General features: G+C 37.3%; 9 protein-coding genes, 2 long non-coding RNA genes and 2 other non-coding genes across 15 annotated transcripts; 8 read left to right on the plus strand and 5 right to left on the minus strand.

Moving 5' to 3' along the window:
- The first annotated feature begins 5,725 nt into the window (after window positions 1-5,725).
- On the plus strand, window positions 5,726-9,477 carry LOC114821538 (probable serine protease EDA2). Of its 3 annotated transcripts, XM_029094086.2 has the most exons (12): window positions 5,726-6,416; window positions 6,515-6,670; window positions 6,760-6,942; window positions 7,065-7,181; window positions 7,442-7,495; window positions 7,580-7,651; window positions 7,953-8,158; window positions 8,290-8,384; window positions 8,655-8,729; window positions 8,849-8,932; window positions 9,157-9,255; window positions 9,340-9,477. In XM_029094086.2, exons 1-12 carry the CDS (start codon window positions 6,087-6,089, stop codon window positions 9,345-9,347), a joined length of 1,479 nt encoding a protein of 492 aa, XP_028949919.2. In that variant the 5' UTR covers window positions 5,726-6,086; the 3' UTR covers window positions 9,348-9,477. The 3 variants fall into 3 exon arrangements, with proteins under 3 accessions (XP_028949919.2, XP_070670921.1, XP_028949918.2); XM_029094085.2 differs by having other exon boundaries at window positions 5,978-6,416; window positions 9,157-9,477; XM_070814820.1 differs by lacking the exon at window positions 7,065-7,181 and having other exon boundaries at window positions 5,977-6,416; window positions 9,157-9,477.
- A 1,368-nt stretch (window positions 9,478-10,845) lies between these two features.
- On the minus strand, window positions 10,846-13,202 carry LOC114821542 (protein CHAPERONE-LIKE PROTEIN OF POR1, chloroplastic-like). The gene is made up of 6 exons (XM_070814821.1): window positions 13,069-13,202; window positions 12,829-12,939; window positions 12,551-12,713; window positions 12,359-12,462; window positions 11,495-11,939; window positions 10,846-11,260 (listed from the first exon to the last, which is right to left on the minus strand). Exons 3-6 carry the CDS (start codon window positions 12,697-12,699, stop codon window positions 11,110-11,112), a joined length of 849 nt encoding a protein of 282 aa, XP_070670922.1. The 5' UTR covers window positions 12,700-12,713; window positions 12,829-12,939; window positions 13,069-13,202; the 3' UTR covers window positions 10,846-11,109.
- Window positions 13,203-13,347: 145 nt separating this feature from the next.
- On the plus strand, window positions 13,348-13,420 carry TRNAE-CUC (transfer RNA glutamic acid (anticodon CUC)). Its single transcript has one exon. It is a non-coding gene; the product is annotated as a tRNA-Glu (tRNA).
- A 616-nt stretch (window positions 13,421-14,036) lies between these two features.
- On the minus strand, window positions 14,037-18,183 carry LOC114821540 (PHAF1 protein At3g51130). Its single transcript, XM_029094089.2, has 15 exons — window positions 17,956-18,183; window positions 17,498-17,580; window positions 17,211-17,285; window positions 16,583-16,650; window positions 16,405-16,510; window positions 16,237-16,297; window positions 15,976-16,142; window positions 15,664-15,726; window positions 15,509-15,556; window positions 15,308-15,421; window positions 15,105-15,204; window positions 14,944-15,017; window positions 14,671-14,775; window positions 14,380-14,446; window positions 14,037-14,222 (listed from the first exon to the last, which is right to left on the minus strand). Exons 1-14 carry the CDS (start codon window positions 18,050-18,052, stop codon window positions 14,396-14,398), a joined length of 1,212 nt encoding a protein of 403 aa, XP_028949922.1. The 5' UTR covers window positions 18,053-18,183; the 3' UTR covers window positions 14,037-14,222; window positions 14,380-14,395.
- Window positions 18,184-23,958: 5,775 nt separating this feature from the next.
- LOC139192221 (uncharacterized) lies at window positions 23,959-24,776 on the plus strand. Its single transcript, XR_011576208.1, has 2 exons — window positions 23,959-24,328; window positions 24,448-24,776. It is a non-coding gene; the product is annotated as an uncharacterized lncRNA (long non-coding RNA).
- An 18,519-nt stretch (window positions 24,777-43,295) lies between these two features.
- Window positions 43,296-50,186, plus strand: LOC103420003 (zinc finger CCCH domain-containing protein 44-like). Its single transcript, XM_008358079.4, has 10 exons — window positions 43,296-44,133; window positions 44,375-44,454; window positions 44,565-44,749; window positions 45,069-45,978; window positions 46,070-46,197; window positions 46,664-46,723; window positions 46,809-46,859; window positions 47,073-47,143; window positions 47,373-47,524; window positions 47,635-50,186. Exons 1-10 carry the CDS (start codon window positions 43,775-43,777, stop codon window positions 49,971-49,973), a joined length of 4,335 nt encoding a protein of 1,444 aa, XP_008356301.3. The 5' UTR covers window positions 43,296-43,774; the 3' UTR covers window positions 49,974-50,186.
- A 556-nt stretch (window positions 50,187-50,742) lies between these two features.
- Window positions 50,743-55,322, plus strand: LOC103436114 (uncharacterized). The gene is made up of 15 exons (XM_008374532.4): window positions 50,743-51,251; window positions 51,424-51,505; window positions 51,603-52,244; window positions 52,485-52,650; window positions 52,759-52,911; window positions 53,112-53,209; window positions 53,352-53,443; window positions 53,559-53,629; window positions 53,724-53,859; window positions 54,096-54,155; window positions 54,236-54,318; window positions 54,400-54,476; window positions 54,565-54,635; window positions 54,798-54,855; window positions 55,003-55,322. The coding sequence occupies exons 1-15, from the start codon at window positions 50,893-50,895 to the stop codon at window positions 55,123-55,125; spliced, it is 2,271 nt and encodes a 756-aa protein (XP_008372754.2). The 5' UTR covers window positions 50,743-50,892; the 3' UTR covers window positions 55,126-55,322.
- Window positions 55,323-55,962: 640 nt separating this feature from the next.
- On the plus strand, window positions 55,963-58,706 carry LOC103436115 (uncharacterized). The gene is made up of 5 exons (XM_008374533.4): window positions 55,963-56,317; window positions 56,818-56,981; window positions 57,702-57,777; window positions 58,077-58,146; window positions 58,248-58,706. The coding sequence occupies exons 1-5, from the start codon at window positions 56,161-56,163 to the stop codon at window positions 58,366-58,368; spliced, it is 588 nt and encodes a 195-aa protein (XP_008372755.3). The 5' UTR covers window positions 55,963-56,160; the 3' UTR covers window positions 58,369-58,706.
- A 61-nt stretch (window positions 58,707-58,767) lies between these two features.
- LOC103436112 (protein FMP32, mitochondrial-like) lies at window positions 58,768-62,042 on the plus strand. Its single transcript, XM_070814822.1, has 7 exons — window positions 58,768-59,586; window positions 59,829-59,960; window positions 60,076-60,135; window positions 61,247-61,323; window positions 61,433-61,489; window positions 61,598-61,664; window positions 61,753-62,042. The coding sequence occupies exons 1-7, from the start codon at window positions 59,386-59,388 to the stop codon at window positions 61,870-61,872; spliced, it is 714 nt and encodes a 237-aa protein (XP_070670923.1). The 5' UTR covers window positions 58,768-59,385; the 3' UTR covers window positions 61,873-62,042.
- Window positions 62,043-66,708: 4,666 nt separating this feature from the next.
- LOC103436113 (cytochrome P450 84A1-like) lies at window positions 66,709-68,927 on the minus strand. Its single transcript, XM_008374531.4, has 2 exons — window positions 67,904-68,927; window positions 66,709-67,629 (listed from the first exon to the last, which is right to left on the minus strand). Exons 1-2 carry the CDS (start codon window positions 68,831-68,833, stop codon window positions 67,009-67,011), a joined length of 1,551 nt encoding a protein of 516 aa, XP_008372753.2. The 5' UTR covers window positions 68,834-68,927; the 3' UTR covers window positions 66,709-67,008.
- Window positions 68,928-113,878: 44,951 nt separating this feature from the next.
- Window positions 113,879-115,062, plus strand: LOC108170368 (uncharacterized). Its single transcript, XR_001786732.3, has 2 exons — window positions 113,879-114,538; window positions 114,716-115,062. It is a non-coding gene; the product is annotated as an uncharacterized lncRNA (long non-coding RNA).
- Window positions 115,063-124,476: 9,414 nt separating this feature from the next.
- Window positions 124,477-126,090, minus strand: LOC103420920 (GATA transcription factor 5-like). The gene is made up of 3 exons (NM_001328838.1): window positions 126,023-126,090; window positions 125,563-125,898; window positions 124,477-125,471 (listed from the first exon to the last, which is right to left on the minus strand). The coding sequence occupies exons 2-3, from the start codon at window positions 125,884-125,886 to the stop codon at window positions 124,800-124,802; spliced, it is 996 nt and encodes a 331-aa protein (NP_001315767.1). The 5' UTR covers window positions 125,887-125,898; window positions 126,023-126,090; the 3' UTR covers window positions 124,477-124,799.
- An 11,640-nt stretch (window positions 126,091-137,730) lies between these two features.
- Window positions 137,731-137,801, minus strand: TRNAG-GCC (transfer RNA glycine (anticodon GCC)). The gene has a single exon. It is a non-coding gene; the product is annotated as a tRNA-Gly (tRNA).
- Between the last annotated feature and the right edge of the window lie 2,817 nt (window positions 137,802-140,618).

Below are 140,618 nucleotides of genomic sequence, written 5' to 3' on the forward strand. Positions count from 1 at the left end.
ACTTAGAAGTTTATGATTACTCAGCGGCTTGGATCTTGCAAGTCCCCAACCAAGGAGCTTCCCTCACTTGGAAACTTAGGGGAGCACTGTTTATACCATACTTGACCAATCCCGAAACTATCGAGCACCGGTCAACATTATACCATCAAGGACCCAGAAGAGTTTTCCTCCAACCAGGAAGCCAATCACAGCGCGACACGTGTCGACATCAGAAGCCAATCATAGCGCGACACGTGTTAACATCAGAAGCCAATCACAACACGACACGTGTCAATGTCAAAACAAAGCTAGAAACTCTCTTCTATAAAAGGAGATCATTCTCCCACAATATTTCCTAATGTCATTTGTACTAAATCATTCACTAGTACTTACTAAATGAGAGCTTAAACCTATGTACTTGTGTAAACCCTTCACAATTAATAAGAACTCCTCTGGATGTAGCCAATCTGGGTGAACCACGTACATCTTGTGTTTGCTTCCCTGTCTCTATCCATTTACATACTTACCCACACTAGTGACCGAAGCAATCTAGCGAAGATCACAAACTTGACACTTTCTGTTGTACCAAAGTCCTCACCGATTTTGTGCATCAACAAGAATTTTGAAACAAATAAATTTTATGAGAAACCCAAGTCCAGCAATTGGAAGAGGAAACCCTCAGGAAAATTCCACTCCAAAAACCAAGAACAAAAGGGAAATTGCTACAAGTGTGGCAAATTCAGTCATTATGCAAACAAATGTAAAGTCAAGAAAACAATCAATCAGTTGAAAATCTCTGAGGAAGAGAAGACCCAACTAATCCAAGTCTTAGAATTAAGAGATACAGACCATAGTCAATCCAAAGATGATTTAGGTTCTAATTCATCTTCTACCAGTAATTCCTCAAGTAGTCTTTCATCCCCCGACATTAAAATAGGACGCACAAATACTTGTTGTAAAATGATTTCAATCCTCAATAAACAAGAAGAACAAGATCTTCTTATCAAGTTAATTAGCAAAATAGATGACCCCAAATTAAAGTCATTTTATTTAAAGAAACTTAATAAGTTAGGCTCTCCTGAATAAGCCAATACTAGTCAACCCCAGGTGGCTCCAAAAATCTATCATAGCATAACCCTGGAAAGGTTTTATAAGGTTAAGAAAGAAATTACGATCAAAGACCTACAAAGGGAAGTCAACAAAATTAAGGAAGAAATTAAGTTCTTAAAATCAGAAAACATAGAAACCCGCTCACATCTCAATAGTATCCAAACATAAGCATTCCTTAGCAATAATGATGAAGAACAAGATAGTTCTTCCTCCGACCAAGAATCAGAATCCAAGTCCATAGAAAACCCAACAGAAAACCTAGTTTTAGAATTACTGCAAAAAATTAGGATCCATAAATGGTATTCTAAAATAAAAATAATAATTGAAGACTTCCAGTTGGAAACAATTACCTTAATTGACTCAGGTGCAGACTTGAATTGTATTCAAGAAGGTTTAATTCCCACTAAGTATTTTCATAAATCAACAGAAATTCTTAGTGCATCAAATCCGTCACCAATGCAGTTAAAATATAAAATCTCAAAAGCCCATGTTTGTCAAAACAATGTTTGTTTTAAAACCCCATTTGTTTTGATAAAAAAAACATTTCAGACCCAGTCATTCTAGGACTCCCCTTCATAACTCTCATATATCCTTTTAAGGTATACCATAACCTTATAACTACCAGAATGTTAGGACAAAAAAATCACATTTCAATTCTGCACGGAAACAAATCTCAAACAATTAAGACAATTAGAAAAAGATAGTATCTCAAAAACCATCAATCTAGTCACCAAAAAATCACAACAAATTAATTTCTTAAAAGAAGAAATTAATCACAAAAGAATTGAAGAACAATTAACAAACAAATCTTTGTTACAAAGCATAAACAACTTTCAAAAGACACTTGTTAATAAAATTTGTTTGGATATTCCCAATGCCTTTTGGCACAGGAAACAACACATTGTTAAGCTTCCTTACAATAAGGAATTTAATGAAAAGAAAATACCAACAAAAGCCAAACCAATCCAAATGAGTCAAAAAGTAATGGAATTCAGCAAAACAGAAATCCAAAAACTTCTCAATAAAGGAATCATTAGGAAAAGTAAATCACTCTGGTCTTGTCCTACTTTCTATTTCCAGAAAAACGCTGAATTAGAAAGAGGAACTCCTAAGTTAGTCATTAATTACAAACCTCTTAATAAAGTCTTGGAATGGATACGGTATCCAATTCCTAACAAAAAAGATTTAATTAAGAGACTTAGTCAAGTTGTAGTCTTCTCAAAATTCAACATGAAGTTTGGATTTTAGCAGATTCAAATTCATGAGGATGACAAATACAAAATTGCGGCCATTATGAATGGAATGTAATGCCATTTGGTCTTAAGAATGCACCCAGTAAGTTTCAGAATATCATGAATGAAATATTTAATCAATACAGTCATTTCTCAATTGTTTATATTGACGTTGTTCTCATTTATTGCAAATCAATAGATAAGCATTGGAAACACTTAAATATGTTTGCTAGGATAATTAAGTCAAATGGATTAGTTGTCTCAGCAACCAAAATTAAGCTATTCCAAACCAAAATTAGATTTTTAGGATACAATATCCACCAGTCAACCAATTAACCAATACATAGAATAATTCAATTTGCAGATAAGTTCCTATACGAAATCACTGACAAAACCCAATTACAGAGATTTCTGGGATCTTTAAATTATGTTGTAAAATTTTATCCACATCTTAGGCAACAATGCAAACTTTTGTTTGATCGTCTAAAAGAAAATCCTTCACCCTGGTCCAATACTCATACTTCCATTGTCAAACAAATTAAATCACATGTTAAGACTTTACCCTTTCTTGGCATTCCAACTCTCAGTTCATTCAAAATTGTTGAAACTGATGTCTCTTAAATTGGTTACGGAGGTATTCTCAAACAGTCAATTTCTTCTGGATCTCCTGAACAAATTGTTTTTTTCCATTCAAGAGTATGGAATCCAGCACAAAGTAATTATAGTACTATTAAGAAAGAAATATTATCTATAGTATTATGTATTAGTAAATTTCAAGATGATTAATTAAATCAGAAGCTTTTAGTCAAAGTCGATTGCAAATCTGCAAAACATGTTTTACGAAAAGATGGTCAAAACATTGCGTCAAAACAGATATTTGCATGATGGCAAGCTATATTAAATATTTTTTATTTTGAAATCAAATACATCAAAGGTATTCAAAATTGCATCCCTGATTTCCTAACCACAGAATTTCTGCAGGGGAAGAATGACAACAAGAAGACCTGATTAGAGGAGGCTTCTAGCCACTCTACCACCACCACCACCAGTAAAACAAGAATCAACCCCACATTCTTCATCGGCCTTAGCCATTACCAACCGTTTCACTCCCTTAGGTTCCATAATAGGAAACCTTAGACCAAATTATCAGTCACCACGTCCCAATTATCAAACGGCATTAATCAATCAATATGATCCTTAATCAACCCCAACATACCAATCGTCATCATCCCAACCAGTCAGTTATACCAAAACATCACCATACGTCAAGAAAAACCCAGTGAATATCTTTTCAGTATCCCTTTCAATCTCAATCAAGAACAAGCACTAGAAAAATTAGCCAAAACAATTTTTCCACCCAATTTCCATTATCATCCTACAACACCACATAAAACACTAAAATACTATCAAGTCATCCTCAGTGAAACCGAATCCATTTCAATCAAACATCTCTATAGCAAAACCCATGAAAACAAAATCCTCTACCATTCTCTTTACATTGGAAGATTTTTAACCGAATCAGATTGAGGACTCCCCTTTTACAAAAACAAACCCCTTCACACCCAATATGTTCAAACTCCCAATAACCATTACAATTACTTTGATTACATTGATGCATGGACTAACATCTTTCTCCATCAAACAAAAGATTTTAGTCATTCGTGGTTCATTAATTTTGATAAGAGTTTCAGATTAAATTTTCCTGCATGGTTCCCTAAATGGTGGACAAATCACGGCCCAACAGCCAGTCTCCTACCAAAAGAGCTTATGTAGGTCATCTCTGCTAGTTTCTAACAAAATTTTGACAGAAACCGATTCAACTACAGAATTACACTTCTCCTAATTTTTATAGTCAAATACAAAGTCTCATGGATCATGAAGTGGAATTATGAAGTCGAAACCAGTGAAGTCAACAGAATCAAATCAGTCAAGTGGTGGGATAAATTGTCAGGTCCTCACAGAATTTCCCATTACTCAATCTCCAGTAATTCTAGCACAACCAGCACAACCATCTCTACCAGCCATCCCGGAACGGTTATTATCGGACATTTGTCCATCATCATCACTCAAAGGAACAGCCAAGTCATCGAAGTCAACTAGCTCAAAAAACAAAGAAAAACCACCAAACTCAAAGACCTAGCTCAACAATTACTTACAGAAGTATTGATGCTTCATATTGAAGAAGAAGAAGAAGTCTCAGACTCCGAATCTTCAGATGCATCCTCACAGTAACCAACCAACTCAGCAAACCAAAAAACACAGTCAGCCAAGTGGGTCGACTACCAGGATTCCCAAGACCCTTTTGCATAAAGCCATGTGAACACAGTTAATCACCATGTAAAAATTCAATCATCATGTCAAGTTACCATGTAAACACTATGACAATTAAAATGTGGAAATTCAGTCATCTTTCCAAAGTCATCATGTGAAGTTTTCAGACAAAATTTCATTCATAATTCCGACAAAGTAAGGAATCATTCAGTCACCTGCACATTCCACAATAAAAGTAGCAATCATTCCAACAAGACTACTATTCATCAACAGTAAAAGCAAGTCACAATCCATCCCGTGCTTCCATAGTAAAGCAATCAATCATCCAATTCTCTTTTTGCAAGTCTATATGAAGAGGACTCAGTGGGAGAAGACTTCAAGTTAATTTCTACATCTTTTTCCAATCAAAATTTTTCTGAGTTCACATTGTATTCAAAGAAAACCAAATTATAAACAATTTAAATTCTCAAATGTCAAGGATGCATGCATGCACCAATATCTTTGTCACCAGTCAATTTCTTATTTGTTGACTCAATCGTCAGTAAATTAATTGTAAGTCACAGTGTAAGTTTTGCAATAAAACTTATTTTCAAATTATAATTGCATCATTATTTTGAATTCATTATTTTCATTATGAATATTTTCATAACTACTAATTTTGAATGGCATAAAATTCTTACTCACAGTCAATTTATCGAATATCTCAAATTCAAGGTAACACAGATGAATCAATCATTCGGTTTTTCTTATTCATTTATAATAGTTGGTTTCATGGTTTATTCAATCCTGACTATCCACCACATCAAATATTTAGGTCATCCAATTCACATGATTTGCATCATTATTGCCCTCATCATTACCATTAGTTCCGTGTGAATTTAGAAAATAAGACTACTATTATGTCTGGCAATCAAATCTTATATGGGTTTGATTCGCGTAATCCACGGATCAGGATCCTCTCCTGAGCAGATAGAGAGGATCCTCCTGACCAGGCCCATCGGGCCGTTCATTTTTTATCCAACGGTTATAATTATTATAACTTTTAGAGGGGCCCCCTGTTTGTAACCGTTGGATAAAAAATAAATTGCCCGATGGGCCTGATCAGGAAGATCCTCTCCATCTGCTCAGGAGAGGATCCTGGTCCGTAATCCACTACCGTCCTTTAAAAAAAAAATCTTCCAAACAAATGATACACGACAAAAAGTGATTCTTTTACAAGCACTTCCAAAAAAGTGATTGATTCCAATTTTTGTTCGTAGTCTCCACACGAGACAACAGATCGGAGTCAGCGGGCCCACAAGACGGCCCACCAAATTTTGGTCTGGTCCCCAATCCCTCTGTAACTGTACAAAGCGGCCCCGGTCTAAATAAAACCAAAACAAAATCTAATTAAAATCCAGGACAGCAACGGATTGCTTGCAATTGCTGCACTTGTTTTTTCTGTTGAGACTTTGACAGACCGACCACCGGCGGCGTATCAACCACCCGATTCCGATGACGCGACTTCCGATGAAGACGTCGTTTTCGTTCTCATTCTCCTTCTTCTTCACGATGATGCTCTGGGCGCCGCTCTCTTATGGCTTTGTGAATCCCCGAACACTTCTTCAGCTGGAGAGCTCGTCGGGAAGCGGCGGCGGCAAGCACTTGACGAAGGAGGAGCTTTGGTTCGATCAGACACTCGACCACTTCTCGCCGTACGACCGCCGCAAATTCCCGCAGCGATACTACGAATTTCTCGACTACTTTAGACCTTCCGACGGACCCATTTTCCTCAAAATTTGCGGAGAATCCGCGTGTGGCGGCATCTCCAACGATTATCTGAGTGTAAGTCCTTGTTTTTCTTGAAATTTTTGTTGTAAAAGTTGTAAATTTGGAAGAAAAATCGAAAATTTTGGAGATTCTATTGAATTGTCTATGTGCAGGTGTTGGCTAAGAAGTTTGGGGCAGCTATCGTTTCTCCCGAGCATCGATACTATGGAAAGAGCTCTCCTTTCAAATCTTATACGACACAGAATTTGAAATACTTGTCATCCAAGCAAGCGCTTTTCGATTTGGCGGCTTTTCGTGAGTTTTATCAGGCAAGAAATTGTTGAATTTGCTGCCTTGAATTAAAAAGTTTACCCAATTGAGCTTGGAATTTACTGGCTTTGTTGTTGTGATTGTTTAGAATTGGTTAAATGTGAAGCTGAATAGAACCAAGGGTGACAATCCATGGTTCGTGTTTGGTGTTTCTTACTCGGGAGCTCTTAGTGCGTGGTTTCGTGTTAAGTTTCCGCATTTGACATGTGGAAGTCTTGCAAGTTCTGCAGTTGTGGAAGCGATTTATGATTTCACTGAATTTGACCGGCAGGTGTGTGATCACTCTGTTAATTTGGCCTTTTTCGCTTTTCCCTTCCGACGAGAATGAAATTGTAGTTTCTGTCTCTACTTTCAATCTTTTTTCGCTTTACTACAATCCCCTCCAAAATGCAGATTGGTGAGTCTGCAGGTCCACAATGTAAAGCTGCACTTCAAGAAACTACTCGAATCATTGAACAAAGTCTTACAACTAATGGAAAAGCAATAAGGGCGTTGTTTGGTGCAAGCCAGGTTGGAATTTCACACCTTGCACCCACCATTTGTAAATCATGAGTAGTTCCCACCGGTGGGATTTTTTTTTTTTACCTGATGCGATGGCAAGTGCCTTCGCCCATGAGCGGTAGGTCTCGGGTTCGAGACTTGGGAGCAGCCTCTCCATAAATGGGGGTAAGGCTAGCCGACATTCACCTCTCCCAAACCCTGCGTAAAGCTGGAGCCTTGTGCACTGGGTACGACCGACTTGATGCATATTGACCCAAGTCTGTGTGCAGCTTGATATTGATGGTGACTTCATGTATCTTCTGGCTGATGCTGCTGTTATAGCGGTAAAAGTTTACTTCTTTCTTAGTTTTGTCACTCCGTTTTCAGTTTATCAAATTATTGATGTTTATTTGTTTGACACTTTGCAGTTTCAGTATGGAAATCCCGATAAATTATGTTCACCTCTTGTTCAAGCAAAGATGAATGGAGAGGATTTGGTGGTATGTTTCTCTTCTTTTCATTCCATTTGCTTCGTTAATTGAAGCAATCTTGGTCCACAGTTCTGTTCTATAATTATCCTCAGTACTAGATTTTTTTTTTTTGGTCAACATGTTTACAGTAATTGTAGTCTACCTTCCAGGTCTAAATGAATCACCCGTTATGCACATATATCTCTGTGTTTTAACTTGTAAGAAGTGCCACTAATTCTGGTCCATGGGCTTTTAAGCTTCATGAAGTTGCCTTTGTTAATTTTCTGTAGTTGTCTAATGTTTCTAATCGAAGATAGTAATCTTCTTGCAGGAAGCGTATGCCAAATACGTTAAAGATTTTTACCTTGGTACTCTTGGCGTTGACGTTGATACATATAACCAGAAACACTTGAAGAACACTGCTGTTAGTGAGGGCAGTTCTGATCGGTTGTGGTGGTTCCAAGTTTGTACTGAAGTTGCATATTTTCAGGTGGCGCCTGCAAATGATAGCATCAGGTCTTCAAAAGTCGACACAAGGTATTTTTCTGGAAATGTCTGTTTTATGATACTATTTTGTTTATTGTTTCTACTTACCCTTTTCCTACAGACCTTTAGTTCAACTTTAGCTCTTGTATGCATCTCTGATTCGTAGTTTTTCATTGTCGCAGATACCATGAAGACCTTTGCAAAAATGTTTTTGGAGACGGCATCTATCCTGATGTTTTTGCAACAAACTTATACTATGGAGGCACAAAAATTGCAGGTAAAAACATTGATCGCTCTTTCCCTAATTATATGTTTTATCTTCCCCGGTTATTATATATTAATTTAAGTAGCATAATTTCTATTTACCATTTCATATTGGCTACTAACCTTACCCCACCTATCCCCGGAGACTGGTACTTACTAAGAGCATCTGTTTTACTAGTGCAGATATGGCATCGTTTGTTCATTTTTCATGTTTTTTCTACATTAAACCACATCAGTGTATCAAACGTTGGTTTACATGACCTTACGAAAAATGAATCTGCAGGTTCAAAAATAGTTTTTACAAATGGCTCACAGGATCCCTGGCGTCGTGCATCCAAACAAACTTCATCTCCAGATAGTGAGTATCGCATTGCTTCGATGAGAAGTTTGATAAATGATATCCTATGCATTGATGTGAAAAATATTCAAACTATGTTGTTAGATCTTTCTAAATTCTCGTTTTTGTATAACTATCAGTGCCTTCGTACGTCATCTCTTGCCGTAACTGTGGCCATGGAACTGATTTGAGAGGATGCCCTCAGTCTCCTTTAACCCTTGAAGGTATGTATCTGCAACCTTAGTGACGCATATTAGCTTCTGAGGAAAAGCTTCCTAATTTCAGTGGCCATCAGAAGTTTTCCATGTTTGTAAAGGGCTTTAAGTGTGTCCCTCAAATTAGTTGGATAGTTAGAATCCGAACAAGATTTTCATGGATGGCTGTGCTTGTTGATAAGTTTTTTGTGCTTGCTATCGTATTTAATTAGAATTTATGACTTGTGTTTCAGGCAATTCCCAGAACTGCAGCAACCCTGATGCAGTCAACAAAGTAAGGCAACAAATTGTTGAACACATTGACTTGTGGCTGTCGGAATGCCAAGAAACTGGTAGGAATTACATGTAATATATTTATCTGACGTAGGAACTATGTGTATAACTAATCTTAATCTCACTTTGTACCTTCTCAACAGATGTTTGATTATTAATCTATGACGGACATCCCCGTATGTACACAGATCATATTCTAGGTATACAGTTGTTCTCTTCGTCCTCGTGTACATAACAAGACAATCCATTGAAACATTCCAAGCGCGTACGCTTTTTTTTCATATCGATGCTTTTGTTCATAATCCACATTTGGGTTCATTCAAAACTGCTTTGGTAATCCGTTGTATTGATCTTATGATGCTTATTTCATGTTGAATGGAGTTTCTTTTCCGAAAAAAAAAAAATAGAAAAGGAAAATATGCGACATTTTATTTTTACATATTCGATGATTCGTAGTTTTACATTTTTGCCCATTTTGGCCTCTTTTTCCTTCTCCTCTTGGTCCAACGAATCTAACAGTGTCGCTTTCATTGTTTTGGTCCATCCTCCTCCGTTCTATCGATCTCGACCGTCATACGTTTGAGGAAATTGACGAGGCCATGAAGAGCAACGTCAACGTATGAGCTCCTTAGCAACCCTGGTGAGGGCTGACCTCTGTTCTCTATCAACCCTTCAATTTCTCCAGAGGTAGTTGTCGTTACTGTCACGAACACCAAGGTTGTTAGCGGCTAAGATGTTGAACCCAGTCGGAGTGCAATGCGACATGTGAATGTGCACGTTCATTCGACCGGACGCAACAATGCCGGGTCAAGATGGTCCTTGGTGGTTCGTGGTGGAGTTCGGTAGCCCTGAGTGTCAACTGCAATTGACTCATAAAAGATGCAAAAGAGTACTGAACTTTGTCGTTAGTCTGTTGATACGTCATTTGCTCCTCGAATTGCCGCTTCTGCATTTCCAGACTGCAATCGATATCCTCCATCACCAAAGTCGCCGTAAATACTAGTGAGCTCCAAGTCACACACATCGAACTTGACATCATTTGTCATGGCCGCGATCAAGCTCGATTTTCCAGTGCCTGGAGGACCATCCAATAAGGGATGATCTTGGTCCGGTGGTAGAGCTCAGCGGCATCATAGACTTGGTTTCGGGACTTGCCAGAGTGCTCGTCGATGACAAGAGTGAGGTGGGAGGAGAGTAAGAGTGGACCAGGTGAGGGACGAGCTCGTTGGCCATGGAGTGGATGAGCATCACGGAGGCTGCGAAGGAGGCGTCAGCAAAGAAGAGGTTGGATGCTGCGGTGGTGGGTGCCTCTTTGAGAGTAAACACTGTGGTCAACTCTATGACTTTTTAGTCTCTGTGTTGATTCTAAAAACTACTAAACATACATGTCGCACAAGCAAAATAGCTAATGAGTTAAATACGTCATTCGGTTGAATGCGAAGCATGCCAACTCGTTGATCGAACTCGGTTGATGAGTAAATCAATGTGGTGCTGGTGTCGAATGCGCTGATGACTTCTTTTATCTGAGCGATCATAACCTAGAAAAGTTTGGATGCGTCACTAGGCTGAAGGGAGAGGTTTTAGGTCTCTTAAAAATTCCAATTCTCTGCCTTGACCAGTTGACCCTTGATATAATACTTTGTGCTCCATTTATATCGAAACGGAAATAATTGACTGATTAATAATAATTAACAAAAACAAAGAAACAAAAGGTCAATTGCTTAAACCGATCGGCTCCTTCATCTACTTTTACACCCTTTCTCCGAGTGACATAAAATACCTCTCTTGTCCTACAATTTGCCAGATTTATCAGCACCGTCTCGATAAAGGAAACGTTTGTGCATGAGCTAAATCTCCGAGAAAATCGGTGGTTTCCACTCCAATAAAATTGAGGTGTGTTGCAAGAAGAGAAATTACTTCAGATATGTCGACGAGACCCAGAGTAGCACATAGCTTATCAATGACGTTGTCACCTCGAAACTCCTTGGGCCTTTCAGTAGTGGTGGAACCACAGACACCATCAAGAAGGTTCCCAAGAGCCATGACAAAGCAAATGATCCAGCACTGCACCAAAGCAAACACTTCAATCAAACCTTTTGCTCTATTGCCACATTTTCAGGTTTGGACGCAGGGACTCGAAACACGGACTTAAAATTTGGAGGGAAAACTTTGGTAGGGTTATTCAAGAGCGCTGATGGCCATAAAGTGTAATAAAGAATAGTTTCAGTTGCCCTATATGGGGAAAATCAATACAGAGCTATACAAAATACGGTGATTAAACAGAAATTATCTACGTACCTGTAGAGAAAAGCTCGCAACTTGCTCTTAAGCCTGTCATATACAAAGTAAATGGTAGCCAACAAGGAAAGGGCTACTTGAAGGGTCGGACCTTCTTCGGTTGGAAATAGAACAGTGAGAGCTGCAAGCACTACAAATGCAATTGACGTTTTTATAATGAATTTTGTGGACGGAGTTCGGAACCTATTTCTCACAGCCTGCACAACACGGGACTGATTGACTTCCCTGTACTTTTTCTTCAAGTCAATTTTTGGGTTCTTCCTGTCGTAGAACTGCTGCATGATTATTTTGTCATGGGCTGATTCAATTGCATCCACACTTGGTTTGTGACCTGCATACTGTCGGATAAGGAAGTTCCTTGCACCCTGAATCTCATCTTCTGAAGCCTCCCTGCTTATTCCAAGTCGTTTGTATGGGTCCCTCACATTAATCCTAGGAAAGATAGCTTTACTTGCAAAGGCAGTGAAGAAGAAAACAGTTCAGACAAATAAAGATGCTGATTCTTTACAATATCTAAAAGTGAATCAGGTCAATGGTAATTTATCAAATTAAGAGGGTTGAACAAAATACGTCTAACCTAACCAAGCTACTGGTGTTAAGACTCCTACAAATACACCTAACTGTTTTGGTTCAACTTGGTTACGAAGTTTAGACACGTCAAAGGCTGTAATCAAATGCACCAGCTGAACGGTTGTTGAGAATCCTTCGTGTTAAGTTCTACATTCCAATTTTCTTAGTTTTATGCAATAAGGACCAGTCTGTTCAAGCTTGAAGGAAGTTATACACAAGCACTCATACATATTCAACAACATCCAAAAGTAAATGACAATACAACGGCCCCCAGAAAAATAAGATGAAAATTACCAGTTGGTTCATTGGACATATCGCCGTAGGATGCATCCATGGCAAACTTGATCAGATGTGTTTTCCGCGCGCACAACCTTTGTGCAAAACCAGTCCAATAACTTCTGCTTGATTTTAGAAATAAAACAAATAAACAAACCAAGCTGGCAACCACACTACTTTATCTAATAACTCATACCGCCATAGCTGTACCTTTCCGCACAAAGTAGCTCGTTCTTTCCTGCAGGCTTCCAACTGTGAGGAAAATTCGAAACCTGCCCACATAGTGAACCAGAACTGCGTGCTGGAATTTGGAAGCAGCATCTGGAGGGAGTACCAGTCAGTCCTGAAACGGAAGTCATATTCGGAGTACTCTCTGTCGAAACAAAGAAACAGAATCAAATATACCGCATCAAGAAAAATGGTTCATTTCTGGATAACCACTGAATCATTATAACTGACAATTTATGGAGATATTCCAGAGCACAAACCGAGCAAGGCAATGCCTGCCCAAATCCCAATTTTCTTGACTTGTGATGGTTTTACCTGGAACTGAAATTTGCAGTAAATTCGAGAGAAGTTGACTTGTGGGTTTTTAACAACTGCAAAGTTAATCCATTTCTTTTGTTTTTATGAAGAAATTGGACTCACAGACTACGATAGTTCTGAGCCGGCAAAGAAACTTGAAGCAGAAAAAAGGGTGAAAAAATTTGAGAAAAAATTTAGCATACCTGATGGCGGATGGTGAAAGATGAAGGGGCTGGAGATGGCGGTGTTGATTGGATTTTGGCGGTGGACTGTGGCGGCAGCAACAGCGTCGTCGCCGTCTGCGGCGGATAGGAGAGAGACGCGGAGAGAGGAAAAGAGAAGGCTAAACAGGCTAAAACCCTCCTAATCCTTCCTCGCTGCCGAAAACCAAGGAAGGTGCTAGACTGCTAGTCGCTGCTGCTTTCTGTCGTTTGGCTTGTTGTACGCGTACAAAAACAATTATTAAACGAGAGAAAATCAAATCCGTTGTAGTCTAGTTGGTCAGGATATTCGGCTCTCACCCGAAAGACCCGGGTTCAAGTCCCGGCAACGGAATGTAGCTTTTTAACCCTCTTTTTCTTTTTGTTTTCTTTTTTTTAAGGGAGTTTATAAATGTAAAAGTAACAACTTCAGTCTCTTCCCCTCCTTTCCGACTTGCTCCTATGGAGCCCAGGTCCAAAAGATAAAGAAATCAGTTGTTCGTTGATGACATAGAATTCCTCAAAAAATTTAGATTTAGTCCCCTTTTCGACATTTAAGATAAACGAGGAAGAAACTCAAAATGGAAGAAGAGTTTTTATTCCTTTAAACCCCACACAATATGAAAGTCTCGAACATGGTTTTGAATGAGGAAGACACTCAAAACTAGTTCAAAAATAGCAGCTTCGGCTTCAGCATCGGCCGCTCAAACTTTCGTATATTCTGTGTCATCGGAAAGTCTGGTTGATTCAAACAATGGCAATTTTAATAGAATGGTTTTCCGGGAGCATTAAGCGTCCCGCAAATAGCTGTAAACCATCAAAAGAGTTCATTTACAAAGGCGTCGGGGCACCTGTAAATGAAATATTTGATATTATATTTTCATCAAGTACAAACTGATGCTGTCATTCCCAAATTATTAGCAAGCGGATTCTGTTACGAGAAATCTGTAGCTGTCGATGCATCTCGGACGTGCAGAACAAACTTCCATTTAAACAGTAACAGACAGAAGATACAGAATACTTACATGTTTTTACAGTACCAGATTATTCTGTACAAACTTTAACATATACAACTGTACAATTGTTGATCCCGGCCAAGCTGACATCTACAAACAGTATTTGCCGCTTTCACCAGCTGTTGAAGTGCCATCATCCAACTGCGGAAAGAGAACCAAAGCAGTGAACCAAGAAATACATTTCAACCGGCAGATGAAAGCAATTGACAAGCATTGTTGATGATCATCTCAAAGATGGGATATAACAATGCTTTTGTTTGCCCATGTGTACAAAAACATGATATTGCTAAAAGAGTACCTTATTTGCAATATAATCACGACGACTGGAAAAGAGTCACAGTGGCAATGTAACCATTCTTCATCACCTGTTGATTATCAACATAATATTTATTAGCAATCCCGTGCACAACCATAACACACAGGTGGAATAAACCCAACTTGGGCGATAAAATATCAACTTTAATTACAACATTGCACAACAAAGGAAGCTGGCATAAAATATCAACTTCAATTACAACATGCTTTTCCCTATTATTGCAAAGGGGGTAGAAAAAATAAGCAACGATGATTCAAGCATTCATCAACTCACCTCAAATGCAGCATTTTGATAACCATATACAAAAGTAGATCCAAACGGATTGCTTGTAGAACCTTGAGTCTGGATAGCAGCTCGGCCACAGTCCCCGAGGAATTCCTACAAAAAGTAATCTTTTGTTACTACCATTACCCCAATCAGGATCAACATACACCGAAAGGAATACACTTATGAAAGATGCTATCAATGAGAAAGTCGCCACTGTCGGAAAACAATGGAAAAAAGAACATATGTAACAGTTTGAGAAACGGCCAAGAGAAAGCTTACCTTCACTTGCTCCCACTTTGTGCTTGGTGTAATCCTATGTTTGCAGTTATTTACATCCTGATAAGAACCCCCTACTGCAAGGATGAATTAATGTTATATCAGTTTGTGAATTGTGTGAGTCACAGATCCAACTGGAAACTTTGAATCAGAAATAGACTTACAATCAGAAGCAAAGATGACAAAATTGCACTTTATGTACGAGTTGAAATCTGCATGGCCAGGATAGTTTGTATGCAAAACAAACTTCTTGATTTTATGAGTCTGGAGACAAACAAAAAGAAAAGTGGTCTGTGAACTTTCAAATACAAACATTACCATGGAAAGCATCATGATTGTACATTAACAACCAGAAATAAGTCAATACCTGCCCATCAAATAAAATGTCCAAACCACGGGTAAAGTAATTGTAGAAATAATCGCCACAAAGAGTTGTCCGTGGGCGCGTGTCCAAGCCAGAATGAATAACCATTTGGTCTACCTACAAAGCAAACAGAATCAACAATCATCAACGCGACAAAATGCAATGAGAAAAGCATACACTGCTTAGAAATGACATCAGCACTACCTGCTTTTGATGTATCCCACAAGGACGACCCAATTCAGTCCAAACATCCTGTAAAATAGGAAGGTATTAAACAGGAAAGACAACAGAGCAATGGTAGAAATGCCCAGCCATAAACAAAGACTAACTAGAACTTATTGCAGGAGAACAAAACTTGCCTGAGGTGATGCACCAAAAGGAATATTCTGACCACCAACAGTAAAGTATAACTCTTCCCCTAGCTGGATAAAATAAAAACTGAACTGAATTACATCCAAGAACTACAGTCGCCAATGTCAAACAACTTCACTGACAGAATTTACTTCAGTAACATAAGGGGCCAATAGTACACCACTAAGGAAGCAACAAAGCAAAAGCCTTTGATCCTTCTTCAAATCCTGATTTAAATTCTCCATGAAGCCCCTCATTCTAATAGAAAATAAACAAACCATACTGAAATGCTGCCGTGAAGATGGAGAAAGAAGTCCAACCTTAACATGCACCTCTTCCATATAGAGGCTGCCAACAGGTAATGGAGGAGCGGAAGCCTTATCCATTAAGGACCCCACACCAACTTTTTTATCTGTAGAACTATCGTATATGGAGACGCGGCACGTCACTGGTGTGGTTCCATCTGGAAACTCTAATGGTAATTCCGCTTTAATAATCAAAAGCAAATAAAGATAAAGTAATTAGTGCTTGCAAACTCTTTGAAGCAAGAAACCATTAAGTAAACACTGTCAGTAAAATACCTTCTCTATCATGGCAGCAATCTGTATACTGGCTTGGAATTGGAAAAGCAAAGGAAAGCCCCTACCATAGTCATGATTGGTAAATACATTAAACAGATTCCAACTTGTAAGATGAGTCATAAGTAGATAAAAATAAAGAAATATGAAGATCAAGTTAAATTTACTTACTGGGTAAAACAGAGTGTAGACACCTCTATCCTTGTCATAAATTCCAGGGAAAGTTGGCCCAAATAGTGCATATACAGCTACAAAAGTTGCTAGAGTGGATGGTCCCCTGAAAGTAGAGACAAAATCCAATAGTATACCCCATTGTATATAATAGAAAGTCTCAATTAAAGTAACTCACCCAATCAAAGAAGTGGCATAGCGCATTTGAAGCCGTTTTATATCAAATATTTCAACAAGGCGTAGCCTCTGCACCAAAATTTCAAATCAGCCAGCCATATCATAACAGGAGTTAGTTATAGATATTACAACTTAACAGTAATAGCAATCCATGTACAAATTCACCTGCCATTTTAAATAGGACAGCCCAGATACGACAATCAAAAGCATAGCCGTGTAACACACTAAAGAGAACAATAGCTGAAGACAATGGCTATCTGCCAGTGTTTCATAGACTACCCATGGCATTCCGCTCTTACATCCCACAGACATTTTCTTCTTTTGTACCAAATACCAATTAAGGTAACTTTCAACACAGAATATTAGCTACTACAACCATTACTCTAACAGAATCCGGTCAAGTATTTGTGGATTTTCTTTAAATAGTAACAATTTTAATTGATGAGTAAATACCACAAGCCACAGTTACATGACCAATACGTAATAGCTGCATCATCCTCGGGGTCATACATTTATGCGGAGTCGGAGCAAACAAAACATCGCAACGTATGTAAAAACAAATTTTTGATACGCAATGAAACAAGGCGCGTGCACCAAAGAGAACATATTAGGCGTATGCAAAAACAAACCTGTGACCAAGGATCAAAGCGAAGATGAAAACCATGATCTGGAAAGCTGATAACGATATCCAACTTAAGGGGCTCCTGCATGGGAGAAGAACGGTGATAGGCCCTTGTTACAACTTAAGGATATTTCAGTACATGTACTTTACGAATCATTTAGCCATTTCTTTCATTCCGTGAAACATGTACATATGTCCAAGATTAAAAAACAAAAATAGGAAATCCTACCAAATATGCGTCTACGTTATACTACACAAGCCATAATGATATACAACTTAGTAAACTGATCCAACCTCATCATAATACTTCACATGGACAACGTCGTAAATGTTAGGCTCCTGTTCTATCTGAGCAAATGCTTCGCATATCGGCATTCCTGTAACAAACATTTCAATCAATGTTTCAACTCCAAAAATTCGCCAAGCTGCTGTTCTAACACCAACGAATTTATTTCAAAAACGAACACATGCAAAATCAAATCATCATATCCAATCTCTACACCATCAACTTGACTCTAAAAATCCCAAAAAAAAAAAACTCCTCAAATTTAACCAAGATTTAACCTACACAGTTATCAAACAGCTGATCAATATGGTAAAGTGTAAATTTTTACAGAGATGAATCGCTCGCAAATAACTCAATTCAAACTTCAATTTCACAAATAATTCTTACTCTTAGGTCGAAGAAATGAACAATTTCGAATCAGTTCTACAATTATCAAGGAAAAATTGAGAAATTAACTGGCGATTACCGATGGTGAAGGGTCCGATTCCGAGGCCGGGTCGTAGATCGAGGACGATGGCGCCCATGGCGGTGCCTTCGCAGCGGCGTCGAGGTCTCTGCAACATAACTACTGGTTCGAGAAGATGACGGGATTAGGCGACGATGATGGACTCCGTTACTTTCGCGAAAGGAACCGCACAGGTGTTGAATGCTTAAATACGCAAAAAACGCTTCGATGTGAATGCTTTGCCTCGCTGCGTACGAAACGTCCCCGCTCAGCATTATTGGGCCCACTATCTCTGTGTGTTCGGTTCGTTTATTTCTTTTTTCTTTTTTCCTCGTTAATATTTTGTGGTTTTTTTCACCACCTATTTTGTGTTTTTGTTAGAATAATATAGTTTTTCTTTTACATTTGTCAAAATTCGTGGGAACTAACCAGTGTTAAAATATTTACAAAATTATCGTATTGTTGTCAAAATATTTGAAAGTTAAGTATTAATATGAAAAGGTGGGATGAAATGCAAACTTCAACCTAAATTAGCGAGATATAGAAAATTCAATAAATATCGATATTTACCGATTCCCCACATAAAATTTTTCAAAACTCATTGCAGATAGCAAACGTTTGAATTTTTTATGAGAAATTTTTCTCTAATTTCAACTAAATTTGAATGAGTTGATATACCTACTACATTGCAAATTTCCTTGAAGGCAACCAATATCGATATATCTATTTATATTTTCATAAATTTGCATATTGATATGTAAACACTAGAGTTATCTATATATACTACTTATTAATGAAATAATCTTTCAATCTCTTTATCAACCAAAAACTAAGAAGTAAATATTTATTATACCATTTCATGTATAACTAAATGTAAAATATCAAAAATAAAACATAAAAATTAAAGTAATTTCCCACAACAAAAATTTTACATTTTTTTCTTCCGTCACTATTATGTTATCAAAGCATGTCTTTAATTGACCAAAAAAATATCAAAGCATGTCTTTAATTTATTTAAATAAAAATAAAAACCCTTCTCTCCACTCCGACCTTTTCCTCCCTCTCCCTCCTTCAGGGTGTGATATCCACACCTCATTTTACTTCTCACACACCCTTCTAATTTTCAGCCGTCGGATCGGATGAATTGAAGAAGATCAACGGACAAAAATTAACAAGGGTGTGTGAGAAGTAATTTGGGGTGTGTGAATAGCACACCCCCTCCTTCACATTTCTCCCCAATTCTCTATCTTCCATACATTTTGTTTTTCTTTTGAAATCTTTTATATTCACACACACAGTGTGTGGGCTTCATCTAAGTTAATATTATGATTGGAAGATAGCTATTGATTTTTTATTTGGTGACAATTGAAATTTGGAGATGTAGATCAAACTTAGGATCTCAAGTGCAAATTAAATGATCTTAACTACTTGAGATACAAGCTGTCGATTTTGTTTAAAAGTTTTTATCTCTTTATTATGGAGATAACAAAAATTTTAACTTGGAACATTTCTAACATTAGAAGAGAAAGAAGAGTTAGAAAATCGACATTTTAAGTTAAAATGTGATTTGATTCTAAAATAAAAATGTGAGTGCGACGCAAGACCAGACAAACGACTTTGCCTAGCAAGATCCCATTTCATCATGTTCAACCTAGGGTAAAATATCACATGGCTTTAAGTGGTTAATTTAGGCCATCTCCAATCGAATGAGGACCAAAGGGCCATGTTTAGCTCTATAGTCCTGCAAGAAATTATATTTTAATGAACAATGTCATACCATATTTTATACCATCTCCAACCGAGGGGGCCAAATGTGACACACCCCTACCGGAGTCGAGGCGTGCTGGCAGTCACGTGAAAGTGACGTAGCCAATAATGCAAAAGAAGTAATTAAAAAAATATGAACAAATTAAAACCAAAACTAAAACTTATTTAAACTAAAAATAAATGAGTACGCCTAAGTGATCAAACCCAAGTTACAAACGTTCAGAGCATAGGTAATTTAAAGGTGCAATCAAACTGACTAAGTACTAAATACACAACCAGAGAGAAGATCCCTACATTATTTAGTGGAATGTTGAAAACGCGGGGTAATCCTCGTGTGCCACAAAGAAGAACAACTATCTAGTAGCTGGAGGGGCGAAAACAGAAAGGTGAGTGGGCAAAAACAAAGTTTTAGAAAACACATTTATCTTTTCTGAAAGTACTAACCCTTCACTGTAAAACCCGTATAGTTTCCAGAAAAATAGTACCACGTAAGTATGAAAATCAATAGACAAAGGCAGTGAAAACATGAGCATGCCGCATCACAACATCTCAGCAATAATAAATGTGAATCAAATGTGAAATCAGTCTAAACTAACATGCCAGTTTTAAGTCACCTAATGTGACATGTACTACTGGACCTATTGCTCATCAATCTATGCTAGCACACGAGTCAAAGTCACCTAGTGTGACCTGTACAACAGGGTTGTGTGTAAATATGTACACTCTAGTGCTACAATCACGTGAAGGCTAGCGATAAATCATGGGTCACCTACAAGTCGGAGTCACCAAATGTGACCTGTACGATAAGGCTGGCACCAAACTTGGATCCAAGGCAAGCGTGCGGTGAGGGAGGTGAATATCGCGTAAAGGATTGGCCTTGGCCCGAGGCAGGAACACTAACATCGGGGTGCAGCAATGATGAGCTCTAAATGAATATATGCATGCCAATATAATGCACAACTCCAATTATACAATAACTCACCTGAATTTACATGCGCCTCTCGTAGGATTATATGGCATATTCACAATCTCATAACAATGCATATTTACATATAACTCAATTAAATCATGGCATGCTATGCATAAATCAATTTAAAAACATTTATAGAAACAATAAAGTTTATATTTATATATATATATACACACACACACACACGAAAACAAATGCCCACTCACTAATATGTCGAAGGATCGTAGCCCCCTAGCCTCGCTTGCCCGCGTTTGTCCTCGGGGTATGTCTCCCCTATATGCAAAACAACTACTTTTAATTAATTAAAATAGCACATAAACCAAAATCTAGGATAAACTTCTCATAGTTTGCTCAAATAGAAGGTTTGGATATACGAAAATGATCTACTCGAAGTCACAAATCCGTACATGAAAACCACTCGCTGGCCGGAGGCCGGACACTCCCTCACGCGCCATCCAACCCACAGCTATACTCGCGGCCACGCGCAAGCACGTGCACAACATGTGCCGACGGAACCCTAACGGACGTTAGGAATATTCTGTCAGAATAGACGAAATATTCTGTTAAATAATAACGGCGTTACCTGACAAAGAGAACAACACTGCACTTCTTGGGGATCCAAAAATGACCGAAAAATGGCCAGAAAATCCCTCGAAAGATTTGGCCAAAATCCCACTCATTGATATGTCGAAAGATTCGACCAAAATTCCAACTCCTCAAACTTGCTTGATCCGACGTCAACTTCTTCCCAAACTTAGTCTAGGGTCCCTATGGAGTTGAATAGAAGCTTCCCTACGTCATAAAACCTTGTAATCTCACCGGGATTTCATCGGAGCAAAGTGTACCAAGTTGAAGCTTATGCATTAGCGAGTCAAAACTCGTTCGTTCGACAGTTAGATGGTACAATTGGGTTCGTGGGGTCAAGATGAACACGATGATGGTCTTTGCAAGTTCGATCTGTGATGATTTGGTGTGTGTTCAAAGGTGAGGGTGTCTCGGGTATGAGAAGAAGGAAGAAGAAGGTCCAAGAAGGAGAGAGAAAGTACCTGATTGGACAGATAAGAGAGAGATATAATCTAATTAGGCTAGGGAAAATAGGAGCTAAAATAATTGGTGGATAAGGATAGGTACGGGTTAAACCTTCAAAAGAAAAGAAACGACAAAATTTCATAAAAACGTAATCTAACGTACACTATCCAGAACAGTGTTTTCGACACTAATTAATTAATGCACCAGTGAATTAATTCTACATGTTTGTGCACTTTAATTATTTGTAACTTTTTCGTTACGACACCAATTCGAGTCTAACTCGTGCTGACGCACACGTGACGTCGAGGCCAATTTAATTACGACAACGAGAAAATAATTTAAAACTGAGTAAATACATCCACGTTACTTGACCAATAAGGCACAATCGTCACTTTACACACTCATAGAGAAAATTATATAGAAAATAGGGACGGGTTGTCACAAAATGGTCATAGGCCAAACATAGCCCTTTGACAAAAAACCTCATCTCCAACTAAGGGGGCCAAAGGGCCATAGGCCATAACCCCCTTAATAATTTATTATTTTAATGGAATTAATATGGTTAATTAAATTAAACCATCATATTAAAATAAGATTTTCAGACATATTTTGAGTGTCACCTGCCACAATAACGAATAAAATGTGGTATTCTTGCACCTGCCACAAAGTCAATCTTGACATTCTAAAGCTAGAGGGTCGGCTGGCTGGCTAGCTGGAAATGGCCAACCCGCTGGCTTGATTTGGGGGTTTTCACTCGGCCACCGGCCCTTTGATTTAGCCCTTAGTTGGAAACAATTTTCGTGTCATTTCAAACTATTTTTAGCCGTATGATTCTTTGGTCAAATCGATTGGAAATAGCCTTAGTCTCAGGTCAGGCGTGCCTAATGATGGGGCCGGACAAGGAAAACTAAACTTGTTACCATATGTATGCGGCAGTCCAATAAACACAAGCAACATGGAATACTTGTCCGACTGCCTAAAGCAACTTAATGGCTGACTTAAAAAAACAAAACAAAAAATAATAAAAAAATAAAAAAACTCAATGGCTACTTTTTAAACCTCAATTGTTATACTAGTTTAAGTAGTAGTAAAAGATTTCGAAAAAAACTTAAGGTGCACATAAAGTGCTTAAATGTTTCTTGGAAGAAACACATAATTGGTGCTTTTGAAGCTCAAAAATATTTCATTTAAAAGCGCTTTCAGCTATATTAAAAGTATATCCAAACAAGTCATTAACCCCGATCCTAGCCCTGCCAATAATGGGACTGCACAAACAAACAAAAAAACAAAATTGGTCATCGTATGTATGTGGCTGTACAATAAACACAAGCCACATGGAAAACTAATCCGACTGTCTGAAGGCTGAAGCAACTCAACGGTTGATTTTTTTTTATTATTTTTTTTTATTTTTTTTAGAAAAAAACCTATTGACTACCTCTTATAACCAAGGAAGAAAATATCGGTAATATCGAAAATATCGGTAGTCCGAAAACACGGAAATATCGATGGAAATATCGGGATAATATCGATATCGATAAAAATTACATGGAAACCACGGAAATTGTAAGAAAAACTTGGAAATTTTTATTGAAACTTTGCAGGATGTTTATTTAGTCAATTTATATTAGTTTATCACAAAAAATTGGAAGGAAATGCATTGCATGATGGATTTAACATTATCAAGTTGATTATATAGCGAGCTGACAAACATTGTAAGTGTAGAAAATATGTAGTAATTAATGAAAGAAGTCTAAACACACCATAATCATTTATATATAATGAATTAGTACAATATTTTACACTTTATACATTGCATTTTTGGTTCTTCTCTAACAGAATTTGGTCTTCACGTGGAGAAGAAGATAAAGTAAGCAGATTTTTTGGTTCTTCTCTGACAGAATATTTGGTTCTTCTGAGCAAAGTCACTTCCAATTCTTTCATACAAAACCGTGTGCCACACACACACATCCTCAAAGTTTTTTTCTTTTTCTCTCGGATAACACACACACACACATAACCATACACACACACACACACACACACACACAAAACCATGGTTTTATACAAAACCATGTGCCAAAACTCTCTCGGATAACACACACACACACATAACCATACACACACACACACACATAACCATACACGTGAACACACACACACACACAAAACCATGGTTTTATACAAAACCATGTGTCAAACCGTGTGCCACAAACACACACACACACACACACCCTCAATGTATTTTTTTCTTTCTCTCGGATAACACACACACTTCTCCCTCATTCCACACACACACACACGCACACACCCTCCATCTACAGAGATCGGAGATCTCTCTTCTCCCAAACACACACACACACACAGAGATCGGAGATCTCTCTTCTCCATTCTCCGATCTCTCTTCTCCCTTCTCCGATCTCTCTTCTCCCAAACACCCACATACAAAGAGAGATCTCCGATCTCTCTTCTCCCAAACACACACACACACACAGAGATCTCTCGATCTCTCTTCTCCCTTCGCCGTTGATCGTGGCTCTGGCGAAGTCGGAGTTGGCTCAGTCGTCTCTGGCGGTGCGCCGCTGAGCAAGGATCACGTTCAGTCATCTGGTTCGTCTTCGTCTTCGTCAGGTGAGATTCCATTGAAACCCTAAACCCTAAACCGACTTCACATATGTTGAATCGTTTATGCATGCGTGAAATCTGAAGTTTATATGTGAAATTGATGTTAAAATTCGTGTTTTTGCAAGGTTTTTGGGACGAAATCGGCCCGAGAATAGGCACACCGTCTTCGGCGTTCTTCTCCGACGTCGCCTCGGAGTCCGATTGCACCAAACTCAAAAAAATTTCGTCGATATTTCCAAAATATCGCGATATTATCGATATTATCGATAATATCGCGATATTTGGCCGAAAACCATTCGGATACCACTTAGAATATCCATCACCCGAAAAACCGATAATATCGGCGATGGCATTTTCTTCCATGCTTATAACCTCTATGGTTATACTAGTTTCGGTAGTGGAAGTTATTGAAAAAACTTATAATTTCAATACAAATTTACTTTCTTTTATGAAATTGTTGGAGAATAATTTTTGTCACCACTACTTGAACGATCAAAATTTTAAGAGATAAAATTCATGAATAATGACATTTTGCGAGACTATAAAACTTTTGATCATTCAAAAAAACAAAAAAAAAAACTTTCACTAAAAGAGTGGACTGCCGTGACAAAGTCACTAACTGGTCCTCTTTTAAAAAGAAAAGAAAGCAAAAGGTTTAAACCTATTTACCTATATTCACATTTAAGTTCCATGGTGAGGGTCTTAAGGTTGTGTTTGGGTCTTTAATTCGGGCCTTGGTATCGAATTATGGCTCTAAGTTTGAGGTTCATATATTTGTTAGTTTTTTTGTCCAAAGTTTGAATTTGATACCAATATAGATTACAAGATCATGTGCAATTACTTGGACCAAACAACCAACTAATAAACAATTTACACAAGAGATGGGCATAAAATAATGGTAGTCAAAAGTTTCTACGGAGGATTGGCACTAAATTGAGAGACTCGTAATTTCTTATCACAAGTAGTCAATGTACATAAAATAAATGAAATCGAACTTGTACAAAAACACAATATTTAGTTATTAATATTATATTCTAGATAACTTACTAAGTTTGTTGTTTAAAGTATTGTTAATGCACAAAACCGGAGGAGTCTTGGAACAACGTAAATCTGACTGTGAATCTGCAAGAAAGTAAATAACACAAGATGTATCGTGGTTCACCCCAATGTTTGGGCTACGTCCACACTGATATTGTATTTCTCTGTTTGTGAGAGGATGAGAGGGTGAGAGAGCTCTTCCCATGGCCTGAGAATTGGCCTCCCTTAATGAGGAGAGTGACGGGTCCTTTTATAGAATAAGGGCTCCTCACTTATTACATATTTGCCCCTTCATTTATTACATAATTACATTTGAGTTCCCCGAATATTTATACGAGATCTAAATACGGAGACCCTAAGTATGGTACAAACAAGTATTGTAACACGTGTAATTGTATCGCATAATCATTTAATTATTACACTATAAGAAAAGTTGACAATAATAAGTTGTATAAAATGAGGTTGGTAAAAATCAGCAAGTGGTTAATGAGATTATTAATTTATCCTGAGTGTTACACCACGAAGTTAGTCCACTATAAAAAAAATCGCATAATATATTTGTTGCTTGACCATAAAAAGTTATATTTGTTTGACTTTTTATGAACTAAATGAATAGTTTATTCTAACAAGTGCTATCAAATGTCATTGTTTGTGAAAGAGCGAAAGGATGTTTCATCGCTAAGAACCAATGTCTAAAATATCGATGATATCGGAAATATCGGTAGTTCAAAAACACGGAAATTTCGATGGAAATATCAGGATATTATCGATATGAATAAAAACTGCGGAAATTGTAAGAAAAACTTGGAAATTTTTATTGAAACTTTACAGGATGTTTATTTAGTCAATTATCTATTAGTTTATCACAAAAAATTGGAAGGAAATGCATTGCATGATGGATTTAACTGATTTAAGTTAATTATATAGCGAGCTGGTAAACATTGTGAGTGAAAAAAATATGTAGTAATTAATGAAAGAAGTTTAAACACACCATAATCATTTATATATAATGAATTAGTACAATATTTTACACTTTATACATTGCATGATAAGATACATAAGTGACTTAGTACCATATAGAGTTCCTATGAGGTTCAAAATTTTCACTATCTTTATCATCTCTATGTGTAGAGTAAGTGTAAAATGGGAGGGGTTCGAATCCCCTTGGTGTCGATTAAGTGTAAAATGTTAGGTTGAAATACGAAAGTACCCCTAACCTAAACAGATGAGGATACTTTTACCCTGCATCTCTCTCGATTCCCAATTAGTTCCTGCGTTTTCACTTGGGTGCCGACAACAGCTCCTCAAAGAAACCCTAACCCTAACCCCTAAATCTCTCTATCTACGACGCTTGCACCCCTCCTCTAATGGCGAAAAAACGAAAGCTTAGCTCCTCTGAACCATCCGCCATATCCATCCAAATGCCTTCCTCCTCACCTCCTCCCTCTTTCTTTTTTTCCTCTCCCTCACCAAACTCTACCTAAACCTCTATTAGGAAAATCTCTCTCTCTCTTTCTCTCACTCCCCTCAGTATATACATCTCTCTCTATACATATCAAAAATGGCTTCAACACCGCCGCACTGTTCAATCACGGCGACTAAGCCTTACCAGAGCCACCAATACCCCCAAAACCAGCGCCTAAAATCTCATCGCAACGCCCGCCAACCTAATCAATGGACGACCTAACAAGTCTCCCTCCCAAAGCCTCTGCCTTTACCCTCCCAACCACCGCGCTCCGCCCCAAGGCCGCTGTTTCCCACCCTAGCTCCTCATTTTCATCCCTCTTTTCTCTCCCTCATCCAAAATCTGATCTTGTCACCGCCTTCTCGGGCCGCCGCTCCACCCGATTCGTCTCCAAAATGCACCTGGGCTACCCCAAGACCACCGTGGGCTCCCACCACTCGGCGCTGGTAGAGGAGGCCCTGCACCACGCCGTCTAATACGGTAAGAATGATTTGGCTCTGAATCATGTACAGTGGGAACGCCTATCATAGATCTTTGCGTGCTCCGTTGAAATCCTAGTATCCTACCATGGATGATTTCAGATCCAAATTGTGCGACCATGGAAGAACGGAGGTGGAGACCAACAATGGCGGCAACGGTGCTTCGTCGGGGGTCAATGGGATGCAGGATCTCAGGTGCTACAGCGCGTTCTACGCGTCCTCAGTGCACCTGCAGCAGCAGCAGCAAACCCAGGCGGGAAACAACGGCAAGAAGTTCAGGAAGGGGAAGTCGGCGAACGGGTCGGCGACGAATGGCTGGAGCTTGAGCGATCCGGAGCTGCAGAGGAAGAAGCGATATTATCGATAATATCGCGATATTTTGACGATAATTAAGTGGATAAGTGTGAAAATATCGCCCTCTCACAAAAATGATATTATCGGCGAAATATCGTCGATAATATTGATATTTTAGACATTGCTAAGAACAATGAAATATGAGAGGTGCTAAAAAAAATATATTGTCTTTAAGTGATTAATTTCATGACTTGGAAATAATTCGTGCAGAAAGTAAATAATTTTAAAACTCTTATATGGCCACCACTCAAAACCACAAAAATCAAAAGTCTTTAAGACAAATCCATCACAAATATGACAGATGTGACAGACCCATCACCTCACATAAAACCATCGCAAAGAAATGATGCCACGCAAATCATTGATGTGACAAAAACAAATTGTCAAGGCAACACATAAAATCTACTAAATACGTAAAAAAACAAACTAAACCGACCACGGATCCACAAAGAAGACCGGGTACAGATGTGTTGGTAGCAGGGCATGTGACTCGCGGTTTTATCAAGGACGATAAACAGAGGCTGCCACGGAGATCCCAAAGCCAAAGCACCGTCGTTGCCCGCTACAAACCCATAGAACCTACCAATTTGCATAAACCCGTTAGCACCAAAATTTGCTGAAAATTTCTGTCGGCCTGGAACAAAGGATAAGATTTGAGCACATTGGGGTAAGTGGCACAGCTAAGTTAGTACAGAGCCGACGCCAACGTATTTTAAGCTGTTGTTAATCGTCACACAGGTTATTTTGGACTTATAGGTTAGTTAACTACATATTAACGCGATTTACTCTTTTTATACAACAATATTGGGAGAATTTGCGCTAACCCGCTTAATGAATCAATTAGTCGTTATCCATAAAATTGAACGTTAGACTTATTAATTCGTACTTTTACTTTACAGTTTAGTACTTATGGTCAGTGACATATTCATCCCATATATGGTAACTTCTTCCTTTCTAATTTTTTTTTTAGTTAAAAAAAAAGGTTTAGGGGGAGATTGGAGATTGGTTACTCTCACCTCCAGCGTCAGGACATACCCACAACCTCAAACCGAAAAAACATACGCCTGACATCTAACTGTCAAGTGCCATAGGTATGGATTTACATAGAAATTTATAGATCGCACACCAACGAGGAGTGCTGGCAGCATGACTCAAACTTTGGTGGGTCAATACACAAGACAGGGACCTTGCCAACTGCCAACTGAGCCAACCCTCATTGACACTTCTCCCTTTCTAATTATCTACGTGTATGCCTTCCCTTTTTATGGGAGGTTGCTTTCGAAATTAAAATTTTCTGTTCGTGGAAAAAATAGCAAGTGGTCCTAAGTTCTAAGTATCTACATTATCATCATCCTCATCTACCAAAATGTGTTAAATTATTCAGTAACGTGCCGGAGTGAAGTTGACCAAAAAAACAAATCAAGCAAGTCTTTGACCTCTTTAAGTTCGATTAGAATTCTAACATTAAGATCTTTAAATCACATAGAAAATGTATTTGAATTGTCTTGATTTTTCTATATTTATTAAGGGGTGTGATATCCACACACCCCTTTTTACTTCTCCCACACCTTTTTAGTTTTCGGCCATCGAATTGGATGAATTGAAGAAGATCAACGGACATAAATTAACAAGGAGTGTGTGAGAAGTAAAAATAGGTGTGTGGATATCACACCCCTTTATTAAAACATGCTTACCTTCACTTAGTCATATGGTATTTTATTACTCTTCTTCACTTATAAATGATAGGTACTAGATTTTAATATCGTGAATGACGAGTTTAATACTAATTTATTCTCTCACTTTTTAATGTAAATAAATTGTTGTATAAAAAATATCTTCTCATGAGTTTATTAATATATGAAATTAAAACAAGGAAAGTGGTTTTTTAATTTACAATTTGTAAATAAATGTATGAAGAATTAGAAATTAGAACAACTGAGAAGGCTAGTTGATGAATTATCTATTCGTTCTTTCTCTTCTTCAATTTATGATTTCCATGCGCCCAATTTAACATGTCATACAAATTTAGTTAAAAGTTTATAAGGTTTTAACTATGGCTAATATTACAAAGATGTATCTAAATTAGTAATGAATATATCTTCATTGGTAATGTGTTAACACTGAACACCAATTGAGAGGTCTTAGGTTCGATTCTCGACAAAGAAGAATTTGAACCACATTATTATTAACCCATTGTGAGGTTAAGCCCATCCATTCCCCCTTAATGTAGATAATATCGTATGGTTATAAAAAATAATTAAAAAAAAACCATTTAACACCAATACTTAAGTAAAATTCAAATTGTCACATCCCGGCCCGGGCTAAATCGAGGCGTGCTGTGTCACAAACTTTCACCATTTATTTTTAAGTCACATTGGAAGATTTCGAACTCTAATCCTATATTGTGCCTATTTATCTCCCAACCAACCACCAAGCTAACTTTAATGACTTAAAATAATTTACTTGTATCATATTCACTTGTAAGTAAGAGGTTTTAGGTTTGATTATTGCCAAATATGAGTTCAAACCAGGGCCGGTCCAGAGATTTTTGAGGCCCGGGGCGATGTAAAAAAAAGTGCCCTAACTTCATGTAAGAAAATTATTTATTTTCACACATAAGACATTGATAAAATTATACTTAGAAAAACACTTCAAACTCAATAATTTAGAAACACAAAAAAGACTACTTTATTTTGTATTGAGAGAGGGAAACAAAAAAAACTTCAGGCCTACAAGTAGATAGATGATGAGTTTTGTTTTCCATATGAACTTTGAATGTGTTTTTGAATAAATTGTGAGGTGTTTTTTTTTCTTATTTACTAACCTTGTCAATATGGGACTAAAAAATAATGATGTTTTCGAGTCTTTAATTGATATGTATTATTAATGAATGGGTACTAAATTAAACATTTTGATAACACGTCATATAATTTGCAAATTTGGTCTACGTATTATTCTTTGTTGAAGATTAGACTTGAATTAAAACGAATATTTAAAAATAACCCACATAGCTACTAGATAGTAACTAAAAATAAATTAACAACCAAACAAAAATTTGTAAAAATTGAAAAGAATAAACATGCACATAACATTTCGAACTTAGGATCTCTTGTTAATTTTAAACATAAAAAATCATTGTTTATAATTAAACTTCTTGATCCTTTAACCAAATTTTATAAATTTATACTCTTATGAAAAGACATTTGTAAAAAATGGAAAGTAAATAAGCACACATGGTGTTTTGAACCCAAGACCTCCTCATTATTTTCAAATGACAAACCACCACTTCTAGTTAAATTTCTATGTCTTTGAACCAATTTTTATAAATTTATACTCTTATAAAAACATATATAAATATACCACCTTAATAATTTCGGTGCCCCTAATTTTTTTGGGCTCCGGACGGTTGCCCTGCTTGCACTGGGCCTGGGCCGGCCCTGGTTCAAACCACATTATTGCTAGTTCATTGTGAAGCTAAGTCCATCCCCTTTATCCCATAATGTAGATAATATCGTTTGTTAAAAAAAAAAATCTTGCATCATCCCTCATATAAAAGTAACAATCAACATAATAGAAGAAAAATTAGTATCATATGCATATTATATGTATAATTATCATCTAACTGTGAATTTTTTAATACAATAATATATTTATACTAAGGAGGTGAGCGAATAAATTAGAACTTATGACCTCCAATTACAAGTACTGACGAATGTCATTAAATCGTAGTACTAAGTAATCAATTAGTTATGAGTTTAAAAACAGATAATTATGTGGACCAATAATAGGGGCATCCTTCTAAAAGGAACAAGAAAATGAGGCAAAGAGTCAATTACTGTGTAACTTTTTTCGTTACAAAAGTTAAAGAGAAGGAATAGGGGGACCACACCCACAGTTAACAAAATTTAAAGAGCCCTTATAAGTAACTAAGTACGTAATTAGAAATTAATACAAAATCAGGCAACATATACCTAATTTATTAAAGATGTATTAGTTGTAATACAAAAAAATATTTGAAAATCGATAACAGAGTTCCACTGATAAAAGTAATGGGCACTATTGTCTCTTTAGGAAGCAATAGGTCTCTTTTGCAGTTAAAATATATCTGTGAGTTTTCTCGATTTTTGAAGGGTAGACTGTAGTGACTTTATTACTAGCTGGTCCCATTTTAAAATAAAAAGAAAAAAAAAATAATGCTAGGTAGACTAAATATTTAGACCAAATTTACAAACCAAATAATTTGTCACCAATATGAAATAAGTACGTTAATCAACATTTAATAATTTAATTATCGATAATTACGTCATATATTTTATAAAATCTGAGTTAAATAAATGTTATTCTTCGCGTTACAAAAAAAAAACACATGTTGCATTGAAATTAATGAAGACATCTCTAACAAATAATCCTCAAATATATAAATCAAGTAAAACATACTATAGTATTACCTAAGCATCCTCAAATGATTCATAATCAGTTATAAGAATTTTTAAAACACAAACAGATTCACAAGAAAAAGACAATGAACAACATAATTGATCGTCAACGTCGTAGAAGTAAACGTGTGTGACTGTCACAAGTAAATTGCATTTTTCAAATTTGATTTTCGTGTCTTTAAAATTGGCACTTTGAACACTTTTGAATGTAATAAATTTTTTTTACCAACCTTAACTTTTGTGGTAGTTATATGTACTTGATTGAAGGCGATTTCAAAATTTTCAAGTTTAATTTACATGAATGCAAAAGACGATATACCTTCATTATAATTTGTTACATAATTGACATAATTTTATGGGTAATGCTAGGAAGATCATATTTTTTAAACTAAATTTACAAACCAAATGATGTGGTTGTAAATTATTGGATTATTAATCAAGTGTCAATTAACGTGCCAATTTGGTTTAAAAATTTAGTCTCCTTAGCATTATCCTAATTTTATTGTGATTGTGCTACATAGACTTGAACGAATAAGTTATGGATGAAGAATTTTTTCAGGTTCTAGTTAATCGCATTTTTTTAAATGCTTATATTATCGGTATGCTAATTCCTCAATAATGCAAGGTTACATTTGTCAAAATAGAGCCGGTTGTATGGGAAATACTTCAGGAAGTTATGCAAGGGCATTCCATATTACTGAATAAGGCGCCTACTCTGCATAGATTATTAGATTAGGCATATAGTCGTTCCAACCCATTTTCGTAGAAAGACATGCTATTTGTTTACATCTATTAGTTTGTAAGGGATTCAATGTAGACTTTGATGGTGATTAAATGGTTGGTCAAATGGCTGTTCATGTACCTTTATCTTTGGAGGCTCAAGCGGAGGCTCGTTTACTTATGTTTCTCATATGAACCTCTTGTCTCCAGTTATTGGGGATCCTATTTCCGTACCAACTCAAGATATGCTTATTCGGCTCTATGTATTAACGAGTGGAAATCATCGAGGTATTTGTGCAAATAGGTATAATTCATGTAATCGCATAAATTATCAAAATAAAAGAATTGAATAATAACTATAAGTATATGAAAGAACCTTTTTTTTTTGTAATTCCTATGATGCAGATGGAGCTTATCGGCAGAAAATAATCAATTTAGATAGCCATTTGTGGCTCTGGTGGCAAATAGATCAATGTGTTATTACTTCGAGAGAAACTCCCATCAAAGTTCACTATGAATCTTTGGGTACCTATCATGAGATTTATGGGCACTATCTAATAGTAAGAAGTATAAAAAAGAAATTAAATGTATATATGTTCGAACGACAGTTTTCCTAGTATATATAACTGGGACGTAGAAGTATATATAGATAATATGAACAAGAGAACTTCTTGATAACTAAACTTTTTATGAGTTCTCTCTAAAAAAACGTGCTCTCTCTAGTTTTCCAACTTTGCAAACACTCTTGCCGCTGGCCTTAGCCTTTGGCTTGCGTGCCCATGGCTACCCTTGTCCAATCTTCTTGTTCTCTTATTTCCCTCATTCTCATGTTCCCTTTTATCTTTTTCATTTTTCCTTGAGTTTTATCTCAGTTTCCTTGAGCTTTGTGCTCAAATTTTGCTCAAATTTTCTCGTGAGTTTATCTCACTTTTGGGCTTCATGTACCTTTTCTCTTCCCCTCCCTTTCTTTTGGCCGTTCATTTCCAAAACCAAAATTCCATCTCCCCCGCTTTTTTCCCCTGTCTCCCTTCTCATAATCCATCCCTACCCCATCATTTAGGTACCATTTGGTATGCAGACGGGATGGAACGAGATATAATGAGACGGAACGGAACAAAGGTTCCATGCTACGTTTGGTGTACGCTTAGGCCGGAATGGAACGAAAGATTAAATGACAATTATACATCCACTCCGACGAGTTCGACCTTACCTGAGCCACAGCCAACGAGTTTAACATCATCCCTCACATCTTTCGCCTAATCCTCGTCGTCTCATCCCTCAAGCGACGGCGTCGGCCACGTCCTTTCACTGGCTTTCCCCGATACCCTTATATTCTTCCTGTTTGTTTCCCCAGAAAATTTCCTCTCTTTGGCTTTCTCAGGAACCCTTTATCCGATCTAGGTTTTCTTCGTTTTGCTGTTTTTCTTCTTTGAATATAGAAATCAAACGCAAATAAAATTGCTTTTTGTTGGGTTTTTGTCACTCAATTTCCCGGAAAATTTGAAGTTAGATAAAAAAAGCTTGATTTCCCGGAAAAACAAGATAACTCAATTTTTGAGTTGATCCGTTGAGGTAAATTTCAAAATTTAATGAATATTTTAAGCTAATTATGTAGAAATGGAAAGATCTATTAAATTTTGTTTAATTTTCGAAGTGAAATTAATGAAAAATATGAGGGGTATTGTTGTCCAAAAAATTATAATTTTGTGTTCCATGGGCTAGAATAAGTCGTTCCAGGGGGAGGGTGGTACGAAAAATTGGCTATTTTCAAGGGACAACGTGTCCCAGGCAAATTGGCGCACCAAACGTGGGACGAGTGCGTCCCGTCGGATTACGTTTTGTCCCATCCCATGTACCAAACAGTACCTTATTCCATCTCCCCCACTTTTTCCCCATCTCTCATTTCCTCATAATCCATCCACACCCTTTACTTTCCCTACCCCAACCAGCATGTCGGATTTTCCTTGAGGCCAAGTGTTATGTGACTTCAGCCAAAGTAAGGGTATTTTACATACCCCTTAGCCTCACCTTCTATCCATGTGTCTGTGTTTGTAATTATATTTGCAGAGATTGGTAAATGGGATTTGGATCTGGTGACTATCTCTTGGTTCTGCGTCTTTGGTGAAGAAATCTGGATGTGGTGTGCTTTTGGTTGCAAGTTTGGTACTTTTGTGCTGCGATGTCTTGATCGATTTCACCACTCGGTCAATATCTCTCGTGTTGCTTCTTTGGTAGCTCCTAGCAATACTTTCGTGGCGGTGAAAGTGACGGATGTTGCGGTCAGAGATTAGGGATGTGGGTTTTTGTTTTTGCTTATTTAATTGGGCTGGCCTTTTATGTATTTGTTTCTCCCCAATATATTTGGGTTATTTTCCCTTGTTATGTGTTGGTCTGTAACCTGCTTTCAAATTAATGAAATTTATTATTCATACAAAAAAAAGATAATATTGTTGTAGGCCTATTTATCTGAGATATCTAAGAGATTAGAGAGATAGGGGGCCGGCGGTAGCAAGAGGGAGAAGAGAGATATTTAATTGTGAGGTGTGTAATGTATCACTCTATTGTGCCTTTATTTATAGTAGTAAGATAGGCAAAAACCTTACCATTTAGGATTACAACTCTTAATAGGTAATCAACTCCTAATAGGAATATAAGAGATATCCCTATATCTACTAGGATTTGCACAATCACATTCCTATTCTAAATATGAATGCAACACTCCCCTTTGAGTGTGTAATACTCAACAAACCATTGCATCAAATCTTCAACAGATAAGGTAGAATAATTGATGAAGTCATTGACACAACGGGTGAATGCGAGTCTCAAATTTAAAGAAAGTATGCATTGGTAGTAAAACTCATAAAACCTCGCTATGGTAAAACCTAAGGCATGGGGAAAACCCATAGGCTAAGGAGAAAAGTGAGGAGTATGCATAATGTCTAAAACAAATGTCAAACAGGACGAAAGTAGTGAACTTAATTGAGTATGATCATCCCAGGATAGGAGCATCATCAAAACCTCGTTAGGTAGCAAAAACCCAATGGAAAAATGCTTCTAATTGTAGGAAAAAAAGTACATTAAGATCAAGTAAGTATGTTTCAGGATACTCCCTTTGAGTTAGACATAACTTCAAAATAATAGAACTACAAGCGATTCAACTCAGATAATTTACACATACCAATTCGTTGGACGAGTTTCTGAAAAGTATACTTGGGCAATGACTTGGTGAAGAGATCGGCCAAGTTGTCTTGGGAAGGATTTGCTTGACTTCAATGTTTTGATGCTATTGTTGCTGGTGTGAGTAAAAGAACTTTGGCACTATGTGCTTGGTGTTGTCTCCCTTGATGTATCTATTCTTTAACTGCTCGATACATGCTGTATTGTCTTCAAAGATCGTCGTAGGAAGGTTAAAGACTGAAGTAAAACCACTAGTGTTTCGAATATGTTCCATAACTGCTTTCAACCAAAAACACTCACGCGATGCTTTATGTAGGGCGAGAATATCAGCATGGTTTGAAGAAGTCACAACTAGCTTTTGCTTGGTAGACCTCCAAGATATAGTAGTGTCTCCAACGGTAAAGACATAACCCGTTTAAGAACGTGCCCTATATGGGTCAGACAGATATCCAACATCTTCGTAACCAACAAGACGAGAATCAATTCGAGAACCATCAGGGGCGGCAATACTAAAAAATTCACGGGTATAGAACAAGCCCAAATTCTTCGTACCCTTGAGGTAGCAGAAAATGTCTTTAACACTATTCCAATGCATGCGTGTGGGCGCATTGTTGTATCTAGCCAAAAGATTAACAACGAATGAAATGTTGGGTCTAGTGCATTGAGCCAAGTAGAATAAAGCCCTAATTGCACTTAGGTATGGAACTTCGAGTTCCAAAATCTCTTCCTCATCCTCATTTGGATGGAAGGGATCTTGTTTAGCATTTAGAGTCCGAACGACCATAGGTGTACTCGAAGGCTTCACTTTATCCTCATTAAAACGCCACAACACCTTTTAGGTGTAGTTCGATTAATGTACTAGGATTCCATCCAAACAATGCTCAATATCCAAGCCGAGACAATATCGAGTTTTCCCGAGATCTTTCATCTCAAATTCCGATTTCAAGTGTGCAACAATTTCCTCAAGCTATACGGGAGTTCTAATGAGGTTCATGTTGTTTATGCACAAAATCAGCGAAGACTTTGGTACAACAGAAAGTGTCAGGTTTTGTGACCTTCGCTTGGTTGCTTCGGTCACTAGTGAGGATAAGTACGTAAATGAATAGAGACAGAGAAGCAAACACAGGATGTACGTGGTTCACCCAGATTGGCTACGTCCACGGAGTAGATGAGTTCTTATTAGTAGTGAAGGGCTTACACAAGTACAAAGGATCAAGCTCTCAATTTAGTGAGTTCTTGTGAATGATTTAACACAAATGGCATTAGGCCATATTGTGGGGGAATGACCCCTATTTATAGAAAAACTTGTAGCTTTGTCACATTGACATGTGTCATGTTATGATTGGTTCTTGATGTCGACACGTGCTGCGCTCTGATTGGCTTCTAATCTTGACACGTGTCGAGTAGTGATTGGCCTCCTGGTCGGAGGGGAACTCTTCTGGGTCCTTGACAGTATAGCGTTGGCCGGTGCTCGGTAGTTTCGGGATTGGTCAAGTATGGTACAAACACATGTCATCAACATAAACTGCATCGATTGCAAATCTAGAATGTGGCTTCTTTATGAACACGCATGGGCATAATTAGTTATTCACATAACCCTGACTTGTCAAATATTCACTCAGACAGTTATACCATATCCGCCCGAATTGTTTCAATTCGTAGAGTGACCTCCTTAACCTAATTGAGAGAGTGTTCCGTGATCTAGAACTATTTGAACCAATCAATGGAAGTTCTTCTGGAACTTTCATATAGATTTTTGTATTTAGATCCCCATAGAGATACGCAGTTACCACGTCCACAAGCTGCATATTCAGTTTTTCAAAAACTATTAAACTGATTAGGTAGCGGAACGTTATAACGTCAATTACGAGGGAATACATCTCCTATTAATCAATCACAGGACACTGAGATAAGCATTGCGTTACGAGGCGTGTTTTGTATTGCACTATTTCATTCTTCCCATTATGTTTCCCCACGAAAACCCACTTGTAGCCCACGAGCTTTACACGTGGTGGGGTAGGAACAATAGGTCCAAACACTTTACGTTTCGTGAGTGAATCGAGTTCGACCTGGATTGCTTATTTCCAGTTTGACCAATCTGTTTTACGTTGGCATTCATCAACGAAATGTGGTTCAATGTCATCGTTAAGCATGATGTCAGTAACTAATATGTACGCAAATGCATTGTCGACGATCATCTCATTTTGATTCCAAACCTCATCAAATACTGCATAATGGACCGAAATCTCATGATTCTCGGAAGGTTGGTTTGTCTTGTCTAAGACATCATCATAATCTAGAATAACCTTATACGTTGGAATGGATGAGTGAGCGATGGTTAAATTCAAACTAGGGTCACTAGTTAGTGCCGATTTCCTCTTCCAGGGTTGTGAATCCTTTGAACCAAAGGGTATGCCACGCTTCAGGTCAGAGCAGATGATTGATTAGTCGTCAATGTACCGGGCTGTGTGAAAGGTACGGCCTCCTTACCTTCAGGGATAGTCTGGCCTTCCCAGGCAGGATGGTGACATACGCGGGGTACATATATCCTTGCAGGTGCGTTTGCAGCAGGTATATGCGATCTTGTCACCTTTGCTAGATCATTAAAATTATCTGGCATGCTCTGAGCAATGCTCTGAAGATCTATAATTTGTCGCACCTCAGTTTCAGACTAGGCAGTGTGAAGATCAAAATGAGACATAGTGGGAGCATGCCACGACAATTCGCAGTGTTATCCAAGAACGTTAACATGCTTATCTCCCCTTAACGACGGGAATACTATCTCATCAAAGTGACAATCTGCAAAATGTGCGGTAAAAAGATCTCCTGTCAAGGGTTCTAAATAGCGAACAATTGATGGCGAATCCTAATCGACATAGATTCCCATTTTTCTTTGAGGACCCATTTTGGTATGTAGTGGCGGCGCTATTGGCACATAAATTGCATACCCAAACACACGTAAATGCAAGACGTCATGCTTGTATCCAGTAGCCAACTGTAACAGTGAATGAGGTTGGGTAGCGGTGGGCCTCATGTGGACCAGCATAGCTGCGTGCAATATTTCATAGCCCCAGGTAGATACTTGAGTTTGGTTCTCATAACCAAAGTTTGAGCTATCAATTGAAGGCGCTTTATGAAAGCTTTTGCCAAATCGTTTTGGGTGTGAACATGGGGTATAAGATGTTCCACATTAATCTCTATTGACATGTAATAATTGTCAAAAGTAACTCTCCATTGTTATCCAGTCGAGTAGACTTAATCGAATAATTAGGGTGGTGAGCCCTTAGCTTAATGATTTGTGCTAGGAGTTTAGCAAATGCAGCGTTGCGTGTGGACTACAGGCAAACATGTGACGATAGTGTCGATTCATCAACCAACACCATAAAATATCTAAATGGTCCACATGTTAGTTGGATAGGTCTACACATATCCCCTTGAATCCTTTTAAGAAACTTAAGAGGGTTGTGAATGATCTTTGTAATCGAGAGTTGAGTATTCAACTTCCCTAAAAAAACACGTTTTGCAAGGCAGGAATCCAACATAGGGAGGTAACCGATGCCCATGTGATGATTTAAGGATACGACGCACCAAGTCACGTCCAGGATGTTCTAAACGGTCATGCCAAATCAACAAAGTGTGTTGGAACTCAGGTATAGGGTCGGTCACATGGTGGGCTTCTATGCCGCAAATGGTTGTGATATACAACCCACTCGGGAGACGTTCCAATTTCTTGTGATACGCTTCTGGTCAAATTCGTACGAAGTGATACAAAGAAATTTAGAACCATTATCTTCAGTGGTTTCAACATGATATTGATTATCTCGAATATCTCTAAAACTCAGCAACGTTCTTTCAGAACATGGAGAATAGAGTTCCTGAGAGAGTTGTTAAAGGTGCTTTCTTGGGTATTAAGTCAGTAAAATAATGTCATTGACACAAGATGGTGTGCATGGTAGCATTATCAGCTAGACAACTAAGTTCCCCACTAAACATACTTAGAAATAAATTGATAGAATTGGTCACATGCATAAATATAAAGGAAAACTAATGAAAAGGGTTTGAAAACTTTGAGTTTTAACGATAAGGACAAAATAAAGGGTAAAGTGAATAATACCATGATTGACTTTTTAGTGTAAAAATGTGATTTTTCGTTAAAGTGAACAGTACCGGGAGTTTTTTGTTAAAGTTCCCTAAATATAATTCAATTCATTCAATTAAGCAATTCAAGAAATAATATCCATCAAATAACAATCCATAATTCAAAACAAACCAAAACCAACACAATTTATTCTAAAGACTTAAAAAAATTGTTCAAAAATTAAACCATAAACCTAAAAAATAGGGTACAGGGGCCGGCCACTCCTAGTGGGTCTATAGGCGTTGACGCCTCTTGAAAATCCAATATCTCCATTGATGTAGTCTCATCTTTCAGATGTTCCACATGTGCAAAGTTAGACTCACGACAAGAATGATACTTGGCAATAACCTCGTGGTTAGCTTGGCATACGCGTGACCAATGATCATTTGATCTATAGAGATAACACATATCCATTTCAGTGGAAGCCGATTGAACGGGAGCTTTGCCCTTGTTCTTGAAGTTCGGGACCTTTATGGGCAAGGGGTGGACACTGCTGGGTCACATTTCCTCCCTTGGGGCCGGCGCTCTGTTGACATTGGGCCTGTGGTTGGGCTTGCCGCCCATTACCACGGCCATGATGACTTTTTCATCGTTTGTGGCTACTAGAATTGGTCACATGCACTTCAGGTGTGGCGTTTAAGCCAGTTGGTCGAGCTTGATGATTCTTCATCAAAAACTGGTTTTACTTTTCAACGAAAAGTAGTACAGAGATCAAACCCAAAATTTTGGTGAATTTATGTGCCCTATATTGTTGTTGGATGACATTATTGGTGGCATGGAATGTCGAATAGGTATTCTCTAGGAGATCTGATTCAATTAGTTCCACTTTACATAATTTTAGCCGTGATTAAATTCTACAAACTTCAGAGTTGTATTCATTCACAGACTTAAAGTCTTGGAAGCGAATATGCTGCTAGTCATGTCTTGCTTCAGGTAAATATATGTCTTTCTGGTGATCGAAACAATCGCCCAGAGCAAGCCAGATGGTAAGTGGGTCCTCCTCAGTGAGGTACTCGGTCTGTAGAGCATCATAGATGTGTCTTCGAATGAAGATCATTACAGTAGCTTTCTAAGTTTCGTCGACATGTTTGTTGTCGGTAGGTGCCTTAATGAAGGCTCTAATACCCTTTGCAGTAAGATGAAGGTTCACGTCTTGAACCCACTTCAGGTAGTTTCTTCTGGAGACTTCCAAAACGATGAAATCGAGCTTGTTCAAGTTCGACATGTCCCTAAATGGAGGGTAAAAAAAAACGTGATTAATCATATGATAATCTATAGACATATATCATAGAACATTCAGGTTCTATAGACATGTATTGGTTTAATTTATGCATGAAAACTATAGGTTTCATGTGGTAAGTTTTGAATGAAAACTTCGGGTTTCAAATACACTAAATATGAAACTACAAGTTCAATTTAGTTTTTATGAACGATTAGTTCATAGAGGAGAGGTTCTTGCAAGAAACATAGAATGCAATATGCTGATTTAAGTGTTGTGGATTTGAGTTTCTTTGGGAACTCAAGTGTGAGAGCTTTGTTACTATGAAAGTATGTCAACGGTTCAAAGTATAAAAATAAATTATTGAATCGTTAATGTCCAAAAGTGATATTCAAGTCAATAATTTTGGATTCATTATCAGATTAATGGACTGTAGGTCACTTTTAATTAATTCAATAGATCGGGACCAAATGGGGTCGATTGTGGAAGCAAAATAATGCCAAAATAATAGCATTGGGTCGAAAAATATAGCCCAAAAAGGGGGTTTGGGCTCAGGTATGGCTGCAATAGTAGCTTATAAGTGGCTACAGGCCACGACCCGAGATAGGTGAGCTCAGTAGTAGCAGCTGCTGGCTTTTGGGCCAAATAGAGGGGCACGGATCAGGCCCAGCGAAACGCTAGCCTTGGGTTCGCGTGGGAAGCCCAACCAAGGCTAAGTTCGGGTGGGGCAAGCTCAACCCAACGGACAGGGCTGCGAGAAGCGGGCTGGGGCGACATGGCATAGCCTAGTGGGCTAGGGACTCATGGGACATCGGGCCAAAAGGCTGCAAACTTTTGGTTTGGGCTAAAGGACTTCAAGCCCATTAGTTAGATCAGGCCCTAAGGCCTTGGGATGTCTGGGTCAGTGCAACAAGCCCAAAGGCTGCTGCTGTGTGGTCCACTCGACTGGGCTTCAGGCCAGTGGTGGTCCGATGATGCCGCGGTGGGGGTGCAATGGTGGTGACACACAATGCCCAACGCAAAAATTGTTTTTTTTTCTTTCCGACATGGTTAGGGTTTGAACAAACCCTAAAATTGCTTCTAATTTATTTATATGCTTTGACTCATAATTCCACATAGCAATTTAATTGCGTAATGCGTTAAACACACACACACACACACACATATCTATTGACAAATATACGAAACATATACAATATATATATATATATATATATATATATAGAGAGAGAGAGAGAGAGAGAGAGAGAGAGAGAGAGAGAGAGAAAGAGAGAGAGAGCAAAGAAAATATAAACATAGAGAGGTTCATGCATCACATGCATTATAGGGAATGTTTTCATGCTTCGTGGACATTTCAAACATCTTCCTTTATTTTAAGCATACCTGATTGGCAGAAAACAAAGAAGAGCCTTTGAATTTTGTAGAAGATAGCCTTCTCCTATGATCCGTCAATTCCTTATCTTCTGACAAGAGCGTGCTGATAACATGTTGTAGGCCTATTTAACTGAGCTATCTAAGGGATTAAAGAGAGAGCGGGCCGACAGTAGCAAGAGGGAGAAGAAAGAGATTTAATTGTGAGGTGTGTGTTGTATCATCCCATTGTGCCTTTTATAGTAGAGAATAGGCAAAAACCTTACCCTTTAGGATACAACTCTTAATAAGTAATCAAATCTTCATAGAAATATAAGTGATATCATATATCTACTAGGATTTACATAATTATATTCCTATTCTAAATATGACTGCAACAAATATAAACAAAATTAATGAAATTTACTATTCATACAAAAAAAAAGGATAATATGAACAAGAAAATCAAAGTTAAGTGAATGAATGCAAGAGGAGTGAGTATCCGGTATCGTCATGTTTAAAGCGTTGAACAAAAATTCAAGGGCGGCCCCCACATCCGATCACCTCTTCTGGGTGCCCACTCACCACGTGGTGCTCGAGGTTAGAGAACGAATATCAATAGACTCGCAAGAGCCGCGTTTTGACCCCCCCTCCTGTGGCAAAATGGTAATTTAACCCCCCCTTTTCCCTTCCACTCATCCAACCTTCCTTTGTGTGACAGCACCCTGCCTTCCCTGCCTACCCAAACAACGACCTCCCCTCTCTCTCTCTCTCCTCTCTCTTTCTCTCTCCTCCATTTTTTTCTCTCTTTTTCTTTCTTCGAGCCAATCTCCTCCCAGGTGTCCGCCTATCGGCAGCGCCGTGTGTCGCCGGTCCTTCTCACTTTCAAGCCCATTTACCCGGACCGGACCTAAAACCCGACCCGATAAATGTTTGTCCCATCGGCGCCCGATCTTCCATGTGCGCTGCTGCTGCCGCTTTAGTCACTTCTCATAATTGCAGTTCCAACTCCTAGGGTTTTCAATCTCTCTCTCTGTACAAATCTATCCAATTCTTTTACTTCAGTTATTGTTTGTATGGAGCTTGAGCAAGCTCAGCTCGCCTCCGCCTTCTACAGACCCAGTATACAAGAAGACGGAGGCGGAGGACGAGAACCGCCGCAACTGGAGAAGGTGTTTGACCGGTCGATGCCGGCGGGGGAGGAAACCTTGGCGGCCTTTCAATGCGAAACGATCGGTGGGGGGATGGTTGCCGGGGAGGCGGGGCAGATGGTGGTGGTCAAAGAGGAGGCGGGAAAGAGCATGGGGAAGCGGAGGCGGGGCCGGCCGCCGAGCGGGCATCCGAAAGCGACGGCGGTGAGGAAGCAGCAGGACGAAGAAGAAGACGTTTGCTTCATTTGCTTTGACGGCGGAAGCCTCGTGCTTTGTGATCGCAGGTGAGAATCCGGTTTTTCATGGTCGCAGCTTAGTCAATTCAGTCCAATTTTGATTAGTCCATGATAGAAAAGCAGAGATATTTTACTTAATTTAGCTGATTTGGGTTATTTCATCTCCTTATTGGCAATCCAGTGGACAGTTCGAGTCGATTTTGTGTTTCGTTTTGTGAAATTTAGTGGATGTGTTGTTGCACATTTGCATTGCTTAATTAAGTCTTGTTTGTGGATTGATACTTGTTAGGGGATGCCCTAAGGCTTACCATCCTTCGTGCATCAAGCGGGACGAGGCCTTCTTTAAATCGAAAGCCAAATGGAATTGCGGTATGTTGCACTATGTTAACCTGTTCATTTATTGTCTCTTTGGTAAGTTGAGTTATCATGGTTGTGTGGTTTGTTGACATTTCGGTGTTCCCGGATATTATGCATGTCAGGTTGGCATATATGTAGCAGTTGTCAGAAGGCTGCCCATTATTGGTGCTATACTTGTACATATTCTCTGTGCAAAGGATGTACTAAGGGCGCGGATTATCAATGTGTACGAGCAAATAAGGGATTTTGCGGAACATGTATGAGAACTATAATGCTAATTGAGAATATGCAAGAAAACAAGGAAGGGGTATGCTTGAACGCGTATATATTTATTTCCAGACATTTTTTTACCTATGGATTGAAGATTCTCAGCTTTGTTGAATTTTGGAGAGGGATTGGATTGATTTAAGAACAGAAGAGAACTCTTTCATATTGAGAATCGTATTAGGTTTTTATTTTATTTATTTCTTTAATTGTACTTTGTGCCTGCATTAGTGCATTATTTGCTGCTGTAATTAAAGTGGCATTCCATCACGTTCTACCCTTTTGGAGGTTTATTTATTTTGTTTCTTTCCGTCTGGCGGTGCAATTTTATTGTTTTCGTTTCTCATTGAAATTTTCTGCAGGCTCAAGTTGATTTTGATGACAAAAGCAGCTGGGAGTATCTCTTCAAGGTTTACTGGATTCTTCTGAAAGGGAAACTATCGTTAACTTTGGACGAGCTTATTAAAGCTAAAAATCCATCGAATGAAGCTGCTGTTATGGTTTGTAAGAGGGATTCTTCAGTTGAACTTTATGATGGTAATAAAACAAATTCAGGTGCTGTCAACTGTAGTGCAGATTTGGAACCTACACACTCCAAAAGAAGTAATAAAAAGCCTAGAACTTCTGACAAGGACTTGAGTGTTGAAAAATCACTTGGTGAAAAAGGGATGCCTCTCCCTGAAGACACAGTTTGGGCATCGAAGGAGCTCTTGGAGTTTGTTGCTCATATGAGAAATGGTGATATATCAGTGCTGTCTCAGTTTGAGGTCCAGGCGCTTTTGCTTGAGTACATAAAGAAAAACAATCTTCGTGATCCTCGCCAGAAATGCCAAATTATTTGTGATTTGAGGCTCATAAGGCTGTTTGGGAAAGAATGTGTGGGTCACTTTGAAATGTTAAAGCTTCTTGAATTTCACTTCCCCGTAAAGGAAAGTTCCAAGGCAGATAATATTAGTAGTGCTGGAATTGTTAATACTATTGCCAGCCAAATGGAGATTGATGGGAACTATGATCATCAAACCATGATGGGTAATGATAAGAAGCGTAAAACACGCAAAAGGGTAGATGAGAGAGGATCACCGACCAATCCAGATGCATTTGCAGCGATTGATGTTCACAACATTAATCTGATTTACTTGCGTCGTAACTCGATGGAGAATTTTTTTGAAGACGTTGATAAATTGCACGAGAAGGTGGTTGGTTCAATTGTGCGAATAAGAATTCCTAGTGGTGATCAAAAGCAAGATATTTATAGGCTTGTCCAAGTCGTAGGTATTAGTAACACAACCAATGCTCCAAGTTATTTATTATATTTTCACAATAAGTCATGCAATATTTGTATTGATGACATCATTGTCTGCAGGTACCAGCAAGGTTGCTGAACCTTATAAAGTTGGCACAAGAACAACTGATGTTAAACTTGAGATCTTGAACTTAAACAAGAAAGAGATTATATCAATTGATGAGATCTCTAATCATGAGTTCTCCCAGGTCAGTGAACTTATTTCCTGCTCTCCTCCCAGGGACAGGGTTCCTTAATATATCTTATCTACGCATGCTAGAATTTTCTTTTTTCAATAATTCTTTTGGAACTGAAGGTTAAAAATACGTGTGAATTAGTTTATATATCAATAATGAAAGTTCTTGGAGCCCAATTATTATTTGTGCCCACCTTTTTTCAGTTATGTGAACTATAGCATGAAAGGATGCTGGGGAAACGTTTACACGCACCATTAATGACTGACCTGAAACCTATATGCACACTATTTTCAATCCTTTCTTAACATGGAAAATAATGATATAACCAAAAAATACATTGATTAAGGCATGCTAGTGTTTACATATACAAGTTTTTTTTGGTCACAAGACAGTCTGTTGAGGTGTGTTGATCGTGTTCAGATACTTATTCCCTTTCATCCCCTCTTATTCAATTCGGACATTTTACTTATTTTCACAGGATGAATGCAAACGATTACGTCAAAGTATAAGGTGTGGACTCAGCAAACAGTTGACTGTGGTAGGTTTGCATGTTATGTTCTGTTGTATGTCATGTGCAAGATATTTGCAACTCTTTTTACAAAGGAAATTTGTGCTTGGTGTAGGGTGAGATTCAGGAGAAAGCAATGGCACTTCATGCAATTAGAGTAAATGATGTAAGTTTCGTTACTTTTAATGCTGAGGCAAGAAGAGAATACATATGTGTTTTTATGGAAGGATTTTAGATGATTTTTCTTTTCCCTTTTTAGTTAATAATTATACTGCCCCATTTAAGTATATTCATTGGCTTTTATTGTTTCTTCTAAATAAATCAAGTGCTACATCTGATATTGCTTTTTGGTTGCCAATGGTCTTGCTCTATGATCTAGTGTCTGGATGCAGAGGTATTACGGATTAGTCACCTTCGCGATCGAGCAAGTGAAAAAGGACGCAGAAAAGAATATCCTTTTTTGTTGATTGTTCAATGCTTTTAGTTTCTATGTAGACATTTCTTGCACTTTGTTGTGGTTGTTCCAGTTGCATTCTCTGTTTACTTGTTGATTACATGTAGCACATTACTTAGTATGAGAGGCCGTTTCATGGGTACCTGTGTACTCTAATCCTCGTACTGTCTTGTGGCTGAGGTATTTTGGTCTAAGAATATCAAGTTTTCCTTGACCATAGTGTACGCTTAGGCAATGCGTGGAGAAACTACAGCTTCTGAACTCGCCAGAGGAACGTCAGCGCAGACTGAGTGAAATTCCTGAAGTACGCCCTGATCCTACTATGGATCCAAGTTGCGAATCCGTAGACAGTGCTGGAGCATTCGATAAGAAACAAGGTCCCTTACATTGATTTAATAGACATGGAATAACATCTTATCCGTTTCTAGTTTTCAAGGCTTCTTTTGGAAATGTTAATTTGGTGTTACTTGCGCTGATGTGTATGCAGATGCTAAAGTAAGACCAAGAAGATCTGGTAGAAGGGGAAGGGAACCTTTCTCGCAACCAAGGGAAGGTGATACTTCAAGCAATTCAAGAAGCAAGGGACGGAAAAATTCGGGCAGAGAAACATTTGGAATTAATGGACGCAATACAAGAAGGAGCCAGGTCAATCTCACTGGTTTGGTGTCTTTTGATGGGAATAATCAATCAGCAGTTGAATCTAATACACTTTCTGAGGTTGCATCAGAAAATTCATCATTGCCCTTATCTATAGTGACGAATGCGAACATATGTGTTGATGATTTTGAGGCAGACATAATATGGCACTACCAGGACCCCACTGGAAAAGTTCAAGGACCATTTGCACTGATGCAGTTGCGTAAATGGAGTACAGCTGGGCACTTCCCTCTTGATCATAGAATATGGAAGATAAATGAGAATCCAGGTGACTCCGTTCTTTTGGCCAATGCATTGAATGGACAGTACAAAGAACCATTATTGCCGCATGACAGCCCGTTACTTTCTCAGGGATTTACAGTTGCCTCGGATGATAGAAACAATGGTCAGGATGATGGAAGGAACAAGAGTATGAACCCAGCTGGAGTGGATGATAAACAGGTTGAAGAGAGCTGGAACATGAAGCAGGATGGCCAAAGTTTGCATAATAGTGAACTTGCAAGGACCACTGCACTTGCAGATGTTGTCAATTCTAGTGATGAACAAAATAGAATCGTTTTGCAAGGCCAGGTTCCATTGAAGGATAATAATTCTTCACCTAACCAACCCCAAGAGAGTAGTTCACAACCTTCTCCACCTGTGATGCCATCTGAAACCCTGTTGCATCAAGAAGGGGAAAGTAGAGGAGCAGAAATTAACTCTGATCAGACGAATGGAAATTTGGATCCCCAACAAACTGCTCAAGGTCAAATTGCGAATGGACAGTGTAATGAGAGCCGATCTGATAGTGATGGCCATTCAGGCCAATCTTCAGGGCAAAACTGGAGACCTCCACCTGTAAGCAGTCCTTCAAACGGCTGTCATTCCAACTCGACTTTTGTTCCTTTCGCTAAATCATTTGAGAGTGCAGAACAAGATCAGAAGGAACATAATTTTTCAGATATGTCCAGTCCCACTCCAAAACCAAGCAATGGAGACTTAAGAAGTCAGGCTACTGAAAATAGACAGTTTGTGCCTTCAAATGCTCCTGTTCAGGACGCTGGCCATAGCTGGAGCACTTCTTCTAGTTTAGTGGGCGGTGGGGCACCACTTCCGGAAGTAGGTGGTGACTGGGGTCGATATTCCCCTACTCCAGCTAAACCATCTTCTATAGAGGAATGGGAATCCAGTCTTGTCTCTGCATCTTCTTTTAAACCAAGCGAGATGGATCAGTTTACAGAACCAACTGAATTTTGTACTTTACCTGATGAATCAGTTTCAGATCTTCTGGCTGAAGTTGAAGCAATGGAGACTCTCACCAGCTTGGCTAACTCAACTTCAATCATGAACTGTCGAGGGGAGTTTACAGAGGGTTCAAAAAACGGTAGTATCAGTTCTGTAGATGGATTTAGCCCAGCACCCGACCCTGGAAAAGGTGATGCTTTGAGCTCCACTGGTGATTTACGGGGTTCCATGGCGGCAGATGAACCACTTGGGGTACGTCAGGGAAATGCTCTTGATTTGAGCTCCACTGGCGATTTACAAGTTTCCATGGAAACGGAGAAACCAGTTGGGATATGTCAGGGAAATGCTCTTGATCTACAAAACAGATCTGGTGTACATTCGTCCACAAGCCCTGGAATGGAGGGAGACAGAAAGTACAGTGATGTTTCAGTTAACCAATTTGAGGCAGGGACAGAGATACGAACCACTGCACTGTCGGACATAGGCAGTACAGACAACCATTGGAATGGTAGGTCAGAAAGCACAGGAAGGAGTTGGGAAGCGGTTCAGCCGGTTCCGAGAAATGCAAACATGGGATGGGGAGGACCAGACCAAGGAAGTGTAAACCTGGGTTGGGGAGGTGGTCAGGGCATAACACATGGAAACACGAGCATACATCCAGGTCATCAGTTGCCCGCCAGGGGCATGTGGGAAAGCCAACCAAGATACGGTGAGGAAAGATTCTTCAGTCCAAGAGATCGTGGTTTCCAGAATAGGGATTTAGGTATCGGTAGGGGTAGGTTTGGATGGAACAGGCAGGCATTGTATGGGAATGGAAACGGAAACGGAAACGGAAACGGAAACGGAGGTTCGTTCAGGCCTCCCCCCAAAGGGCAGCGGGTTTGTAAATATTACGAAAGCGGGCACTGCAAGAAGGGAGCGTCGTGTGGTTATTTGCACCCCTGATTTTGGGTCTCAAACAACAAAATTAGACGCATTTAATTCTGTATTCATTGCTCATTATGAGGAGACTGCTTAAGTGAATAATTATTTTTTTGGGATTAGATTTAGCATATTAATTTAGAGTACCATAATATTGTGGTATTCATTCCATGTTTCATGTACTATCTGATGAACAAGCAATGACGTCCACAATGGACCTTTTACCCAACTCAACAATTAATTCCTTGTGTTTTCTTCTTGTGCATTTTGCTAAGTTGCTTCATCTTAAATGCCAACTCCATCCAATCATGCCTTAAAATAGGGTTATGTTTACCGTATCAAATTTAGGTGGTTTAGTAATTCGTCGTTAAAAATCACTCATGCGTGCTTTAGCGACGTTATTTCTAATTGTGGGTCATGTACACTTGTAATGATCTATAATCATAAATCGCTTACACCCGCATGAGTGACTATGCACACTATGACATGCAATATAACTTAGTGAGGAAAGAGATTTGTTGACACTTTAGATATGACTCACGGTAACATCTCAAACCTACCAGACTGTCACAGTCACATATAACAATCTATTATAAATGAAGATGGAAACATTAATTGTTTTGTTTTGTTTTTTGTTTTTTTTTTGTTTGAGAACATCGATATTTTATATTAAGAGGAGGGGGAGTTCGGCTAAGCCACATAGTAGGCAACCTAATTTGGTATCGAATTTTCTATTCACGAGATTCAAACCTAAGACCTTTCATTTTCAAGCGAAGAGGAATACCACTAGAATGTAGTACTGAGTGGCTGGAAACATTTTTTTTTTAAAGGGAAAGAAATAAAATACTTTGACTTTTTATTTATTTTATAAAAATGAAATTATTTGACTTAAGAAATTTCATGAAATAAATAAAACTATATAAAATAAACAACATGAATTGACATGTATATCAAATGTATCGAAAACAACTCTTCACGTTGCCGCGTGGACAAGCAATGTAGAAGTAGTCAGGACAAATTTCAGGATTTCAAAAAAATTTCAGTTCATTCGAGGCTTCAGGTGGCATCACTCATGGCCCCGCCGTCGTATCTGACGCCGACGCAGCGGTACGCCGCCGGAGCTCTGTTCGCGTTCGCTCTTCATCAGGCTCAGATCCACCAGACGCGCCCTCTGCGATTGTCATCACAAGAAGAAGAGTCGACGGAGGAGCGGACCAGCAGCGTCAGCAGCGCCGACTCCGTCTCCGACGACCCGGATCTCTGGGTCCACGAAAACTCGGGTCTCCTCCCACCCGTTTTCAGGTCCACTTTCTTCTTCAATTTTGAGTTTTTTATTTTATTTATGTATTTGAGGTGATCGTAGAAAATTTTGGTTGCCCTGTTTGGGTGCTGAGATTGTTGGGAATTTAGGACAGTAATTCATATTTAGGGATTTGAATTCTAGGGTTTTGATTACCTGAGGCATTGTGAATAGGTTTCTGGAGATTGATTCTGCAGCATGGTCTGGACTTCAGGAGAGTGCTGCTACTTCTCCTGCTAGCCATCATGTTGGAGCTGTAAGTTCGTTTGTTGCAATATCTCGATAAACAATTTATTCGGGGTTTTTCAGGTTTCGGGTTTCGTTTTTGTTATTGATTTTGATTTTTGTCATAGTTCTTGAGGTTGCTTGCTGAAGAAGGTGGTCGTGATGGTAAGGATGCTTCAGAAAATTCAGATCAAGAGCTTGCGTTGTCAAAAGGTATTGACGCTATGGCGTCTAGCATGGAAAAGGATCACGAGTCTTCCCAGTCGAAGATGGAAAAGCATCGTGAATATGAAAATGAATGTCGCGAGAAGTTCTCCACAACTGAGGTGAAAGAGAACATTGAGGCGGCGGATGGGAAGTTGGGAACTTCACAGGAGAAAGGGTCCACAGCTGTGGTGAAGCAAAAAAGGGAAGATGTGGATGAGCATTTGGAGAAGCTGATGGAGAAATGCTCCACAGCTAATGTGAAACAAAAAATTGAAGAAGTGGACTCGCAATTGGAAAATCTGCACGGGACTGGTGGTAATCTGGTTAGGGTTAAAGACGCAGTTGTGTCTACCAGTGACATTCGTGACAAAACTATTGGAGAGTTGACAATGCTCAGTTATGAGAGGAAAGTTACAGTTCTCTATGAACTTCTTACAGCTTGTCTGGCTGATAAACGTGAAGAGAAGAAGAAATGTACCCGTCGGAGAAAGGGTTACGATGCTCGGCATCGTGTAGCTCTGCGTTTGCTAGCAACTTGGCTTGACGTCAAATGGATGAAAATGGTATGTGTACTTGTCCCTCTGAGTACCCTATTCCAGATATGCTTAGGTAGATAATGTTCTTACTTATGTTAGGTGTCTAGAAGGATGATCAATATGAAAAGAAACCTCGGCATTTTTATCATTAATGATGACGATCAGATTAGTATCTTATTTTGACACAAATTGACCGTAACTGCATTCCCTGATTGTTTATGGTGATCTTTTATGATTCCCCCCCCCAAAAAAAAAATTGCTTTGTAGGAAGCCATTGAGACAATGGTTGCTTGCTCTGCAATGGCATTAGTAAAACAAGAAGAAGAAAAAGAAGGAACCCAATCACCAAAAGACAAATGGGCTAAATGGAAGCGTGGTGGTATCATTGGTGCTGCTGCAATAACTGGAGGAGCGTTGTTGACAATAACTGGTGGTAATAGATCCTAAAGATTTTTTCCTTGTTGCTGGTGAATTTAATTTCCTATCAGATTTATAGGTTTTGGTTCTGCATTGCAATTCATGTAGTTTTACTATTCTGCAGGACTAGCAGCCCCCGCAATTGCTGCAGGACTTGGTGCTCTAGCTCCAACATTGGGCACTATCATCCCAGTCATTGGAGCAAGTGGGTTTGCCGCAGCTGCAACTGCTGCAGGATCTGTTGCTGGTTCTGTTGTTGTTGCTGCATCATTTGGAGGTGATTAAGTGGTTAAGTTTTTGTTTTTGGGGGCTTCTTTTAGAATCTTTGGATTTAATATTTTGTTTATGTGGGAAATATCTTCATGATTTATATAGATTTTCTTACTTAGTTAAAATGTTTTCTACAAACAGTTTCATATTTCATATTGCTGTTTTGCAAACTAAATTATGGATTATTGCTCATTCTGTCCAATCAAGCTGCTGGAGCTGGACTCACAGGGAGCAAAATGGCTAGAAGAACTGGAGGTGTCGATCAATTTGAGTTCAAAGCTATTGGAGAAAATCATAACCAGGGCGTGAGTTTGGCTATCCTCTCTCTCTCTCTTTCTCACACACACATAGAGATATATTTCTCTATCTATCTATCTATCTATCTATCTATCTATCTATCTATCTATTATTGCTTCAAACTGTAATTTTACTCACTTTATGTTTCAGAGGCTAGCAGTCGAGATCTTGGTTTCAGGATTTGTGTTTGATGAGGAAGACTTTATGAAGCCTTGGGAGGGACATGATGACAATTTGGAAAGGTACAGTCATTTTACCACTCTCCAACATGTTTGAAAAACTTGAAATTACATGAGTGTTAATCCATAAATGGAATGAATAGACGATTTATCTATTTTGACCTTAATGAATCTATAGGTATGCAGTGCTCTGGGAGTCTAAGAATTTAATTGCAGTGAGCACTGCAATTCAGGATTGGCTTACCTCAAGTAATTATTTTGGACCCATGGCTACTATTTTTTTTAGTACTACTATGATGATAAAAGTTGCCCGGGGTAATGATTTTGCCACTGGTTGATGTAGCACTTGCAATGGGTTTGATGAAGCAAGGTGCAATGATGACTGTGTTAGGCACTCTTGTAACTGCATTTGCTTGGCCAGCAACATTACTTGCAGCTACTGCTTTTATAGACAGCAAATGGGCAATTGCCGTGGACAGGTCCTTTTTCTCTCTTACTGGGAAGAGTGGGGAAACCTCTCGTTTCAGTTACTTCCTATTTACATATGGTTTCCAAAAGCTGTTGTTATGATTGCAGGAATTATTCATTAGATGGTACGAAGCACTTTGTGATGAACCGTCCTAAGAAGATATTCAAGTTTTAGTAATTACATAAGTAGTATTTGTCATGAATTAATAGCTAGACAGCTAGTTCTACTTTTTTTTTTCAATTCCAGGTCAGACAAAGCAGGAAAGCTTCTTGCTGAGGTGTTACTAAAGGGAGTTCATGGGAACAGGTATATATCGTAACTTCAAAGCACTAACATTCCTGAAAAACCAATCATAACAAAACAAAAATCCATTTTGTGAATTTCAGGCCTGTAACACTTGTGGGTTTCTCACTTGGAGCACGAGTAATTTTCAAGTGTCTCCAGTGTTTGGCAGAAACTGAACATCATGGTAAGCGATAATAAATTGATAGTTTCTTATCAATCGTCTCTACCTGAATTAATAGTCGTTATTTATTCTCAATATTGGCAGCTGAACTTGTAGAACGAGTTGTTCTGCTTGGAGCACCCATCTCGATTGCAGATGAGAAATGGGAAGCTGCTAGAAAGGTTATTAAAATTCTTATTTATTTAATTTTTTTTCCACTACTGAACTTTGCAGAATTTACATTTTTTTTTCTCGTCCTGCTATTTGCAGATGGTGGCTGGAAGATTTGTGAATGCGTACTCCACAAATGATTGGATGCTTGGGGTTGCTTTCCGTGCTAGGTATATGCATAATGGTTGTTTTGGGGGAGCCTTTGGTCACATACACACATACACACATACACAAACACAAATGAGAGTTCATCTCGACCTTGAACTAGCTTACGAGCTGATGTTAATTTGCTGATTTCCCACGACTGTAACTAATGATCACGTAATGAACAGTCTACTTTCTCGAGGATTAGCTGGAATTCAACCAATCAATGTTCAAGGGATTGAGAATGTGAGCTCTCTCTCTCTCTCTCTCTACTATTCGATATCGGATTGAAGATATTTCTTTCAATTCCTTGCTTTATCCAATGCTTTACAACCATGTCGGCTTTTATGAATAATCGCCTTAACAATATCAGTATTTTTTCCGTTTTTGCAGGTGGATGTAACGGACATAATTGATTCGCACTCTTCCTATCTTTGGTCTACAAAGCAGATCCTGGAGCTGGTTGAACTGGAAGGCTATTATCCCGTTCACAGGAGCATGATTTGCATAAAATAAACTTTACCTTGTGCTACGTCACCTTCTTTTCTTAGTTTCATTCCCAGTTTATTAGTACGAGTTTCGTATTTGCAAGGACCAAGAAGAGAGAGAACGCAACTGGATCGAGCTTCTTGCTTCGTATATCTTCCATATATTTGTAAGAGAACAAAAAAAGGTTCCATTTTTTGTGAATAAAATGTGTACATATTGTGCCTCTTACACTCGCAGAAAAAGGTCCGACTGAACCCGCCTATATACCATACCGAATTCCACCGCCCCCAATCCCCTTCCTCGACGGTTGCTACCACCGACGCCCCTGCCCCCTCCCTTTACATTGCTGGCCACCGGAGTGAAACATATGGAGTAAATTGTCCCAAGGGTTAATACACATGAAAAACTTTTGCTATTTTGAAAACTTGAACGGAATTGATCACATCGACTAACAAAGTGAAAGAAAGATGATTATATGAGCTTAATGCAAAACCCATGAATTTGAACTTTCCATTCAGCTCATTTTGATAAACAAAAAGAAACTTAATGCTAAATTTACCTAAACTATGAAAAGAAAGATTAGAGATTTATGACTCGTTTGGATGTGCTTTTAAAATGACTGAAAACACTTTTAGAGAAAATGTTTTTTTGTTCCAAAAGCATTTTAAGTGTTTTTTTCAGAATTTACTTGTATTTTTACTAAAAATTGGTTCCAAAAATATTTTTATCAAAAGCGCTTTCAATCATTTTAAAAGCATATCCAAACTAGTTTTTATAGTAAGAAAGGTAAGATTTTAACGAATTTAACTAAACTCGGTTGCGTTGCATATTATTTTAAAGGAATGCTAAAGCTCAACTTTAATCATAAAAAAAAAAAAAATAGTCCGGTAAATTCGTAAGCGAGAGGAGAGAGCACTCCGTGCGAGTTAAAAACCATGTGTGGGGCCACCCGAGCAAAATGGGGGTATACAAACGAGACAGCGACCGCGACACGATGAGAAGAAGACAGTCACAGATGGCACAGTGACGACGACGACGACGACGACGACGACGAGGGCCGCCATGGATACGAACAACAATGGCAAAGACGAGCTCCCGGACCAATCAAAAGCCTCCAAAAAAGGCAGATCATGCAAAGGAACACTCTATTATTCCTCCGCCCTCAAATCCAAGGTTTACAATCCTCTCTGCGTCGGCATTCCTCGCGCCATCCCCGAAGGTCTCCTCTTTCCCTTTTTCTCTCCTCTTCGCTATTTTCTGTTTGGTTCCCGAGAAATTTTTTATAAGAAAACGTTAGTTCTTCACCAACGCACCAATTTTATTACCACAAATCTTACCAATTGCGGAACTTTTGGTACTCTTTCTTTTGAATTTTGAAAACTAGGGTTTCAACTTCTGGATTCTGGTTTTGTATTGGCTTGAGTTTATTGCAAAAGTTTCTCTTTTTTTCGTTTTAGCATTTCGCCTTAAATTTGAGATTAATGATGATAATTTTGCTTAGGAAATTAACCAAAGTCATCACCTTTGAGCTGCAATCTGCTTATATTTTCCTATAAAGGGTTTATCTTTCTTCGCCATTTTTGCAATTTAGATTTTTGAACCGCCTTTTTTTGTAGTTGAGATTGTTGGTTTGGTGTTTTTTCTTCTTTTTGTCAGTTGAAATTCGTTCTATCGTTGTTTTATTGGACTAGCTACTAATATGCAGATTTTGGTGACCAGTGCCTCAGTCAATAGTTGCAGAAACTGAAATGAAAGCTTCTAAAGATGATCGACATCTTACTGAATTTCGTTATGCTTGTGCTGGTTACTCTCTGTATTTGGATCGAATTACGAAAGACCATTCCAAGGAACAACCAGAATTGCCCGTTTGCTACGGTCTCGAGGTTAAATATGTCTCCTCTCTCCTAAGCCCTCACATAAAAACACAGAGAGTAAAACATTCTATTATGTGCTAATATGAGATGTGGGCAATTGACCTTAACTGATTTCTTCAATACATGGAGCTTTGCAAGTCGTTTTTCGTGTTTCTTTTATATTAATTGGATTAGCTTTTACTTTTATCCTTTTAGGGCTCATTTGATGCCTAGGACAGGACCGGAATGGATAACTCTTATAATTCACTTGACAATAGAGGTGAATGATTTTTCATTTTGAGGGGAGTAGTCATGGAGGAGGTTATCCTTGTAATCCTACAATTTTGGGGTGATTGCAAGGGATAAGTTTCCTTGATGGGTTATCCATCTTCTATCTTCAAAAAGTTGGACGCAATTTTTTCATTTATTCTGTAACATACCTTAAATATAGTGAATTATCAAACCTAATCCAAACAAGCCCTTGAATAGTGAGCTCTTATCAGATCATGCTATACAAGATCTAAATATATTGCATGATAACAAGCTATGAACCATTCATTAGAGGATGTGACTTGTGAGCTTCTGGTGCAATTTGGAGTTGGATCAATGCGTTTGGTGCTTAGAAAACTGGAAGTAATTAAGTCTATGCAGAAGCTGACTTTCTCGACACATGAAATTTCTACATAAAGTGCTTCTCCCTACATTAATCTTTGTTTAGCCAAGCATTCTGACTGACATGAGTTACTGCAGCTTTTGGTTGGCAAAAGAATGAATCAAAAGACACCTGCTGCCGCTCCTGTTTCTGCCCATGTCCCTCACAAACGGGGTAAGGAATTGAATTTTTGTTTACCCGCCTTTTTTCCCTTGCATCTCTCTTTCTAGGTTTTGCCTACAGTAGTTCGCCTCCAATGTAGTCAAGACTTTTCCTGCAAAACTGGCACGCAGATAATGAGGTCGCGTAAGTTACTTTGGTTGAACAGATTTTCACATTGGTTAGAAATGATGTATAAACTAGTGTTTGGTTTCTAGAATGATTTCGAAAAGTACTTGTGCACTTAAGTTAAGGTCAAATGTTACATTAAACATTTGTTGTCGCTTTATTTATCGTCTGTGATTACCTTTTAGATGATCATGAAGTCCCTCAGACTCAGAGGCAGCAACCGCCTCAGTCAGCCGGAAGTCTCTTCTTCAACAGGCAAGCATAAGATTCTTCGACTATTCAAGTGACAATTATGGAATCCTAGTTTTCTGAAACGTTATGCCTTATTCGTAATGGGTTTGTTAATGAATGTATAGGTTTACAAGAAACGCAGATCTTGTTGCTTCAGGGGTGACTAAGAACATACGTAGAGTTGGGAAGTACATAAAAGGAAGTATCTACGAGTTTCTATACTCGTACAGAGGGCGACCAAAGTAAGATTGCTTGTTGAAAAAACCAGACGAATAAACAAATAACTCGAGAAGCAGGATTCGGCTTGATTCCATATCTGCTATATTCGTCTTCGAGTCAGCTTGATTCCATATTTGCTACATGACAATCGTTTACAGTACTTTTGCGTTACGATTCTTGTATATAACCCTTGTAGATAACTTTCCCATCGTAGAACTGGTCGCGTGACTAACATATGAGCGTATTAGTGTAAGAGAAAAGTTATATTCATGGGTTGTATACAAGATTTTTCTAGTTCATGTAATGCGAGCAGATTAATAAGAGAAACCTATGGGCCTCGAGACAATTAGGGCCTATTTTGGGAAGCCCAAAATCACTTATGAAGAGAAGCGCTTCTAGTATTCTTCTGTATAAGTGATTTTATGCAAAACGATCAAAATTAAACATTGAAACAACTGATAACGCAAGTGCTCTGAAACTTGATTAGAATCTATGACCTCTCAGATGAAGCCAAAAGCATCTGTCACGAAATTAGCCGTAACCCGTCGAAATTGAATTCCTCGAAGGAGTAAGACAAAATTTGGAAACTCTTTCCATGTTGGATTTCTTCCAAAAAAAGAAAAGAAAAGGTTTGCGCTGTTTGGCACACAGGCTAATTTAACCAAAGGAGGCAGCAAACCGCGAAATCAACAGGATCTCCCGGTACCCTCCATCTTTTATGTTTCGCGAATCTCGAGACGGACAGGGGACAACAATCCTATCCAGTCCTCCAGGATCTCTCAGTGGGAAAATTACTATGTATTGCTCCTAGCTCTCCGGCTCGTAACTTTCCGGATAGGGATAGGTACTGGATCGGATTGGTCATCATTTTCTCGTAACTTTCCGTGTAATCCTATCGTTTTCTCGGCAGCCAAACGGTCAACATTTCTTCTCCGTGCGTGCAGATTCACGGCAGCCAACCGATTGAAGGTTTTGATTCGGAATCGATTGAGGGATTGAGATTGAGATTAGCATTGAGGAATCAGGTGCGGAAATCGAATTCCAATGGCCGCTGCTGCGGCTTGCAGACGGGTCGCCCAATTGGGCACCGGGTCGGGGATCGGATTATCCGGTTTCGGAGGGCCCGGTGGTGCTTCGAGAACGGTGTCTCCGTCGGTGGAGTACAGGCATTTGGATTGCAGGCTGACTTCTCAGCTAGTCAAATCAAATGGAAAGCGGTTGTTTCTCGTCGATACATTAGCTCTGGTGAGTAATCGAATCGCTTTCTCATGAGAAATGATAATTTGAATTTTTGAAAATTGCATGATTGTGAAAAGACATAATACAGTGCAATGACGTTCTAGGATTCATACGGCGGACCCTACTTAGTGGGAAAATGCTTTGTTGTTTTTGTTGTTGCATGATTGTGAAAAGTCAAATGATGAAAAATTTACAGTGAGATTAGAGAAGTTGCAGTTGTTGGTAATTATGTGCTGCATTGTGTTTAGGTTAGGAGATTAGAGGGACAAGGCGTCCCCTCAAAGCACGCGGAGGCGATAACTGCTGCCATTACTGAAGTTTTGAATGACAGCTTGGAAAATGTGTCTCATTCATTTGTTACCAAAGGAGAGATGCAGAAAGTAAGGAGTTTTCATGTTTACTCTAATTTCCCCGTTTACTGATTACGTCTGTGTATGTTGTTCATCAAATCATGATGCTTGTATCTAAACGTATGTTTTGCGTAATTGTTTATAGACGGAAATGATCCAAGAATCCAACTTGTCCAAATTCAAATCCGAAATTCAAAGTGCGCAGGTACTTACTAGCTCTTTCCGTTAGTCATTACCAATACTATGAGATCGTGGTTTGTATTTAGTTGTAGCTTTTTCTTCCTGGTTATGTTGATATTTGGATGATTCTGTTCTAGTTGCCGTTTCAAATCTTATTACTGTTATGCATGCAAACATTGACTGATTGGAATTTCTGGATTAAGCTTGGTCTTTATTTGTGTTTGTCTTGTGTATAAATGATTTCCAAATTATTGACGATATGCCAATGGGACTGCATTTTGGGTTTTCAATGATGATGTTGTCTCCAAGCTCCTGTTAACATCCGTAGACATGAATGCAAGGCTACTCGTAATTTTCAGTTGCACTATTAGTGATCTTCATGAATTATGCCCTGAGCCCCCACCCTTTTTGTATGCGTATGACGGCATTATGATAAATGATTGGACCCCATCCTGGCGTGGATCATATATATTGTGGACATCAACTACCTTCTTTCGGATGTTTAGTAGTGTTCATGTACCTAAAATATGATGTCTCCATTTTCTGAGTGGCTGTAGCATGGTGGGGTGTGCTTCTGACTGTGGATCTTACTGGCAGCCAAACATTTAGGATTTCAGCCATACGTTTAGTTACTGTGGTCGACATTTCATCTCATAACCTCCTACATGATCAAAGGGGTTATTCTCAATTCATAGGTTCCAGCATATATGGGCACTGGAATGGAATCAAACAACCCATTTGGAACCAATGTTTTATGACATTGACATTTTTTCAGTTTAGTAGAATGGATTTGAATTATCTGTATTTCTACATTTTTTTCAAGCTGAATTTATTTTAGTTCAGCAGCATAACTGGTCCGGAATATGAATTCCTTAGTTGTTACAGTGATTACATTTTTCAAGGTTGACAGCCATGTCTTTATCTCTCTCCCTTTCTTTATCACAAGAAGGATAGTTATGGTGTTTTTCGAAGTGACGTTGACGTCATTAAGGTCTTTGTTTAAAAGTTCCTGGAAGACTTTTCTAACGAGGCTGGACCTCGATGTTCCCTAAACAATCATTGCAAAGAAAAATAAATGTTTATTAGTTCCTGGGATAGTGCCATTGGTTCTCTGAAAAAAAAAAAATGTTATGCAGGGACACCATTTTTCTTTGTTGCAACACGAGACTGAAAAACTTCGGAATGATATAGAGAAGATGCGCAGTGAATTGAGGTCTGAGTAGTGGAGTTACTTTACCGTCATTTTCTGTCTGTTTCTATGTGAATTTGTGGTTGCTTTCTATAATCATCATTACAGTGCAAATGTTTTCATTGTGATGCAGGTATGAAATCGACAAAGTTACCGCAGGACAGCGGTTGGACTTGAACCTGGAAAGAGGGTAAGTGAATACGTTAAATAATGCATAGTATTCTCTGAGTTCGTCAAAACCTCTGTTTGAGTCATGATATTGGCTCTCTTTGTTCATTCATATGGTTGATAAATGCAGGAGGATACGAGAAGAGCTATCTAATCAGAATGCTGAAACAAATAACCTCACTAACAAACTTGATCGGGTAAGAATTGGGTGACTAGTTTTTCAATTAGAACTAGGAGCGCACCGCACGGTCCTTTCACTAACGCTTACTTACATATTACTATCAGGAAATTCATGCTTTAAGGGCTCAGGTGGAAGCAGCAAAATACGATGTCATAAAATACTGCATAGGTACTCTTGTTTCGATATCTGCTGTCGGTCTTGCTGTACTCCGTATCCTGATGTAAACTTGTTCTATGGATAACGACGACAAATCCCAATAGGGGAAAACTGGGAAATGTTCCATTCTTTTCAAGCTGTTGTAATTTTAAGAAATGTGATGAAGATGTGAAAGATAAGGCGTAGTCATTACATTGTAAGTGGGATCCAAGGAAGAATTCAATTACGTAAAACTCAACTTATTGTCCCTTTTTTTTTCCTTTCAGTATTTGTTGGTTAAGGATCTGATGTATTGAGTAGTTTCGTTTGTCAATTTTCCATTGAACTTGTACCCTACTGCCGATTTTCCCGCTAAACATTTAGTTTGGCAATTTTCTTCTTGAACTATTATAAATTGCCAATTTCCCCATAGTGTCGTGTTTTGTCACCTTCCATTCGGTTTTACATTTTAGAAGAGCCACGTGTCGATGTCGGGCATTAAATGTTGTTTGTATTTGTTCCTCTTCTTTTAAAATTTTATTTTTTAAATAAAATTTAAATGAAATGTGAACGACCATGGAGGGAAAAATTGGTTATATGCAATAGTGTAGGGGGTTACTAGTTAAAGGATAGTGTGATTCACATCTATTTTTACTTCTCACGTATCCTTGTTAAGTTTTTGTCATTGCTCTTCAATTGATTTGACCAGATGACCGAAAGATGTTCAAAAAAGTAAAAATGGTGTGTGGATAAGACTACCTCTAGTTAGAGCAACTCCACCTATAGAGCCCTCATCCTGGCAATCCACTATTGAATCCACCCTATTGAACAGTAACTGCCTTGAATGAATAGTAACTGACATTAATGAACAGTAATTGCCATTTGCATCTCCACCATTGGAGCCCTTCTCCTGGCAATAGGCAATAAAATATTAGTTTTTTTTGTTTGTTTAAATAATACAAAATAAAATTATTTGTAATTTCGGATAAGATTTTTTAAATCGTTATTGTTGTGCCACGTGTCATTTTATATAAAAAAAAATTATTTAGAGATGGATTTCGATAAGATTTTTATCCAATGTCATTGTGCCACGTGTCGTTGTCTTTTGAGAATTTTTGACGATAGATTTCGATCAGATTTTAACTCGTTCAAAATTGCGTCACGTGTCATTATCCGAAAAGATGAGAAAATAGTTGAGAAAATATGAAATTGTGGTGTAAGGTAGATGGAGAAGAAGTGGTATTTATAGAAAAGTAAAAACAAATTTTTACAAATTTTTTTCAGATTTTTTACAATTTTTTCGGATTTTTAAAATTTTTATTCAAATAATTAATCTCTGCCGTTGGATTTAAAAATTTTGAATTCCAACACTCCAGATTGTGCCACGTGTCACAACGGTAACTTTTCTTAATTTTAAAACTATTTTTTTTAATTTATAAAGCAGATTAATATCAACAGTTGATCTCAGATCGAACGGTTGATATAAAATCAGTTTTTTTTTTTTTTTTACCGTTGTAAATCGGACGGTTCTTATTAAAGAACCGTTGGGATCTAACGGACCGTGGGAAGCCACGTGGCTTCCCAACCGTAACTGGCGCGCGGGCCATCCCCCTGAAATCCTGTCGGGCTACGCGGCCCCACTCGCGAGTGAGGGGCACGCTCCTGACACAAAAAAAATAAAAATAAAAAGCCGGACCCAGCCCTTGCGTCAGCCTGACGTCACAAGGCTCGGGGGCCAGGCCTGTCAATTTTCCACGGGCCTCCCCCTCGGGCTCCCACCCTCACTCGGGCCCTTCCCCGCTGGAGTTGCTCCCACCGGCCCTCGGGCCCTTTCTCCTCGCCTGTCGCCCGAGCAACCAGCAACGCTAGCGTTGCTCTTAAAATTCAAGTTCAAAGGGAAAATTTGATAACGACGGACAGGACAAAATCGACACAATACTATTCTTAAATTTCAGTAAGTGATGGGTTGGGTTTGGCTGGGTCAACACCTTTTACTCACAGGATTTTGAGCTGGTAGCCTGGTATAGGCCTTAGTCAAAATTTGGCCCAATAATAAAGGGATCATACAAGAAAAATACTTTTGACTTTTTAAGTGGAAGCATTTCGCCACAAACAGTGCATCCTCTGAGCTGGGATCATACATGTCAACTGTCATCTGCTCTCTCTGCAAATCAACATGTACAGGTCAAAATTTGACCTCAATTAGGAATGAGGATTTTTTCGGATTTTTTTTATGAAGATATCAGGATTCTTTATCCGTTTAGGAATGAGGATCTTTTTCGGATTTTTTTTATGAAGATATCAGGATTCTTTATCCGTTTATCGTATATTATGCAGTCATAAATTATTATAATTTTTTTTATTTAAAATTAAATATAAACAATACCAGACAAAAACTGATCGTACGAGGTATGATAAATGAACACAATTAGAGAATCTTGAGATCCTCACAAAGAGGATCTGGAGAGGATCCTCATTCCTCAATTAGTACCCATCCAGATATTTTTCCCTCACTCCTCTTCCTCTAAAGAAATGAATAGAAGTTGTTAACATAATTTAATTGTGATCGTTAAAATTGAAGAAGACCAGAAGAAAAGAAAATTTGAAGAGAGAATTATATTCCATCAATATAATCTAAAGTGCTGTAAGTGCACGCAAGGCAACTGCAGACTTTTCTTTCCACTTATTTAATATGTTAAAAAAAAAAAACAAATGGAGATAATAGATTGGCAAATTGGCAAATGCAAAGATAAATAGGTTGGTGGCTCGGACTGCATTAATTTGGACAGGTATTCAATCCCAGTCCATCAGCCAACTCAAGTTAAATAACCAAACCACCCTACTTTATAAAATATGCATAATATTTGATACACATATCCCCTACTGTATCTGATTGGATTCCTTTTTCATGCTCCTTGTATACTCTGTCATCCATATTCAGGGTAGTTGAGGATGGAAAATATCGGATGGCGTCCCTTTCCAGCTCTCTCTTACTTACATAAACACAATCTGCTTTCACACACACATATGTAGAGAGTTACAATACACGAAGGCATATATTTTGACATCTATTTTTATAGTACGTAGAGTCTAATTTATATGTATTTCGACGATCAGAATTGTCTATATTTTATTATATCATTTATAAATCATTCTTATAAAAAATTATGCAAATCCAAGACTATTAAGACATTTATTTGTAGGGAAGAAAATAAACGAATATTGTTCTACAATGAAACACTAAATTCAATCAACAATCATATGGTTTCAAATTTAGGTGGTTTTTGGTAGACATTATCTTTAAGATAAGACATAAAAAAAAATTAAGACATAAAAGATAGACGGCTGGATCCCTAAAATACATTACAGAGTGAGTTCCATAAAAATGTGTGTCAAAATGTGTCACAAACGTGTCCCTAAATCACAACATATTTATATATTTTTTATACATATTATTTTGATTCATGATCATTGATACACATAGAGGGCATTTGTTGCACCGGACTGTTTCGGACTGAATTAGCTTCAAGGACTAGACTTAATTAGATTGACTTAGTGAAGCATTTGATGTAGTATTAGATTACAAATAAAAAAATACTATAATTTTTATTAAATTATTTTCTTTTCTATTAACATTAATCTCTTTTCTATCAAAATTAATTTCTTCTTGCAATCCTTCTCCTACCAAACTCTGCTCAACTTCCCCTTCTCGATTTCTCCGGCATGCTCCTCCACTTACCTCTTCATAGTACAAGGAAAAGGCCTCACGTCCTCCTCACTTCACTTTTCACTGCCCACCTAAACTCAATATATTCATTCTCTCTCTCTCTCTCTCTCTCTCTCTCTCTCTCTCTCTCTCTCTCTCTCTCTCACGCGCGCGCGCGCACACAAACAGATGCTGATGCAGCTCAACAAGGCATTTACGACACTTCCTCCACACATAAATCGGTTGGAATGCACCATCAAGTATGTTATATGATATACGGTACTTCTTCTGGTCTTATACCACATTTAAGGTAGATACATAATTATACACAATTGGTTACAAACTTTCTTAATTACTAGTATGTTACAGATAATTTTGTCTATATATTAATTAACTTTTTAACATGATGAGAGATAACAAACAGTTGTATACAACTAGTTCATAAACAAGATCTCTTCGGGTCACTAGCTAGGGCACTTGTCTTGCAAAAATATGGAGCCACCAAAATGCATCAACCTGACTTGGGCACCATATATAGAGCCACGGGTAGTGCTACTTACACACTAATTTTTACTTCTCACATACTATTTTCAATTTTCGGTCGCCGGATTGAATTAATTGAAGAAGATCAATAAACAAAATTAATAAGAGTGAGAGAAGTAAAAAAAGGTGTGTGAACAGCACTACCCTAGAGCCTTCTTAATTATATTTAGATTTATATGTCAAAGTCCTACCAACCTTAATTCATTTTCACAATCATTCACTTTTGAGTAATGCTAGGGAGATTAAATTTGTAGACTAAGTTTTGTAAATTAAATGATATGGATATTGATGATTGAATTATTACTTAAACGTTGATAAAAGTGCTAATTTCTTATTAGTGACACATAATTTAGTTTGCAATTTTAGTCTATAAATTTAACCTCCACAGCATTACTCTTCATATTTTTTATGTAACAATTTTAACCACAAATAAATATATAAGTGACATGCAACAGTCAACTTAAATGTCAATTTTCACAACTGCTGAGGACAGCGTGAGCTACTTCTATCGTAAGCATGATTTAACATTATTCTACCGTTGTTCAAGAGCTAATTTTATTTAATCTTTATTCATTCATTTTTAAACAAAATAATTCTACTATTGCGCCACCGACCCAGAAAACAAATTGAAATCGTAACATAAGCAGTCCATCAATTTTTCCACCATGACAAATAATTTTTGTAACTCAGCCATTATATTTTTATTTCAATACAATAATAACAAAACAAAAAGGAAAAAAACAGGAAATTAACGATAAATTTGCATACATATTAAACAAAACAAAAGAGAGTGTCTATATACACAAAGAGAGTGAATTAAAAATTCCCTCACAACTGTTCATGTTCTCTTTGTAATTATTTTGTTTTTCAAAAGAACAATAAGAAAACGCTTGCAATTTACCTGTGCAGTTTTCACAGTATCATTACACTCCAAACAAATTCCACCACTGTTTCTCTCTCTGTTTTTTCATCACCATCAGAGTGGACAAACCACCCTTTTACTCGGTACGGCGATGAGTCGACTCGCTCTCGGAGCGGTGAGTCCAAACACGTCGTTCATGTCGAGCTCACTAGGTTTCATACCATCAGGCAACTCCCACGTAAAACAATGAAGCAAGTGTGCCACCGCCATCTCCAGCGCGTACAACCCTAGTTGCATGCCCGGGCACGACCTCCGACCGGACCCGAACGGAATGAACTCGAAGTTACTCCCCTTAAAGTCAGGCACACCTTCTTTCAAAAACCTCGAGGGCTTGAAGGACTCGGCGTCCTCCCACGAGTCCTTGTCACGTCCAATGGCCCACGCGTTGATCATCACACGCGATCTTTTGGGAATGCGGTAGCCGGCTACTACAGCGTCCTCCGAGGTCTCGTGGAGGAGTAGTGGAATTGGTGGGTGGAGTCGTAGTGTCTCTTTTAGGGCACATTTTAGGTATGTCAACTTCTCGAAGTCGGTCTCTTCAGGTCGACGGTCTAGACCCACCACGTCAGCAAGTTCTTGTTGGACCCTCTTTAGGTCCTCCGGGCTCTTCATCAGCTCCGACATGGCCCACTCTATTGCCGACGCCACAGTCTCCGTCCCGCCAAACATTACGTCCTGAAAGTACGTAGCATATATAATTAGCTTATTAATTTGCATATACAGCATGTTATATACCTAGTCAGATCGTCAATTTAAACAATCAGTTTCAAAATAATATAATATGTTAGACTTTCTATCTTCATTGTCTCAATACGCAATTAATATATCTGATCAGATAAAAAGAAAAAATTAGCCAAAAGTTTAGTCCAAGAAAACAGGTTACATAGACATTCAACCTGTGGGGTTATAATATAAATATGTGATATGAAATTGTGTAATAGTTATTTACCATGATGATGGCCTTGATGTTATCCCTAGTAAGTTTGATGGCGTTTTGCAAATTATCTTCAGATTCATATACTTTAGCTTCTTCACTGTAAAAAGCCAACAACTCATCCACCATGTCCGTTTCACCGTCACTCACTCCCTTACCATTCCTTTTCTTCTCCATGTGATCATCTATGATGGTGTCAATGAACCGATCCAAGGACTCACGAGCCTTAGCGAGTCTATTGTTTAGCCCCTGAGGATCAACCCACCCCAGGCTAGGAATAAAATCAGCAATATTAAAAGCTCCAAACAATTTGGAAAATTCCTGCAGTATCCCAATAAACTCATCCTGCCCTTCCTGAGAGCTCGTCCCGAACGCCGCCCGATAAATAATATTTTTCGTGAGCGAAAAAACCAACTCTCCGATGTTTACAGCCGAACCAACATGAACTGTGACGGTCCTAACCGATGAGTCCACTTCATCCCTGACAGACTCCCAGGACTCGGCGCGTTTGCGACTAAAGAGCTTCATGACGCAGAGCTTACGCATCTGGCGCCAGAAGGGCCCGTAGTGCGCGAAGGCCATGTCAGCGCGGTCGTAGGTGAGGTAGCTGATGGCGATGGTGGCCGGGCGGTTGGAGAAGATGTTGTCTTGGACTTGAAGGACTTGTCGTGCCACGTCAGGGTTGGAAATCGCAACCATGTGTAAAAACCCCATGCGGAGGTGGAATATGCCGCCGTATTTCTTGGCCAGCTTGGCGAGGCCCCGGTGAGTTAGTTGGTCCATCAATAACATGTTGCCAATAAGGGGTAGGCCTTTGGGGCCGGGCGGGTATGGTGGTGGTCGCCGGAAACGGAAAATTAGAGGGAGGAGAAATAGGAGTGGGATTATGAGCAAGAGTGGTGTCATGGATTGTAAGGGTTGCAAGGACTGCAGAAGATAATCCATATTGTGTGTGTTTCTTTTGTTTTTTGTTTTTACCTTTTTTCGTGGGTATGATTAGCAGAAGTAGCAGGGCAACCTCCAAATGTTGCTAAGTTGGAAGAGATATTATGGTGCCTTTTATATACAAAGTTTGTGCAACTGTTGGATTATTTATTTATTTTTTTAGTGCTACAGTGGAATTTGGTCAGGCTATCGAGAAATAAACTATTTAAAAACAATTGAGATTGTTTAGTTTTGTTTATAGTATTTTTATGGTATGAAAGTTGGAAAAGAAAAGAAATAGTATGGGACAAGAAACCAAGTTTGGGGATTTTTGGATTGAATCCCTTTTTTTTCTCATTATCCAAATTCGAGCCGTTTCGACGTTTATACTATGTTTGAATGGAGAAATTTAAAGTTATTAAGAAATTTTAAAATGACGAGATTTTATTTTCTAAAATTTATGAATTTTCTTATTTGATTAACCTAAAAGAACAATAGAATTGAGAATGAACTTTGTTAATTTTAAACTCTCAATCATAGAAATTGAGAAATGATACCTATTTACATGGAATTTAAACTTGGGAATTGGAGGTCCTAAATTCCAAGTTTTTCTTTCACGCTGAAATTCTAAATTTCTATGTTTATAAATTCAAACAAGCGAATTGGTGTATATCAATTTATAAATTCTGATTTTTATCTAAATTCTAAGTTTATTTCTTTCATCCAATCATAGTAGAGACGTAGGAATTTGATTATAAATATATGAAGTGTGGACTGGGAGTATTAATTAGTTAATAGTAAGACGCTCCACCTAAAACAAACAAGAAATGAGAGAGTTCGTAGAGTCTCCTCATAGGAACGATAGAGTCTACTCATAGGAACAACGTCACAAAATTGCTTCAATTTGACTTTGTCTGAAGTAAAACAACTGATATTTTTACAAATAAGTCCCAAATTAATAAAGCAAATTTCTACGCCACCATTTGTATAACAACAATTATATTATAATTGTCATTTACTATTCAACGTTACATAAATAGTGATCGAGGTTATGGAATGATATTGTTACACTAATGTTTGATGGTTATGAATGTCTTGTTATAGTATAGCGTTTATAGACGCAAGTTATTAAAAATAGACGTCAAGAAATCTCACATTTATCAGTATTCACTTTTGACTCTTTACCTTCACATTTGGTGTTATAAAATAATGTTAACATTCAACGTCTGGACTACAAGAAATATAAGGTTAATTACACCATAATCGTTAAGATTTATAGTCTAAGGTTACACAATAATAGTAAGATTTTAGTTACATAACACATAATGACATCATTATTGTTATAACAATATTAACTTTTACGTTATAGACATCATATCATGTTGTCAAAATAAAATATTATTATGCATATACATGATTACAAGAAAACATGGTTTGGTTATAAGATATACCTTATGTGGCGCCTTGAAATAATTTATATGTCTTGGAAACCTAAGTACATCTTAAACTGATTAACACGAAAGAGATATACATGTAATTAAGTTAATTAACAGAGATTTCGTACAGCAAATGGAATTGATTATCTGAAATTCCTTCAATAAAAGGACTAATAAATAAAACTAAACTTACAAGAAATGAGTTCAGCTCTTGCAATTTAGACAAAATAACTTACAGACGAATCTTGGATAATATGTGTTGACATTTTTTTATTAATGTTTTCCTGAGAAAAATAAATTAATGGTTCTAAAGTTCAACCATGGCTGGAAGGCAACAAGAAGAGCTGCTGCCATTGTGGACTTTCGTCGAACTAGTCACATACATGTGAGGCATATTGGTCCTCTCCACCCAAATATAAATATATTCACCAAATTGATCGAATCTCATGCGATTGTTGATTTGTTTCCTAAAAAAATATCATGTAAATCAAGTTTTAGTTATCAGTTGGGCACTCTTTTTAGTCTCTTATATTTTTATTGAATCATATATATATGTGTGAGTTACATATTGGTTCCTTAAATTACTAGTCAAATTATGATGGTGCTTCTTTGGAAAACAAATCTTGATTTATTTTGTGGGTTTCTTTTTAATTTTTGGGTAAAACCCTAATTGGCTACACCTAACCCCCGATCTCTTCAATGTGAATCATACATGATTAATCTATTAGTAAGTATTGTATCTGAAAGGTGATAGATTTGATGCTCGACCTTATTAGCCATACCAAGTAGTTCTCACGGTTTAGACGTTCCAGCCATTGACGGTTTCATTTCACCATTTCAAACCCTTGTCACCTCACTGCAATATATGATAAATGGGGTTAATTTGTACTTCAAACCTAAGATAAGATTACGAGATTAGATTAGATTGCGTGTTTTAGCATCACCATAACATCATTCATTAGTTTAATAATTCTTCTGGCGCCTTCGGATTTGATTTGATATTTTCCCACTTCTTTTCTCCGAATATTCATTCCATTATATGATGGGTGTATGAACCACACTTTGAAAGGCTTACATCTTTAACAGAAAATTAACCCCAACGCGCTGTTGAAGTATGTCCCACGTCAAAGTTTTGACGAAGTTAAATTATTTTTATATTGAGATTTTTTTAATAAAAAATTTTATTGAGATTTTATTGACAAAATTTCACATATATTTAAAAAAAAATCACAAAAATTCACACATATTTACTTTTAAAATGAACATGTAATTAAATTGAAACAACGTTGATATTAATTATGATCCGCTAAACCTTTTTTAAATCTTTGATAAGCACCCGAAAAACTACATATTATTTTAGTTGAAATCATTTTATGGCCAATACTCACCTAATGAAAGAGATCATCTCCAGATGTCTTACACCAATGCTACCAGTTCAAGTGATTTGGACATTTTAAATTTTATCAAACGGTCAAAAATTATCACAATTTTTAAAGGTTCAAAATAAGTGGACCGTTTGATAAAATTTGGAAGATTCGGATCACTTAATTATGTAATCTTAGTGGAAGAGAAGCGGGAGGATCTCTTTCCCTCGCCTAAATCATTACGTGACTTAATTTCCGAAAATTAAAGAAAGTGAAGTCTTGAGATGTGGTAGCGGACCACCACTTGAGGCATGAACATCCTTCAAATTTTGACACGTTTTTTTATAATAAATGTGTTTGTGTTTACTTCCTGCCTGTGTTGGCATTTTATTACTAGTTAGCTTCCTAGTGTTTTTTCTTTTTTTTTTGGAAAACTATCAAGTAAGTGTTTTAAACTCGGAATTGGAAAGGGATAACGACCACCTCTCAACATCATCAACTCCCATGTGTGAAATTTCACATTCTTAACTTTGTTGTGTAGAAGTTTACATTTTAATTTGAATACTGCTATTCATATCATTTTTTACCTACTACACACTTTTATTAATTTTTGTTCATTGATCTTTTTCAGTTCATTTGATCCAATTGTCGGAAATTAAGAGGAGTATGTAAGAAGTGAAAATGATTATGTGGATAGCACCACCATTTAACCTTTTTGTGTAAACTTTATATATATATTGCTGCATTTTAAATTTTTTTAGGTTTGTATTTTAGATAGATTTTTAGATTAGTTTTTGTGGATGGAAATTTTGTACACGACTAATTTGACAAAATTTCACTAATAAGAGAACAAACACTATTAGCCTAATTGATCGACATCTAGCAAAAGGGGAAGGGTGCCGCCAAAGGATATCAGATGCCTACGTCAGAAATGTAACAATTCATGTGATTTCATCATTCATGAATTCATATATGTGAGTTCATCAAACTGCCGATTGCAGCTGAACTTGGTAAATGAGCTGTATATATGGTTAGACTTCTTAAGGTTTTATATTTGAATGAAGTAAAACATTATGGAGGGAAAAATGTGATTAAGCCATGTTTGAATTAATGAAGAATAGTTGGCTTAATAATAACTGAAGATAACTGCATTATTAATGGGATAAGGCAGTTATCAGAAATAGAATGGGATTGGTCCCTCTTCTTGGTATAAATATGGATGATTCACAGTTAAGTAAGGTTGCCCCATTTAAAACCTAATACATCCATTGTAGTCGTACAAGAGAAGGGAAGATACATCCTAAAACAGATCATGGCTTCAAGTTCAGTATTAAGTGTTGATACATTACGATTTGTTAGTTGGTTACACCAAAGTGTATGAACTAATCTTATGATTCAAGTATAAAAAATAAACACTTAATAAAGCAGTCTACAAGTCAAGCAAGTAAAGATATTTCTAAAGAAATTGTTTACTGGGATTTCTTATAAACTGATGTATAGTGAGTGATGATGAACATGATAGTTTTGTAAAATTTTCTTGCCTAAAGGTGTTGTTTTACAAGAGATCATGTGTTTTTATCCTTGGCTTGCAAAGACTTAAGAATTTGTATTATGTATAGATGGTATCTTGCCCAAAGGTGATACTAATTATGTGACTCTGGTGTGACAAGAAAATTATGTGTTATTTCTTGATCACAAACTTATGAATTCACAAATGAAAAATACTTTATGCAGGCTTCAATATGCTCAATCTTGTGACTATAGAGAAGTTGAATGGTAACAATTTCAACACATGGAAGCACCAAATTGAGATGAATCTAGGAATGCTGGAATTCAGTGTAGCTTTCAAAACTCCTCAGCCTGCTGCACTAACTGATTCAAGTACTGCACAAGAAAGAGAGACCTTTGCAAAATGGGAAAGAGCTAATCAAATGTCTCTCCTCATTATGCAAAATGCTATGGAGGAACATATTCGAGAGGGAATACCTAGTTGTGCCTTAGCCAAGGATTATATGGCTAGGATTGAAGAGAAATTCAAGAGGTCTGATAAAGCTGAAATAGGTGCATATCTCACTGCACTGATTAACACTAAGCATGATGGATTGATCAGTGTTCGTGAACACCTGCTGAAATTGGTGAACATCTCCAACAAACTCAATGCATTGGAGATAGGGATAACAGATCAATTTTTGGTGCACATGGCCCTATATTCCTTGTCTGGTGATTGTGATCAGATCAAAGTGAACTACAACACACAGAAAGAGACTTGGACCATCAATGAACTCATTTCCATTTGCTGTCAAGGGGAAGAAAGGATGAAGAAGTCTAAGGCTGAGGGAATAGAGTTAGCAAATCTTGTCAATTTTGGGAAAGGAAAAGGGAAAATGGGGGCTGCTGCATTAAAAAATGACAACTACAAAGGTAACAAGAAGCACTTAGGGTTCAAAAATCAAGCAGCTGCAAATTTTGGTCCAAAGAAATCTTTACAAAACAACCTCGGTTGTTGTCAAGAACAATGGTGCTTCATCTTCCACTGGTCTGCGAGCGAATCCAATCCATCTTAAAAAATGTTTTTACTGTCAATCCACAGAGCATTTGAGGAAACACTGTCCTAGTTTTAAGACTTGGTTGATCAAGAAAGGTAAAACTGTATTTAATGTTTTTGTCACTGTCGAAACTAATATGGTTTTCATTCCTCAAAACTCATGGTGGTTTGACACTGGTTGTTCAATCCACATCACAAATTCATTGCAGGGATTTCAAAACCAGAAGGGGACAAGTAAAGAGGTCTACAATGTGTTTGTTGGAAATGGAAATAAAGTGGTAGTTGAAGCTATTGGTAGAATTATGTTAAAGTTGTCATCTGGTTATGTTTTAACTCTAAATAATGTACTCTATGTTCCTTCCATAAGAAGGAACTTGTTTTCTGTTACTCAGTTTGTTAAGGATGGTTTTTCATATATTGGAGACATTGATCAAATTCAGTTTTTCATTAAGAACCAGTTTGACAATCCTATTGGATATGCATTCCCAAATGGAGATCTTTGGCAGATTGAATGCAATTATTATGAAACTTGTCTCAATCTTGAACATTCTGTCTCTAAATGTGTTTATCTTAATGACAGCTCTTCTATGTTGTGCCATAGAAGGCTGGGACATATATCAAAAGATAGAATGATGAGATTAGTGAAGAATGGCATACTGTCAAGCATCAACTTTAATGATTTTAAGGAATGTATAGACTGCTACAAAGGCAAAACTACCAATGTTAGGAACACAACTGAAGCCACACAAAGTAATGATCTGTTACAGATTATTCACACAGATGTATGTGGTTCATTTCCAACAAAAACCATATGTGGAAACTCCTACTTCGTCCTCTTTATTGATGATTACTCGAGATACACTCATTTGTTTTTAATCTTAGAAAAGTCACAAGTTTTAAATTGCTTTAAAATTTTCAAAATTGAAGTTGAAAAACAATTGGGAAAACAAATTAAGGTGGTAAGATCAGATCGTGGAGGTGAGTTCTATGGCAAGTATACTGAAAGTGGACAAAACAAGGGTCCATTTGCTCTTTATTTGCAACAAAATGGCATTCTACCTCAGTACACAACCCCAGGAACACCATCTCAGAATGGTGTTGCAGAAAGAAGAAATAGGACCTTAAAAAACATGGTGAGGAGTATGATATCTCGATCTCATTTGCCTGAGTTTTTATGGGGAGAAGCCATCAAAACTGCAAATTATATATTGAACAAGGTGCCTACAAAAGTCTTGACTGTCACTCTTTTTGAAGCTTGGACTGGAAGAAAACCAAGCATGGCACATTTTCACACCTAGGGATGCCAATGTGAAGCCAGACTTTACAATCCAAATGAAAGAAAACTGGACTCCAAAACAACCAGTTGCTATTTCATTGGATATGCAGAAAGGTCTAAGGGTTTTCGATTTTATTGTCCTCATCACCATACAAGAATTGCAAAAAGTCACAATGCGAAGTTTATTGAGAATTATGAAGAACCTTGTGTGTCAGGCGAAAGATCTTATGTTTTTGAAGAAAATAATGACGATGAATCAATAATTGGTGATGCTCCTGAGATCACTCAGTCCTTGTTATTGCCTTTGGCACTTGCTCCAATTGGTTCACATACAACTTCAACAACCGAAGGAATTCCAGTGCATGACAGTGGAAATGTAGGAGTCAGTTCTAATTTGCAGGAACCTACACACTCTATTCAAGCCCTACCAGCTACAATTCAAGCAGGTTCCTTGGCATCTCAACCTACCTCCATCATGAATGCTTCCCAACATGTTCAAAGAAGATCCACAAGAACAAGAAAATCAGTTATTCCAGATGACTACATGGTCTATTTGCAGGAAATGGATTATGATGTTGGTTATGAAAACGATCCTGTCACTTATCAAAAGGCTATGGAATCTGTGAACTCCAATTTATGGAGAGCTGCAATGGAAGATGAATTGGCTTCAATGCATAAAAATGGGGTATGGACTATAGTTGATAATGCAGAAAACTTGAAGTCCATAGGCTCCAAGTGGATTTTCAAAACAAAACGTGACTCTCAGGGACATGTGGAGAGGCATAAGGCTCACTTAGTGGCAAAATGATTCACTCAAAGAGAAGGAGTGGATTACAATGAAACATTTTCCCCCGTGTCTACCAAAGACTCTTTTTGAGTTATTATGGCACTCATTGCTCACTTCAATTTTGAATTACATCAAATGGATGTAAAAACTGTTTTTCTAAATGGTGAACTGGATGAAAACATTTATATGAAGCAGCCACAAGGATCCGTTGAAAGGGGGAAGGAAAATTGGGTCTACAAATTGAACAAATCAATCTATGGTTTGAAACAAGCTTCAAGACAGTGGTACAAGAAGTTTGATCAGGTTGTCACAGCTTTTGGTTTTACAGAAAATAAGATTGATAATTGCATCTATATGAGAATTGTGAAATCAAACTTTATTTTTTTGGTTCTCTATGTGGATGACATCTTACTTGCTAGTACTAATGTTGAGTTGTTGAATGAAACAAAGAAGCTTTTATCTAGCTATTTCGATATGAAGGATATGGGACAATCTCACTATGTTTTGGGAATTGAGATCGTGAGAAATAGACCACAAAGAACTTTGGGATTGTCACAGAAAACTAATGTCAAGAAGGTGTTAAGGAGGTTTGATATGGAGCATTGCAATGATGGAGAGTTACAAATTAGAAAAGGTGATAAGTTTATTTTGAAACAATGTCCCATAACAGATCATGATATTCAGTTGATGAAAGACAAGCCTTATGCATCATTAGTTGGCAGTGTAATGTATGCACATGTGTGTACAAGACCTGATCTAGCATTTGCATTGAGTGTTTTGGGTAGGTTTCAATCGAATCCTGGAGTGGCTCACTGGAATGCAGGAAAGAAGGTTCTTAGGTACTTGAAAAGAACACAAGATCATGTGTTGTGTTACAACTATGTGGATAATCTGGAATTAATTAGTTACACAGATGCTGACCTTGGAGGTTGTGTGGATGATATAATGTCAACTAATGGTTACATCTTCATGTTTGCAGGAGGGGCAGTTTCATGGAGAAGTAAGAAACAACAAACAAGGGCAGTGTCAACGATGGAATCCGAGTATATTGGCTACTTTGAGGTAATGAGGCAATCAAATTGGCTGAAAAACTTGTTACAAGATATGCAGATTGTGAAAACCATTGAGAGGCCACTGAAAATATATTGTGATAATACTTCTGCAGTGTTCTTTGCCAAGAACAACAAGAGATCAGAAGCTTCGAGACTGATGGACATAAAGTATTTAAAAGTGCAAGATCAAGTCAGAGATGAAATCATTGACATTGAACATATCAATACTCATGAAATGGTGGCGGATCCTTTGACTAAAGCTATCCATGTTACAACATTCAAAAAGCATGTTATGAAAATGGGATTGTATCCTTCATTGGATCATCTGTAATGTGGGAGTAAGGTGTTTTGTACTAAGTTGATTAATTTCACTTGTAATGTTAAGTACAAAATAATGAATAAGTAGTTGATGAATATTTGCAAAATCTGTGCAAATGAGATAATCATGATATCTTAGGACCAAAATGTGGGAGTGTTTCAATACACTATTTGGATCCCAATATAATGTTCCTCTATGATAGTATTACATCATGTTATATATTGTTATGTGATCTTAGAATTCTGATACATTATTTCGTATCATGTTTTTCTTAGGTTATGCAATTATCACATTGTGGTTAACTGTTAAAGTCTTTTAATGCTTATGGCTTAGTGATCACATTTACTAAGTGGTCGCAATCATGTTGAACAGTTTGTTCTCACTCATGTGGGAGAATGTAAGAATTCATGTGGTTTCATCATTCATGAATTCATATATGTGAGTTCATCAAACTGCCGATTGCAGCTGAACTTGGTAAATGAGCTGTATATATGGTTAGACTTCTTAAGGTTTTATATTCGAATGAAGTAAAACATACTGGAGGGAAAAATGTGATTAAGCCATGTTTGAATTAATGAAGAACAGTTGGCTTAATAATAACTGAAGATAACTGCATTATTAATGGGATAAGGCAGTTATCAGAAATAGAATGGGATTGGTCCCTCTTCTCGATATAAATATGGATGATTCACAGTTAAGTAAGGTTTCCCCATTTGAAACCTAATACATCCATTGTAGTCGTACAAGAGAATGGAAGATACATCCTAAAACAGATCATGGCTTCAAGTTCAGGTTTGCATGCTTATTCATGTATATCAGTCCATGCATAGATTTGGTATAACTGGGTTCTGCCGCTCAAGTTGTAGTATGATTGAGTTCTGCCGCTCAAGCGATAGTCTCTGCCGCTCAAGCAGTTATCTATTGCAGTAAATCTTAGTGTTTATCAAATATGCCATTTGTGTTGATTTACATGTAGTTTAGTAACTTGATTGATTGGATCCTAAATTATATTAATTCTAATATGAAAAGTAGTAGAAAGTAAAAAAAAGAGCTTGAGAAAGTTATGAGTAGCAAGTGACGATTACCGTTTCCTCTATTTGACTTCGCTATTTATAGGGAAAAACACTAACAAACAACTGGGAGGGGAGACTGCAGAGTATAATAGGCTGTCCTTGATGATACGGGTCAATCTCCATAGTCCTGTCAATTAGCACTTATGAAGGTTCGTATTGGTAAGAGCTAGATCACCAGACATCCAAGAGGAAACTCCAAAAAGTCATTAACTTACCACCATTGCATCGGGTAAACCTGATGGAATGACATATTATGTGGTCAACCCGAAAAGACCATAATATATGTCAGGGCAACTTAGAGAGCCGATGATCTGTTAGTGGCATAAATGGCCATTAAGGGTAGACTACATCTATTCCCTTAGATAATTTTGTAGTCTATCCATGACGTCAAAAGTAAAATCGTCATGTTGAGTATATTGTCTACATATCTTTTTTTATTAAATATAGTCAATTTATACCTTCACAGTTGTTAGCTCGACAAGAAAAAAAAAATTGTTAGATCATATAATTAATGGTTTGTCATAGCATTAATGAGATTTGCAACGATGGAAAAATGACATGTCACGTAATTAAAGATAAATTTTACGGTGGTAAATCAACTTATTGAATTATTAATGAGTATTTATTAAAACCTATTAAATTTAATTTTACTTTAGACCATCATCATTACCAATCGGGTAATGCTAGGGAGAATAAAACTTTAAACTAAATTTGCAAATTAAATAATATATCACCAATAAAAAATAAGTACATTAATCAACATTTAAGTAATAATTCAACGATTAATAACCACTTCATTTATTTTATAAAATTTAATTTAAAATTTTAGTTTCTCTATTATTACTATTATCAATCTCACCTTTTATTAATAAATTAAATGAATCTTAATTAGCCAACGAGTTGCCGCCTCTATATTTTTTTTGTCGTGGACACGCGTAAAGAAGGGGAAGGGGAGGGTTAGGTTTGCTGTAGCGTGTGCATGAAGAAAAAATAATCTTTTTTATGACGAAATGATGACATATCAGAATTTAATCAATTTATAAAGGACCAATTAAAAATTTGGCAATTAGCCCACAGAAGTGAAGATAATAAGGAAAACTAATGAAAAGGGTTTAAAAACTTTGAGTTTTAATGATAAGGACAAAATAAAGGGTAAAGTGAATAGTACTATGATTGACTTTTTAGTGTAAAAATGTGGTTTTTCGTTAAAGTGAACAGTACCGGGTGCTTTTCATTAAAGTTCCCAAGATAATATTACTAGCAGGGGGTCATTCAACGTCGAGAATTAGTGTGAAAAGTTCCTATCATATTCACACACAATTATAAGCAACTTTTCTGGTACCTCTAAAGGTAAGGATTTCTAAATTACAAAGTATTTAGACAAAATGAAGTAGAAATAATCGCAAAAAGTTACATAAGAGAAACTAAAATGATGATCATTACAAAGTTATATGATAAGAACTTAATAGTCATTTGTGAATCATTGTATCATGCATTTTGTAATGCTAATGTAATGCATTTTTTATCTCTCATTAGACTTTTTGCAATCTATTTCTTCATCACTATGCCTAAATTCTTTAAAATTTTGAATTTGTCACCTAAGCATACCCTAAAAGATTATTTGTAGTTGAAAGGACTTATGTTTAGGATTTGTCACGGACGTACTTGTATTGCGTGTATTTGTTGTATATTTGACAAATCTTAAGGTTCCAAATTGCATTGGCTATATATATGAATATGAACGTCACCGTTCTTGTCGACTGATATTGTGGTCACACACGCTAATGTGGCCTGGTCCGCAAAGGTTTAAAATCCATACAAGCTTTTGAATATTGTGAAGTAATGTGTAGATGGCTGAAAATTAATGGACTAATGTTAGACGTAGTGTTGGTGGTGCCCTCTAATTAAGGTGGGCTAGCTGCTGGAAAGGTAATGGCCGTAAAGTTTGACAGAAGAAGCTCTTGCTTCAAAGTATTTATGGATTGATCAAATGGAACAGTAACAATTTTTTGTCCTTATTTTCGTTTTTGACAAAGATATATGCATGCCTTGGTTTTAGCATAATAGTGCACATGATCCAGGAGAATTGTTTGGCACATGGTTTAAGTTGCTTCATCTCATATAAACAATCTCAAAAAATATTTTCCATTTTTTATTATTTTTAACACCCCTTCATACTCATAATGTGGTATCATGTTGTCTACGTAAAATTAAAGTCAGTTATAAATCTAATAAATTTGATCATTAATTCTCAATACAAACATACTACAACATGCCGTTACATAGTTTTATAGTCTAGTGATATTCATTTTGATGTATGAGTAAAATTTAGGTTTGAATTTCATATATACCAAGTTCAATATCAATTTATCTCTCACCCCTTAATGTAAGTATATCGTTATGTATGAAAAACTTTAAAACACCTGAAGTAATCTCATTAATAAGATTCATGATGGAAGGGTACACCTTTAATTTTTCATGAGTTATCACCTTGCTTATTTATATTTAGGATCCATGGCAGTATCCATTTAATTATTTTGATTCGAGTATATAGAAGCCTAGAACTGTCCTCTCTTCTTTGCTGGTCTCTGCATTTAATTGGACATTAATTTTTCATGCGATTTTGAAATCCCAAACAACCCAGTAAGTTTTGGAGAATTTCTGGAAAGCTGTAGAAACTTGATAGCTAGAAAATTCATTTTCAGTTGATAGACCTTCATGAGACCTAAAGGAATTCACTAGCCAAGTAGGTTTAACTAACATTTCCACCAACTCGAAATCATATGATTGATGACCAGAAAACCCGAAATAACTAGATAAATATGCAAGCGCAACCACATTTTTATTATCTTAATCATTTTCCCATTTCAATTATCTTTTTCTAAGAATTTTTATGTATTTTCCCAAAAAAAAAAAAAAAAAAACAAGGTAGGTTTGGGACACTTTTCAAGTTTGCTCGTTTTAACATGCACGGATTCAACTCTGCATGTGGAGAAATTTTTCAACGTGGTTGGTATACTGGATGATACACCACGTGTCACTATACATATGGTGGATATGTGTGTTAAAAAGTTAATAACTTAAAAAATAAAATTACCCACCACTTATATAAAAACACGTAATGTATCATCTGTGTTCCAGTCATAATAAAAAATTTCTCTTGCATGTGACTAGGTTTAGAATTAATTACGATTTAAGGTGTGTGTGTGGTATTATAATTTTTTGGAGTCTATTAACTGGAATTTAAAAAGATAATTATACCTTTGCTAGACTGGCATATAACCCATTTTTGATATCATAGGTTTAATCAACAAGGGTTTTCCTGTCCCCTTCATGTCCAGTTGGTGGTTCCGTAAACAAAGAACTCCCTCCCCGTCGACATCTTAATTAAGCCACTTGATTTTAAGATATGATCAACTATTGATTACTTAATTGTACTTGAGCTTGATACTTGGATTTCAATTTTAAATTTCTAGCTAATGCAATTGACACATCTTAATTGAAATATAAATTTTAATAATTGTTTGCTTGGGTTAGAAGTAAAATGACATTTATTTATTTATTTTGGTAAAACGACATTAAGTAAACAGTATCTTTAAACAATTCAAAAAAAACAAAAAAAACAACAACAGTATCTTTGAAAAGTTCAACCGACCTCCCATCTTAATTGAAGTAGAAATTTTCAGACCGACAAATATAAAATCCTAGCTTGAGATACAATTAAAATGAGATGTGCTATTCAATTATTTGAATTCCCAGTTTGTGACTTAATCAAAACAAAAATACAGATAACTATAAAATAAAATAACTATATAAACACTGACAAAAAAATTTAATTATTTGGGGATCCAAATGCAGGGAATAGACTGTTATCACTAGTCTACTATATACAATTGTATTTCCTTAATAATATACATATGATGTTGCTATAAGGGATATTAAATGAGGCAGTTGGACCCGTCAGTGTGATAGTCCTCCTGCATTACTCTATTTGTTTAACAAGTAGTCCATACAAGTTGGCATGTTGATGTTGCCGTGTTGGGGTTGGTGCATGAAGCTTCGAAATTGTTCAATAAATAAAATATATATAGGTTTTTTTGTTTTTTTTTTTGTTTGAGCCAATAACAATTGCTCTTCAACTTGCAGAAAGTGCAAACGTTGTTGGGCATCCATATAAGCTAATATTATAAAGACTAAATCTATAAACTAAATTTTGTACAAAACACACATAACATTTCAAACTCAGGACCTCCTCTTTAATTTTAAACAACATAAACCACAAATTTTGGTTAAACTTCTTATCCATTTGACCAAATTTTATAAATTTATACTTTATGAAAAAAATATATATATAATAATTAGAAAGTAAATAAGGAAACATACTACTTCAAATACAAGACCTCCTTATTAATTTAAGTAACAAAATCCACCAGTTCTACTTAAGCTTCTTGAGTATTTTCCAAAATTTATAAATTTATATATTTATGAAAACATATATGAATATACCATCCTAATAGTTTTGGTGACCCCAATTGTTTTGGACCCTGAACGATCGCCCAACCCACATTGGGCCTGAGCTTGCTCTGACCACGTGTCACAATACAAATGGTGAGATAATTGTGTTACCCGTGTTCTGAGCACAATGAAAAATTTCTCCCAAAACTCGAACTTAATAATCCTTTTTTGTAAACGTTTCGGATTTATAAAATCCATATTCATCTTGAAATATTAATTGAAAAGAAACATCAGTTTAATGTTGTCATCAAATGTTACCCAAATTTAGTACTACTCAACCTTCCTTGTCTAATTTCTTTTCAAATTGAAACCTTTGGAACTAAATTTGTGAGTTTCAACTATAAGCTTAATTAATGTGCTAAATAATTTAGTGTTCAAGCTTTGAGACGGTTCTACAATTAATTGACCAGCACTTCGTTCCCATATTCAAGGAGTTGGAAAATCACAAACTGCTGGCAAATACTCGCCCGACCAGTTTTTGTCTTCCTGCAATGCCTTTGAATCATAGATAAGTGACTTAGGTAGGCCACTAACATCATGTCCCCCTCCCCTCTTATTCAACACACTTTGTTTAATCTTTGTCAATGATCAAGATGGCAACACATGCTTTGATCTTACTGGAATCTGATGAAAACGACGTGGTCTCCAATCAGATCTTGTCTTCGCGACATGAAGAAGATTAATTAACACAGCAAATGAAAATTTTAGCAATGCCCTGTGAACTTGTACCTTCTTTCAATTCACCACCTCAATTTGGTTAAGAATAATACTTTGCGAGTCAAAAGATGAGTAGAAGTTTTTATTCAAAATTAATCGTTGCTAATTCATAGAACTTCGTGTTTATAGATAGAACCGTTCATATTATTAATTACTTTATAAATATCGCCTTTATAAAAAATCAAATGGTACAAAAACAAATGAATGAGCATTATGTGTTGGAAATTTGAATAGTTTGAGTAGAAATTTCTTTGTTCCACATTGGCCATTCCCAAAAGATTTTATCACTTTATAAGGCTTTGTCCTTTATAGAAAGTGATTGGAGTAATAGGTCTGGAGACTAAAATTAGGCTCACCTTTGGGGTTGAGCTTTGGGGTGTACTAATTAATTGGTAATTAATATATATAATTAATTATAATTAATATATAATTACTATATATTTAATTGTCAAAAGATGGGCCTTGGGCGGGGCTCTAATAATTAAATTAATTAATTACTTTCGGAATTAATTAATTATTTTTACTAACATACTCATCTTTTCAGATGAAGTCTGAAGTGTGAAAACGCAGAAACAAAAACACCCTTTTCAGCAGATGTCTCCCAACAGATGCATCCCTTCCTCATACCTGTTGCGAACAGGTATAATCACATTATATATACATCCATCTGCATGGCATTTAGAATATAGAAAAATCATAAATCTTCTCCTGCAATCATAAACATCCTTTCTGAGAGAACCACATTAATATTCGCCAGAAGTCAATTTTCCGGTGCTGGAATTTCTGACTTAGATCGTTGAATCCTGGTGAAGCAGACGTCCGTAGAACTACAAGCACTGAGTAGGGACGAAATTTCTGTTTCAAGGACATTGCGGTACGCAAGCCTCAATCTTCAAGTTGTCTGTTTTTATAATTCATATTCTAGTTTATATTCTGTTAATTCCTATTGCATTTATTGTTTATTAGCATATATATTTAAATCACAGATTGTTGACTTATATCCAACATTATGAACTGTCTATATATTTGCTACAACTGATTGATTAAACGACATTATTTTTAATTTTTTGTTGCCTATTGATAAGTTTGTCATTCTTTTTGTCAAATTTAAGATTTATTTTCGTCAACAATTCAGGGAAACTAATCGAATTTGATGATTGGGAGCAAGTTGTGGTCCATTTTAAAAGATTAGAGAGCTTTTAATCAAACTGAAAGACAACATAGTAAATTTTCTTTGAAAATAAATTAACCCTTTGAAATCATTTAAAAAGAAACATCTAGAAGTGTACTTGTACAATGGGTCATACTAACCTCACCACCTCTTACTTCATGTTTAGTCATACTGACCTCACCATGGATGTCAACATTAATTTGCTTCTCTGCAATTTTTTCTCGTTGCATAATGATTTCATCACAATGATGGATCCATTTTCTTGTATTGCTTCCAAAATCTGATCCACGTTCAATTTTTATTTGCCTTTCTAATAATTCAAGTGTTGATAAGTGGTACACTTAGTAGTGGTGGGAACATGTCACAGTTCAGATAACATTATTTTCATCAATTGGTAGTATATCTTTCACTTAAAATCCCAATCTTCATCTTTATTTTTCTGGAACACACAATTACAAACTTGGTGGGAATCCCGCAATTTACCATTGGCTCCCTACAAAACTAGGTTTTCATTTCCAGAAACAGTTTTTGAACTGGTGGAAGTCAAATTAGGATTACCCGTCCACAACATTTCCTAAAATTTGCAGCATAAATTAATTTCAATGGCCTCAAAGTTTCTTTGTTTTCTATGGACTCTTCTTTTTGTGCATTTTGTCAATCTGAAGAAAAACGAGGGCCAAAGTTTTGGCCTTTAAAGGCAGAACTATTTAAGTTGATTGTGCTATGCAAGATATATCTGAACGCGTATTTGTGTTCATCATCTGCAGGAAAAGGTTGTTTAATTTGGCTTTTTCAGTGCATGATCCCTTTTTTGACATGTCCATGAGTTGTTTTGGATATTTTCAGCACTGAAATTTTTGGGTTTTTTGGAATTTGTCAAAGTTAATTAGGTGGTGGCACAATGAGCCAAATTCATTACAAGTCAGAGCAAAAAGTTTGGACTTTGGAGTAGATTTGATTGACCCAGTTAATGTAAAACCATTAATCTATGGAGACAAAATTTCCATGCTAATCCATCTGATTTAAGATTTATTTTAATTGAGATTCATGGAACAAAGCATGTTTTAAATCAACTTTTTAGTTAAGCCTCTTAGAACTTTGAAATGGTCACACTACTAACACAATTAAAAAAATGAAAGGAAGGATGACAACAAAATCTTCTTAATATAAAGTAAGTAAACAAGAAGTGACCCATTTTTGAATTGGTCAGATTATTTACATTGTGGGAGTTTTCTTTGCTTAACATGTGAAAGCAATGCAATACTTTTTGACAATCAAATATGTCACCATGTTGTGAGCTCCGGTCAAGTAGATTAGATCGCATTATATAAATAGCTAAACAAAAGCGAAACAAACAAGAGTATAAACCAAATGACTAGACTCATGTGTGAATATTGTTAGTTTTTGGAAGAATTTAGGGAAGGAAGTGGACATTGATGACAAAATCTAACACGTCCAATGCACTGAATTCTAGTGAGATTGTTGAACTTAGTGTTCTTAAGTTTTTAAGATGTGATGGGAGGTAACTATAACATGTCTGGTTCTTTGTTTTTCTCTTTTTTCGGCACCAAGGGTCGGAGGCGAGGGATTGTACTTGTTGCTGGCAAAGCCAATAGACAGCTAGGAGAAGCTTTAAGTTGTGTTGTTGAAATGCTAGGCATGCCACTGTTGTGAATATCGTAAATATAAATGAATAAATGTAAATTGTTTGCATGACAAGTTATTTAATGTCTTAATTAATTAAGGGGATTGTGTCATGAATGAGGTAGTAGTCTCGTCTTAATTCCTTTCTATGCTTTATATGATAAGAACTTTGATATTTTCTTAGTGAATGTCAAAAACTCATAAAAATTGGCTTTGATCAAATTATATTGATTAGCCTTCTTTACAAACTTAGAAACTAACAAAAAGCTTACAAAAGAAATGTAAAATAACTGAACATGTAAACAACAACGTGCAATGGTGCAAGCGTATATTACTGTAATATATACAAAAGCTAGATGATTCACTTGAGAAGCAATTGGACTAGAAGTAAAGAGTGTCGAGCTGAATTATGAGCCTACTGGGCTGAGAAAAGAGATGTTACTTCCTTCAAAAAGGGCTTTTGATGGGGTTAATTATGAATTTATCAAGTACAAGAGAGAACTCTTGGTTAAGCTTGAAATCATGTTTTATTAAAACAATTCGTTATCCTTGTTTTTAAGTGGGTTTTGTTGATTTTTGTGTATATTCCTGTATTCTCGGGATTCTTAGTTTAGTATGAAGTAATGTAAATTAGCTCTTTTCTTGTTGATATGATTATAACATCTTATAAATTTCTTCTTGAAAGATGAATAGAAACATACTATTATTCCAAAAGATAATTATCTTCTTGGCACTAGACCCTTGGTTAAGAAAAAATAAGAGAAAAAAGGGAAAAAAAAAGGGAAGAAGTCGCACCGCTGTGTGCAGAACCAGAAAAAACTCGATCACCAACAGCGCTGCCAGTTGTATAATGCGTCGTCCAACCATCAGCCACGCCACCAGTTGTGTTGCGTGCCGTCCAACCAGCGAGTGACGCTATCGTTGCGAGACAAAAATCACTAGCTTTGCTTAGCCCGTTTGTTTCAATGAACTCATATTTTAATACGGCCGTCTGCGGATGGTCTGTCATCTGATCATCTGCTTTCTGACTGATGACCAAGGTCAAGCACACGGTCTGCATAATGAAACCTAGAAGAATTGAGTCGCGGTCTGCACCACTTGCATGAACTGGTTGCGCTTGCATGGCCTCTTGCAGTTTGACGAAAACGCTTGCACCTTCACCCTACTTTGCCCTAGCTTGCAATCGCATCCAATCTTCCTGTTTTTATGACGAATCACTTTCACCGCACCAGTTTTAATTGCGAGTTTCCTGCTACTTCCTACTATTGAATGATATACACATAAGCAACATACTACATCAGCAATCCACATTAGCAAGGTTGTTATCCACATCAGCTAGTCAGTTAAATAGTTGGGATTGTAGGAAGCTATAAGGTGGTTATTAGTTTGTTAGAAACTTATGAAGATAGAAACGAACCTATATAAATAGAAAAGCTTCTCTCTCAGACTTGTATTGAATAGATTTCTGAAATATACAAATCCTCATTCATTCTCTCTCTCTCTATACTTCTTTACAACTTGGTATTATCTTGTTGTTCTTCTTCGATTCATAGTGTAGTGTTAATATGGTATCATCACCATGGGTGATCGTTTGGTTTCCGCTGTAGCATCTCTGGAAGATTGTTGATCTCTGAGAAACGTCGGTCTCTTGGAAAAGGTTTACATGCTTGTATATAGAGGTTTCTTGGGATAGGAAGAGCAGTGCACGCCATGTGTTTGTTGTTTTGTCTCAGTGAGTTTTCTTTTTGTTATTTTCATTGCTTTACAAGGCCGATAACCAATTGAATGTTTACAAAGGCCGATTGCCATTTTCTTCCTGATTTGTATACTCTCTCCTTAAAGGCCGATTGCTGGAGTCAGTAAAGTTTGTAGTAGTCTGATATATTTCCTCTGTTAAAGGCCGATTGCCAAAGAGGGTTGCTTGAATTAAAGTTTGTAGTAATCTGATATATCTCCTCTGTTAAAGGCCGATTGCCAAAGAGGGTCACTTGAATTGATCTTGTTTGTTCATCATATACGAAATCTTGGTTGAGAAATTCTTGAAATCTTGATTGTCACTATGTCTAAAAATACCATAGAATCTGTGAAGATCGAAAATCTTTTGGGCATGCTCACTGTGAAGTTGCAAGATGATAATTTTGTTAAGTGGAATTTTTAGTTTCAGTCTGTTTTGCGTGGGTATGACTTACTGGATTTCTTTACTGGTGATAATCCATGTCCACCTAAATATATCATACATACTGAAACTGGTGTGACAAGATAGATCACTACTGCTTATAAGAATTGGGTTAAAAAGGATATGGCTTTACTCAGTTTGCTTATTGCCACTTTATCTGATGATGCAATGAAGCATGTTATTGGCTGTAAAACATCATAGGAAGGATGGAGTGCTATACAAGATCGTTATGCATCTGTGTCAGTTTCGAGAATAAATCAGTTAAAGACTGAGTTTCATACTGCACAAAAAGGAGGGGATTCGATTGATAAATTTTTGTTGAAATTAAAGGCTATAAGAGATCAGTTAATCTCTGCTGGAGAAAGGGTTTCAGAAAATGATCTGGTTATTGCTGTTTTAACTGGATTACCACAGGAATTTGATATGATTAGAACTGTGATTTTGGCAAGAGAGACACCAATTTCTGTGAAAGATTTTCGTGCACAGCTTCTTAGTGCTGAACTTACCATAGAATCCAGAGTTTAAGCTCTTACAGGTTCAATGGTAGCAATGTATATGAATGGGGATAATGGTAAAGGACATACTGGTTCCTATCAAGCAAATGGTACTTATCATGGTGAAAGCTCCGCTATGGGGGCTAGTGGTTATCAAAGAGGTGAAAGTTCCAACATAGGGGCTAATGACTATCAAGAAGGATATGGGTTTACTGGCAGTAATCAGATGACTTTCCTTCTCAGAATAGAGGGTCATTCAATTCTAACAGGAACTTTTATGGAAATAATGCTTCAAAACCTTACTTTGGCAACAAGAATAAGGGGTCGAATAACACTTTTTCTAATCCAGGCAGAAATTCTCAGTCAAGTTTTAATGGTCAGTCATCTAATGGTGGATCAAAGAGTAGTTCAAATTGGCAAAATTGGAATGAGAATACTACTTATAGATCATCAATTACTCCTGAATGTCAAATATGCTCACGGAGAGGTCACACTGCACCTAATTGTCATTTCAGAAATACTACTAATGCCAATCAGTATCCAATCTTGGTGTGTCAGATTTGTGGAAAGAAGGGTCATACTGCATTAGAGTGTTTTCACAGGAACAATTATGCATATCAATGGGCTCCACCACCTCCATCAATCACTGCCTTATCTACACAAGGTCAATCTAGTTTCTATCCAACATCAAGTGAGTCTCAACCACATGGGTTTTCTGCTGCGGACACATGGGTGCTCGATACTGGAGCTACTCACCATATGATAGAAAATCTCAATAATATGAACCAAGTTACTGCATACAATGATGATGAAAAGATAGTCATTGGAAATGGTCAAGGTTTGGATGTGAAATATATTGGTTCTACTAATCTTTTTACTCCGGATCATTGTTTATTCCTCAGAAATGTTTTGCATGTCCCACATATTACTGTGAATCTTTTATCAGTAAAGAAATTATGTCATGATAATGACTGTTGGTTTATATGTGATGATACTGTGTTTTTCATACAGGACAAGGCAACTAATGTGGTACTCTACCAAGGAATGAGTAATGGGGAACTCTTTACAATACCTGTGACAGTGTTTTCAAGATCTTGCTATGTGAATAAAGGAACACAAGATGTGAAGGTTGGCTTTGTGGGAAAGATGTCAAGATTGCAATTTGGCATAAGAGGCTGGGACACCCTTCTGAAGAGATATTGACAGCAATGTTGAAAGCAGCAAAAGTACCAGTTAATATAGATTCTTCTCAATCAATGTGTACTTCATGCATTTCCAGTAAAATGTGTAGGCAATCTTGTAAAACAAAGTAGTGTTACTTTTATGTTTGAAAGAGTACATTCAGATGTATGGGGGCCTTCTCCAAAAGTATCAATTGAAAGATATAGATATTACATCAGTTTTATTGATGAAAAGGTTCTTGTGGATATTTCCTTTAGTCAATAAATCTGAAGCAGTTTCTGCATTTATAACGTTCCATGCCTTTGTATACAATCAATTCAACACTGAAATTAAATGTTTGCAAACTGATGGAGGAAGAGAGTATACGAGTAAAGTGTTTGCTACATTTCTAGATTCAAAAGGGATTGTTCATAGAATATCATGTCCATACACTCCTCAACAGAATGGCATTTCTGAAAGGAAACACAAACATTTGGTAGAAACAGCATTGACTTTAATGTCTGAAGCAAATTTGTCTCCATCTTTCTGGTATCATGCTTGTTCATATGCATCCTTTTTAATCAATAGAATGCCAAGCAAAGTGTTACAAATGAAGTCTCCATATCAACTATTATTTGACAAGGTTCCTGATATTCAACGCTTAAAAGTATTTGGAACTGCAGTATATCCATTTCTTAGACCTTATAATGCCAATAAGTTGCAAGGAAGGTCTGTTCAATGTGTTTTCCTTGGTTATGCACTGGGGTATAAGGGGGTCTTATGGTACAATGTTGAAACAAGGAAGCTGATTTTATCACGGCATGTAATTCATGATGAATCAGTATTTCCATATAAGATCTTGCACAGTACTAAGTTCAGTGAAAGTTCAAAGACCTCGTGTACTACTCAGAAGCCTATTGTAATTCAGATTCCTATTGAGAATGTTACAGAAGGCCAGAATAGTCATAGGGCAAATAATGGTGAGGCTGCCCATGATATGCCACTCTCTATATCAGATCATAGTCTTCAGTCTGATGAAAGATCAAGTTCCTTGAATGATGTATTAGTTTTAGAATCCACATCACTGTCACAGGGTATCTCATCAACTCTAGATTCCTATCCCATCACTTCTAGCTCTATTGGTGTACCACAAATGTTGCATGTCCACAATGATACACAGCTTGAGGTAATTTTACCTTTTTCATCTCATATATCATCTAATCTTGGTGAATCATGTAATGCTTCTGTTCATCTAATGGTCACTAGGTTGAAGAGTGGTACAATACCACAGAGGAGTTATAAGGGCTATTTAGCTACTTTGCTTGAACTTCAATCACTTCCATTAGTTGAAGACATTTACTTTGGTGGAGGTTTTTCTTTTTTGGTGGTTAATAGTGATGTTGTTGAACCATCTACATTCAGAAAAGCTGCTACAATGCCACAGTGGCAAACTGCAATTGAAGAAGAGTATGACTCTCTTAGGCTCAAGGAACTTGGGAATTAGTACCACCATCTAGTGATAGGACTATTATTGGCAGCAAATGGGTATACAAAATAAAAAAGAATCTGGATGGCACAGTTTCAAGGTACAAAGCACGGTTGGTGGCACAAGGTTTTTCCTATGAGCAATGTGTTGATTATTTAGAAACCTTTAGTCTAGTTGTGCGCCATACCACAGTTTGAATTGTCTTAGCATTGGCTGCCATTAACCATTGGGACTTAAGACAGCTTGATATAAAAAATGCATTCCTCCATGGTGAATTGCAAGAAGATATATACATGAAACAACCTCAGGGATTTGTGGATGTAACTAAGCCAACACATGTCTGCAAATTGATTAAATCTCTCTATGGGCTTAAAAAGGCTCCACGAGCTTGGAATTCTAAATTTACAAGCTATCTACCTGCAATGAGATTTCAATCTTCAACATCAGATTCTAGTTTATTTGTCAAAAAGTGTGAAAATGACCTGGTTATATTACTTCTCTATATAGATGACATTATTATTACTGGTTCCAATTCCAGTAAAGTTCAAAGGATAATCACAGAACTGTCTGAGGTGTTTGAGCTTAAAGATATGGGCAGATTGACATATTTTCTTGGTTTGCAGATCACTTATAAATCTAATAGAGATATTTGTGTTAATCAGGCGAAGTATGTCAAAGATCTTCTTCACAAAGCGGGTATGGACTCCTGTAAACCAGCAACAACACCATGTAAACCTCATACTCCTTTGCTTCTCAATGAATGAGATCCTTTATCAGATCCCACTTTATATAGAAGTATCATTAGATCACTGCAATATCTAACCTTTAAGGCCAGATATTGCATATGCAGTAAACACTGTATGTCAATTCATGGCTAAACCAACTTAGGTTCATTTTGGGGCAGTTAAAAGGATATTACAGTTTTTAAAAGGAACTATGCATCATGGAATCACATTCTCAGCTAATATAGAAGTGGGGATTCATGCATTCAGTGATGCAGATTGGCCTTCAAATTTAAATACCAGACGGTCTGTCACTAGATATGTAGTCAATATTGGATGCAATCCAATTTCTTGGCAATCAAAGAAACAGGATTCTGTGTCACGAAGTTCTACCGAAGCTGAATATAAGGCCTTAGCTCATACAGCTGCTGATATAGCATGGATCAGAAGTGTGCTAAAAGATATGGCTGTCATATTGAATTCTTCTCCTGTGATCTATTGTGACAACAAATCGGCCATTGCTATAAGTGCAAATCCAGTGTTTCACTCCAGGATTAAACACTTAGTTACAAATTATCATTTTGTAAAGGAGAAAGTTCAACAAGGAGATCTCCAAGTTCAATACGTGTCCACAGAAGACCAAACTGCTGATATTCTAACTAAGGGGCTGCATAGTCCATCATTTCTCAAGCATTCTTTCAATCTCAAACTAGGAAACCCAGTTGAGATTGAGGGGGGATGTTGAATGATATACACATAAGCAACATACCACATCAGCAATCCACATCAGCAAGGTTGTTATCCACATCAGCTAGTCAGTTAGATAATTGGGATTGTAGGAAGCTATAAGGTGGTTATTAGTTAGTTAGAAACTTATGAAGATAGAAACGAACCTGTATAAATAGAAAAGCTTCTCTCTCAGACTTGTATGGAATTGATTTCTGAAATATACAAATCCTCATTCATTCTCTCTCTCTTTTTATACTTCTTTACAACTTGGTATTATCTTGCTGTTCTTCTTCGATTCATAGTGTAGTGTTAATACCTACACGTAGAAGACTTGTCCCACCTGACACCTAAACAAACCTATAACCAAATCACCTAGCTCCATGGCTGCTCAAACTCGTGCCTCTCAGAATTGGTATGATTGAAGTGAACAGAAAAACCATTTGAATCTGGAACAAACTAGCCAGTTTAGTCGTGACTGGTCTAACTCGTGGGATAGAAATAGGTCAATACTACTATGAAGTACAAATTTGATGAGATGGTAGATTACTTCAAGACGAGATTAATAGCAAAAGGGTACACTAACAAATATGGAATCGATTATACAGATACATTTTTCCTTGTGGCCAAGATCAACACGGTTTGTGTTTTGTTGTGTTTGGCTGGAAATATTAATTGGCTTTTACAATAGTTCAATGTAAAGAATGCCTCCTTGTATCACCAGGATGTAATGCTCCAAATAAATACAAAATAAAGGTGTGCAGGTTGAAGCGATCCTTGTATGGTTTAAAGTAATCTTTTCGACCATGGTTTAGAAGATTCACGAAATCTATGAGAGCATTTGGTTATAGAAAAAATAACTCCAGTCATATCCTGTTCCTGAAAAAAAAACAAAATGGGAAGCTTAATGTACTTATATTGTGGTAACAAGAAATGATTTGGAAGAACGTGCAGCCTTACAAAGATACATGTCTACATAATTTTAGATGAAGGGCCTTGAATCCCTTAAATATATTCTAGGATTGAGGTATCGATCGAGAAGCAGTTTTAGAATTTTCTTGTCTCGGATGAAGTATATTAGTGATTTGTCGTGCGAAACAAGCATGTCAGCTTGTTAGCTAGTAGCTACATCATAGAGGAAGGATTGAAGCTTAATGTTATCTTAATCAAGTATCAGTTGATAGAGGGAGATATCAAAGGTTAGTAGGTCATTTAATGTACTTAGTGCACACAAGACCGGACCTTGCTTATACCTTAGGTGTAGTGAGTCAATACATGCATGATCATGGAGAACAACATATGAATACAGTGATGAGGGTTTTTTTTCTATATTTGAAGGGCAGCCTAGGCAAATGAATTTGTTTAAAAATTATAACCATCTAAGATTTGAAGGTTATACTGATGTAGACTAGGCAGGTTCTGTTAACGAAAGGCTCTCAATATCAAGTTACTTTATACTTGTTGGGGGTAACTTGGTTACATAGAGGAGTAAGAAATAGAATGTGGTTCTTGTTCTAGTGCAGAAGCTGAATATAGAGGTATGGCCTTGGGAATTTGTGAGATTTTGTGGCTTAAGCTTTTATTAAGGGATTTGGGCATAATGATCATCCCATAAAATTATGTTGTGATAATACAGTTGCCCATGACATTGCACATAATCTTATATATCATGATCAAATAAAGCATGTTGAAGTTGATCGATTCTTCATCAAAGAAAAATTGGAAGGAAAAATAGTTGAAGTATCAGTAATAAGAACAGAGAATCAATTAGCTGATATCGTCATAAAGGTTGTTTCCAGTCATAAATTTTCAAAATCTTGACACAAGTTGGTCATGTACGACATATATGCACCAACTTAAGAGGAAGTGTTGACTTTTTTGTATATTCATGTAATCTTGAAATTCTTAGTTTAATATGATTTCAGGTAAATTAGCTCTATCCTAGTTAACTTTTCAAAAAATCATGAATTTGATGGCTCAATCATGTTTATTTAGTCGGTGAGCTCATTTGATTAACCCTTAAATTTGGGCTAAAGCTCATGGGATCAATTATTAATTTTAGTCCAAAAAAGTTATATATATATATATATATAAGAAAACTCTACGGCCGTTTTACACAGTTTACTACCCTCAAGTTTCGTGGTTTTCAACATTTAGTACATGAATTTTTTTCGTCCCAGAGTCATACCTAAAGTGTTAATTTTGGGACAGTCTCATACATCCGTTAGTCTGGCTGTTAAGTCTTCCGTTAACTGATGACGTGGCATCCATGTTGACAATGATTGGGCGCCACGTGTCATTAAGGAGTCCACGTGGAAAAAAAAAAAGGGTCATCCCCCACTCCCACACAACCCTCCATTCCTGCAAATGTCTCAGCCTTTCCAGCAAAAACATCAAGACCAAATGAGGCCACGAAGATTTCTAACACAAATTATGGATCTCCTTAAAAAACCATCCAATAATCTGATCACAAAAACAAAACCCAATTGCCGAAATCCCATAATTTGATCAAAGAAAAATTGAAGAAAAAAATTGAGCTAAAAAGGAATAACCTCTCTCCCTTCCCTTCTCTTCTCTACACCCCTCTCTCAGCCGCCCCCAAACTGCAAGCTATACTAACCACACCATTTTCGACCCCAATCTAGCCTCGCCCTCCTTCCCCCTCAAATATCCAACCAAACCCACATAACCCACCTCAGAACCCCAGAACAAAAAGCTTCCAAACCCTAGCCAAGCGCCATAGAAGGTCGTCACTCGCACGCCACACCCTCCCTCCTACCCTGTCTGCCTCCTCCTTCCCCTTTCACTCCCCCAAACCCACCATTTAATTCCCCTTCAACCCCAAACCCTACCCTCACTCTCACCACCGCGCCATCCACATATGCCCATTGGCTACCGTCGAAGCCTTAGAAAAGATCGAAAAGCTCCACCTCAAGAGGATGGTTATTTATGACGAAAGTCTCGAGCTTCTTTCCAGGTAATTCCCCAATTTCAAGTCTCTGCCTCTCTCCTCACATTTCTCACCTTTTCCTTATTCTCCGTGCAGAAGAACTTCTCATAATGGTTTTATGAATCAAATTCGGAAGCTTTGGATTTTGATTTAGGGTTTTGCAGATTTAACGAGGGGAAAGGGTTGGGTTAGCGATTCGATGGGAAATGATCGGCTTAACGAGAATAGAGGAGTCGTTGCATCAATGAGGATAGATGCCTCAACGGAGAGATGGCGTTGACGGCTCTGATCTGGAAAAAGAAATGGCCAGCGGGAGTAGTTGCTTCGAAACGTCAACGTGCAAAAAGATATGATATTATCCTTTTTTTATTTTTTGTTTTAATTTTTAAATTTTCCCATTCCAAATTTTGAAATTTGAAATTTTATTTTGTTTTTTTTTTTATTTTTAATTTCCATGTGGACTCTTTAATGACACGTGGCGCCCAATCATTGTCCACATAGGTGCCACATCATCACTTAACGAGAGGCTTAACAGTCAGACTAACGGATGTAGGAGACTATCCCAAAATTAACACTTTAGGTATGACTCTAGGCCGAAAAAACTTCATATACTAAATATTGAAAATCACGAAACTTGAGGATTGTAAACTGATATTTACCCGCAATAGAATGGCAACATCACTACCACTTTGCTTAACAAACAAACTTGAATTAGAAGCAGAAGCTGTAAACCCCATTGCAGGTAAGTAACTCGTGAATTTTGAGTTTCAAGCTCTCGGAGCTTGCTTAAGACCATACAATGGCCTGGTTTGATACTGAGGTGATTTTGAAAAAAGCTAGTATAAAAAAAAGTTGGGAGCTTTTTTGTGTTTGGTAAACATTCAGCTTCAGCTTTTTTTCACAATTTTGGGTGAAAAAAAGCCAAAAACAAGAAGCTGCAAAACCGGCTTTTTTTCACATCTGTTTTACATAAAAGTTTACCAAACACTATAATACTGCTTTTTTTTCAAAAGCATTTTTACAAAAAAGTTTACCAAACACTCTACAACTTTATTTCACAGCCGCTTATTCTCACAGCACAGCAAAAGCAGTTTTTTTTCAAAGCACAGCAATACCAAACCAGCCCAATGATTTAATTAACTTGCAAACATAAGATGGATTAGCCATATCCACAAACCCCTGTGGCTGTTTCATGTAAATCTCTTCTTATAGATCACCATACAAGAATGCATTCTTTATATCTAACTGTCTTAACTCCCAATGATTGATTGCAGCCAATGCTAGTAATATTCTCATTGTAGTGTGTCTCATAACAGGACTGAAAGTTTCTAAGTCATCAACTCCTTGTTCTTGTGAAAAACCTTGTGCTACCAACCTAGCTTTATGGCTTGATATAAACCCATCGGGATTCTTTTTGAGTTCGTATACGTATTTGCTACCAATAATTGACCTATCAACGGGTGGTGGTACAAGTTCCCATGTTCCTTGAGCCCTGAGTGAATTGTACTCTTCTTGCATTGCATTCTGCCATTGTGGCATGGATGCAACTTTTCTGAAGGTTGTTGGTTCTGCAACATCAGTACTACTAGCTAGAAAAGAGAAGCCTCCACCAAAAAATTCATCTTGAGTTAATTGTAGAGATTGAAGCTCAGGTAGAGCAGTAAGATATCTTTTGTAACTTCTTGATGGTAACACACCACTCTTTGATCTAGTAATCATTGGATGAATTGAAGTAGTACTAGAGTCATCAAGATTAGATGAAATAAGAGTTGAGATAGGGAGAAATACCTCAAGTTGTGTTTCATGATGGATAGGTAACATTTATGACATACCAGAAGGAGTAAGAGTGAAATAAGAAAGCTCTTGTTGTGATGGAGTACCCTGTGACAGTGAACCAAAACTGAAAACTAAATCTCGAGAAGACATTAGTGTTTGTGAACTTGTTGCATTATCAAATATTGGAGTAGTTATGTGATCTTCATGACTATTGTGATTCTCTTTGTGAGTAATGTGAGACACATTAGGTATTGGCATTTGAATTACAATAAGTTTTTGAACAACCGATTGTACCTTTTGTGTTCCATTTGCACTTACAGCTGACTGTGTCCCAGAAGGAAACATGGATTCATCATAAATTACATGTCTTGGTAAGATCGATTTTCTAGTCACACTGTTGTAACAGATCACCCTATCCCCTAGCATATCCCAGAAAGACACATTGAACTGATCTTGCTTGTAGTTTATTTAAATTATATGGCCTGAGAAAAGGATAAACAGCCGTGCCAAATACTTTCAAGTTCCGTATTTTTGGTACCTTACCAAATAATACTTGATATGGAGATTTCATCTCTAATACCTTACAAGGCATTCTATTAATAAGAAAAGTTGCATAGGCACATGAATGAAACCAGAAAGATAGAGATAAATTTGTCTCCGACATCAAGGTCAATGATGTCTCTACTAGGTGCCTGTGTTTCCTCTTAGAAATGTCATTCTGTTGAGGAGTATAAGGGTAGGAAATCATATGAATTATCCCTTTTGATTCCAGAAAACTAGTGAATGCTTTACTCATATATTCTCCTCCTCTATCACTTTGCAAACACTTGATTGAAGCATTGAATTAATTTACTACAACAGCATGAAATTTTAAAAAAGTAGGCAAAGCTTCAGACTTATTAACCAAAGGAAATACCCACATAAACCTTGAATACTCATTAATAAAACTGATATAATATCTGTAACCTTCTATTGAAGTCATTAGAGAAGGCCCTCATACATCAAAATGCACTTTTTCAAACATAAAACTAGCTCTAATTTGTCTTACAGGAAAAGTGTGTCTACACATTTTGTTTGAAATGCAATAAGAACACAATGATTGAGAAACATTTATACACACTGGTATCTTTGCTGATTTTAACATATTGTCAATATCTCTTTAGAATGATGCCCTAACCTCTTGTGCCAAATTGCAATTCTCACAACCTTCCCAAGAAAGCTGGCTTTCAACTCCTTTTGCAATCCATTGACCAAGCAAGATCTTTTGAACACTGTCACAAGTATGGTAAAGAGCTCCCCATCACTATTTCCTTGGTATATTATCACTTTGGTTGCCTTGTTCTGTATATAAGACACAAGTTCATCACATATAAACCAGCAGCCATTGTCATGACATAATTTCTTCACTGATAATAGATTTACAATAATATTAGGAACATGTAAAACATTGTTCAAACATAAAAAATGAGCTGGAGTAATTAGAGTAGTTGAGCCAATATGCCTCACATGCAAACCTTGACCATTGCCAATGATTATCTTCTTATCTCCATTATAGTAATTAATGGTGGTGGTGGTGGTGCTCCTTGATAAGCATAGTTGTTTCGATGAAAACAATCCAGAGCCACATGACCTTTCTTCCCACATATCTGACACATTATGATCTGATACTGATTTGTATTTGAACCATTGGAACTCCTAAAATGATAGTTAGGTGCAGTATGTCTTCTTCTTAAAAACCAGTATTGCCCTTGTACTTGTTACCAAAATATGGTTTTAGAGCATTGTTTCCATACGTATTCCTGTTTGAGTTAAATGACCCACGATTATTCTAAGAATTGAATGGTCTCTGATTGCTTCCAGTGAATCCATAACCTCCTTGATAGTTGCTTGCTCCCATATTAGAGCTTTCACCCTGATAAGTCTTATTGCCTTGATATGTACCATTGCCAAAAACCCATTGATATCCATTTGCTCCCATATTAGAACTTTCACCCTGATAAGTCCCATTGAAACCATTACAGTGACCATTTGCTCTATCACCATGCATATACATCGCAGACATTGTACTAGTAAGATAAGTAATTATGGACTCAATAGCCAATTCAACACTAAGAAGTTGTGCCCTAAAATCTTTTACAGAGATTGGAGTGTCCCGAGCCAATATTACTGTCTTAATCATATCAAAGTCATGTGGCAACCCAGTTAATGCAGCAATAACAAGATCATTATCCGACACTCATTCACCTACAGAAATCAATTGATCCCTAATAGCCTTCAATCTTAATATAAACTTGTCAACAGAATCACCTTTTTGTGCAATGTGAAACTCAGTTTTTAATTAATTGATTCGTGATACTGAAACAGAAGCAAAACGATCTTGTAGAACACTCCAAGCTTCCTGTGACATTTTACATCCAATAACATGCTCCATGGCATCATCAGACAATGGTAATCGGCCTTGTTGATGCACAAAATTAGTAAGGACTTTGGTACAACAGAAAGTGTTAAGTTTGTGACCTTCGCTAGATTGCTCCGGTCACTAGTATGGATAAGTATGTAAATGGATAAAGACAGGGAGGCAAACACAAGATGTACGTGGTTCACCCAGGTTGGCTACGTCCACGGAGTAGAAGAGTTCTCATTAATTGTGAAGGGTTTACACAAGTACATAGGTTCAAGCTCTCATTTTGTGAGTACTAGTGAACGATTTAGTACAAATATCATTAGGCAATATTGTGGGAGAATGATCTCCTTTTATAGAAGAGAGTTTCTAGCTTTGTTTTGACATTAACACGTGTCGTGTTATGATTGGCTTCTGATGTTGACACGTGTCGCGCTATGATTGGCTTCTGATGTCGACACGTGTCACGTTGTGATTGGCCTCCTGGTTTAAGGGAAACTCTTCTGAATCCTTGACGGTATAACGTTGACCAGTGCTCAGTAGTTTCGGGATTGGTCAAGTGCGGTACAAACAGTGCTCCCCTAAGTTCCCGAGTGAGGGAAGCTCCTCAGTCAGGAACTTGCAAGATCCAAGCCGCTGAGTAATCACGAAACTTCGTAGTACCGAAGTGTGGTATCGTCTTCACTTGCCTTATCTGTATCATAGGTAGATGTGACATCTTCTCTGGAAGTACTTTTCCTCCATCCAAGGGTGGTATCTTTAACCAGTGGAGATGCACAAGATAATGTATCAATTTGACTTGAAGCTTACTTGTAGTTTCAGGCTTGGTCAAGCACGATACAAACCATGTAGTAGGAGTCCTCTAAGTTGCCGAGCTAGGAGATTTGCCGAAAAATGTGACAGACAAGGTAAGCAATTAGAGTTCCAAGCAATCAATCCCAGATCAGAAGTTTGGTTTCAAGTTCCGGCTGATTGTTCTCATTCTCCCTATCTTACAAGCAGCATGAAGGATAAAGAGAAGAAAAAGGAGAAGAGATGATATGAGATATTTTTACTTTTGAAAAAGTAACTTTCCACAGGCTTATTCTTGAACTAGGCTGGAGGGTTTTCTAGTTTCCTCCAGAGTATAAAGCCGACTCAATAATTTGATGGTCAAAACAAGTTCATCAAATCTAGAGTACGTTCGACCCTGATGATATGAGATACTTTTGTTGTTGACAAAGTAGTGGATGTATCGGCACATGTTCTGTTATGCTTGTTTCCACATGCTTCCTTGTATCCTTCTTACTTGCCCTATCTGCTCCTCAAGCAGATGTGGTATCTTCTCTAGAAGCATAATATGTTGAAGATGAGTACTCGAGAGCAATGACAGGTAAGTAATCAGGCAAGGGGTTTCAGGCAGTCAGTTCCTGACTGGAAGCTTGATTCCAAGTGCTGACTAATTGCTCTCTTTCTCCTTGTCTTACAGGTAAGAACAAGGTTAAAGGAAAAGACAGGGAAAAAGCATGATATGGGGTACTCTTGCTTTTAACTCTGGTGTGGCTTGTTTGCAGAGGTATTATCAAGGGGAAAAGAAGCTGAGTATTTCGAGAGACTCTGCTGAGAGTGCCTTCTCGGATGTGAAGAAAACTTGAGCATATTTTTTTATTTGCAGGTCTGCCTGGCTATGGAGGATGAAGGTCGACATATATAGGAATTGTCCCAAAAGCGAGTGGTAACGATGTTCCTTTACCCTTCTCGGTCATAGCAATGCAGTAGGAGCTACAAGATTCATGTGTTTTAACCTTGTCAGAGAACTTTGAAAAAATGGTCAGTGGTATTTGGAAAGCTGATGTTGCGTGTGAAGATTGCAGACAAGCTTTATCCAAGGAAATCTGGCTCTCGAAGTTCAGAGAGCGGTGCCTTTTCAGTTTTCGAACAAGCAATCCTGTCGGGGATCTAGCTCTCGAGATTTAGAGAACGGTGCCTCTTCAATTTTTGAGAAAGCAATCATGTTGGGAGTCTGGCTTTTGAGATTCAGATAGCGGTGCCTTTTCGATTTTTGAGCAAGTAATCATGTTGGAAGTCTGGCTCTCGAGTTTTAGAGGGCGGTGCCTCTTTGATTTTTGAGCATGTAATCATGTTGGGAGTTTGGCTCTCGAGATTCGGAAAGTGGTGCCTCTTCGATTTTTGAGCAAGCAATCTTGTTGGGAGTGTTTTCTCAAATGTGAGTAAAGGTTGAGCATTTTTGCCAGTCTGCCTTACCACGGAGCACGGAGGTTGACACATATAGGGACTTTCCAATTATCAAGCAGTGGTGCTATTCCTTTACCCTTGTGGGTAATAGTATGGTAGCTGGACCTTCAAAATTTATGTGTCTAAACTTTGTCAGAGATATTTGGCAAAGTTATATGTGGTACCCGAGGAGCTGATGTTGCGTGTGGGGATTGTCGACATATTTTACCCAGGAAAATCTGTTTCTCGAAATTCTGTGAGTGGTGCCTCTTCGATTTTTGAACCAACAGCTCTGTTGCCCTTTCTTTTATAAGGGCACCAATTGTGTGCAAGAAATACGTTCAGAGAGTTATTGCTTTCCCCTTATTTTTGTACTTCAGAGATTTATTGCACCTCATTTCTCCTTCATCATTTTTGAGAATGTCAGGCCCATCCGACCGTCGTTTTGACTTAAACTTTGGTAAAGAGGCAGCCATGCCTTCTCAAGACAACATACAACACCCATCATTCTTATCATCTACTGGTCCTCTTACCGTTGGGGACTCTGTGATGAAGAATGATATGACCGTTGCGGTGGTGGCCAGGAACCTTCTCACTCCCAAAGATAACATACTACTTTCCAAATGGTCTGATGAGTTGGCTGTTAAGGATTCTCTGGCTCTTAGTGTTCAGTGTACAGGTTCTGTGTCTAATATGGCCCAACGCCTATTTGCTCGAACCCGCCAAGTTGAATCATTGGCGGCTAAAGTGATAAGTCTCAAACAGGAGATTAAAGGGCTCAAGCATGAGAATAAACAGTTGCACAGGCTCACACATGACTATGCTACAAACATGAAGAGAAAGCTTAACTAGATGCAGGAATCTGATGGTCAGATTTTACTTGATCATCAGAGGTTTGTGGGTTTGTTCCAAAGGCATTTATTGCCTTCATCTTCTGGGGTTATACCACATAATGAAGCTCCAAATGATCAACCTTTGATGCATCATCCTTCTGGGGTTCTATCCAGTACTGAGGCTCCGAATGATCACTCTCTGGTGCCTTCTCTTTCTAGGGCTCTGCCGACTGCTGGGACTTCTCCTGAGCAACCTTTGTGAAGGCTCTCTCTTGTTTGTTTATTTTGATTCATGTATATGTACATACTTGTAACTTATCGAAGATATCAATAAATAAGCTTTGCTTCATTTCAACGTATTGTGTTAAATACACCAAAGCCTTCTTCACTAAGTTCTTTGATTTTTTTTTTCTTTTGTTGAAGCTTGTATGTTGAAGCTTTGTGAGTGAAGCATGTATGTTAAGGTAGTGCTCCCTTAATTTCCCAAGTGAGGAAAACTTCTCGGTTGGAGACTTGAAAAATCCAAGTCACTGAATGGTCTTGAGACTTCCGAGTATCAAGGTGCAATAGCATATGGTAGGAGTCCTCCAAGTCTCCGGTTGAGGGAATTGACGAATGAGGCATTTCCTTTCTAAGTGGTAGCCCAAAACTCCTCCTTCATATATATTTGTTATGAAAGTTGTTAGGCCCAAAGAAGAGAAGGCCTAAGTAATTTTTTTTTCTTCGAATTTTCGAATTTTCGAATTTCCGAAAATATATATATATATATATATATATATTTTAAGCTTTGTAGGTGAAGCTTTGGTGTTGAAGCTTTGTTAGGTACCATGAATTGATTTTGCTTCACACTATCTTGATCAAGAGTGTGTGAAGCTTTTGTAGGTGAAGCTTTTGTGGTGGGTGAAGCTTTTGTAGTGGGTGAAGCTTTTGTGGGTGAAGCTTTTGTAGGTGAAGCTTGTGTAGGTGAAGCTTTTGTAGGTGAAGCTTGTGTAGGTGAAGCTTTTTTGTGGTGAAGCTTTTGTGGGTGAAGCTTTTGTGTTGAAGCTTTGTAGGTGAAGCTTTGAAGTAAACTTTGTAGGTGAAGCTTTTGAGTTGAAGAGCTTTGTAAGTGAAGCTTTGGAGTTGAAGCTTTTGTAGATGAAGCTTTGGAGTTGAAGCTTTGTAGGTGAAGCTTTAGAGTCGAAACTTTGTAGGTGAATCTTTGGAGTTGAAGCTTTTGTTGGGTACCATGAATTGATTATGCTTCACACTATCTTGATCAAGATAGTGTGAAGCTTTTGAGAATTTGTAGTTGTCCTCCACTGATGAAGCTTTTGTTGGTGAAGCTTTTGTAGTGAAGCTTTGTTGGGTACCATGAATTGATTTTGCTTCACACTATCTTGATCAAGATAGTGTGAAGCTTTTGAGAATTTGTAGTTATCCTCCATTGATGAAGCTTTGTTGAATTTCCCAATTTCCTTTTTTTTTTTTGTTGGAAAAACTAGAAATTGGTTGAATTTCCCAATTTCCTTTTTTTTTGGGAAAATTAGAAATTTGAAAATGTGGGAGAGACAACATATACAAATTTTGCTTCCACACTGTTGAGCAAGAGATTGTGATGTAAGCCACACCTTGTGGTAATCGAAGGTTTGGATGAACCATATAAATTGAATTTGCTTCGAACAGTCTTGATCAAGAGTGTGTGAAGCTTTCTACGAGTTATAGTTGCCCTTCATTGATGAAGCTTTTGTTGGCACCATAAATTGGTTTTGCTTCATACTGTCTTGATCAAGAGTGTGTGAAGCTTTTGAGAATTGTGGTTGCCCTTCATTGATGAAGCTCTTATTGGCACCATAAATTGGTTTTGCTTCACCTTGTCTTGATCAAGAGTTTGTGAAGCTTTTGAGAATCGTGGTTGAACGCCTTTGATGAATCTCTTGTTGGCATCATAAATTGGTTTTGCTTCACACTGTCTTGATTAAGAGTGTGTGAAGCTTTCTATGAGTTGTAGTGTTTGCATTGTTACAGAGGGGAAATGTCTAAAGCAGATACAAGAAGGCTGAATAGCTTGATCTTCGTATGCCATGCACTGAAGTTGTTGTTGGCTTGCAATAAGACTTTGTTGGTGACTATAACTCTTGTTAGGCATAAGTGCGCCCCTAGTTGAGTTGTCAAGCTTGAGGGTTTTTTATTATTTGTGAATGCTAGGAGTTCACATGTACAAGTTGTACCATTCGTCTTCTGATAGGTGGAATGAATGGTGAGTTGTTTTCATCACTTGGTTGGTGGTACGAAAGTGAGTTCCTTCATCACCTTTCATCACATTTCATCACCTGGTTTGTGGCACGAAGATGAGTTCCTTCTTCACCTGGTTGGTGGCATGAATGGCAAGTTGCCAAATGATATTAGAGTACGGGAAGTACATTTCATCACCTGGTTGGTGGCATGAAGGAGAGTACGAGTTGTACATTTCATCACCTGGTAGGCGGCATGAAGATGAGTTCATTCTTCACCTGGTTGGTGGCATGAGTGGCAAGTTGCCAAATGATATTAAAGTACGGGTTGTACATTTCATCACCTAGTTGGTGAGAATAAAGGCAAGGTGTCAAGGCACATTGTAGCAAATGTCGAATGACACAAAGTATGTTGAACCCTTTCGAAGCACAGTTAGCTTATGTATGAATGTGTTGGAATGTATGATTGAACGAATATACTGTGAAGCTGTTCGTTTATTTGTATAGTCTTGTTGACATATACTTAGACTTTGTTTCATGCTGAAGCTTTGAACCTGAGTGTTTCATTGCTAGGAATGTAAGAGGATTAGGACCGAGTTGTCTAAATCGCCTTTTTATTGAATTCATGCCAAATAGTCTTCGTTACATAGGATGCCGAACGGCTGAAGCTTAACACTTGTACAATGTGAGTTTACTTGTACTTTAAGTGATCAGCGTTCCATGGATGGCCAAGGGTTTTGCCATCGGAGCTTCTAAGCTTATAAAACCCAGGGCGACTGATGCCAACAACTTCGAACGGTCCATCCCAGTTTGGACTAAGTGTTCCTTCACTCGGAACTCTATCGCAGAGTAATCTTTTCTTCAATATCTAGTCCCCCACTTTGAAAGAACGAGGTTTGACCCTTGAGTCATAGTAGTTGGAGATGTGCTGCTTGTAGGCGACATTCCTCAAGTGAGCCTGGTTTCTGTGTTCCTCGACTAGATCTAAGTTGAAGGTAAGTTGTTTGTCATTTTCGCTTTGCACGTAGTTCTGGACTCAGAACATTGCTTGCTCAAGCTCAACTAGGACAACTACCTCTGTACCAAAGGCAAGTAAGAATGGGGTTTCTCCTGTTGATGTCCTATACGAAGTGCGGTATGACCAAAGAACTTGGGGTACAAATTCTGGCCAACAACCTTTAGCCTTGTCCAAGCTGGTTTTCAAAGTTCGCTTGATTGTTTTGTTAATGGTTTCGACTTGTCCATTAGACTGGGGATGAGCTGGGGAGGCAAAACATAAGTTGATGTTGAACTTAGAGCAGAACATCCTGAACTTATTGTTGTCGAACTGTCGCCCGTTGTCAGTGACTATTGCATTGGGAATGCTGAATATGCAAAGGATGTTCTTCCATACGAAGTCTTATATTTTTGCCTCAGTAATGGTTGCCAAGGGTTCTACTTCAGGCCACTTTGTGAAGTAGTCAACTGCAACGATTGCATAACAGACCTTACCCTTCCCTGCAAGCATTGGGCCGATCAAATCAAGTCCCTATTGGGCCAAGGGCCAAGGGCTGATCATAGGAGTGAGCGGCTCGGGAGGGGAGTGAGGAATAGTTGCGTAGCGTTGACACTTATCACATGAGCGAGATATTCTAATGGCATCTTGGTGGAGTGTTGGCCAGTAATATCTTTGGCAAAAAGCCTTGTGTGCTAGGGATTGAGATCCAGCATGATTTCTGCAGACTCCTTCATGTTTTTCCCTAAGGATAATTTCCGCCTCTGCAAGCGTAAGGCATCTTAGGTATGGTAGGTTAAAACCCCGCTTGTAGAGTTGGTCATTAATGAACAAGTATCAGGTAGCCTTGTATCGAATCTGCTTAGCTTGGACTTTGTCATTTGGAAGGGTGCCATAAGCAAGGAATCTATAAATCAGGGTAATCCAACTATCCCCCTATTGTAAGTTACACACTTCCGCAGCCATGGTGCTTGGTACTGCCAACAATTCAACCTAAATTTTTCTCCCAATCTTATATTCCACCACTGAGGCGAAGCGAGCCAAAGCATCTGCATGACTGTTTGCCGCTCGAGGAATTTGGGCGATCTGGTAGTGGAAGTGCTTAAGCAACAATTGTGTTTGTGCCAGATATAATGCCATTGAGCTATCTTTAGCGTCAAAGTTGTTAGTGACCTGGTTAACTACCAATTGGGAGTCACTAAAGATATCAATTAGTTTAACCTCTAGGTATTTGGCCAAACGTAAGCCTGCTAGAAGGGCTTCATATTCGGCCTCATTGTTCGATGCCTTGAATTTGAAACGAGGAGCATACTCTATCGCCACTTTGTCAAGGGTCGTAAGGACTAGTCCTGCTCCATAAACCTGTTGGTTGGACGAGCCATCAACATATAGACTCCATGTTGGGGCTGTTGGTTCTATTTTATGAGTTTCCGAGGGTAATGAAACCACTTCTTTAGGCGTAAAAACAATGTCAACAGGATATGTGAAGTCGGCGATGAATTCTGTCACTGCTTGGCCCTTCTCAGCTGGCTTTGGTTGGTAGGAGATGTCAATGCTATCGCCCATTTTATCATTCACCCCGAAGTGTCAGAACTTTGGAATATCTGTCGAAGAGGATGATTGGTAAGCACGATGATGGAGTGTGCTTGGAAGTAAGGGCGAAGTTTTCGAGCAGACATGACCAATGCTAGAGCCAATTTCTCAATGTTGGAGTATCGTGTCTCCGCATCTTGTAAGGCCTTACTAGCGTAATAGACAAGCCGTTCGACATTACCATCATTTCGAATGAGAACGAAACTTACTGCTGAAGCCGATAACCGACAGATAGATAATGAGAGTGTCACTAGCCTCAAGTTTGGAGAACATATGGGCTTTACTCATGTAGTCTTTGAGGTTCTTGAATGCCTCGGCACATTCATCAGTCCATGTAATGTACTTCTTACTTCCCTTAAGTGTTTTGAAGAAAGGAGCACATCTATCTGTGGCCTTAAAGATGAACCTAGTTAAGGCTGCCACCTTGCCAGTAAGGCTCTGGATGTTTTTTGAAGTTACTGGTTCCTTCATGTCGAGGATTGTTTTGATCTTCTTAGGATTAGCCTCAATGCCTCATTAGCTTATCATGAAGCCTAAAAATTTGCCAAAGCCCAATCCGAAGGCACATTTGTTGGGGTTCAACCTCATTCGATATCTCTTCAGAATGGTGAAAGTTTCAAATAGGTTAGCGATGTGTTGGTCAGCATGTTTGCTCTTGACTAGCATATCATCAACGTAAACTTCCATGCTCTTCCCAATCTGTTCGGTGAACATTGAATTGATTAATCTCTGATAAGTCGCTCCTGCTTTCTTTAGGTCGAAGGGCATGACTTTATAGCAATATAGTCCCCTGTCAGTAGTGAAGGCTGTGTGTTCTTGGTCTAAAAGGTTCATGAGGATTTGGTTGTATCCTGAGTAAGCATCTATGAAGCTCAGGAGTTCACACTCTGCCATAGAGTCTATAAGTCTGTTAATGAGAGGAAAAGGAAAGTTATCATTCGGGCATCCTTTGTTTTTGTTTAGGTCAGTGTAGTCGACACACATTCTCCACAAGACCTTTTAGAGCAGGAGACTTTCTTTGGTCGGATTTTTCTTAACAAAGACCACATTTGCTACCTATGTTGGGTAATTGACTTCGCAGACGAAGCCTATGCCTTTGAGTTTTTCAACTTCTGCCTTCATTGCTTCATATCGTTCAGCGTCATAAGATTTTCACTTCTGTCTCATCAGCTTGGTCTTGGGATCAATACTCAAGTGATGACATATGATATTGGGAGAGATGTCTGGCATGTCTTTGTATGACCAGGCAAAGACCTCAGTGTTCTCTTGCAAAAAAGAGATCAATGCCAACCGAATGGGTGGTGACAAGGTGGTGCTGATCTTTACCATACGATCTGGATAATCTTTTGATATAGAAACCTTCTCCAGCTCTTCAACGGGTTGTGTTTGCTGGGTGAAAGAGTCATCTTGAGGATCGTCGGGTTGACTGTTTCCACCGTGAAGATCCAAGTTGGCTTCATCCGGGCTAGTCTTTATGATTTGGTCTTGTATAGAAAAGGTTTTCATGGGCACAGACAGGTGTTGTTGCTTGACCGAAGTGTTGTAACATGACCGTGCACTAAGTTGATCTCCTCTGATGTAACCATTGCCATAAGGGGTTGGAAATTTCATCAACAACATATGTGTGGATACCATGGCCTTAAAATCATTGATGCTTATGCGTCCAAAGATGACATTGTATGTCGTTGGGCAATCAACTACCAGGAAGTTGTGGTAATGGTAGCTGTGTAAAGGTATGTACCAATGGTGAAAGGTAAGTGTATGTTACCTATAGGTTGCACGATATCACCGGATAAGCTTATCAGAGGAGAAATCGAGCGATCGAGCAAGTGTTCAGCTACATTAAGTGCCCTGAAAGCTTCAGCAAACATGATATTGATCGAAGCCCCCCGTGTCTACCAGGATTCATCGTACTTCAAAGTTGGCTATGTGAGCTTCAACGATCAGTGGGTCGTTGTGAGGGTAGATGATACCTCTTTCTTCCTCAGGGTAGAAACATATTGGATCTCATTTAAGCTTTTGATACTTGCCTCCCCTGATGTCTTCCACGTGAAACACTTGGTGGCCAGGCCTTAAAGCTTGTTCGCTGTTTTTCATGGCCTTATTGGAAGATTCAGATATGTGTGTGCCACCGCTTATGGAATATATCACATTTACGGTTATCCCTTAAAGGGTGAAGGAGGAATTGATCAATTTTTCCTTCACGCGCCAAAGCTTCAATATGATCACGAAAGGTGATACACTTTTCGCCGTCATGGCCGTTATGCTCGTGGTAACAACAAAACGTGCCCGTGTTCTTCGTGGGCTTATAACCCGACTGCCTTGGCATTGGCTTCGGTATCAGGTGTGCTATGCTGGGGTAAATGGCCATGCATGTAGGGTTCAAAGGCGTGTACGTCTCATACTTCAGGGTAGGGCCTGTCCTGACACGTGTTTGGCCCACTATGTTGACTGCATGAGGGCGGGCATTATTGTGGCGATACCCTTGGTTATCGCGATAGTGTCCATTACTCCTTTTACTAAAAGATGACTGGTGAGGATGGAAATCTTTCCTTTTGCCCTGAGATTGATATGTCTGTTGACTTGGCAAAGTATTAAGTAAGGCAGGATGAGGCACCGCTGCCGTTTGGAAGGTCGAGGTCTTCTCATTTGGTTGGATCTAGCTTCCACTCCCTACTTGCTGATAAGGGGTGGCTGTGGGGGGGTTTCCCTTGATATGTCTTTGCCTCAGCGGAGGCATGGTTGTAAGCATGTGCCATCACCTCAGAGTAAGTCTTCCAAGTGTTGGCATTGATCATGTACTTGAAGAAACAATCACGTAGGCCTGCCGTGAAGGCTTTGAAGGCAATCTTGTCGTCTGCCTCGGCACAACAGGAATACTCATGGCTGAAGCGGCCAGCATACATACATAATGACTCGTCTGGCTTCTGGCAAATAATGTAGAAGTCATTCGCAGAGTGCAAGCGATCGGTCTGGAAAATGTGTTGAGAAACAAATAGTTTCCTCAATTCCTCAAATGAGTCTACCGTCTCAGGTGGAAGACGGCAATACCAGTTTAGAGCTCCGCCAGAGAGGGTGGAGGGGAAGAGAAAACATCGCTCTTTTATTCCTTCTTTCGTTGTTTCGCACCAGGTGCAAGAGGGGTGTCATTCTGTGTGTTGTGGCTTCCTTCCCTCCCCATGTTAAAACGGGATGCATGGTCAAAAGAGAGTGTACGAATGGTGGAAACCAACTTAACAAAGCTGAAAAAAGTGGGAATAAGTGTCGTTCCCACAGACGGCGCCAAATGTTGATGCACAAAATCAGTGAGGACTTTGGTACAACAGAAAGTGTTAAGTTTGTGACCTTCTCTAGATTGCTCCGATCACTAGTGTGGATAAGCATGTAAATGGATAGAGACAGGGAAGCAAACACAAGATGTACGTGGTTCACCCAGATTGGCTACGTCCACGGAGTAGAGGAGTTCTCATTAATTGTGAAGGGTTTACACAAGTACATACGTTCAAGCTCTCCTTTTTGTGAGTACTAGTGAATGATTTAGTACAAATGACATTAGGCAATATTGTGGGAGAATGATCTCCTTTTATAGAAGAGAGTTTCTAGATTTGTTTTGACATTGACACGTGTCGTGTTATGATTGGCTTCTGATATTGACACGTGTCGCGCTATGATTGGTTTCTGATGTCGACACGTGTCGCGCTGTGATTGGCCTCCTGGTTGGAGGGAAACTCTTCTGGGTCCTTGACGGTATAATGTTGACCGGTGCTCAGTAGTTTCGGGATTAGTCAAGTATGGTACAAACAGGCCTTATACGCAAACAAATCATCTAACAAAAGAAATACTCACTGACACAAATCATTAAACAGCTGGAGTGCACAAACTGTTGCTCTGTCGAAACACCACAATTCAAGCCCGAAAAAGCTTCACCAAGAACAGAAAATATTCCAATCAAGCATAACAGCACCAAAAATTTGCAGCGCAGAAACGGAAGATCACCAAGAAACGACCTCCGGAGATGATACCATATTAACACTAAGCAAGTATCGAAGAAGAAGAAGAAGAAGAAAAGGTGAACATTGCAGAAGAGTGTAGAGAGAATGAGTTAATGAATGTAATAGTTGTGTATTGAATGAAGTAATGTTTACAGCGAGATTTCGGTTTATATAAGCTACTATCTTTAGCTTTTACAGTTATTTCCAACTAACTTTCTTATGCCTTTTTAACAGTCTAACAACCATCCCAACCACCTCAGCATACATATATGCCATCTGTCAGCTCTATGCTGATGTGTATATCTGTCAAAAAAATTCAGATTGGATCTTATACTTGTCAACGATAATAGAGCATGCATGCCAGTGACCTCTTGTAATATCTAAACCATATTAATTAGCACTGAAAAGTTCATACTAATTAATATTCATGAAGTAGGAACGTGGCTGACAGATAACCAAGTTGCTTATAGAGAGAACCCGCAGCTATTTGCTACACACCCTATTTATTATGCTGTAAATGTACATATAATGCGAAGACAATGATGGTCCGTCGGCTACCAAAAAAAAAAACAAAGATATGTAGATACCAGCGCTAAACCAAGTAATTGGTTAGCTAGTGTATATGTGTAGAAAGTTTAGAATTGGATGATTTGTATTGATTGACAGACTTGGTGTAAAGTGGGACAAATTGCGTTACAAGGCATCATATCATATGTGTAAATATCGATCATTTCTTTTGCAGCCCGTTGGGGGTGAGGGTGGAGGGAGGTTACTTCTTTAGGAAGCACTTTTAAACCCTTGAAAAGAACTTAAATTTTTAATAGAAAATTGGCCTACTCAATACTATGGTCTAGTGGTATTCCTTTTCACTTGAAAGTGAGAGGTCTTAGATTCGAATCTCATAGATGGTGAATTCGATACCAAAGTAAGCAGCCCATTGTGTGGTTTAACCAAACTCTCCCTCCCTCTAGTGTAAATAAATCGATGTATTAAAAAAAAATAGAAAATTGGCATGTTTATAACAAGACCATTTTAAATAAAAGCGCTTACCAGAAATAATGATTCATACAAAGACAAACTCAAACTAACCCCATGCAAAAACAAGAAGCTAAAAAAATAAAAAAATGATTGCATTGATCCCATAGAGGGGATTTGGGGTCACATTTTCAGATATCTGGTCTTGAGAGGTGTGAACTGGGCTGGCCAATCTCACACCTATCTTGATGGGCCGTTTGGCATTTCATTCGTAAATGGGCTTGAATCATCAAATCCAAGAAATGGGCTCGATGATAGATCAACTGCGCGATACATACCCAATAGTAACTTGTACCATCATCCTGTGATGTTATCTATATTCTAAAGCCCGGTGAAAAAATACTGTTCACGAGCAGAAAGAATACTTTCAATATCAATGTAACACTAAAATATCCTTGAATTTCTGAGTTTCAAGGCACAGTTGCCCAGTATGTATAATTGTTTTCGTAATTTTATGTTCAGCACCGCTTGCCAATTTATTGAATGAATACATTCAATATCAATGTAACACTAAAATATTCTATAAAGAACAAATAATCATACTTCATCATGTACTCTATATCAAATTATGTTTAGTCAAACCAATCTAAAGTATGATGCATTTAATGTTTTTAATTTCAAAACATTTTTATACACCAACATTATTATTCTAATCAAAAGTGGTCTCTGGTAAAGTTTTTTGCATGATGGTATAGCAACGGTTAGAGCTATAGCTAATATATGTATATGTCAACGATAATATATACCACTGCATAAATATATCAGTACGTGAAGGTTAATGGCATACTTGATCCTTGCATGACATGTACATGAAATACTAAGTTTCATACCACTGCATAATATATACCTCAAATTCTGTGGCATGCAACCACCATTTTTAATCTGCATGATGTCATATTAGTTTCATTACATAAAAAGTTCCTGTTGATAAATTTGTGCTGACATCATGCTGTGCGTGATTTCGTTCACGCTCATCTCTTAAGGGTTGAAGCTGAGGAGCACCCAGAGATATTCAAGGCGCCTATTCGGTTTCTGTTGTGCCGTTTACTGCCTTTGCCAAGGTATGCTTACATTCCACCATTTTGGGTCTGGCAAAGGTACTAATTTTACTCTTCATTCCACCACTTTCATTTGAATGCCTAGACAAATTTGGAATTGAAAACATGATTGGGTTGTATTAGTTTTTGTGAAGACTACTTCTTGATTTGAGGTGTGTGAAAATACATTTTGATGATCAGGAGATGAGAGTACAAGTTTTTGCTTCTATCTGGACATCCAAGAACCATCAAATTGCATTATGTTTTCGTCACCGAATTCAGGACAAGAAAGCTGTGCATGCCTCATGTATTACGTATAATCACTTGCTTACATTTCTGTTTCTCATTTCTACCTAATTAGTTCAGATTTTTGTTTTTTTTTATAAATAGTAATATGTTCTATGACAAGCTGGCTCTGTTTCTGATTTCATTCTTCTTTTGGATTTATATATAAACCTGCAAGCATGCAGTTGATCAGTATATTTGGTGTTTTCCCTCTTAATGGACAAACTTGCAGTTACATAATATACAAGTTTGGTGCCATCTGATTATTGTGTTTTGTCTCATTACTTCAACAGCACAAAAAATCTGCCCTAATTAAAGCTAAGTAGTTAAGCGAAAGGAGCCCCCATACCTACTCTTCTTTATGTGTTTATAATTTTGGTATAGACAATTTCTAATCCCACATCAACATGCGGGTTTCAATTTCTTGTTAATTTCTATTGTTGGTGGGAGGTTGCACTTTTCTCTGCACCCAATATTTTCTGTGAGATGGAAAGGGATCCTCCGGATCCCTTCCACCAAATCCATCCAATCATTTAATCCGGGTCCTTAAAATTTAATCAAACGGCTAAAGTTATAACTTTTACAGGGGCCTCCTGTTTGTAACTGTTGAATCAAATTTCAAGGGCCCGGGTTCATTGATTGATTGGGTGGATTTGGTGGAAGGGATTCGGAGATGATCCATTTCCCTGTGAGATGACTGATTTAATTTATCTGCTACAAAAAAAAAATCGAAATTTAAATCTATCTAACGACAATCTATGCGGTGGGGGTGATGCACGTCAACATTTAAGATCGGTGAGCATAAGTATTTTTATAAGTGGGAGATTTCAAGTTCACTCATATTAATTTGACGAGCAAACGTTGCTACCTAAAAGTACTGAAACTAGCCAAGGCTTGCTTTCTGTTTTTATCAGCCTAGAGTTGTGGACTTGTGGTACAGAGAAAATGCATATGCATATTGCCAGATTCAAGTAACGGTAACATGTATAATTAAGCTATTGTAATAATTCCTGATGAAATGTCTGTTTAACAAGATTAATTTGGACTTCTATACTCTATAAATTAACAAGTATGACTTGAAAATTTCGATGACGTTATCTTCTCAAATACTAATAAATATATAATACCAAATTCCATGGACCTAATTGACTTTACAAACCAACCACTTTTAAACACATGATCCGATCATATAAAACATAAGGAAAGGTTCGTGTATGTGGGACATAAAATGGTAGAGCTGATCCGAAATAGGAACCTCTTTAGCTCCAATGGCCATACCATCATAATTTGCAAAGTGAAATGCTCATTGCATTTGGCATTCCGATTAGGTCATTAGTGTTTAGAAACTATGTCACGCAGTATAATTAGTTCACGTATTATAAATATTATAAATGAATAGAATATGAGATTATTTTATAGGGTATATAATTAAGTGGTATCTACCTATATTGAAGGATCGATACATTAAACGGACCTACCGGGTCCCCGGATCCTACTGGAAAAAATTGTTTAGAAGCTATTGGGAGGGACTACACAGATGTCTATACAGTTGATGTCTTTTTCAAATGACTTAGATTGATGTCAACAATTCCACCAAGTGCTAGATGAAACATCTCACTGATAGAGCTCAACAAAAAACGATGTACATATATGATTATTGAATCAACCACTCTATTATGGTATGCATGGAGATTGGTTATATCATGTGACGCGTTTAAGTAATACACAATAATTTCTTTATATCTACTGTACTACCAAACAATCATACCACTTAGGGGTCGTTTGATAACAATTTCATTTTCAAATTTTAGTTTTTCATTTTTTTATGAAAACTAAAATCTTGATTGGTAACTACTTTCAGTTTTCAATTTAAAAAAAAAAAATATATATATATATATTGAAAATTGAAAACTACTTTCTTGAGTTAGCAAAATTTGGTCTTATAAAAGTTATTTTTTAAAATTGAAAATAATTATCAAATAAGATTTCTGTTTTAATAAAAGTGAAACCTAAAAATCAAAAAGAACAAAGTCAAAACTTAAACTCCTTAGCTTCCTAGATAGGCACCAAACAAAATCAAATATCAGCTTGCATATATCATATATATAATGCATTCAAATTAATCATTTAAGTCAGTCTAACTCCGAGTGCAGTGTTCAACACGAGACTGAACAGGACCCAACCCATGCGTTATTTGGATGTGGATGAAGCTGCTGAACTGATAAGTAAACTCCTATTCGCAAACAGGTCTACGTAGCACATGCAAAGAACTAACTACAAGGCCGCCAAATGGCTGCTAATTCTTCAGCAAACATTATGGTAAAAAAAAGTTGGGTAAAAGGTGGGCTGCCCACCTGGGCACAGTCACCACTCACTACTCACTGGCACTACCACCATGTGGACCTTGTAGATAAGAGACAGAGAGAGAGAGAGAGAGAGAGAGAGAGAGAGAGAGGACCGTTTTGCCTTTGGATTTTTCAAATGGAGGGCACGAGACAATCCATTACTCTTTCAGTGAAAGGCCGGCCCAGAATTTTGACTACCAAATGTTGTTTTATATAAAAGAAATGTTAAAAAAAGTCAGTCTCAAAAGTACAACTCACCATGTACTCTTTAATATTTCACAGTTTAATGTTAATTTTTATATAAACATTGTAAAATATTGTATTAAAAACATAAGGCATTAGAGAATCAATAGAGGGGCAAACTTTTGAGAGAGTTTTCTTAGCATTTATCTATATATAATACATATTATAAATATCTTTAATTAACCAAATTTATTACCACTAACCGGACATCTGCATCACCATCGTCAACATCATCATTGGTTTTGATGGCCTTTGGGAGTAAAAGAATACTAGATTTTTTTCTATTTGGAACGTAACACGTTTTATGTTATCAAAGACATCAAACTTGATTCAAATCCCGTTGATTCTTAGCATTCTATTCGTTGGACTAGTGCATCACTTTTCTCAACAAAAAATAAACATAGTGCCACTCAACCAAATAATATTGAGGTTGCTAACATTCTTCCTAAATAACTAGAGTTAATTTGTTTGAACGCATATTCAAACTACAGAATAACAATTTACCATGCACAGTTAATAATTTATTTGATAAGAGAATATAACGCATGCATGTCAATCTATTTAGTACGCGAATATAACGCATGATCTATTTTATACTTGACTAGTTTGTTCGGATTTTCTAACTCATGATCATGTTCGTTTTGTACACCAAGATATTTCATAAAGCTTTTGTGGCATGGAAGGCTCAGATTCTCACAAGGTCAAAACCCTAAGAAAACCCAAAGGTATGCAAGTCCCACACAAGTGGACAAAGGCATCCTTACTTAATGTTCCCCTATTATAGACGTTTAGAGTGGTTGGAACTGGTGGGAGATGGCCATCACGTAAATGCCACTCAACAATTATGGTGGCGTACCCAATTTTTTCCATGACGTTTTGGCCACACTACTATTTCTTACATTTTTAGGTTTAGGGTTAGTTTGTTTTTGGTGGAACCCTAGTCTCGATTTTCATTTGCTTATTATGGCTAAGAAACCATGTGATTTTACACCTCCTGCCTAACTTTTAACGCACGATTTTACATATTTTGTTAAAGGGGTGTGATATCCACACACCCCATTTTACTTCTCACACACCCTTTTAATTTTCGGCCGTCGGATCGGATGAATTGAAAAAGATCAACGGACAGAAATTAACAAGGGGTGTGTGGGAAGTAATTTGGGGTGTGTGGATAGCACACCCCTTTGTTAAATCCTTATTTTTTTAAATTAATTAATTTAATGGTGTGTTTACATATATCAAGTAAATAATGCTATAATGCTATTTGAACTCTAATTATTGATCACTTTGTTGAACACTTTTTTGAAACAAGTGGAACTCGCATACATTTGTGGGATATGCCTCTATTAGAGAATTGATTTGGAAGGTGGTCAATAAATCCATATAGCATACGCCTCTATTAGGGAGTTGATGAGTAAGGTGGTCAATAAATTCAAATAGCATTATCCTATAATGAATGAATACAAGAAGAAAATAAATCATTTGAATTCCTAACTTACCCTACATTTACTAACACCTAAGAGCATCTCCAAAGGATGAGAAGGTCCACATCTCAATAACAATAAAAAAAAGACATCATTATTGTTTTCCAACCGAAACGTCAGTTCCTTGTGGCATGATATGGATTGATAGCAAAGGTGGTTGATGTCAAAGTTGACAGTGTTAGAGTATATTGGATATGGAAGGTGTGGATCATGACACATGTCATTAGCCAAATAGATAAGGCAGTTCGAATTGTTGCTAGTGTAAGATTCAGATAAGGCAGTTAGGTGAATATCCATCTATATAGCAAATATATCTATGTAACTAGTTAATCAATCAAGAAAATACAAGTGACAAATCATTCTCTTCCTCTCTCTAAGTTTTCTCTGTTTCCTTCTTCTTCTTCTACAATCTCTCTGTTCTCTTTTCTACATAATGATTAATATGGCATCAATCGACATTAAAGCTTGATCAGCTTATTCGATCCTTTCTTTTGCTTCCACTACACGAAATTCTTTCTTCTTCTATCTTGTGGGTGTATCAAGATTACCCAGTTATTCATGGTAACTCTGATGAGGCTTCAATCTCGACCTGTACCATTAGTCTTTCCTTATCCGTATGATCGTATCCATACCTGCTCGAGGAGTGGATGGTTGACATCTTCCCATTCTTTCTAACTACTGCCGTTGTTGAAAAGGCACTTTTTTTTTAATGCGCAATTTGTTGCATCTGCATATGCATTTTTCTTATTGGGGTACTTGAATGAGATTCTAGTGTTGTGGCTGCAACTGAGACTGGATTCCGTGAATTTGCTGCTGAGTTTGTTGAAAATTCCTATAGTCGTCTTTGACTTGCTCCACTAGAAAGCCAAAATTACCATATCCCATAGTTTGAAGGAACATCTTTAGTAGTTCAAGCGCTGAGCATTGCTTTCTTTTGTGCACACCAAGTGTTTGAGTCTTTTCCTCATACAAATTTCTCTACAATTTTCCGAAATGGTAACTGCGAATCAACTTCAAATCTTGCAATCACCGATCACTGGATTGATTTCATCCATTTCCACGTCTGTTACTGTGAAACTGGATGAGACCAACTATCTACAATGGCATTTCAGATGCAGTTGATGCTTGAAGTCCATGGACTTATGGGGTTTGTTGACGAATCAAATCTCTATCTTGCTCAATTTTCTTCCACTTATTCAGGAGATTCAGAGGTAACATCTAGTACTTCATCTTCAAGAATTGAAACTGATGAGTACAAAGTCTGGAAAATGCATGATCATTCCTTAATGTTGTTACTTACTTCCACACTTTCTTTATCCGCTATTTCCTGTGTGATTGGTAGCAAGAGTTCTCAAGAGATATGGGTTTGTCTTCAAAACTAGTTTTTCTTACCAAGTACAAAAACCAGTATAATCAAATTACAGACTGATCTTTACAACATTAAGAAGGGATCAAATTCAATTTCCTAGTATCTTCAAAGAATTAAATAAGCAAGGGATGGACTTTCTATTCTTGGTGTCACACTTGCTGATGAAGACTTTGTGATCATTGCATTGAATGGACTCCCTCCAAAATACAACACATTTAAATGTGTACTCAAAGGGCGTGAAAGCATCATTTCACTTAAGGATTTTCGTGCACAATTGCTCACTGAGGAAGCCATTGTGGATTGTGCTCTTGTTAAATGTGAGACAAAAGGTTCTTTCTTTCCTCTCTTTAGCTCTCAATTTCATGCTGGCTTTAATGGTGGTTATCAAGCTCAATCCAATTTTAGTTCATGCCAGTCAAGCTATAGTAATAATGTTGATAGTTATAATGGAATTCTTGGCTCACCTCCATCTCCATATCCTAGTTCTCTGCCACCTAAAATTACTACATGTCAAATTTGTTCACATAAGGATCATCTTGTTGCCCATTGTTCTACTTAAACTACCAACACATCTATTACACAAGATCTAAAATTGCAGGATCAGGTTCGATTTTCTAATTTAATGGAGTCAATTGAGATGGACTCTGTTATGGTCAATTCTTTCTCTCATTACCTTGGATCTTCCCTGCCACTTAATTCCACAACGGGAGCTTATATCAGTGCTTCAAAGCAGAACGATCGTGATACAACAATTATAATGAAAACACAAGGAGCAGCCAACTAGTTCTATTGGTGCAGAAAGTTCACAAACTAGCGGATCACATCAAATTTGTTCACAAAAAGATCATTTTGATGTTGATTGTTATCACATACATAATGCTCAATCTTCAGTTTCAACCCCTGAATCATGTCAAAGAACATTGGATCAACACCTCAAACTAGTGTGTCCAGTCATCCTGCAAAATCATGAAACACCTTTACAAAGCAATTCTAATGCTGAAATTCATATATCTTATGATCGCCACTCTGGTTTTCTCTCTCACTTCATTGTTTCAGAAGATGAAATGTTTTTAGATGATGCAGAAAAACAAGTTTTGGAATGTATTGACAAGGAAAGTGCAGACTCTCAGTTGATTTCAGTGGGTTTACAATCATGTATTCAAGTGACATTTCCAGTTCTTAACTCTGACAACAAGGTGAAAATTGGTGTTCCTACTCAAACTGTTGTACATGAGTTTTGAAGATTTTATGTACTTCGGTTATGCAATGGTGGAAGTATATTTGATATTCAGTTAGGCTACCATATGAGAATTTTTTATAAGGGTGGGGGCACCAAGTCTACGTTGATTGGGGAACTATGGTATACACGATATAATGGTTAAATACAAAGCTCCAGATGCTAGGAGGTTTTCTTATTGTAGGGTATGTGTGCAGCAATGACCAAATACTCCACTTTCCAATGCAAGGAATATTATCCAAAAAGAGTTTAGATTGCCAGATACTCTCCAACTGCAACAATCTCAAGCTTGGACCATCATGAGCTTGCAGGGGGATGTTATAGTACATAGGATATGGAAGGTGTGGATCATGACACATTGCCATTAGCCAAACATATAAGGCAGTTAGGATTGTTGCTAGTGTAAAATTCGGATAAGGCAATTAGGTGAATATCCATCTATATAGCAACTGTATCTCTGTAACTAGTTAATCAATCAAGAAAATATAAGTGAAAAATCATTCTCTTTCCCTCTCTAAGTTTTCTCCGTTTTCTTCTTCTTCTTCTACAATCTCTCTATTCTCTTTTCTACATAATGCTTAACAGACAGCAACTTCAAATCTATTTTTAGTGATTAATAAATGCTTTTTATCGTTTTTCTAATTATTTTTTGTTCTAAAAATAATTATACAATTATGAAAAGTAAATAATATAATAAATAATAGTTTAAATTTGGCATATTGGTTGGAGAACAAAATTTAAAAAAATATATATCAAAGTGCCACATAAGCTTTTAAATTTAAATTTCATGTTTAGACATATTCTTTGGAGACGTTCTAAGAAATCAAAAAAATTTGTGGTCTCGCCTTAGAGTAAACATACTACAATTAGGATTGGAGGTAGAACTCGATCCGGTTCTCGTTCTTACTTCCGCCATTCTCAACTTCCCTTATTTCTGATAAGTAAACATGCAACAACGTACACTCAAACAGTGAAGTGAGGAAGCTGGAGCGCCAGCAAAGCCAATTCCTAAAAAATGGCTATAAATATTAGTGGATAATGTAATTCAAGAAAATACTATATTTGACTCTTGATAGACTTGTCTATGTTTGAGTACAAGAATGTGGCTTCTTCTACTTGGAATTAGCATCTGATTATTCAAATCATGAGACGGATACAATACAACTTTGTAGACATTGGATTTGAATATCTAGTTGAAGATTAAAGTATTTAAAGTATAATTAACTTGCTCCTTGTGTTCATACAAAAAACAATATAAAATTATATATATAGTCCAATATTAAAGTAGAAGAATAATATTTAGGTTAATCTTAGTCTGCTCTTTGCTGTCTAAATTATAATCCGGCCAGCAGCAAGTTACATAGAAATTAAAAGAAGAATTGTATATGAGTGAGGACAAATGCTGCATATATAAGAAACGACGACAAATGGCATGAGCAATCTAAGCTCTGGATAGTCTATATGAAATTCACTTGGCATGCATCCTATTCCCGCCAGCAGCTACACAATTTCGAGGTCTATCTATTTGAAGTTTTTTCCCTGCAGTTTTTACCCACTCAAACTCAAACATTACATATATATGTGTGTGTGTGTGTGTGTGAAAATGGTAAAATGCATCTCCTTTCAAGGTCAAGGATGTTCGTATGATTAATTTCTTTGTTCTGAAAAATTAGCTCACAAATTTGATGATAGATTTTTATGGTATATGTGTATATAATTAATAATTCTTTCATGCGATTAACATATTTTTGCCTTGTTAGTCTATCGATGAAAATAAAACTTAACCGCAGCTAATAAATTTGAAATAAAGTTAATTTTTAACTGGACGTCTATAAAAACAAGAAAAAATCACTAATACATTCATAATTATATCACAATTCCTTTTTTGCTAGATAAAGAATCAAACTTTATGAAACCCTAGATTACTCCGATTATGAAACAAAATTACTTTAATTGGTCTAAAGGGGTATTGTTTTTGAAATCAAGAAAGGATTAGTGAGTTTTTTTCTTTTTGTGTATGCTTGTAAGCAATGCTACCAACATGGAATGATGAGTCATGGCTTGTGGTAATTATGGTTGTCAGTGTCACCACTCAAGTGTGTGCGCGCGGCACCCTCGTTCAAATTTTGAATGACAATCCTCTTTGTGAAGATTCCAGAAATTCTCTAATCACATCTGTTCATCGTATATTATATGTTTAATTTTCGTCAGATACTGTTTATATTTAATTTTAAATAAAAAAATTTATAATGATTTTCGATCGCACAATGTATAATAAACAAATGTGATTTGAGGATCTTCAGGATCCTCACAAAGAAAATCCAACGAGGATCCTCACTCATTCTGAACTACGTTGTGAGTTGTGACTAGTTCAAGGATATTTGCCTTATCAACTGAGCTCTACCCACCTGACATTATAGCCTTTAAACCCATCACGAGAAAATCTGATGCGTTATTAAGGAGAAAATTTTGAGTATGAACATCTATCGGAAAAACAACTGGTGCCCTGCATGCTTGCACCCGATTCTTCTCTTGTTCAACCCGAGGTGAGAGCTGGCTTAGTTGTCACCACAAAACAGCTCTTTCAGAACTTTGCAGGTAACGAACCGTCGTCTTTCACAACTCTTTCAGAACTTTGAGGACAGATTACGCCACTTGAAAATATGTCCTTTTTTCAACCCCTTTATCTTGAGCTTTGAATGAGAATTCTCCTGACTAACTTATCTGGGCAGTTCAAATTTAATTCAACGGTTACAATTATTATAACTTTTAGAAAATCTCATGTTTAAAACCGTTAGATTAAATTTAATCGACTCATATAGGCTAGTAAGAAGAATTCTCATCCTGAGCTCAGAAAATAATCTTTTTCCCTCTCTCTCGTCTCATGGCGCGCTTGGTTCATAACATTTTTGTTTTCCAACGGCCGCCAAATTAAAAAGTTGAACGCTTTCAAAAATGTCAGTTACACCACAAAATCATCCTTTCCCTCTAAAAAAAAATAACTGAAACTTAAATTTTTGAAAAATTAAAATCAAATCACCATAAAACACAGGGATTTTAGCAAACTAAAACCAACAAGGAATATAATTTAAAATTAAGTAAACTAGTAAAGTCTCCTGCCTATTCAGTTACATTCCTACAAACCCACCGCACCCACCACCGGTCCGCCATGAAAGCAAGATAAGGGAAAAACAATTAAACGGTAAAAATTTACACTAACTCGGCCTGGTTGAACCGGGTTTAATCTAACCCCGGTTCACTGTCCTCTCTTCCCTACTTACTAACTAAACTTTCATCCTTTTCTGGTGGAACTACTTCCTAATCAAAAACTGGGCACCGCCGGCGGTATGGTCGTACTGGGTTCGGGCGTACCCGGGCCTTCCTTCTTCCGCCGCATCTCTATAACTTTCCGGTGGTGGTTGGAGTGCAACTCACTCGAAAACGTCGGGCTGCATGCAGGCCTGTACTCGGGTAAGAGCCGGCCTGACTTGTACCGGACCCCGCATGCGTTACAGAGGGTCTTGGCTCCGTTCGGGCCGGTTCTCCACTGAGGGGTTTTCTGGACCCCACAATGGCTGCACCGCCGCGGCGGTTGGCTCGAACTTCCGTCCACCAGTCTTCTCTTCGGCTTCCTCGGGGGCTTCTCAACAGACGAGACCGGTTCGGCCGATTCCTGGTTCTGGGTGGCGGGGTAAATGGTCCAGGGGCTCGACGGGGAGGAGGATGACGACGAACTCGAACTCGAGGACGACTCCGTGAGCGACGGCGACCCAAGGGACCAGACCCTGCCGCCGGTCCGCCTCCGCTTACTTCTGGCCTTCGCCGGAACTGGAGTCTTGAAACAGGGCTTTTCCGGAAAAGGGGTTTCCAGGTCAGGTCTCTTCTCGGACTTGGGCTTCTCGGGCAAGAACCCGGCCGGAAGAGCCGTGGTGAATTCCGAGAAGGAATCCTCGACGAAATGAGACAACCATTCGAGGTTCTCCAAGTCGTCCGCCTGCAAAAAAAAAGGTAGCTTTTGGTCAAAAACCACGAAAAGCAGTAAAATATCACCATTTCTAGAGACGGAAATTTGCAAAAATAGGTACCGGAACGCTGAGTTCGCTCGCTGGTTCGATTTTTTCCGACAAATTGGACTTTTCCGTCTCCTGGTTCTGCTTTTGGAGCGAAACAGAGACAAAGCCCTTGACTTTTTCCTTATCGCCTTCTTCCTCGGCCTCCGTTTCGACGAACCCGTCTTCGTTGGAGAAGTCGAGAAGGTCGTCGACTGAGAAATCGTCGCAAGCGTTTTGGCCGTTGACGACGGCGCCGCCCCACAAGAAGTCGTCGAAAACCACCACTTGTGGGCCGGTCGCCTTCACAGCCATCTCCTTCCTAATACTGGTCTTCAGAGCCGCTTCGACGCATTCCATTTCAGTTCCAACCTAAGAAAACAGAACCAGAAAAACCCAGAAATAAGATAAAGCGACATTCTTTCTTCAACTACAAAAAACACCAAAAGGGTTTGTTCTTAATCTGGTTTATTTTGAGATTCCATTTTGTAAGTACCTGTTGGGGAGGGAGAGGTGGGAGGAGGAGAGCAGAGGAGGAGATAGAGAGGAGATAGAGAGGAGATGTAGAAAGAATTGAACAAGTAAAGGGGAGAGGGATGAAATTGGAATAAAAAGAGGGTGAGTTTGGTACAGCATTGAATTAGGGCTGAAAGCATCCCCGGCCTATTACTAAAAGTGCCCGTTTCTTTCTCGTTTTTCTCTCTCTTTTGATTTTTATCCCTTTTTTTTTTTTTTTTCTTTTTGGCTTTCTACACCCTCGCGCTTGATACATCCACCCACTACTGTTCTCTGTATTTACACCCGTTTGGATACGTTTGCAGTCTGTTTACTATTCAACCCTACAGTTTCAATTGAATGCTTTTAAAAGGAAAAGAAAAAATGAAATCTAAAAATATATTTCTTTTTCTGTCAGAAATCACTATCCCCCTTTAGACGATAAATTTTTTGATAGCGTAAAAACAAGTCACGTAATGTATTATTTTATGTGTTAGTAAAAGAATGATATAATAATGTCAATTGGTGTCTTGGCGGTGTTCCAAAACATCGAAAAGTACTCCTCGAAAGAGTTTTCCTTTTAACAACCAAACAACGAGATGCTAATCATCTCCGACAAGTCCCAGTGTTTCAATGCTTAGTAAGTTAGTATCACATTCATTATAAATACATATTGTTCATACATTCACAAATAGGAAACCATATTTGTGTAACTTCCATTTTAGTGTGATTTTCTTTCCAACTTTTTATTTAATTTTGGATAGGGTAAATCGTCAAAATAGTCTCTGAGATTTACATAACTCATCACTTTGGTCCATGAGATTCCAAATCGATAAAAGTGGTCCCTGAGATTGTCCACCATCCATCATTTTGGTCATTCCGTTAAAAACTCCATTAAGTGTCCTAGAGCTCTTTGTCGGAAGTTTGGGCAATTTTCAAAATTTCGTAACTCAATCGTTTCTTAACCAAATTCGACCCATAATATATCAAAATGAAGATATGAAAGTGTAGAATAAGATTATACCTATTTTTCGACAATCTATGGCAACCATTGGGCTTCAAAATAGGTATAATCTTATTCTACACTTTCCTATCTTCATTTTGATATATTATGGGTCGAATTTGGTTAATAAACGATTAAGTTACGAAACTTTGAAAATTGTCCAAACTTTCGGTCAAGAGCTCCAAGATATTTAACAGAGTTTTTAACGGAATGACAAAAATGATGGATGTTGGACAATCTTAGGGACCACTTTTATTAATTTGGAATCACAAAGATCAAAGTGATGAGTTATGCAAATCTCATAGATCATTTTGACGATTTACCCATTTGGATAAGAATTATAGGGTGTGGTTCGTTCCATGGAAACGATGGGTTCGTCAACACCTAGGAAACCGTCACGTATGTTGTATTTTCTTCCTTTTTTTCTTTTTACTTTTCTTGTTTAATAAGGAAAAAAATAAACTTGCCCATTGCTTTTGACTAAATTACATAATTTGCCTACCGCGTTAATCGCCGCTCATCTTGGTTACGTTTTGTTTCCCCGTTCATTGTTTTCGCGTTTTATTACCAAGTTAACCCCTAAATTACAGAACTAGGGCTCAGGATGGGGATCCTCATGAGCAGCCCATTTTGACTGCTCAAATTTGATCAAACGGTTATTATAATTTTTAAAGAGACCTCTTGTTTAGAACCGTTAGATCAAATTTCAACTACCCGAATGGGCTGCTCATGAGAATCCTCATCCTAAGCTCAAGAGATGATCCATTTCTCTAAATTACACTTTGCGCGTGTTTTTTTTTTTTTTTTTTTTCACACCAAAACTTTATCTTTTGAGAGAAAACTATGGAATTTAATGCAACTAAATCTAAAGTATGCTATATTTATCATTTATTTATATTATTATTTATATCATCTCTTTAATAAAGGTATGATCTACAAACATATGTGAATCTAATATATCTCATCTCTATTATAGAGATGCGACAAATAGACGGTAAGAATAACATTTTTGCTGAAATCTACTCTAAACTGGTCGAGATTTTGGTTTAAAATGGACGCATAGTTAGATCTCGCTTCAATTTCAAAATAAGTGTGTACGTAGTTGACCTTGTTTTAATTAATAGCTACAAAAAAGATTTCATCTGTTTGCACTTAGCAAATAACTGTTAGATCTCATTTCAGTTAATTGTTCGCAATTTATTACTCTGACAACTCTTTTCGATAAGGTTTTAATTAAAATTTCAAGGAAATAAAATCTAATTGTATGCATTTAATTGACTACATTCAAATCTCATTTTAGTTAACGTTTCAAATTTACTTTAATGAACGACAATTCATTTTAGTTTTATGTTTACCCTTTTATTATTATTAAACTGTATAAGTATGCATAAAAGTAAAATAAAACAAATCAGTGAAAATCAGTTTTCAAATGATTTACGACATCAAATGAGTGAATTATTGTTTAACAAAAAAAGTTGAATGATTACATATATTTTGGTTATCCTAATGGGAAATGATAACCACACATAATTTTTATCTCTCTAAGCACCCTTGCTTAATCTTGTTGGTTTGTTTCGTTTGATATATTCAATTCAATAACTATAAATAAAGAAAGTGTGTAGAAGCAAAAAAATAGTGTGTAATTATCATTTCAAATCCTAATTGGCAAGGGCATCATATTCGCTCAGCCATCCCCAATGGCGGAGCTACAGTGTGGGCATTGAGTGCCCATAACCCCAATAACTCAATGTAATCCCCCTTGTTAATTTGTCTTGACCCCTATAACAAGTTCAATAAAAACAATGTTTTGTAGGTGATTTTTAGCGGAATTGGATCCTCTCTTGAGCACAAGGAGCGGATCCTCCTGACCAACACACGTGGATCGTAGGATTTTTATCCAACATCTACAAACAGGGAGATCCTTTTAAAGTTATAATAATTATAGTCGTTGGATGAAAATCCAACGGCCCATGTGTGTTGGTCAGGAGGATCCGCTCCTTGTGCTCAAGAAAGGATCCAATTCCATTTTAGCCCTTTTTTTTGTCAGCCTACTCTGCTCCAAGCTCATCTTATCTCAGTAGTTCTCCTTTTTGTAGCAAAACAACTCATTACCCCTATATTTTTCTTCTTTCTCTCCTCTATCTATCTTCTCCTTGAACTTACATTAAATCTCAATTAAGCACAATACCCGTGCTAAATTCTTATGATCCTAAACTCAATCTCCTTTTGAGCCTTATGAGAACTAAGAAAGAACATACAACTTGCTACACTTCTATTAGACCATCTCCAATGGTGACTTATAACCTAAATTTTCTTTTTTTTTCCCCCCTAAATCCACTCCAACCCAAAACCTAAACCAAACCTAAAACCTAAAACTTAAAATGAAGGCAAATATAGGTCATAAATTTAGCCCACAAAAGGTGCTGGGACCCACGGATGAGAGTGAAAAGTGGGTCTTATCTTGTAGCCAACGACTACTTTTCTTCATCGGGTGGTGGTGGTAATTGGACCGTTGGTTAATCCAACGGTCCACATTCAATTTTTTTTGTTTGTTTTATTTTTATATATTTATTGAATCCAACAGCTTAAATCGAATATAATCAAATCTAACGGTCCAAATGTAAATCCAATGGCTAGAATAATTATAAAATTTATCGGAATTTAAATATTTTTTTCCAACGGCTAGAATAATTTTTTTTTTAAGTTTATGTGGTTTATCATGATTTTCATATATTGATTTAGTGATTTTTCAAAATTTATCGGAATTTAAATATTTTTAGGTTAAAATGTTCATAAAATTAATTTAGGATAGTCTAAATAATTTTTTTTTAAAGTTAATTTAAAAAAAATTAGCCTTAATTCATTTTTTAATAATCTGGGGCTAAAATTTTAGGCAAAAAGGATTGGAGTATAAAAGTTGTTTCTGGGCTAAAACCTAAATTTTCTGGGCTAAATATTTTTAGGTTTTAGATCAGGATTGGAGATGGTCTTAAGGGTATATGTTAAAATCACTCTCCATCTTTGACAAAAGATTTTCTCTGATATTCTTTATTTTATGTCCTAACTCTGAGTGTTTTCTCATTTGTCTCTTGGTGCAATTTGACATTTCTAAAATATGAGAACATAAATTTTTACAAGTATATATTATGACCTTATTATTATAAAATCCTAACTCTACCATTCCCGTAAAAATATAGCTTTCTTAAAAAGAATGAATAAATTGTTGCTACATGCATTGCCAGGATATTAGTGTTTTTACACCAACAAAAATCATTCTCCCTACATAAATTGGACAGAGGGTAGTAACTTTATGCAGATAGGAACATAATAAAAAATTAAAATATAATTTTGAAATTAATACATTACATGCCTGCCCGGGATTTGGTACGACCAAATTTATATGATGCCCTTCTTAAGCCCAATCTACGAACTCCGCAACGATCGAGTTCTACAACGACAGTTACAGCAGTACCTACATACAGACATGGCTTTGAAGCAAGGCCAGAGAAAGTTGATGATGATGATGATGTGTACCAGTGAGTCAATGACATGGCCCCAGCTTTTTGTCTCCGAGTCTCCCTTCCCTCATGATTATTTTCACAAAAGAATATTTATTTATATATACATACTCAAACGATGGATTTGGATCCTCTCCGGATCTCCTCTTTCGAGATTCTAAGGATCAACAAACACGAATCGTTGATAAAAAATCGTACGGTCCTAATTAAATATTTTTTTATATTTTTAAAAGTAAAGCAGCAGCATCTTTTTGCATAAAAAAATATAAAATAAAATAAAATTGTGGCTGCACGATTTTTTATCAACTGTCCGTGTTCGTTGATCCCTAGGATTCCCAAGGAGGGAATCCGACGAGGATCCAAATCCTCAAACGATACCTTATTCTTTTGACTTCTCCTTGGGATTTGGTGGAATTGGTGTTGAACTAAATTGGCGAATCCGTCTTACTGTTATGTGATATTATTAATTTGAATGCGGCAATCACACGGTTTTTAGTCTGCCTTGCTTTTTCTTTGCAAATTTATAGCTAGTAAATCTCAATTTTATGGATTGTCATATGATATTACATAGATGTAGATTTGAAGGCCGACATAATGCCCTAGCCTATTGCCTTAGATAACGGATTCTCTCTGGAGCTAAGCAATCGAAGCCTCCTTATCAAACAATATGGGCCGCATAAATTAAATCCAACTGTTTCTATTAATTCATTTTTCTGGCCCACCACATACAACCGACGGTCCTGATTTGACGTGCACATCAATCAGCGGCCTAGATTGCTTGATGAGGAGGCTCCGACTGCTTAGCTCTGGAGAGGATCCGTTCTCATCGGCTTAACGCAAAGCTGCTCTTAAATATATATATATATATATATATATATATATATATAGTTTAGTAAATAGATGTACATGTTGCAACATAAGTAAATCAATAATAGAAAATAATGTGACTAAACTCAATAATTTTAACAACCTCATCTAATTAGGTCAATTGGTGTCAAGCCAAATTTAATTAGAACCAAAGTTGATATTTTTTTTTAATACATCGATATTTTTACATTAAGGGAAGGAAGAGTTCGGCTAAGCCACATAATGGGCAACTTAATTTGGTATCGAATTCGCCATCAACGAGATTCAAACTTAAGACTTCTCACTTCCGAGTGAAGAGGAATACCATCATACCGTAGTACTGAGTGGCAATAATTTGATGTAGCTATTTTAGCTTAGTACTGGTTTGGTACTGATGTGCTTTTATAAAAGTGGATATAAAAAAAAAACTGAGCTAAAAAAGGTGTTTGGTAAACACTTAAAAACATTTTATTTTTACAGTTTTGGGTGAAAAAAAAAAACTGAAAACGTGAAGCAGTAAAAATGAGCTTATTCTCACAGCACAGCAGTAACAATTTTTTTTCAAATCACAGCAATACCAAACCAGCCTTTAGTGCCAAATACACTCTCACTGAAATCCTATTTAAAATAAGTTCATTAACAAAATAAGTTCATTAATGTCAGTCGCCGAGTGACTCAACAACGTTTCATAAACCGCAATAACCGGTGAGCGGCGGGGGTAGTTTTGTAACTTGAAAACTAAAATCAGCAAATGTTTTGAAAAGACAAAAATGGGTATAGACGATCAAATACGTGAGCGAGATTCCGAAAGTTGACGGTTTACTAAATGGTAAAAACATACACGAGACGAGGAGAGGGAGCCGGCTTCGGAGAATTTCCGGCAGTCGTTTTCAACCGCCCGGGGTCATTTCTTCACGTGGCGTCTTACTATTGGACAGGTGACATTGCCCAATTAAAATCCGTCGCTTCTCTCCGTTGTTAATTTCTTCTTTTGTATTTTGGGTTTTAAATTTTGAATTTTGAAAATTATGGTAACGTTCTTCTGGAATTTCAAAAATTAAAAAGTGGGCTTCAAAAATTCAATTTAATGGGGATCGTCCCCTCCTCGGCAAATGGAGCCCAACAAAACTAAAACGGGTGATTAATGACAATATTTGGCTCAGGTCGTAGAATTTTATTTTAATATATCTATTATAGTTAATATCATTTGTTAAGAAAAAAAAATATTTTAAGATTGTAATAGTTTTAACTTAGAAGGTGTGAGTATCAATAACAAAATTTTTAAATGTGACTTCTTAAATACAAATTTGTTGACCCACGAAACTGTTTTAAAACTAAAATTTGTTGATTCGCAATTTTGCTCCAACCGTCTCCACAAATCTTAGTATTTTTTTATTACTTTCCATCATGTGACTTAAAAAAAAAAGACTTAATTGGATTAATAGTACTCATGGTGATATGATAGTTGGAAGATAGCCACTGTGATAAAAAACAAACACTAGGATTTAAGCCCATGTGAAAGTATGTTAGGATTTAGACCAAAAATTGAAACCGTCAACTCTCTGTTAATTGTTAGCGTATGAGGCTCACATGTGAGACTAAGAAGATAAAAGTTAGCCTCACATGTAAGTCTAACGTAATAATAATTAACGGAGAGTTTCGTTTTAACTTATGCTAATAATTCACAGAAAGTTGACAGAATTTTCAATTTTAGACCTAAATCTTAATAGACTTCGTCACATGGGCCTAATTCCTAGGTTTTATTTTTTACCACATAACTATCTTCTAACAACCTTATCACTAAGGGAACTAATAATGTTTTTTTTTTAAATTTCATTTTTGAAAAAAGTTGACAAAGACAAATTATTATAATAAAAAGAGGGTTTGAAGAATGAGATAGAGTCTCTAAATCTAGAGACTATATGAAATTTTCTAAATTTGAAGACTCATTTGACAAGTTTGTTGGAGCACAAAAAATTCTATATGGCACTTCAAATTTAGTTTTCTAAACTCTTTTGTAGATTCTCTTAATAGGTTCTAACATAAAATTCAATGTAAATGTCATTTCTCCAATCAATTTCCATATCCACAACATATACGAAAGTATCCTACACATATGCAGTTAAATAAACAAATAAAATGTGCACACCTAATGTAGGATTTAATGAGGCCAATCCACCAATGGGAAATCTTTGGACTCCTAAGTCAGGATAAATACTAAGAGAAACGAATACAATAAGACATTACAGACTTAAGCATTTTATTAAGAATTGTTAATTTTACTCTAATAGTATTAAAAAACGAGCTAGTACTTCTTATTTTGAAAGAAAATGGGTTAGTACAATGACATTCATAGTACAATTGGAGGATAGTGAAAAACATATATTTTCTCTACTTACATTATGACACGTGATATACTAGCTCGTGTTCCATGTACAAAGAAAATCACCATGTCATGGCCCGAACTATTACTCTTGCACTAAAACGTAGCATCATTTATCGTACGAATGACATAATCAAAATTATTCTTTTAAAAAAAAGTCATTGAAATTTGTAGAGCGTTTGCAAGTGGTTAGGACATTCCTCTTCAACTCACTGTATCCCGAGTTCAAATCATCCATCTCTTTAGTGTAAATTAGAATTGTAATATCGCTTGTACTTAATAAAAATTCGAAAATCATTTAGTTGTTGGTCCAAGTAGAACAAATCAACGCTAATTATAACAAATAACATTCTCACGAAGAATAATCACTCTTTTTACTCACATGAAAGACCTAACAGTTTTCAAATCGAATAAATTTTTACGGAATAATAACTTGTCATAAAATATAAGTCCAGCATTGTCCCAAAATTAATTTGGTTGGAGGGAGATGCCCTTGGTGTCAGTGTGTCGCGTCTGTCAGTCTTTGGGTGTGTGTTGGATACTTGGAGTTGGAGTTGGTGCGTGGTGTTGCCTGTTGTGTGTGATGATGGTACGGGAAGCTGAGAAGTGCAGAAGTGAAAATACAAACAGAAAGTACGGAATCTTGTGAAATTTCCAATGAAGAGGAAGGTGACTCGTGTCATGTCACATGTCCTTGTTGTTACGGTTTGATTCGAGTCCATCCCAAACAAGTTCCCAACGAAGCTCTCCAAGCATATTAACTTCATAAATTAGATACCCCACCCAACTATTTTTATTTATTCAAGCGATTACGATCAAATGCTCGGACAATAAACAAACTCAAACAGGCTCTTTGCACATTTGTGAGTGTAATTATAAACGTGGAAACAATTTGACATAATTTTCTTACTAATTCAGCTATTCAAGCATTTTCAAATAAGGGAAAGTTAACAAATGGTGTTCGGTCCAGTAAGGAACTTCTTACCAACAACTAACGCAAAAAAAAAAAAAAAAAAAAAAAAAATCAAAATTAGGATCGAAACAGAATATAAAGTAAACCCAATGAAAAGTTAAAGCAAGCGAAAAGAAGTAAATGAAATTAGGAACAAGAATGCAAATAGTAATTTCGACCAAAAAGAAAATAACACAAAACGTAAAAGTGCTTGTATTTAAATGGATTTGAATAGACAGGGAAAAAATTGAATAACAAGTGTGTCATAAAATAAATAATTGAAAGACAAATGCGTAAATTAAATTGTATAAAAGCAGGTTAGACTATAGACTAAGTGACACTATTTAGAAGTAATTGAAAATATAGTACAATAATGAGTTGTTTGATGTAATGTGTTTTCTTTGATTTAACTCTTAATAGTAATATCCTCTTTGTCTTGGTCAAGATGAGGTATCGTCTATTGGATTTAACTTAGAGTAAGTAATCTCAAGTCTAAATTGTAACTTTGTTAATATTCGTCGTGTACGATTTTCACAATGGTGTGGGAAGGGGAATCACTCCCTGCTTCCATGATTGATTAGATTCCAAGGATTCGTGGTCCCAAAGCATGGGCATCGGGTAGCATATTGGCAGCTTGATGTGGACTGCCATGAATCTCCCCTTCACAGAAGGGCATGCAGCATGCTGCAGGAAAAAAAAGTGAAATGTTTTGAAACTACTTCAGGTAAAATATTAGGAGGTTTATACATCATGTGAGTTCCAGCACAGTGAAATTATGGAAACTGAAGTGTGAGAATGGAGATGATTTAAATTCTATGCTACGAAAATCTGTGTTTTTTTAATTATAAGACATTAAATTTTAATTATTACAAGATTTATAAGTTACAGAGAATGAGATTCGAACTTTGAGGGAGCGGATGAGGTATCCTACACCTACAACAAACTACCTAAGTGAACTGATTTAACCTGAGGCTACTTAAAATATGTATTTTATTAAGGTTCAATTTCTGTTTGAACTTGAAGGAATGAGTTAAGGCCCATCATTCAAAAATATTTATATTTTCTCTCCTTGGTGGAGGACTAAAAACCCCATCATGAAATCAAATAGGGAAATTCTGGGACAGAAAGAAGAGGAATAAAAGAAATTTCCCTTTCAATGCTAACACAATCCATTTAATCTGAAGAGGGAGAGAGTCCAGCATTTGAAGTTGGAACATATATAAAAGAAGGGAAAGAAAAGGGTTTTTGACCTTGGGGCACTTGATCGTATAACTGTACCATACCACCAGGCACACATAAAGAAATACTGTCAAAAGAGTAGGTTTACCCCCAAGGACAACGAGCGACTATGGAGTTAGACTCAAACCCTAGCATTGAGCGAAAAAATTGAGAGTAGTACTCATTGAACCAAACGCTCTTTGGTAATTTAGCTGTTTACTCGCATGATAAGAATGCTGCCAAAACAGTTGAGGACTATAATGCGCCGTTTGCTTGCTTCAAAATTAAACGCTCATATATCCTTGTTGACAATGACGCATAAACTACAAGCCTGCTGCCTGCCTAAGCTTTACGCCAAGGCTAAAGTATGGAATGCATGTTCTTGAATACGTCTAAAGCTATGCATGCATGTTCTGAAAAATTAGAACATGTGGACAAAATTTGGCAGCAAAAACTCCTTTCGGATTTGCTTTAATATACGAGGGATGCTATCGCTAGCAACAGTTGCTATCTCACTCGCATCAGCTGCTGCCTCCAGATGCCGACACTGCACAAGATTTTATATTTTCCTTCACTAGTGTGTCCCATTGTCTTCTTTCCTCCTCCTCCACGCGACGTCGCCCACCAGCCCAACTCCTCCCTGACCTCATCGCATCCCACCACCATCACCATCATTCCCCAAAAAAATGTGAAATCTGTCTTACATTTTTAAATCCCAAAATAATATTTCCAGTTCTCGGTTGGTAAAACAAATTTTATGGTTTCAATTAGTACAACAAATTTCAAGGATGAAGCCTAACCTCTGGTTTTGACTTGGAGTGATGTATGAAGATTGATTAATTTATACGCATGAAACTGCTAACATAGGCCTTCGGAGGATTAGACCGGACTGTGTCCTTAGGTCCGCGGCTCTGTGAGTTACGGTCTAACAAATCTCGAATCCATATCCAAGATAAGTGGGATTTTGAAACCTAACCTTCGACATAGGTTTCCAAGTCACCGTTTTTAGCCCTCTAAAAATGTAGTTTTAAGGAATAGTGCCAAGTTATATTTTTCGATCTCCATTTTTATACCAGGTAGCTGAAGAAAGTTGAGGTTTCATTAGACAACCGGCTCTGATGCTATGAAGAAAGTTGAGCTTCCACCATAAAATCAATCGGCAATATAAATAGTAGCTCAATATCTTATAAGCTCAACACTAGCAACTTGTTTGAAAGTGGGAAGGCTCCGTGACCAATGATGGCCCAAAATACCAACCGGGCTACAAATAGAAAGCCATCTGGCCATTTGATCTTGAAATCTTTTTTGGAGATTCATTTTGGCCCTCTATTACAGACGATTTTTTTTTTTTAATTTTATGAAAGTGAGCTATTTCCAGACCTTTGGCACTCTATGACATTTTCTTATTGATTGTCACCATTTGATATCGTGTTACAAAGGTCCTTACATGCTTTTATCCTTTTAGAAAAGCGACCGTAAATTTGCTTCTCCCAACCAAAAAACAGGAGGGGGTCATTATGATTGAAAAGTGAAAAGTGAGTTTAAATTTTTAATATCAGGCTATCAGCAGAAGCACTTTTAAGGCTGTTATCTGGTGTTCGGGTGGTACTGGTGGTAGGAATTTAGATGCTTAAGGATGGATGTAATTTGAGATCGATGTAAGCCTAGATATCATGTGTATATATGGTAGCACTGTTAATCCAAATTCAGTTATGAATTCGGCAATAGGCATGCAGTAAATTGCAAGGAAAAGTAAATAAGAGCTGGAATGGAAAAAAACATCATAAGATGCACCAGCCGGGAATCGAACCCGGGTCTGTACCGTGGCAGGGTACTATTCTACCACTAGACCACTGGTGCCTGCTTGTCAACTTTCGGACAAATAATTAATTATATACTTACCAACACGATCCATTTTAAGCCATGAAGATGTAAATAATTAATTAGAAAAATGTGTAAATTGATACAATTTCAAAACCTTAAGGAGCAATACAAGAAAATTGGAACCTCATGGCCCATTTTAAAAACCACCTCAAACCGTAAGAGTGTAAAATATAGTTAACCCAATTTGTTTTGTGAACCATAGACTTTTTAATTAGCAACTCTCATTCTCCAATTCCAAATAATCAAGAGATGAAATTAATGGGAGGAGTGCAAAAGGTAGAAACAAGAATGTCTCAGTGCCAATGAAAACATGTCATGTGGAAAAAACTTACATGTCTCTATATTATTGACATGGAATGTCACGGTAGCAGTGTACTCGTGCCATATAAGTCATTCTTATATGAAAAAGTACGAGCTCGTTACCTTAACCAAACTTGTCTAACCCACAATTACCATTCCAAGTGCATGCTCGTTTGTCAATTATGAAACGCCCCCACTTTGTAAAGGTGATGCATCTTCAAAACCAATGACTGCCATTCTGTCTCAGAATCATGGATACAACATAAGCCAAGCACAAAGCACCAATCTCCAAACAACAGAACAAGCAGAAAAATCCAACAGCCAATTTTTGTTTTACAAATCTCTTGAATTTTGAATGCTGCTTTCATTTCTTTGCTTAGATTAGAGTAGGTATACATATTGACTATATATATTTTTTATATTATCAACAAATACCTACTTCACATGGTGCTCCAATTTAGGGCTTGGAGCTTTATCATTAGTCTTTGCTTGAAAATTGAAACCCTAAATTTGTGGAGCATGCGGTGGAAATATAGCCGCTAGGACGTAGGATTGTAGTGTTGCTTCTCAAAGACTCGAACGCAACATGGTCTCAATCAATGTCCCAGGGCTCCCAACTTTCAATGTTAGTTTTATCGTCTCGCTTGTGCTAGCCACACAGTGCCCAAGTCATTGTCTATCCCGTGAGTTGCCGCGATTTGCAAAATTAAATCTGTCCCATGGATTGCTACTCTGCTAGATGAATGTTTCAGAAGAATGTTTGAGTAAAAGATGACTGAAAAGTGAGTTTAACTAGTAGATTGGTGATGTTGTTACATTCCGAGTGTGCAATGACATAAGAATGAGGCCTTCCAAAACTAATGTCTAAACTTTTAAATTCCAACTCTCAAATTCTCAAGCCAGAACTTCTGAAGTGATTACAAGGAGGAAGTGGAGCTCCACACAAGCCAGGGTTATCCGTGAAACCGGAAACAGGAATAATGGCTTTGCAAGGAGGAATATTTCCACTCAAGTTATTGCTTGAAAGAAAAAGTGTAGTAAGTTTTTTGACATCTCCCATTGTGTCCTCATGGATCGGGCCGGTGAACATGTTAGAGATGCAGATCAAGATCCATTAGGAGTGAAAGATTTCTGAATTCAGCTGGGATTGAGAGCAATTCCACCCCTAAGGACTTTGCGCCAGCACCCAGCGCATTTATCCACTCAAATGAACAGTAATAGACTGGAGTGAACAGTAATAGGCCAAGGCATCTCCACCCCTAAAAAAATGCGTTGGTACCCAGCGCATTTATTTGGTGTGTTTTTTTTTTTTAAGTTTATTTGGGATAAGATTTTTAACCAATTTCAGATAAAATTTCAAATAAACTTAAAAAAAAATACACACTAAAATAAAATTACATACTCATCAAATAAACTATAAAAAAAAACACACTAAAATGAAATTACATAAACTCATCAAATACACTTTATTCTTCAACCACAAGTTTTTTGGTATTTTTTTTTTCACACAAAAAGTATATGAAAGCTTTGGTAGAAAGTGTAGAAAATATTGAAATGTGGTGTAAGGTAGAAGATGAGAGTTAGGTATTTATAGAAAAAATAAATAATTTTTTTTTAAATTTTATGTATTTTTTAATATTTTTTCTGTATGTTTTAATAAATGTTAATTAGTTAATTAACATGGACCGTTGATCTGTGATCGAACGGTATATTTTAAAAGTAAAATTTAATTTTTTTTACCATTGGAAATCCAACGGTCTAGAAAAACTAGCCGTTGGAAATCCAACGAATATAAGCATGCCACGTCGCTGATGAGATCCGGAGCACAAGTGGGCTGACAGCCCTGTCGGCTACTCGCGGCAGCGCCTGCGCAAACTGCCCAGCTTCTTGCTCAGTCTGTTTTGGGCTGGGCTCTTGCCCAGCTCGGGCTGGGTACCAGTCAAATTGAGGGGTGGACTTGGTTGACAGGGTGTTGGCCCTGTTTTTCTCCTGGGTCCTGGGCAAATTCCACTCCGGTGGAATTGCTCTGAAGAGTGAAAACCATTGTTTGATAAGTTCAGAAATGAAAGTCTAGTCATGTTGCCTATCCGATGAGGTAACTTTCCAGTCAAGGAATTGCTTGATAAGTCAAATATGGAGACAGATGATGAAGATACGGAAGCTGCCCTTCAATGCCGGTTTTTTCCAACGAGAGCCGAAAAAGTTTCAATCTTGCAAAAAAGCTTGGTACACTAATCAATCCCAAAGGATTAAATGAAAGGTCGAGAGTGTCTAGTCTTTGTAATTTTGCTAGCTGAGGTGGAATTTGACCAATGAATCGATTTGTCGACAAATCTACTGTTTGTAGGTTATGTAAATTGGAAAAACTTGAAGGAATCTTGCCTGTAAAACGATTGTTGGAGAAGAAAATGTCAGTGAGAATTGCAAGGTGGCCAATGATTGCTGGTAATTTTCCTGAAAGTTTGTTGTTCTCGAAAAAGAGCCTTTCTATCT

Source organism: Malus domestica, chromosome 15 (genome assembly GCF_042453785.1).
Source record: "Malus domestica chromosome 15, GDT2T_hap1".
In the NCBI taxonomy this organism is placed as follows: Eukaryota; Viridiplantae; Streptophyta; class Magnoliopsida; order Rosales; family Rosaceae; genus Malus; species Malus domestica.

Bases quoted from the DNA above. Each gene is read 5' to 3' on its own strand.
- LOC114821538 (XM_029094085.2), top strand. From the start codon at position 6,087: ATGACGCGACTTCCGATGAAGACGTCGTTTTCGTTCTCATTCTCCTTC. The intron at 6,943-7,064 runs GTGTGTGATCAC...TCCAAAATGCAG, and splicing joins TCACTGAATTTGACCGGCAG to ATTGGTGAGTCTGCAGGTCC. The intron at 8,159-8,289 runs GTATTTTTCTGG...TCATTGTCGCAG, and splicing joins TCTTCAAAAGTCGACACAAG to ATACCATGAAGACCTTTGCA.
- LOC114821542 (XM_070814821.1), bottom strand. From the start codon at position 12,699: ATGACTTCCGTTTCAGGACTGACTGGTACTCCCTCCAGATGCTGCTTC. The intron at 11,940-12,358 runs GTAATTTTCATC...TTGCAAGTAAAG, and splicing joins TATGTCCAATGAACCAACTG to CTATCTTTCCTAGGATTAAT. The intron at 11,261-11,494 runs GTACGTAGATAA...GCTTTGGTGCAG, and splicing joins TTGCGAGCTTTTCTCTACAG to TGCTGGATCATTTGCTTTGT.
- LOC114821540 (XM_029094089.2), bottom strand. From the start codon at position 18,052: ATGTTGCAGAGACCTCGACGCCGCTGCGAAGGCACCGCCATGGGCGCC. The intron at 15,422-15,508 runs GTAGTGCTGATG...TTTGCTTTGTAG, and splicing joins GTGGGATACATCAAAAGCAG to GTAGACCAAATGGTTATTCA. The intron at 14,447-14,670 runs GTGAGTTGATGA...GATAATCAACAG, and splicing joins ATCAAAATGCTGCATTTGAG to GTGATGAAGAATGGTTACAT.
- LOC103420003 (XM_008358079.4), top strand. From the start codon at position 43,775: ATGGAGCTTGAGCAAGCTCAGCTCGCCTCCGCCTTCTACAGACCCAGT. The intron at 46,860-47,072 runs GTAAGTTTCGTT...TCTATGATCTAG, and splicing joins ATGCAATTAGAGTAAATGAT to TGTCTGGATGCAGAGGTATT. The intron at 47,144-47,372 runs ATATCCTTTTTT...ACCATAGTGTAC, and splicing joins GAAAAAGGACGCAGAAAAGA to GCTTAGGCAATGCGTGGAGA.
- LOC103436114 (XM_008374532.4), top strand. From the start codon at position 50,893: ATGTATATCAAATGTATCGAAAACAACTCTTCACGTTGCCGCGTGGAC. The intron at 53,210-53,351 runs GTGAGTTTGGCT...TTTATGTTTCAG, and splicing joins GAGAAAATCATAACCAGGGC to AGGCTAGCAGTCGAGATCTT. The intron at 54,319-54,399 runs GTAAGCGATAAT...CAATATTGGCAG, and splicing joins GGCAGAAACTGAACATCATG to CTGAACTTGTAGAACGAGTT.
- LOC103436115 (XM_008374533.4), top strand. From the start codon at position 56,161: ATGGATACGAACAACAATGGCAAAGACGAGCTCCCGGACCAATCAAAA. The intron at 56,318-56,817 runs GTCTCCTCTTTC...TTTGGTGACCAG, and splicing joins TCCTCGCGCCATCCCCGAAG to TGCCTCAGTCAATAGTTGCA. The intron at 57,778-58,076 runs GTAAGGAATTGA...ATTACCTTTTAG, and splicing joins CCATGTCCCTCACAAACGGG to ATGATCATGAAGTCCCTCAG.
- LOC103436112 (XM_070814822.1), top strand. From the start codon at position 59,386: ATGGCCGCTGCTGCGGCTTGCAGACGGGTCGCCCAATTGGGCACCGGG. The intron at 59,961-60,075 runs GTAAGGAGTTTT...AATTGTTTATAG, and splicing joins CCAAAGGAGAGATGCAGAAA to ACGGAAATGATCCAAGAATC. The intron at 61,665-61,752 runs GTAAGAATTGGG...TATTACTATCAG, and splicing joins TCACTAACAAACTTGATCGG to GAAATTCATGCTTTAAGGGC.
- LOC103436113 (XM_008374531.4), bottom strand. From the start codon at position 68,833: ATGGATTATCTTCTGCAGTCCTTGCAACCCTTACAATCCATGACACCA. The intron at 67,630-67,903 runs GTAAATAACTAT...ACGTACTTTCAG, and splicing joins ACATCAAGGCCATCATCATG to GACGTAATGTTTGGCGGGAC.
- LOC103420920 (NM_001328838.1), bottom strand. From the start codon at position 125,886: ATGGAATGCGTCGAAGCGGCTCTGAAGACCAGTATTAGGAAGGAGATG. The intron at 125,472-125,562 runs GTACCTATTTTT...TTTTTTTTGCAG, and splicing joins CGAGCGAACTCAGCGTTCCG to GCGGACGACTTGGAGAACCT.